The sequence below is a fragment of the Lytechinus variegatus genome, chromosome 11 (assembly GCF_018143015.1).
Source record: "Lytechinus variegatus isolate NC3 chromosome 11, Lvar_3.0, whole genome shotgun sequence".
Lineage (NCBI taxonomy): Eukaryota > Metazoa > Echinodermata > Echinoidea > Temnopleuroida > Toxopneustidae > Lytechinus > Lytechinus variegatus.
This window is the reverse complement of record NC_054750.1, coordinates 4670374-4807492: the sequence shown is the minus strand read 5'-3', so window position 1 is coordinate 4807492 and position 137119 is coordinate 4670374. Positions and strand designations below refer to the sequence as shown.

The 137119-nt window shown below is 35.9% G+C and overlaps 2 protein-coding genes across 3 annotated transcripts; both read left to right on the top strand.

Moving 5' to 3' along the window:
- Window positions 1-44596: 44596 nt before the first annotated feature.
- Window positions 44597-113581, top strand: LOC121423425 (NADPH oxidase 5-like). Of its 2 annotated transcripts, XM_041618761.1 has the most exons (14): window positions 44597-44894; window positions 53588-53679; window positions 60801-60915; window positions 67894-68044; window positions 72654-72864; window positions 100146-100384; window positions 101000-101188; window positions 102100-102281; window positions 103275-103466; window positions 104562-104694; window positions 106803-107734; window positions 108568-108774; window positions 109147-109413; window positions 110211-113581. In XM_041618761.1, exons 1-14 carry the CDS (start codon window positions 44892-44894, stop codon window positions 110340-110342), a joined length of 3045 nt encoding a protein of 1014 aa, XP_041474695.1. In that variant the 5' UTR covers window positions 44597-44891; the 3' UTR covers window positions 110343-113581. The 2 variants fall into 2 exon arrangements, with proteins under 2 accessions (XP_041474695.1, XP_041474696.1); XM_041618762.1 differs by lacking the exons at window positions 44597-44894; window positions 53588-53679; window positions 60801-60915; window positions 67894-68044; window positions 72654-72864 and adding an exon at window positions 93711-93850.
- Window positions 113582-125204: 11623 nt separating this feature from the next.
- Window positions 125205-134370, top strand: LOC121424308 (trans-1,2-dihydrobenzene-1,2-diol dehydrogenase-like). The gene is made up of 7 exons (XM_041619942.1): window positions 125205-125512; window positions 125625-125788; window positions 128223-128358; window positions 129818-129931; window positions 132045-132169; window positions 133369-133540; window positions 133918-134370. Exons 1-7 carry the CDS (start codon window positions 125311-125313, stop codon window positions 134025-134027), a joined length of 1023 nt encoding a protein of 340 aa, XP_041475876.1. The 5' UTR covers window positions 125205-125310; the 3' UTR covers window positions 134028-134370.
- Window positions 134371-137119: the final 2749 nt, after the last annotated feature.

Genomic DNA, 137119 nt, shown 5'->3' with positions numbered 1-137119 from the left:
CATATCAATTAAAGAAGAAAAAAAAATACAACCTGCTTTGTTAAGATTTATTAATTCTTTATCTTTGTATGTCCTATCTATTCATTTATCATTTATTATTATCATTATTATAGGCCTATATTTATTTATTTGTTTATTTCATTCATCCATTCATTCATTCATTTACTTATTTTTTGGTCCTAGCTATCACGGTTGATGTCATCAGTTTCTCATGCAGCAGCTATAGTAGCCAAACGGTGTTCCACATTTTCTCCTCTTCCAATTGGGAAGTAGTCTGCTATGCAGACTCTGAATGGCTCATGAGGTGGGATCTGCTACTGGTTTGCGAAGCAAACCAGCCTGAAAGGCGAGCGAAGCGAGCCACTTCTGCAGCCTCAGTAGACCTAGTCTGCTATGCAGACTCGTTGAATCAGGCATAGGCGGCGGAAGCGGGGGGGGGGGGGGGGGGACAGGGGGGACGTGTCCCCCCCTAAATTTGAGGAGGGGGGACGGTCCCCCCCTAAATTTGTAGTTGATGACCTTTTTTTTTTTTTTTTTTTTTTTTTTTTTTTTTTTTTTTGCTTGTCAATTTATTTTCCTACGTCCCCCCTTAAAATTTTTGGGTTGAAAACCTTTTTTTTTTTTTTTTTTTTTACTTGTCAAAATTTTTTGGGTTGTCCCCTCCTAAAATTTGTGGCTTCCGCCGCCAATGGAATCAGCTAAGCATATGGAAAACTAGCGGACAGAAGGTCCTCGCTGCACGCGCGCACCCTTATAACACGCAGAATTCCCTTCCATCATACCCCTTTTTCACAAATTAATGTGTATCAAGGACAAGCGTTGATTCAGATAGAATTTTCGCCCCCCTAAAATTAATGTTAATAACTTCTTCTATCAGATGACCATAATTTTTTTTACATTTAATTGGTGGGAAATGTGGCACTTTATTACATTAAAATCACTAAAAACCACCCATAAGTCAGGAATATGTATTGGGATAATGGGTTAGGGGGACATTTTTATAGTACCCGGGTGAATTACATCCGTCGTCACATCGGTGGGTGATGGTATCAAGAATTTCCGCCCAGATTATAATAAAGGGCACATTGTAAGGCAAATACTCATGAAAGAACCATGGAGATTGGTTAATAAGGAAATAGTGCACTTTTATCATCAAATCAGAGGAGATTTTCTTTGTGATACTGATTTCCGAAGAGCAAACCTGCACTTGACGTGCATTCAACACATCGGGCTGGACAGAGCTTTTGTGTACGTCGGTGTGTTGTTCGAGTCAAAGCGGTTTCCTAGCTCTTTCCATGCAGAGCTGAACATTTTATTAGGAATATATAAATATATATACCTTGCCAGTCGGAACTATGGATATAAATATATCAGATAGCATTATTTTTGCCAACAAAAATCAATTTTACTCCCTGAAAGTTGGATATGTCTCTGAATGTTGTGACGGGTCCATTATGTATACGAGGGGTGCATCCTAGCTTATCACTGCATTGGTAAGTCTGAAATTTAAGTTTTGCTTATTCATTTCACTTTAAATGATGTTCTAAAAGTTCAAACATGGATAATTTATGTAATCGACATAACATATTGCGAATCAACGCTGAAACATTATTTGTGAAGACATTTTATCCCTCTGTAATGCTATTTCCCCCCATAAAGCCGCAATGGAACATTCTGCACCACTAGTCATACGATGATCGCGAGGTCTGCAAACGTCGTCTGCTAATGTTTTTACATGTCCGCTACACTGTATGCAAGTTTTCGATATGGTACACACACTGCAGATGTGGGTCTACATTTGTAGACTAATTGGGAAGGTGGATAACCAATACTATAAAGAAAAATGTGGGAGAGGTCAGCAAACGGAAGAAAATATCTTTAAAATTGCAATAATGATGATGAATTACATTTATGCTGCTATAACATCTGAATAACCGGTGAGAAAATGACCGAAACAAAAGGTCACAAGTGATTTGATGCAACAACTGTCGAATATTGAAAGATCGACCCCCCCCCCCTACCCTTGAATCAAATCTATGCCCTGAAAGGTTCCAACTCTTGCGATAATACTAAAAGTCAGAAGGGGATACAATAAGCTCAATTACAACACATAATACAAGGCTTAATCGCTTGACTGCGCGAATATTCAAGCCAGACAGATGGACTTTGTGATAAGTGCAAAATCTGTGCTACAGCATCTCGAGGTCGACTTTTTCGTATTTTGGTCATCCGAAAAAAGAAGCAAAATTATTATAGATCAATTATTTGATTTCCTGCGTTTGTATTATATTGTTTTGTGTACACGTCTCGTAATGTTTATTTTGCGATCAATCATTCAACTTTTGCTTTATTCAAATCCCATTTATACACAACTGAAATTGTAACTGAGATGTATTATCTGTATCCATATCTTTGGACTAAAGCCAGGAGTATGCATGGCGTTGTAAAAGATCACGGAAAAACATGTTCCTATTTATAATTTTATAATCGACTCGCTGTAACCCAAATGACAAAATTCTAAAACAATATATCAAATTTTAACCCCTTGAACAGACCTTAAAATGCGGGAGACCCTTGAAAAAAGCTACTAGTAAAAATTATAATGTCGGTAATTTGATCAGTCATTGAAATCTGCTCATTTTGCAATGACAGCAAACAAAAAGTGCAGTTTCCCACACGGAAACAAATTAAACTAATCTAATTCTTGATTCCTGAATTTTCAAATCCTGGACCTTCCTCCTTCGATTATCCTTATTTGTATTATATCTTTACTTACTAGGATTTACTTGGATGTAGAGACGTAAAGCTTGTAGCTTATTTGCCTCTCGTCACATTTGACATGTTTGATAGTCTCTGGTATAGGGTAAAAACTTTAGTGGATGATTTTTTTTCCATCAGTGGATAGGTCCCCGGACTTTGAACAACAAGGTCCGGCCCATACCGCAGCACTCGCGTCATTTGACAAGGCGTTTTTACACTCTCAACCCAGTAGAAAGTGGGTACCCGGTATATAGGAAGCGGTATTAGTATGCAGCTCTTAAAAACATTTAAAAGTGCTATATAAATGTTGCATAATAAAGCGGACAAGTCCCTGCAGCAACTTAATCAACGTCGATAATGTTCAGGATTTGAAATATTTGGTAGAAATAGACCAACGGATAATTCACCAAATATTCCCACGACTCCCTGCATCACCTATCCCGACTATTATTTTGATGTCTCTGTATAATTCTTGTGTCATTCTTTGCATATCCTTCAGCAGTGCACATAGCGATAACCAATTTGAGAAGACCAAACATGGTGTATCAGGGGCAGTGGAATAGGAGGGGGGGGGGCTTGAGATCCCACACCTTTATTGTCCCCAAACCTTGTTTACAGAAACGTAAAATGATCTTCTGATTATGTGTGTGTGTTTTTTTTTTTTTTTTTTTTGGGGGGGGGGGGCATGGTCAGCCAACCCCCTACTTTCAAAATCTTTCCACAAACTGGGCGCTGTGGCGTACGTGCATGCGCCTGTAATCCAAGCTAAACGGGGAAGTTACAAATTGATGCAGAGGTTCGCCGAGCCCTCATGTCTTTGAGATGGTGACGTTAAAGATCAGTCATAATCATCTGAACATCTGAAAAAATCAAATACACACACACACCTTTTGTGTAGAGAAAAAAATACCATCTTAATTCCAAAAGCTAATTTTATGATATATTTTGAATGACAATGTATTTAGAAAAAAAAAATTCCATTACAATTGTACAGTGCGTCACAGAATAAAGGAAACCGGGATTACAATATTTTTTTCTTCAAAAGAAAATGATTTATAATATTATGTTCATTTACACCATTTTATGATTAAATTCATTTATCTATGATTATTCTAATGAGCAAGACGAGTTTGAAATTTTATTGTCAAAATCAGGTTGCGCAAAAAAGTTGAACGACTGCTGTACTTATTCTCCAATTGGCTCATTAGCATTTCTTTTGTATTCTTTGTTAAGTTTCTCTCACTGATCCATGAAATGAGAATGGGTTCAGATTCACACGAGTTTCTGCGCAGCCGCAAATCATTCCTGACATGACTCAATAGGCCTATTCGTTGTTTTTAATCTGCCATGCACGAATGACTTCCTAAGATGTTGGTCTCATAGTAAATGAGATTTCACTCTTACCATAAATATCAAAATTATAGTAAAAACATATCTAATAATTGTGAAATCTGTCTCTGTAAACCTATTTTGTGTGATGCGCTGTGTATTTCATTTATTCTTTTTATTCTTTCCCTTGGAGGTGAAACTTTATTTGTGGGGGAAGGCCCCCACCCCATCCCTTCCATTTTATACGCCATGCAATGTCCTACCCAATGTCGTCCAATGTGTAATTGTATTCCCATGCATATACACCTCCCACTCGAAATCTCGGGGCTGTCGGTGTATCAATAAGAATTACGAAGATGTTTAATCATTCCAGTTTCTTCAGAAAGGTTAAAGACAGCCTGTGTAAATGTTTGATGATGTGGAATGAGCATTGTTGAATACTGAATGATTTAGTCAAGTTGGCCCTTATTGTCAAATCTATAAACTATGAAATATTGTGTAATTCAAACAATAAAAAACAAAAGAAATAGTGAGTGATGGACATCATCAACTTTCTCATTTGAGTTGTGCATATCCCTTTTTTGTGAAAAATAAGCAAAACTTTAAAGTGTCATAATTTTCTTATTTTACATCCGATTTGGATGAAATTTTGAGCGTTTTGCTAGTTTGATTTTTCTCTATTTATTCAAATCAACATTTTTCTGGGGTGGACTTGACCTTTAAAACATTATTGCAACCCTAAGCCTACATCATAGACGAAATGAAACCCGGAGCAATTGTCGCAGGAGTAAGTGCAGTGTCACCCCCATAATGTGAAGAGAGCCTGACCGACCGGGACAAGGGTGGGGTTAGATGTAACACCCGATCGAGAGAACGAGTTCATGTTTATCGGGGATGTTTATCTTTGAAGTCGATACCTGTCCTCAATGACTCGTTTCACTGAAAGCTACCTGGCGAGGACTACATCCATAGGAGTTGAGAGAAGGGATGCGCTTGAATCACATCATGGGATTAAAGGATTCTCAAGCAGTATAAAGAAAGGCAATTGGGGGAAAATACCCCCTACATAATCAGAATCATGAAAAATAAGCATTTAAGAAGTGTTGGAAAAAGAATTATAGGCCTATATAAATTTCAAAATTTTCCCCAATTCGGAATTAATTCCTTCTTTGTTGTTTTCCCTCCTTCTTATTAAATATTTAATCTATTTATTATTATTTTTTGCCTCTAATTATATTCTTATCCTTGCATTTTCTTTCTTTTTTGCTTCTTTTATTTTTTTTTTTTGGGGGGGACTTCTTATAGCCACTATTCAATAAATTTGTACAAAAAGCGGGAAAATGCCAATTTATTGGCATGGTCAGCCTTTTTTTATTCCACCCTTTCCCCAACTTTGAAATCTGGTTCCCCGTCCCTTTAAAAAAAATATGCCCAGTCAGTTTGTGCCGAACCAGATAAGTAGATTGGTAGTTAAATGCTTTTCTGATAGTTTTCGAACCAAATATCTCACAGTTTGTTTTGAAATTGATACTAAGCGCGCAATAATCGAAAATTACATCTGATCCTGACCGTGTTATCATATCCTCCAAGCTCTATGGGTAAAGTACCTGGGGACATTTTCATTAGATTGAAATCCGTGATTTCAAAGTTGGCTTTTATTTAGTTTAGACGTTTTCCCCGCGCAGCAAACTTGAGATGCATGAGTGACATTTGATGCAACCAGCGTGCTTGCAGACAGCGAAGTATTCCAGTTATATAGTTGTCTGGAACCTATTTTGAAAACTCTCCTCAAGTGTCGGACAGTTCTTGGATATATCTTGAAAGTGCACCAATTTTCCATGATGGATCATATATTACTGCTAAAATATATCAACTCTCGCGTTTAGGATAAACCAATTATTACTGGAACCAAAACTCAAGTTGGGGATGCGGGTCGCCCCTTGTTGCGTGGGCTTCCCCAATCAGAGAATGTCTTTCATCCGTCACTTCGTATGTTACACCTCATCATTGAGACGTATGACGTCATAATAATTGACGCTATCAGAGCTCCTCATTACGAAACATACGACGGCATCTTCCTATCTGCTGTAAGATGATGGTGGTATCTCAGTTGTAAGTACATTTTGTTTATATATAGTGTTTACATTACCTTCGAATCAAAATTGTTTAGAAAGCTGGTATCGCGTTGGAGGGCCCCCTTTATTTAAACAAAAAGAAGGTTATTTGATTAAGAGATATAACCTTCTATACTAGCCGTCAGATACATACCTTTTGGAATGATGAAATCTGATTTAACAAATTTTTACATAAACATATCACTGTCAAGATAGGATAACTTCAAACATAACTGTAAACTGACGTAGGCCTATTTCTCATGATTGACTTATCTTAAAACCTTGAAAAGCCAACAAAAACAAATGAACAAGCAAACACTTGTGTTATTAACGTCGTTTCCATTTTTCCAAATCAATTTGGAACCTTCTTCAAAGAACCAGAGAATGCTTTTTAGCAACCTGTCCGCCAATTGATTGATTGATTGATTCATTCATTCATCAAATCATTGATTGATTGGTTGATTAATTGATTGATTAATTAATTAATTAATTAGTTGATTGATTAATTAATTAATTCATTCATTCATTCATGTGCATCCATATATTTTACATTCATATTCGCACTCCGCATATTTGCTCTGCCATTCACCCACCCACCCACATCCATCCATCCACTCACCCACATCCATCCATCCATCTATCCATCCATCCACCCATCCATCCATCTTTCTATCCATCCATCCATTAATCCATCCATCCATCCATTCCTTCAATAAACACCAGTATTCAGTTGGTATTCGTAACTGTATCCTTTGTATCATCTGCCCCGACACTAGCAATGACTAGTAACGGAGATGCTACATGTATGATGCATGGGCCTTAGAAAACATTCCGACAAGTTCATTTCAAGACAGGCCCAAGGACTCAAGCCCAAGGAGGCGAGAACATAGCACGAAACCACGCGAGTCATTCATATTGACCTATACCTCCAGAGATATATACTTCCCAAACAGCATTTCATCCACAAAGTTTTTCTTAATACTCAACTACACACTTGTATTCTTCTTTCGAGGGTATATAGTCCAAAAGCACGTTGAACTTTGTTTTAGCTCTAGATAATTCGGGATGCATTCTTGTTGGATACATTGAAATTCTGATTCGTGTAGAATGATATTCTGGCAGTGGGTGCTTTCTGTGATTAGTAATGGCTGTCATGAATAATGTAGTTTTGGAAGAGGACGATTGTTTTTTGGCGATGCCGATCGTAGTGTGACCCAAAGTGGACATCAACAACGAACGCACGTCGCACACGTCATCGCTTCAATCGCTGCGCAGATACGATCAAAATAATGAACTCACTTTCTTCGAAAGCCATCGAAAATTTGTCAAGAAAAAAAAGTAGATGATCTGGTTCTCTTTTCTAACTCCAAGAACAAACTGACGGAACCAAGAGGAAAGTGATGGACTTCATGTTCATCACGTAACGCCTGATAACCGACGCGGATGGTTTATTATTTTGAAGACCAGCTAGCAGTCAAGCAGGAGAAAGATTTTTACAGGTGCGTCTGATCTCACCGGTTCATCTGTGAGTTCATCATCAGGTGATTAGGACTTGATTTGATTTGGATTTGAGGAGGGGCTTCTCAAGTTGGGTATAAAACCAGTGGAATGTTTCACACCTGTTCAGCGTATTTCGTGTGGATAACATGACGAACTCGGCGTCTCATGAGGATAACTAATGTGCTTGAAGAAGATTGATGCTGACCGTTGGGAATACTGCAGTGGAATAACTCTAGGTAAGTCGATAATTGCTTTCAAACTTTTTAAAGTTGTGGTGGTTTTCATTAGTGAAAGAGTGCGAAAAACCGTTACCAAAGTAACAATTTACAAAATTAATTTAAATGATTCTTTCCTGCACTGTTAAAAAACCCTCTAATTTTACAGATAAAACAAAGAAGATTTTGTATAAAGCAACAACAGCGAATCATTCTGTAAATTCATAAAAACAGGAATTTCTCTGCAATTTAACAGAACAGGTCTGTTTAAAAAGGGGAAAAGGGTGTTTTATTTAAGAAAATTTGTAAGGTTCCATGCACCAAATACCAATTTCCTGTAAGATTACACAATCTGGTAAGATCACAGGTGTTCTCGAGACTCTGCTGCAGGAACTTATTTTATTTTAAGGATACATTTTTCTAACAGTGTGTGCATGGAGTCGTGCAGCGACCAATTTTTAGGCTTTCCGATCAATTTCGGTTGAACAGTTGAAGAGTAAACTACAATCCAGCGTGCATCCATCCGTTGATGCTATATCAGGCAAGCCAAAACTTTCAGATTATCCAGCCAGTACGCTTCTCTTGTGGGTGACTATCTGTAGGTTTAATGCGAATATAACAAATATTTCAATTTCTCATTTTGACGTATTAATATGAATAACCTATAGGCCTATTGTTTAAAATAATTATTATAGGCTTATTATGATAACCAGACGAAACATAAAATGATGTAAATTAAAGTAAGGTAATCATCAATTGAAAAGGGAAAGTGCGGTACATTTTACTACCTTGATCCCCATAAATTTAAAGAATCCCATGAAATCGGAATGCTTTCGTTAAAGGCCAATTGTCGATTATTATTTTGACTTCGATAAAAATATTTTTTCTTCCCAATTTGAACAATGTTTCAGTAACAGAGAACGTGGATTTTCCTATTTTAAAGCCTATATTCATAATTACATAATAAATCATGAACATCGACTTTGTAATATGGATAAAGAGATTTTCATGAGGTGGGGATACGATCAATCCAGTCGCTTCATAATTTGTTTGAAAATTTCGAGTTAGTTCCCTGACAATCACAAGTTTGCTTCATAGGTTTGGCAAGCTGACGAGAGAAAATAGATAAATTTCCCACCTTTTGACAAAAAAGAAAAATTCTCAGCCAAGAGGTGATTTTGGATAGCATTGTTATTTACATAATCAGTTGAAAATACCAACCAGTGTCGTCACTGACGTCACTGCTTTGAGACTTAATATTTCACATTTCAAAGATCTGCTATCTAAAAGAGAAACAGTTCCAAGTTTATTTTGCTAATACCATGATGGTCAATGGTACAACAAAACATTTATATTAAGCGCCTATTAAAATGATTGTAGTCGTTATACATGATATATATTTGTCTACTTTTTTAACATTCGAACTTCAGTCAAATGGAACCTAGAGTATGATATAGACTTTAAAAATGGTAACTTAAGAAAACTAACCATAAAATATGAATTATTTTCCGATCCTAAAATGGAATGCGACTGCTTATATCACAATATAAACATGTCGTTTTACAACCAGTCGTATCACGCAAATGATAGAACGAAATTCATTGTGTTCTCGAGACACATAAAATATGAAAATATTCAATGGTTTGTTGTTTCAATAATTTAGACCCTAAAATTCATCATTTTGAAGCATATGACATGTATGACGCAAGGTCAATATCAATCAAAATAGGGTTGTTCACCGTCAAGCTCTTACATCAGAAATTTATTGGAGTTGTTTTTTTTTTAGTTTCCTCGTGCAAGCCAGGCAAAAATATTACATATCGCTATAAAGGTCTTTAGGAACTTAAAGTTGACCATGACCACCCGCTGCAACCTCCCTTCTTGGTCAGAATTAGAATAAAAACTTGTATGCAACCGTTACCAAACAAAAAGTGAATATGGGGTATTTCATAAAGGATCCTATTGGTGATTCCTTCTGAGAAAATTGCCTTGAGCCAATAACAAACCCGGATTTCAGTAGCTTACAAAACATTTTGTCGTTTAAACTCATTGACAAGGTACTTAGTGAAACGACCCAAGTATTGATAAATTTTCAATTAATTTAATGAAACTTTCCTTTTGATTTAGCACTCTTCTTTCCAGAAAGTTACATTTCTGTTACATGTATTTAGAAATAAGTTATGAAAACGAATGGGGGTTTACCGTGAGAACACATGGGCTTATTTTCTAATCTCACCTGGAATTTAGTGATATTGGTAGCCATAACCAAATAGGAGCATTCTCATTTTTTAAAAAATGTTTTCATTGACCATCGGAAAGCATCTTATGTCATATCAATGCAATGGCGCTTGAACAATGGACTTATTAGGTCCATGCTTGAACAAAAGGTTTTTTATCAAACTAATGCGAGCTAGATAACCATACGAAAATTCTACTTTTATAACAGCAGGGTCCTTGACAACAGCAACCATTGCAAAATTCTAGTCACTTTTTTTTCTTTAAATATAAAATGCACATTTTTGACGTAAAATATATTTTTTGCAAAACGAAACCTTTATTTTTAATCTCTGACAAAAAAAAGACAAAGATTCTTATATTCGGCTGCATATATTGTGCAAAAACTAAATTGTTCGGAAAGTGCGTATAGTCATAATGCACTATTGCAATAGGAATCAGAATACTTTGAAATATATTTGTTGCCTGTGTACACTTACGGCATGTTAAGTTCAGTTTTGTTACCGAGAATGCTATCTCGATTGATATCGCATGATCTGGATTTAGGCTATTGTTGTAAATCCCTTTTTAAGAACGATATAGTAATGTCAACATTCTAGCCAGTGCTTGCAACAGTGTTCTATTCCTTGCAATTTACAATGATAATTCTCAGCAGTTTAATGGTAAGTTCAGCCTGAATGAAGATAGTTGTAAAAGTACCAGACAAAAGCCTTGGTGTAGGTTTAAGGAAAATCATTCAAGAATCAAGTTATAAGAATTTATTTATTTTTTCTTTGTATTAAACGTCATACGGGCAGCTGAGACCCCGTATATGAATGTTAGATAAAATGCAATTTTTTCATTTTTTAATGGTTTATGATGCCTAAAGTTGTTCTTCACTCAGGAACAGGAGTGAATTAATTTGTCTGTTGATATACTGAAGGTACAAAAATCTCTCATTTTTTTGTTAAAAAGTGCCATTTCGTTGATTCTTTTTGTTGCACGATATATGGGGAAGCTGCTCGCATATGACATCACAAAAAATAATAAATCTTTGATAGATTTTTCTCAAACCTATACCAATATTTTTCTAGAACTTTTTTGTTATTCTTACAATATATTTTTTTGTCAGGGTGAACTTCATACGAAAACTACGGGCAAAAAATGATTGCCTAGTTCTTTCTTTTGCATTGTTTATTATTAAATCAAGTGATTGATCGGTAAACTCCTACCAACCTAAAAACTTGGTAAATAGCTGGTTCATAATTATAAACATTAAAACACTTGATATAATGAGCAGGAGGAGTGTCAATAAATCGCTGCCAGAAAGATAATTCGTTCCAAGTTTGTATTTAAATCCGCATACATGTATACTGTAATTGTGATCAGTGACGGAAATCGATGGCAATGAAACAATAGCTTACTACATACCCCTAAAAATAATAAGCAATATAGATGTCATTTTAAAGGTATATGATTATTCAATAGCATCAGTATTTTCTATTCGACTTTAATCATGGTAATTATTGAAAATTGTTACGTAAAAATAATATTTCAGCAGTTTTGGAGAGTTGGCTTCATTTTTAAAAGACAGAATTGATTAATATTCAGATGGGATAGGATATTCCTTCATATGAGTATAAAATGGAAGACTGGATACAGAAATTTATTAAATCATCGATATCCGACGTATATCGAACACTGTATAGTAGGCTATACTGTATATGTTTCAGTATTGTTATAAGGAATGTGTCATTGTGGAATCTATTCAGCAAAAGATGCATGTGAGGCTCAAACTGAGATCGCTATCTTCCAGAATGGCTCCACTGAGTTCCAGGTCAACATAGCCAAGGAAAATATCATGAGTCATAAAAGGAAAAGAACTATGCATGGAGCATTTCTCGGTGAAAAATAGAAACGAGTAAAATGACAGATTTTTTCAGCAGTTAACCTGAATGAAAGGGCAACAAATAAAAATGAATAAAACCCATGCATCAAGACTGGAAATCAAGATGCAGAACAGAAGGTGTTCGATTCTCGCTGTTATGGGTATCATACAAATCAATTTCTTTTTTGAGAGAATGATCTGTAGATATTGCTCACAGATGTAACATGTTTAAGGTGCTTTTCATGAAGGTTTTTTTTTTACACGACATGTTCCACATACAGTGTGGTGTGCAGTTTCATGAAGCTGTTCAAATTAAGTTACGCGCAATTTAGTACGCATAACTAGGGATCATGCCCGGATCATGGGGATCACTTATTTTACAATTTTTTGTGTACTCTCATTAGCTTACATTTAAATCCCATTTTATCAGTGGTTTGCAGTCTGTCAAGATTTAATTAAGAATTTTACTTTATGTCAATCGATGACTTGGCGGTCTCTCTCTCTTTCCTTTTTTTTTTTTAGACAAGAGAGGGAATTAAATTGGTCGTGTGTAAAGAAAGTCACGTGTAACTTGCGGAAACGTATGGAAGGGCATCTGGGGGCCCGGAATACAAATCTTAACAATGATCGTATATCATTTTTGTACGATAGATTGCATTGACTACAATGTGTAAATAGTCGTGAAAATCATAGGTACGATTAATTGTTAACCTTTTTGTAACGGGACCCAGCTCTCAATGCGCATGGGCACAAGAGCTGCGCCTTCAGCCCCCTGGAGCCCCCCCCCCTCCACTTTTTTTTTCCAGATCCGTGTACAGAAAGGTTTGATTTTACCATCTGATTGTGATTGGCCGAGACCTGGGGAGCGTTTCATCAACATTTTTGTCCGACAAGTTGTCAGATCTGACAACTTTCCCTGATTCTGATTGGCTGACAGGTACTGTTACTATGGTGATTGTCGGATAAAACAAGACTTGTCGGATGCAATCCTTTCATGAAACGCTCCCCAGATGAGGCACTGTTCAGCTGTTCCGAAGCCAATATGAATATGCTTGATAGATAGATTTCTGATAAAGCGCTGTAAAAGCGGTAACATCGTTGCTATTTTCATTTTATTTTAAATTACCAAGTTGCTTAACATCAGAAAGCGACATGAGAAGCAGAATGTCACTTCGGACGGTGAATAGGTGAAAGTGGGTTAGGGGTAGCAGCTCCTCTTGTGGGGGCGTTAGATAAAGTTTGCTTGTTACTGTATCCAGTCATCCCCGGAGACCTCAAAAACCCTTAAAATGTCTCCAGCTGTTAGTGTTATCAGATCATATAACTTACCCTCTATCCTAGCATATGACCGGGGGAGTGACCCCTATCTTGTCTCAATAGACCACTATTCCTGCTAATAGCTTTGATTCAATATGCCGTAAGCCAAATTCCAAGCCATTTCTTCTGCTTTAATCTCCTAAATCGTTCTTTTGAATATTTTCTGCATTTTCTGACTTGTTTTCGTATATACGTTGTACTCTAAAGCTTTATCGCTCCAGCAATCTCAACGTGATGATAAGTCTTTTAACATAAAACAAGTTTATTTACTTGATGGTGCTTCTGACGAATAATTAATATTTTTGTATGACATAGAGGGATACAAACATAAGACATATGGGTTGCTTAAATCCAATCACCCAATATGAAAGGATTGGTCTTCGTGATTTTTTTTTCAGTGATTTCTTAATGTTTAATACTATAATCGTTTACTTAATTTTGGCATAGTATTTCCTAGAATAAAAACCACACTACGAAGAATTAGTAAAATATCCCAAAGGAAAAAAAGAAGAAAAAATATAAGGAAATGAAATGAAGAGAAAAAGAGGGGATATGTTGATTTATATAAAATTGAAATACAAAAATGCAATACAAATAAATAATACAACCCTGGGGTGTTTCGTAAAGCTGTTCGGAAGTTAAAAACGACTTTAAGAACGATTGGTAAACCTTTCTTACGCGTTAAATCATCTCCAATTAACATTTTGGGCAAGAACAGGACCACCAGTCGTTCGAGCAGCTTTACGAAGCGGTCCCATAGAATCCTTATTAATCATCATTTAATTGCTCCTGACACTCCGTCATATTTCATTCAAATTTTCAAACTTACCAAGCCAATGCGGCCATTACTATTTTACTCCCACAATTTTCCCATCGATTAACTATAATCTCATTTTAGTTTATCTTTTTTATGATTTGTTTTTATTCAATAAACGATTGCATAAATGTCACACAATATGCAGATTGTGATGTTTTCTATTCAGCATTCGTCTTCAAACATTGTCTTAATTCCATATGGGATCATCTAAAATATACTGTTTGAAGAATTCATGATCATTATCAAACTTCGAACATACTTCATATAAACAGACAGAACCCAAGAAGAATATTGTCAATTCGTTGTAGGAAAATGAAAACACAGAAATTTGTCAACTGTATTTGACGTGAGTTGAGCAAGGTTCATGCCCTGGTGTAACGGTACGTTAGATTTTATAAACTTCATGCTGAAAGTTGATCCACTCTATAGGGGAGGAAATAATGCGCCATCGACATTGTATTATTCTCTGCATTTGTATGTTAAAACAGATTACAATATGATTTTTTTTATTAGCTCTTCGACAACCAGGAAAGAATTTATTAATATCTTTACGTAGTCTATAAGAATCCAATCCAACACGTGCCCGCACTTTTATTTTATTTTTATCTATTTTTATTGCTAGCATGTTGAAGGATAATTGGAAATAAAGAAATTATTGGGGAATAGGCCTATATATTTCCGCTCCAAAACGTTGGTAAAGATTGATAAATACTATTGTCATCATCGAAATAAGCAAATCATTCCTTTGAACATTTCAGATTAATCTTTGCTTGGAGGGGGGGGGGGGCCAAACCAAATGTATGTATACCAACACACAGCAAAAAACTGTGGTGCTAACCGGTGTACATAGAGGACCACACCAGTTATTTCACACCGGTGTTAAATTGGTGGTGTTAGTTTTACACCTATAGGTGTTATTACAACACCTTTGGTTGTTACATTTACACTCTTTGGTGTTATGTTCAATCTCTAGGGTGTTATTTTAACATCTAAGGGTGTGGTCCTCTATTAACACCGATTGGTGTCAGTTTTAACACCACAGTTTTTACAGTGCACATTAAAAGTTGGCCAATCTTTTTTTAGAGTGTAGAAAATATAATCCTACTATACAAATTCACGGTACACATGGTACACGACAACAACTATCTTGTTTCAAAATCAATATAAAAAATCAAAATGGTCGCCAGAGAAACAGTCAACGTTAAAAGGGTTTGGTGCTTTTCAGGAAATAAATTCTTAACCTTCACTTGCGATTCTATAAGAAGTAGCTATACGACCACCATTCTTTTTGCGGGGAGGGGGGTAGGGATACCGGTGGGGTGGGGTTGAAGGTTCACTACAGCTATCACGTTCTAATAAAACAGTCTGTGACACTGTCTTTATCCTAACTAATCTTCTCCACCATCGCATCTTTCCTCTGATTTCTTTACGATGATGGATCGCATCTTCCAGCGATTGGAGACACACTGAATCCACTCACCATGCTCATGCACACATTACCCCCCCCCTTCCGTCTCACCAGCTCACATGCTCATCTGCATGTTATGTTTCAAGTTCAGGCTTTTAATACACGAGACGTAAAAGCGCCCCCCCCCCTTCTTGAACAAAAATGTTGTAAATAAACACCCATCATTATTTCTTTATCATGAAAACAAGGTAGATATGTACCTGTTTGACACAAATTACTAAACATAAAAGGAAAATCTTGCTACAAATTGATTCCATTAAAACAAAGCAAAATTTACGATTAGCATATGAGGGAAAAGATATGGGGGAATGTAAATTGTTTACGATTGTCGATTGGATTATTGAATGTATATACTCTTTCAAAAAATGTTACTAAATATAAATCTGCTTCATGTTTCTTTCCATGGTGTTATAAATTTTTTCATTAAGATAATTATAAGGTTTTCATAAGAAATTTTCATTTTTTGGTGCATATTTCTCAAAATATGTATATGTTCGCCGCAAATAGCTCAAATAAAGCAAATTCCTGGCATGCATGCCTGCATCATTTCAGCCATCATTAAGTACCAGTAGATTATTAGAACTAAAGCTTGATAAGATTTGTGTTATGAAATGAATTTTATGCTTCGGGAACATTTTAATCATAAAAAAATCCTGTGTTAAAGCTAGGAAACAATTCTTACGACCGTTCATGCCGTTAGCATGTGTGAAAAATTATACAATCAGCAGTAGCCATGACTTTTTTCATTGAGCATTATTTTTGTTTATATCATAGCGATGATTAAAAGACATAGGTCAAAACACTTTGAATGTTACTGAACTCATGTCATCGTAAAAAAGTGGGGTGATTTATTGCACAGAAGTGGAATTTTGAGGTATCATCGTGCCCTTCTAACATGTCTAATGACACTTAAGATTTATTCGAATTACTTTTTCATGCAGAATATGTTCACTTTATAACACGCATGTAGCCTTAAGGAGGCTAATTTATAAACTATGAACATTATCACTATGATGATATGTTGTTCAAATCGTTACAAACAAACATGACAACGGATCCACATCGTTCAGAATGTATGTAATGAAGCTAGAATCGTATAAAAAAATTAATAAAATTCTTTCTATAATTTCGTTTTGGACACTTGGAAATCACTCCCTTTTTTACGGAAATATTGAAACAAGAATACATCTAACGATGTGTGTACACTGGACGGGAGCATATGGTATTTTCTGACTTGGGGAAGCCAACACAAATTTAAATTGAAAAGGAAAAATCAGACTTTTAAATTGATTCATATTTAATTCATTACATCATTAGTCTGTAATATGGTAGCAACCGGGTAACCGTATCATATTTAGGAATATTAAGTTGAAAATAATGTATCCCTGTATTTCCAAAAAGGTCATGCCTAGAATTCTTGTTCTCATTTTGAGCAAGGCGTATTGTTTTTTGTGAATTTCATTTGTCAAAGTATTTCCGCAGTTCACTCATGACTCATACGTGGCATAACGAGTGAAGAGTGAAAATTCAGGTACAATAGGCGTTTTTTTTTCAATTAAACTTAAACGCATGTTTTATTTCGATTTTGAATGATGTATTTCTTACCATCATAAAAACAAATATAGTAGAGGGGGGACATTTGATATTATGTCCCCCTACTATTCTGAGTCGGGGGGGGGGGGCACGTCCCCCCTGCCCCCCCCCCTGGGATTTCCGCCCATGACTCCTTGAGTGAAAACAACGTTCATTTGATCCACTTTATTTCGAATGGTATCCGTTAGCATGGTCATGATGGTTAAAGCTACACGTGCTACAGATTTTTGGGAATGTCTCCCCGTTACTGTTAAAAAATTAGGGTTATGGTAATTAATTGCAAAGAAAATGTTCCCTCTAACCTTTGTATCGCTCTTTTCTCGGAGAAGGGTATGGGTGGCAGGTGATAACACTTTAATCTTTTTATTTACATTTTCATTGATTTTCATATTACTTAATTTTGTTCATGAAATGAAACAAGAGCTTTTTTAAAAGAAAAAAGTGTGTTTGTGTTTGAGGGTGCGTTTGTAGGGAAGTCCATCTTATAATTATTAGCCCGCTGCAAAAGTTAAAAACAGAATCCCACTATTTAAAGGTCAAGTCCACCCCAGGAAAATATTGATGTGAATCAGTTGAGAAAAATAAAAACAGGCATAACGCTGAAACTTTCATAAAAATCGGAGTTAACATAAAAAAGTTATGACCATTTAAATTTTTCCGTATTTTTCCCAAAAAGTAAAATGCACAAATCAGTGATATGCAAATGAGTGAGTCGATGGTACCACCCACAAGCTATTTCCTTGACTTTGTTGTTGCTTAAATGATACACTATTTCAATTTTTCAGATACGGCATGACAAAATACAAAATAAATAGTAAGTGTGTGATGTCATCCGTCCCCTCATTTGCATACCGATCAGGATGTGCATAACGGCTTCATGAATTTTTTAAACCGAACTTTTAAAAGGCTCTAACTTTCTTATTTTATATTCGATTTTGATTAAACTGTCAGTGTTATGCTCGTTAGATTTCTCTTTTTATTCCGATCAACTTTTTATTGGGATGGACTTGTTCTTTCGGACGAGTAAAGAATGCTAGTGTTACAATGGTTGAGTTAAGATCAGTATCCATTCAACTCATCCATGTATTGACAGAAGTGATCGGGATTCTTAACTCCTAGTTAACCCTTTTCGTGTCCGATCTGTCACTGTACAGAACAAATTACTTAGCACAGATTGAGAGGCTCCTATAAGATGAAGATGGATGTTGCAAGAAGTGGCACGAGTCGTGAGAACTGGAATGTATTATCGTCTTCTGTGATTAGCAGTCTGTTTGTTAATCAATTACAGATCTCTCTCGCACTGTTTGCTCAAAATCATGTCATCTTGAAACGCGGAAGTATTTCTCAACATCAGCATGATCGGATGCAGATGCAACGGGGAGGGGAGGATGGGTGGGGGATAAAAATGATTTTGGAATATTTTATTTGTTATTTTCCTTTTTGCTTGTCCGAATATCATTTGACGGGAAAGTGTCCACAAGAATGATAAAAATATGTCCTTTTTTTGGCTGGTCAGATATTCTCCACAGGAAAGGCCTCCGACTCGATGGACCCCTTTTTTTTTAGCTTATCAAAAACTTTTACCCCCCCCTCTTTTGTAAATCCTAGATCCATCCCTGCTGAAATTGATCATCTAGAAGTGGATGATATATGGTAAACATTCCGGATGTACATCATGAAAGGAAAAGATTCTCAATTTAAATTGAAAATCTAGAATTTAAATTATTAATGTGCTGAATATATTAATTTAACTAAACAAATATGAAATTGTTACAAAAAATAGCACTTCCATTGTCTAAATGTAGAATAAAGGAGCAATTATGATTAGATGCCTTGATACTCCATCTAGTTAATCTGAATAATAAATGTACCCTGAAAAGAAGAAGAAGAAAAAAACACTAAATAAGAAAATTATAAAAAAAAGTAAATGCCAATAAATATCATATATATTTTTATAAAGAACAAGGCTCTTAATGATTGAAAATGTACGGGGTGAATACTCTATTTGAATGAATGCCTATATGTCAAACAACAGCGGCAACAATATAGCACTAAAACCGTTCAGTAGTGCCTACTTCATTTTACTTCTATTTAGTTCATTTAATCATTTCATCTCTAAAAAGTATGATATGCATCTATTATGCATAAATAAATATATTCTTTTTAAAATACGATAAACCCCAATAAAGATGAGCATAAATGACCATTGAGTATAATCATGCATGTTTCTGTTAATAAGCCCATAGTAATATACCAAAAAAAAAACACACAAATAAATGAATTGGAGAATTCGAAATAAAGCCTATTGTGGGCCTTCCCTACTGGATTAAACACAGTGACCCCTAGTGTGTGCTGTGGTGTGTTCACAGTGTGGAACCTTTATGTGAAAAATGATTTTCAACAGCGTTAATCACATATCCACAAACTCTGACCATGTGAACATGCTGTGGACAGTCACACTCAGGGGTCCACAGTGTGAAAATATCTTCACACCGTTAAATGTAAACATTTAAAAGTGTGAATAACATAGTCCACTATGTGAACACACTGTGATCACACTGTGTTCTTACCAGCAGGGATTTAGGGATTTTGTTCGTTCGATTCTTCATTTCAATTTCTTGTATTTTGCCTGTGATATTTGTATTTTGTTTTATTGGATGGATGCCTTTTATAAAGTACATTCTGCACCAGGGTGTGGGGTGAAAGATGATCGCCCTAAAACATGGCCGATTTTCACCCGGGGTGTATACTTGCAAAATTTGATCGTTACCAGATTTCCTCGGATCACTTCACTGCAATGGCAACAATAACAGAACAGAATCAGATTGAAAGTGTTTCTTGCTGATTGATACACATATCCAGATACTACAAAAAAACTTAGCGATTCCTGTCAACATTAAGAGATGAGAAGTCTGTATTTATTGAAGTCTGAATCCAATCTTACCGCCTTGGGATGTTTCAAGGCCGGCTAAAAGCTTTTATTTATCATAAGCTGCATTCTATTCCACTTCCATGGTAATGACACAATTGAATTATACCGTCTGAGTTGATATGATGCATATATGATGATTTTAGGAGTTTGACAGATAGGTATTCAGAATTATACTGTCACACAGCCAAAACAGTGGTGTTAACCGGTGTACATACAGGACCACACCCGTTATTTTACACCGGTGTTAAATTGGTGGTGTTAGGTTTACACCTATAGGTGTTATTACAACATCTTTTGCTGTTACATATACACTCTTTAGTGTTATGTTTAATCTCTAGGGTGTAATTTTAACACCTCAGGGTGTGGTCCTCTATTAACACCAATTGGTGTCAGTTTTAACACCGCAGTTTTTACAGTGCATACTATGGAGATGATAGGTAGTTTTCGCAACACTACGCTGACGCTTTCTGGAACGTAGACAATATATTGTCAGAAACCATTCACGACAAAGAAGTGTTTTTCGAAAATTTGAGAATCAAAACAGCAATTTAATTTTGTTCTGGACTCTGGACAAGCGACATATTTGCAATTTTTGGGTCAGATGCGAATCATAGGACAAAGTGCTGGCCCGGTTGACCAATTTTCGACAAAAACCTCTCAGCTGTTCTTGTGATTTAACGGCGGGCATTTTCAAAAGATCTACATGTATTATGTTGTAAAATCCGTCCCCGTTGCTAGTTCGAAAACTCGCTAGTATACGGTAAAATAAACGTATTTTTGTATCATTCTTTCTTTTACTGATGTCTGCAGTCAAGGACGTAGGCTCCTTTTAGAATGGGGAGGTGCACATCCTAGGGAGGTGGAAATAAAGTTTGAAAATCAACTGTTAAAAGCAGTACAAAGGATAGAATTTGGTTTTGTTTGACAGTGTCGGTACTCCTCTGCCTTAGCGGGAGGGTGCACCCCGTGCACCCTCAGCCTATACGCCCTTGGCAGTCGAACATTAAATCTTAACATCTGAATGATGGAACAGGAAAAGGAAATGTGTGAAATATTTATAAAATCCAAATCTATCCCCGAACTAGATTTTACCTCTAAAAAAATCCTCAAATTTTGCTCGCTCGCGATATTTTAGAAATTTGTCCTCATACGCCATATTGCAATGTTTGCCGCTGTTGCCCTTAATTTCTTGGTTATTAAGTCACTGACGGTATAGGCCTTCATTGTACATGAACGGGGGGGGGGATGACATGAATGGGGCTATATATAAAAACTGCATTGATATGTGAAATTGCAACACCCTCTTATACTTTATTAAATAGGCCTGTGTATGTATTATTACACTTTAAGAAAAACAGAGCAATAATCGAAAAAAAAAATGGTGAAGGTTTGACGAAAATCTGTCAAGAAATAAGAGAGTGGTGCATTTTTATTTTTTAATTTGTTTTTCTTTGACGTCACAGAAGTTCTACAAAGTGCCATTGTCTAAAAAAAGAGGAAAGTTTGCAGTGGATAAATCATCGTAAATTTTATTCCATACCTCTTTCTATTCGAGAATATTGATATTCATCATGTCCTATTAACAAAATATGAATCCATGGAATATTGGGGAGCTGCATGCTCGCATATGACGTCACAAACTAAAAAAATACAACAGCTTACTGCACCATGGCCATCTTATTCTCTTATGGATTTTTCTTCATTCTTCAACAATATTATTGTCTCTATTTTCTGCCTTTCTTAAGCCCATTTTGAATTAACAGATTTGTCTGCCAAGTAATAGGAATTTTTACAAATTATTTATCCATGTGTTATTGGCCCGACATTCGTCGTGCCTGGACTTTAACATAACATAATTGATGATCATTACAATTAATTCACCTAATATTTGAGATACCTTGACGAAATGGGTTTGTTTATTTGTTTAAATCAAATTATTAGTGTAATGGATAGTGGATTTAATCAATGATAAATTCGAGTGATATTGAACTATTCCCGACCACACTTCAACATTCAATCAAGTAGTCGTAACCATCCGTCCATGATTAACAAGAAAGAGGTGTGTGGGCTTTCCATCTCTAGTGGTGACGGTCTTACGATGATCGAAGAAGGGGGGGGGGGGGGTAGTCTGCTATGCAAACCCTTCACTCGAGTTAAGGGTCTAAATGTGCAGCCTACTAATACCTTGTGTACTGAAGGTCCTAACAGCAATTTTTGTATGTGCTAGTCTCATACGCGGAGACCCACTTGTTGATCAAAGTTTCAAATAGGGTCTGTGCCTGCAGACTAGGAGGGTGGGGGGGGGGGGGGGCGTGCAGTTCTTTGGAAAATAAATTTGAAAGGGACTATGGGAAGTCAAGGGGACTATATTATCCTCATGTTTTAGCAAAAGGGATTGAGATCATGCTGGAGCGTTGTGGCCCAGTGGATTAGTCTCCGGACTTTGAAACAGAGGGTCGTGGGTTCGAATCCCAACCATGGCGTAATTTCCTTCAACAAGAAATTGATCCACAATGTGCTGCACTCAACCCAGGTGAGGTAAATGGGTACCTGGCAGGAATTTTATCTTTTGAAACTCTTGAAGCGCGTAAAGGCTGCACTGCTAAAGCCAGGGTAATTATGCCGCTGCAATACTGTAGAGCGCTTAGAGACTTCTGATAAAGTAAGTATTAAGTGCTTTTTAATATGATTATTATTATTATTATTTGAATATAATTGGAAGACGGGCGCCACGGATTGCTCCATCATTTGACAGGGAACCAGAATAGGGAAGAGAGTGTTATCTAATGCCCCGTCCCTCCCGTATTAGCGTGATGATCACCCCTTATCACCTGCCACTCATGAAGCGGTCGTTATTTGATCTATGGCACGTGTGGTTCATTACTTTATTAACCTTACAATCTTCCATGTCGCCCCCTCCTATTAACCCCCAAACCAAGGTGATCGATTTATCGCTACATTAACCCTAGATTATTGCATTATCGTTCAGGGGGAGGCCAGGCAACACACGTAATATCATAAAAATTTTGAGCGGCTTTTTTCAAATCACATAATCACTTGAAAAATAGCAATTTTACGTCCCATTTTCTACTTTCTTCGTTACAAATTGAGTTTGTATATTTTTCAAACATGGTTACAAACGGCATTGGAATATGTGAATTTGATTTTGATTTTCCGACCCCAATTAACCTCCAACATGTACACTACCATGTCAACCCAGTGGCATGCCATGATAAAAGACCGACTCGTTTTGTAATACAGGCTAACTATTCCATTCTCCTTTTTAAAAACAAAATATAATTTTCTCGCAATCTGTTGAAAGAGAAAAGGCCCAACATGTTCGAGTCCCCTCCATCAAACCTTAATGTTTCCATATCGCAATACTTTTTAACTGTTTCAGATTTAATTTATTTGTATGAATTTGTATATCTCTCATCTTTTAATTGAAAATATCTGAATTAAAATAAGATGACATGAGATAACTGTCTTTATTATCGATCCACCTCAGTCTTCACAAGCGAATACCTTTACCAAAGCTCACCACATGAAACTGAGAATAGGCTTGTGAAAGATTGATTGATGCTTGACAATCACAACTAAACATTTAATCAATTTTACTCGTAGATTTTCAATCAATGTTATCCCATATTGGTCAACCGCATCTATTTCGCTGTCTTACCGGTGACTGCTACCTTGTTATCCTACACCAGTGGTGGCGCAAGGAGGACACGTGGCCCCCTGGCCCAGTAATAGTACCCCATCCAGGCAGAATTTGTGAAATCTAGACGAAAATTAAAACAGTAAGGTGCTCTAAAATACAATTTCTCGATCTTGAAAATTTGTAAATGTTCTGCACTTGGTCGCCTTTTGCTGTCGCGCATATAGCATTTAGCTGCTCGCGCTTCGCGCTCAATTTTGCGGTGCACGCGATTTTTTTTCTCCTGTCCGGCACTGCTCCTCATTTCATTAATTGCCCACCACTTGCCCAACTGTTTAAAAATCAACAGTGTTTCATGCATTTTACCTCTTTCCCTTTCACTTTTCTGACTCATGTTTAACCTCTTCAACTTCCCCTCTCATTACTCTTCAATATTCAATGCAGTTTGGTTTATTTCACATAAAAATATTTTTTAAGCAGGAGACTGACACACACAGTTCAGATATGTAGAAATAAACATAAGGTAAAGTACATAAAATAAATAAGTACCCTTTCTCGGATAAACTTACTCATGGCAACATCCTCTTCCCCACATGTTCCCCTTTTCTTCATCACTCGCCAAGGCCCTCCCTCCCTCAGTCTTCCCTCGATCCTCTTTGGAGGTCCAGTAAGTAGGTAAGTAGGTTCATTACTTTATTTTTGACAGGGTATAATTGACTTTTCCATGGCCACCCTATTCGCATCCAAGGGGAGAATGAATTTGAATCATCATCCCACTCACGACAAATTGAATTGTCCTAATCAAACCTTTCAACATCTTAATATCTCCTATACTTTCATTCGAACGTGCACAAGGTTGTCGTGTTATTACGAGAGCAGCTTCAGCTTCTCGTGCTTGGACGAACACATTTTCTACTACGTCTAATAAGTAGGTGGCGTGAGCGCCGTTACCGCTTTTATTTCATCCTTTTAAAATAATTGTAAAATTTATAACAAATGCAAATCAAGTAGATTATAATAAAATAAACCCACTTAAATACAATTAAGAGCTCTAAAATCTCGTTATAATCGGAAACACAGAGACATTATGAGAACATACTACCAAATGGTCATATAATTTGCATGAATATACAAGAATTAATAACAAATGAAAAAATAGAAAAAAAAACGAAAGCGTGATAAAGATAAGGAAATCTGTGTCCCCCGCATTCGAGATCCCCACGTTTGTTTGCGCTCCAACAGAGTACGGTGAAAGAAATGAGAGGCCTCTGTTTTTCTTGTTTAAAACAGCCACTGACAGAAGGTGAAAGGGTATACAAGCACTTGTCATATTTATTCACCTTAAACCTACATCATCTCACCTCTAAGGTTACTAAACATTCTTTAAGACCAACAATCTATGCTATGGAAAATGGAAAATAAAAACTCAAATGAAATCACGAAATACGCCTGGGGGTTTGATGACCCTTTACATCTACCAGAAGTACATTGGCGAGCGTCCGATGGAAACGGTTTCAACTAGCAGACAGATAATTCAGACATTGTCGTTGCCAATTTAACATGATGTGATCATAATGGACGATAATAATGACGCTTATGAGTGCCACGTTCAATTAACTGGAATGCATCTTATTCATTATGACTATAGTTGCCATTTTAGCAAGTTATCATATTGGCGTTTCTGATCCATGAAAGAAACAAATACGTTTCACATTTTCCTATCATTTTTTTTCAATTGGGAAAAATACAATTAAATGCCTATAGTCATGAAACATAGCGAAATTTATTAATAAAACGATTTGCTGAGAAACAGAACTCGTATTGTCCAATCGGAACAAGAGTGTAGATTGTTTCATGAATCATCATAAGATTCATTCCATTCGATAAAAATATAAAAATTTACCAATTTACAAGATTGACATTTACAAACTGTACAAGTAATGCAAACTCGAAAAAGGCATTGATTTTACATACAAAGAAAGATAATCGAGTGTAATTGGGCTACTGCAAAAGTTGAAATAAAAAAAAAACTTGTCGAGGCTGTGGCTCAAACTGGAATTACATGTAAATATTATCTTAAGTGGTTTTGAATGAAAAAAATGGTTCTCAGCCAATCAGATGCAAGGATTTTAGTAGGTTATAAAAATATCCAGTGCAAGTCACTGACTTTCTTTCATGAAATTTTTCCTGTCCAATGAAAGAGAATAGCGAGTTTTTTAATTGCAACGGGAACGGATTACACAACGTAGTTAATCTATTGAAAATGTCCGTTTAATGATAATGGACAGCTTCTAGGGCTTTTTGGAGGATTGGTGAACCGAGAAAGCGATCGTCCTAAAATTCGGAGCAGACGAAAAAAAAATCAAAATATGTCGTTTGTCCAGAGTCCAAGAGGGAGGAACTGCTGTTTTGATTCAACGTTCTCGACAAAGACTCTTTTGTCATGAAGGGCTTTTGACAATAGATTTGCTACGTTGTAGAATCCGTCCCAAGTAAACATGATAAGGGTACTACGAGATCAGGGTCTAAGCATTTTCTCTCCAAGATCTTCATAATCATTATGCATTCATGTATCACGACCAATGCATGGGCTCGAATAGGAGCATGTTTCATATAGTTACCTGGTTACAATAAAATGGTAAGTTGGTAATTTTGACTTTGTCATTAATTGTTATCTTAGAAACCTTGATTGTGATTGGCTGTTTAGCTACGTTACCATAGTATTTGTCATGATGACGAACCTATCAACTGTAACTCTCCATGAAGCGGACACCTGGGCCCCGTCTTACAAAGAGTTGCGATTGATCCAATCAATCGTATCTATGGACGGCCAACAACATCACCATCTATTCTGCATGTTTGTTCAAAATATTATCTAGCTATTATGTATTGCATGCATTTATTGTTTTATTTTATTCACTGTGCTTCTCCTTGCATACAAGGACATTGTGCAAGTTTTTCGTATAAAAAATTATGACACTGATGGATTTCCATAGAGTTACGATTGATCCAATCGAGCGTAACTCTATGGAAAGCCATCAGTGTCATTTTTTTTCTACAGGAAATTTGCACGATGTCCTTAATAAACAAAGAGAAGCACAGTAAATTTTAAAGAAAACGATGAATGCATGAACATACATCATAGTTGGAAAATATTTGTAACAAACATGCATAATAGATGTAGATGTTGCTGGCCGTCCATAGTTGTGATTGATCAGATCAATCGCAACTCTCTGTAAAACGGGGCCCAGATCAAACTTATGTCTCAAAATAATTTCTTGGAATATAATGAGTATAGCAAGATATCTATGTTCTTTATTTTCACTTGACGGCTAGATTAAAGGATGATCACTCTGATGAAATGTTTGTTATAAATCACCAGAAAATTAAAAATGTCGGTAAAGGTTTAAAGAAAATCTATCAAACACTAACAAAGTTTCCATAGAATTTTAATTTCCGTTTTGTGACATAATTTTACGAGCAGTTTCCTCATGTTTGGTAATATAAAATTCATAGATTTAATTTGTAATGGTTCATGATGATTTTTCTTTATTCTTTCTTTCTTTCAGTCAGGTTGGGATATAGCTTTATTTGTCTATTGATACTTTTGAGAAAATAAAATTTCATTTTTACTTTTTACTACATATTATGTGGGGAAGCTGTTCTTATTATTACGACGTAAAAATAAATATATATATTAAATTCTCCAATCTTTAATCGTCAAGGTTTTTTCTCAAACCTTATTATTTTTTCTGCTATTTAAAAAACTAAGTTGTCATAATGGTTAATTCCCCTTTAAGGATATATGCACGTCTCAATAGTCAATTCAAACTTGAGCGTTTTGAGTGTATCCTCCCCGCATCTCAGTCATAAATACGTTTTTGTTTCACCGAACCGTATCGGATATCTGATATCCGACTACCGAACCGTTGAAACAATGTGATCGTTGTGAGTGTGGTGTCACCATTATTGTGACCAACTTTTTATATCCTTCAGCTCGCCCGTTCCTTCAGATGGGATCACACTCTTTATGGCGCGCCAAGTGTCCGCCAGTAAATTCCTTCCAACTCACGCCATTCCGTTCACGAAATTTATTTTTTGTCACACAAAATGAAACTCGTCGATACGAAATGTTATGGCGTAGACCTACAAACTATTTATTTTGTACCATACGAAATAAATTTTGTAGACGCAATTACATTTCGTGTGACAAAAAATATCTTTTGTATACGAAATAAAACTGCGGCATGACGAAACAATTTTTGTCTGAATAAAAACACATTTTTTGTACGGAGTGGCGTGAATTGGACGGAATTTCCTGGCGGACACTTGGCTCGCCATGAATCGTCAATATTGTGTGATGGTCTCTTTCCTGTATTCGTCCAGTAGAATTTTACAAGTAGCTGAATAGTGCAGGAAACCGGTTCTGTCAAAATATTAATAGCGTTATCTTCTTGTCTTCTTTTAAAGTATTGGACCACAGACTTTTACAGCTTGAAGTTTTTATCTAGTAACACATCTGGTGATCTGACATGTAAGTGTGGCCGTTTAAGTTTTTCGCACTTTGTAATTATTTTTTTTTTGTTCATATTAAAGACAACTAGTCAAAGTTTAGACACTTCTACCAAAATCAGTTTTCCTTCGATTTAATCATCACCATTTACTCCATCTTTAGCTCCATAGCCTTTAACTCACCGTTGTCATGGTTGTCACCATCATTCTCGTCCTTATCATCTTCAACTTCCTTATTCAAATTATGAACAGATGTTACCATTCTGCTTTAAAAATCAATTTAATCAATTTAATGAGTTTGAATCTGGGGTTGTCGTTTTTTTTTAAAGTAATCTGCTTATGATGAAAATCCTTCTCTGTAAAGGTATGATAATTTCGCATACATTCGTAATTCCGAAGCTTCGTTATTCCGAAGGTTCGGATATTCCGAAGGTTCGTTATTCCGAAGGTTCGTATTTCCGAAGGTTCGTAATTCTGAAGGTTCGTTATTCAGAAAAACGAAATGAGGTTCGTAATGTCCGAAAACGAAGTGAGGTTCGTAATTTCGAAGGTTCGTTAATTCGAAAACGAAATAGGTTCGTAATTCCGAAGGTTCCTTAGTCCAAAAACGAAATGATTAACGAAATGATTAACGAACATCGAGGTATAATCCGAAAACGTAAAAGGGTTCGTTAATCCGAACATTTGTGGCGTTATTCCGAAGGTTCGATAATCCGAAAACAAAATAAGGTTCGATGTTCCGAAGGTTCGTTAACCTGCAAACGAAATAAGATTCGTTGTTCCGAGGGTTCGTTAGTCCGAAATCGAAATAGGCAATTTTCGTGTTTCGGAATTACGAGCCTTCGGAATTACGAAGTGTAACCGATAATTTGACAGTAGATCATATTTGTTTGGAATGATATTTTTTTATACTTTCTTATGATCCTTGTCAAAAATTATACGAATGATATGAATGTAAAAGAAAACAAATCGAATCAAATCAAAATTATCACAGTTCTATCAAAGAGTATAACTCTATGGTTATATTCTTTAAAAGCTTTGTCCTCACAGGGTTTTTTTGTACAAATCATTTTCCTTAATCCAAGTTAATCAAAATTGATCTGGAGAATATTTTTGCTTCAAGGTATCCCAATAATTTGACCGACGGATTGTGATTTCTGAAAATTTGAAGTTTTAATGTTAACCCTTTATTATTGCAAACATGGCGAACGCCATTTATAAAACGATATTATTACTGATCGTCGTCAAAACTGTCGTCTATAGAGGGAATAACGACATCAATATTTCATTTCACGCGTTTAGCATGTTTATTCTCCGGAAACGATCGATGCCTATGTCATGTATGTAAGATTTTGAAATCATATTGAAATGATAATGAATTAAAAATTGAGATGGAATTCGGGGGTGTCTTTTTTTCCTTTTACATTTATTTTACGACCTTCTTTGTCCATAACAACACAACATTCGACCGCAAAAAAAAAGTAACGAAATTTCAATAAACCGTCTTAGTGATGTATGTATTTGTCGATTGATTAATAACTCTTCACCTGATTGGATTGACATTTCTATCGTTCTATTCTCTCATAAATTGTATATACTTTATTATTTTATGGCTCAGTCACTTTGATATTTGATTGGTAGTTGCACATCATCAAATATTTAATAAGCTTATCGTAATACCCCCCCCCCCCCGCCCTCCTCATCTGATTGATTGTGAATCACGTGTACCTCTTCATCACATATGATTTATTAAAAGTGGATAATATTATTCGTCATCTTTTATACAGTGCGTATCAAAAAAAGTTTACACTTTGAAAAAGCCCTGAAAATTTGAAAATATACAACATGTGGGTAATTTTTTTTTACATATAATCTGGGTCTCATCTATCCAATGAAAGTAAAAGTTTTGACAGAATGTTACACTTGAGTGAGCACTGTCCATTTTTGTAAAGCTCGCAGAAATCTGCGCAGAAATGCTCGTTTTCACGCTGTGTCAAGGGGGAAAGGGCAAAATCAACATTACCCTGCGAAACATTTCTCATACATTTCCCTTGCACTTTTAGTCAATTGAAATAAAACGGATACATTTAAGCAGTTTGTAACAATTTTGCCACCCAAATTGAAATTTTAACAGTTAGTAAGCACAACCTTTACCCTTTTTGTGCCAGCTGGATCTGAGGACAAAACTGAATCTGAACAAAAGTTTATGTCAGACATCTCCAGCATTTTTTCACTAAGTTTTTATAATTTAAAGTGGGTTTACATTTCATTTTTCATTTAACACTTGTTTCTCCACGTTTTTCCCAAGCTTGGCAATGATTAACAAAATGAAAATCAAGCCTAACCAATTTCATGTAAATCACAGCTCGGTGTAAAGCAATATCGTCACGATGGCTTCGGTGTGTGGGGGAGTGGGGTGGGGCGCAATGCACTCTTCGAAGTATTTTGGGCAAGGAAACAAGTTAAAAAGGGTAAAATGTATCTTCAAATCAATTTTACTAGCTAAATTCCACACGTTCTTCATGATTAAGGTCTACTTTTATTCGCATAACTATTTCAAAGTACTGCACAAATCATTTTTCACTAACTTTTCAAAAGAAGGTGGTGCTCACTCAAGCGGAAATATTTTTCAACAGTTATATCGTCATTTGCTTAAATGGATCTGTACCAATATTAAAATGTGGAAAAATCTTCAGGATATTACAAATGTGTAATTTTACAGTAATTTTCTACGTGTAAACTTTTTTTGATACGCACTGTATAGAATTTTTAAAATGAAACCAAATCGTTGGATTCTTCAGATTTTTGTGGTTGGTCTGTCTCATTTTCTGTACTTTATTTTGATAATCGGAGGTTAAAAAACAAATAAGAGCCCGTTCCAAGAGTTTCAACTATGGTGTTTTTGTCATCCTTAAAACTACCATGAAAACCTACTCCGGATGTGCAAACCCTTACTCGAGATAAGGGTCTGAATTGCAGCCTACCCATGCCTTGTGTGCTGAAGGCCCTCTGTGTGCTAGTCTTTGCGTGGAGACACACTAGTTGATCAAATTGTTGTGCCTGCAGTCTAATGAAAACCTTGATTGTGATTGGCTGCTGAGTCATGTTACCAAAAAAAGCTGGCATAATGAAAATGTTACCATGGATATGATAGTTATAATTCGTTTTGAAATGTCTCCTGCATTGGCCCCTCCCATAAAAGAGTAAATTCTCCCATCTACTAAAAGATTCAATGTTCACAAATATCACAGTTTAATACATTTTCTCCTTGCGGGTTTGGCCACGATTTTTCTGAGGCTTAATATGTGAACGCTTCTTTTTTTACGTTGACCATAGAGAAGGTGAGTTTGATAAGTACTCTTTTTCTTCCTATACAATCATCATTGCTTTCAGTGTTATACGGTATATTAAATAATTCAATAGATAATATGTACTGAATCAAAATTTGATATAGCTTTTCTACTATTAAAATACTCTTAAAAGAAGCGATCAAATTCATGGTAATAAAAATATTTTTTGATATGTCCGGCCGACAAAAATTGTCAAAATCAATCGATAATTTTGTTTAGAATATAGATCTACAATTTTTTAATTGATATTGACTTGTTTTATCGGTCGGACAAAAGTAACCAATATTGGTTGTTTTTTTTTGGCCAATGCTTTTCAAATAGATTAATTTTTTTTATTTTAACTTTTTATTTTTATTTTAACTTCGAATCTTGTAATCTTGATTAAATTATCTGGATCGTCCGTCGAGTATCTTTTGCTTTGTTTGAGTATTTGATTTGATCTTGATTTGCTTCCTAAAACCATGCATGAAAATCATTTGACGTCAAATCAAGAATGGTTTAATCACTCGCCACAAACAAAGTGGAAACTTTCCGTTGGATGACAGCAGACGATAAAATCGTTTCGATCATCGTTTACAAGTTTAAACAACAAGTTCGTCTATCATGACTGTCTATGACGTCTACAGTAGAGTAATTGAGTTAGAATGAGGGGGGCATTCCTGTACCTCTCTACCACTCTGCGGGGGATGATGATGATGAATCGGTGTCACATCAGGAGGAGATGGGAGGAGAAGATTAACAGAAGAAAATAGATCAGATATCCATCTTGTAGCATCCGTAGGAGGAGATTTGGTCTTGGGTCAGTTCGGAAAGATAAAACCTCTGTGATTGTGTGATAATCGTATATCGAAAGTCTATCACTGAATATATTTCCTCGTTGTCAAACTATATGATACCATCGTTACTTTGCAGAGAAATATGTTCGTCAGTCGACTGGTGTATATTCGTCATTGCTATAACGATAACGCTTCAGTTATTTTATTCAAAAGGTTCATTTTCGATCGTTGAACCTCGCCATCATCAAAATTATGTTGTTTACTATTGGTCGACGGCCTCGAATATGTTGTATTTTGAAGCGGAGAATATATAACACTTTTATCTTTTCATTTTTTTCATGTTCTCGGATCATGCTTTTTGCAACTACACAATGTGATTGAGAATGTTTTTACGATCATCTGTAAGAAATGTTTTCGATTGGCATAATATGTCAAAGCCCTTGTTCATTCTGCAGACGAACGTGATGTTGCTAAATTTGTTTCTTCGTTTTACCTTTCATTTTGATAATAACATAATAATATAGGGTATTTATATTGCGCACATATCCACCTTCTTAGGTGCTCAAGGCGCTCCTGTATTACCCGGCTAAGCTAGGCGTTCATATATAGCGCACACAGCTTTTTAATGAATTACTTCCTACCGGTACCCATTTACCTCACCTGGGTTGAGTGCAGCACACTGTTTCTTCCTGAAGGAAATTAGGCCATGGCTGGGATTCGAACCCACGACCCTCTGTTTCAAAGTCCGAAGACTAATCCACTGGGCCACAACGCTCTACATTTTTCCGCCTTCTTCGACAATAAATACGGGATCATAAACTTGTTTCTCTGATCTATTCAAAATTACTGTTTAATTATTCTTATAATCACTTTGTTACTATATATAGCCATGATAGCTACGTTTATTACTTTACAGCCTCATCAAATCCTTAATTCTTTGCTTGACTACTGTTAACTCAATTTCTTTATAATCTAATTAGTCGTCGCTCATCGTCGTTAACAAATTACTCTGCGGTTTTACACAATGAAAACGCTGTTTAAAGTTATAAGCAACGCTGTTTTTAAACCCGTCACTGTAACAACTATAAGACTTCATTGTTTAAAAAATTTTACAAGTTGTTTAAAAAAATTTCAAACAATAAGTACTTTAAGCTATAGTTGTTAGAGTTACGGGCTTGAACAGCGTTGCTTAACATTTTAACAGCGTTTTTACAATGTATCATCTCACTAAATAAGTATATCTCCATCTCTTTAATGATATCCTCTATTGTCATAATTATCTTAGTTTTCGTCATAATGTCATAATTATCTTAGTTTTGTCATAATCGGTTAATATTTTGCTGTTCTATAGTCTGATAGTCGTAGTATAATTTCTTTCGACTAGAAAAATTCTATAAAGTCTACAAAGAACATTTCTGGCTCTTTGTAGGTGTTTGAAGGGTCAGTTTTACCGATGAAATCATATAGAATACCATGACGAGCGTCTGTACTGAAATATGTATAACTCGTCTGATCATGTTCCAATAAATGAATATGAACTTGGATAATCATCGGGGATGATATAACATACATAATTTCCATTATTTACTTTAATAGTAGAGCGGATAAGCTCCAAAAATCACAAGAATTGTGCAAAATTTGACTAAAGCATGAAACTTTCACAAGTATTAGTATATGCCGTAAGATTTATTTTAAAGATGGGAGGTAAATTTTAAAATGCCATTTTCGGCCGTTGCCATGGCAACGGAATAATTTCTCAAAAATGACATACATTCCCATGTAAATGGTAAATAAACATGATATAGATGAATAAAATGATAACTTTTAAGCTTCCAATTGAATATATATAAAATTTAGAAACATTCAAAATCAACAAGTGAGTTCCAATTGGTCCGTTGCCATGGCAACGGCTTGTTTTTCCCCCGAAAAATAAAAATTTTGATTAAAAAAACGTTGTAGAATATGATTTATCTTTAATTTTCCCTAATTTTACAGTGTTAAACAAAGATATTTTGGTTGCTAGATGTATAAATCATATCTCAAGCCATTGCCATGGCAACCAAATAAAAACTGATTTACAAAAATAACATGGTTGACAAGACAATGGGCAGGTGGAAAAATCAACTGGAATTGACTTTATATGTATGCTTTAGTTTTGACCCCTTCATTTGAACCAAAAATACAGTGAGTGTTCTGCATGAACCAATTGGAATGATACAGATTGATGTTGCCTTGGTAATACGTGAATTAAATAAAAAGAAACAATGTTGCAAAGAACCCGTTGCCATGGCAACAGCTTATTTTCCTCTAGAAAGGTAAAAATATTGATAAAAATGTAGAATACATGTATGATCATCATTCCATTTTCAATCATTTTTTTAGGTACTAATCGGGATATGCTTGTGACTAAATTTATAAATATAACATCTTAAGTCATTGCCATGGCAACCAGATAACATCTAATTAAAAACAACAACAACAGGGATGACAAGGTTATGGAAAGGTGAAAAGTACAATGAAAATTAACTTATATGTACATGCATAAGGTTTGACCTACTCAATTAATTTAGGGGAAATAATACAGTGAGTGTTCTGCATGAACTAATTGGAATGATACAGATTGATGTTGACTTGGTAATACTTGAATTAAATAAAAAGAAACAATGTTGCAAAGAACCCGTTGCCATGGCAACAGCTTATTTCCCTCTAGAAAGGTAAAAATATTGATAAAAATGTAGAATACATGTATGATCATCATTCCATTTTCAATAATTTTAAGGTACTAATCGAGATATGTTTGTGACTAAATTTATATATATATATAAAACATCTTAAGTCATTGTCATGGCAACCAGATAACATTCAATTTAAAAAACAACAAAACAGGGATGACAAGGTTATGGATAGGTGAATAATACAATGAAAATCACTTTTATGCATAAGGTTTGACCTACTCAATTATTTTAGGGGAAATAATAAAGTGTTTTTGCATGAACTAATTAGAATGTCCAACATTGATGTTGCCTTAGCAATACTTGAATTCCACGATAAATATCAATGTTGCAAATGACCTGTTGCCATAGCAACGGCTCATTTACACAAGAAAAGTACCAGTTTTGATTAGAAATATGACTATAGACTCTGATTTTTCTTTCATTTCTCCTAATTTTGTGATAAGAATTGATATGTTTGCTGTTAACATACAAATAATATCTGAAGCCATTGTCATGGCAACCAAATTACATCGAATTTGAAAAAAAAACATAGTTGACAACACAATGGACAGGTGGAAAATACAATTAGAATTATTCTGTATATGCTTAAGTTTTGAACCCCTCATTTGAACATAAAGTATAGAATGAGTTCTGCAGGAGTTCTTTAGAAAGATAAAAAATTATGTTGCCTTGGTTACGCTTGAATTAAATTCTTTTTAAAATGTTGCAATGGGCTCGTTGCCATGGCAATAGCTTATTTCCCTGTAGAAAGGTAAATATATTGATAAAAATGTAGAATACAGACATGTATGATCATCTTTCCATTTTCAATTATTTTAAGGTACTGATCAAGATATGTTTGTGACTAGATTTATAAATATAACATCTTAAGCCATTGCCATGGCAACCCGATAACATCTATTCTTTTCAAAAACAACATGGATGACAAGGGTATGGAGACTATGGACAGGTGAAAAATTCACTTAATGTGCATGACCCCATTTTGGAGGCCATCTTGGATTTTTAACATATCATTCCATTGATTGTCCTTGTAACTTGTTCTAATGCATTAAAAAATTGTTTTATGATAATGGTTGAGACATCAAGATCATATTCCCCAGACAGATATTGAACAAACTATGTCCTAATTTATTATTTGACTCTTGTAACTATGGTTTAGACACCAGAATCACATTTCACAGGCGGATATAGAATGATCTACGTCAGATTTGATTAAAAACAGTCAATTTTAGACCCCATTTTTGTAAGTCACCTTGCGTTTTTTTACATACCAGACCAATGACTGTCCTTGTAACTTGTCTTAATGCATTACACGACCCTTTAAACTATGGTTTAGACAGCAACATAATATTCCCCAGACAGATATTGAACAACCAATGTTTATTTGTAAGTAACATTAGATATGGTTTTACAAAACTTTTTTTGTAAGCCATCTTGGAAATGTGGACATACTAGACCACTGACTGTCCATGTAGCTTGTCCTTATGTATTGACCCTTGAAATAACAAATCATATTCCCCAGACAGATATTGAGCAAACTATATCCTAATTTATTATTTGACTCTTGAAGCTATGGTTTCAACACCAAAATCATATCTCACAAGTGAATATAAAAGGAGCTATTCCATTTTCAAGTATCAGCAACCGTTTTAGAATAGTTTTTGGAAGCCATATTGGATTTTCAAACACACCTGTCATTGTAACTTGTCCTAATATTGTTAGACTCTTGAAACCAATGATTTAGACACCAATATATCATCCTCTAGGCCAATATGAAATGAGCTATGTACGCTTTAGGTATCAGCAACCATTCTAGATTCAATTTTTCGAAGCCATCTTGGATTTTTTGGACATTCCAAACCACTGGCTGTCCTTGTATTTGGCCAAATGTACTACTTGATCCTTAAAACCAATGAATAGAAACCAAATTAAAGCCATTTTATCAAGTAATGGATAAATTGTGGATTTTTAGCTCGCGGCAGCCAGTGAGGGCATCATCTTGGAACACCCTTGAGTGCTTAAATTATTTTTAACCTTTCAACCAGTAAGGGTATTTTTATCGTATTTGACCAGTCTACTTTTCATGTAAAATAACCAGTGAATAGATTAAACTTCGTGTTGTATAGATTCAAACGTTACTTTAAAAATTATCACAGTATTACAAAATTTTCTCCGTCAAAATCAGCAGTGTAATTTTGAGGGGGCCAGATATGACGTATCGAGCAAAATTTACTTTAAAATGTTCTCACCGAGCCAGCGACAGAGCAAAAAAAATCATTTTGTTTTTCATTTTGGGTACATTATTCGTAAAATAATATTTCATCCATCTCTCTTTCACTTTCTCTTTATTTTTTTAGTAATTATTTTTTTTTTTGGGGGGGGGGAGGAAGGGTTGCTAAATTACTGGGAATTTTCTTGAAACTTTCCATGGGAATAAATTTGACTTTTGTGGGAATTTTTTTAATTTTTGGCAATTTTTAGGAATTAAAAAAAAATGATGGGAATTTTTAAAAAGTAACAATTTTCTGATATTTATATGCAGGAAATAGGCATATCCTGGCAGATGATGCTTAATAGTGCTTTGCTATCATATTTCAAGCCAAGTATGCTAAAACAGTCAGACAAGGCATGATTTCAATGATCTCCATGTAAAAGATGATTTACTGTATTTACCTTGATTTGGATATCAAGACCATGTCGACTCCTTACATAGACCTAAGATTTTGAGTTATCAACCCCTATAATCCCCTTATATATTGATATGTTGAACAGCTTTAAAACACATTTCACCCCAAGACGCTTTCTTCAAAATGGCCGCCTGCGAATACTTTGAACGAAATTGTCCAGCATCGAGTTTCGGGCATTTATTTGAGCCCACAAAACTCTGATACGAGTTTTGTTGGTCTTATTTCGATGCCATGTATAATGAAACAAGATTGTGCTTATCATTTAGCATTTTTATGTTCAGCACCCCCCTAAAAGGGGGAAAATAAATGAATAAACATATTTTTATCGATATTTGTACTTTTCTGGAGCCATTTGCAACATTGATATTCATCTTTATGTTCAGCATTACAAAAACATAAGTATTTTTGTCAACCTAATGGAACAATGCATAACACTTAATGTAACTCTTGTTCAAAATTACATGTAAAAGAGCAGGTCCAATCTTGTGCATATTAAGTTAATTTTATTGTATTTTCCGTCTGTCCATTATTTTGTCAGCTATAGGTTTTTGGGGTAAATTAAATGTTATGTTATTGCAATATTAATGCCTCAATATGTTTTTATAAACAACAAAAATGTACGCGTATCTTTGGCACCCTAACTTTAGTAAAAATAAATGAAATATAAGATTCTACTAGGTATTTTTTTAATCAAAGATGGTCTTTTCTGGAGGAAAAATGATCCGTTGCCATGGCAACCGAACACACATTTGCAAACATTGATATCATTAAGTTCAACCGTTACCAAGGCAGCATCAGTTTTATCATGCTATTGTACTCATGCAGAACACTCACTGTAATTTTTGTTCAAAACTTAATGACTGTTCAAACATTATGTAGATTAAGTAAAATTTTATTTTACATTCCACCTGACCATTATCATTTCGGCTCGGTGTAAAAATGGCAGAGGTAATAATGGCAGAGGTAAAAATGGCAGAGGTAATAATGGCAGAGGTAAAAATGGCAGAGGTAAAATTGGCAGAGGTAATAATGGCAGAGGTAAAAATGGCAGAGGTAATAATGGCAGAGGTCATAATGGCAGAGGTAAAAATGGCAGAAGTAATAATGGCAGTGGTAAAATTGGCAGAGGTAATAATGGCAGAAGTAATAATGGCAGAGGTAAAAATGGCAGAGGTAAAATGGCAGAGGTCATAATGGGAGAGGTAAAAATGACAGCTCTAGGTAAAATATGGCCAGCCGTAAACCCCCATGCAATGAATCAAAAAGCCCCCGCATGTACATAGATTAAATTAGAAGTGCATTTAACGGTTAGGCATTTCATCATATCATTATGTCTTTATCGGCCTAACAATGCTACGAATTCTTTGGAGGTGTACCGTGAAGGCTTTTTAAAAGAAATCAAACGAGAAATATTTTTTCATTCAATTCATCAGGAGCAAAATGAAACTGCACTATTCTCTTTCATCATTTTATGACATTTCTTTTTGTCTGGCTTTTTTTTTATATAAAGTTTTGCCAGGTTTACCGATACAAAGAGGTGGAAGAGTAGAAATAAGAGAGGTGGAGAGACGGAGAGGGTTAGGGGTGGGGAAAAACATAGAGAACATAGCGGGGAAAGCTTAGACGTTGAAATTGTCACGAATGATTGGGGTTAAATATTATGTCCTTATTTGTATTGTCGTCTGTACTATTCTTTTTAGATATTTGAATGACAATAAGCATGCGCTCCCAGACTTGGCACTGAATATGTAACTGATTATGGAAATTAATAATCTTGCTTTGACTGGTAAACCAATTTGGGGTCGATCGAGGGGGACCATCTGGTTCAGATTCTTTGCATAAAAGAAGACACTGAACCTTCTTTACCACTGCATCCAATATGATATAGACGGCTTGATGGTTATTACCCTTGGAAGCGGAAGTGCTGTTGGGTATTTTGTACACCATAAGCAGCACCGTCTTGGTAATTAGCTTGGTATGCTAAAAAACATTGTTTATTATCTGATTGTTATTATATTTGTTGTAATTCTATTTTCTGACCCAAAAGAATTTTTTGAGTCATTTTCCCCCTAACCAAATCCCCTTTGATTTTAGAGTGAAAACTTTTTTCTTCTCGGCTTTTTAACAAACCAGCACCCCATATCTCTTTCATTTTTGCTTATGCCATCTTTATCTTTGCCATTTTCAACTCCGCCATTTTTTACACTATTAGAAAATTTATACTTAAAAAAAAAAATTGCTGCAACAGAGTCTGGAGAACACCTGTAATCTCACTGCACTGTGTAATCCTACATGCATGCATTTGTATAAACTTACAGAAAATTGGTATTCTGTGCATGTACCCTTACAAATTTATTGTAATAAAACTGTTTTCCCTTTTTTAAAAAACATACCTGTTCTGTAAAATTGTAGCAAAATTATGGAAAATCCTCCTGTTATTATAATCTTCAAAATTTTTTTTTTTCTGTAAAACCTGTTTTTTTTTATTTTTCTTCTGTAGAATCTACTGTTTTTTCCAATAGTGTACCTCGGCCACTTTTACCTCTGCTATTATCACATCTTCCATTTTTTTTTACTCTTGTCATTTATGTCTCTGCTATTTTTATCTCTGCTGTTCTTACCTCTGCCATTTTTACCTCTGCCATTTTTACCTCTGCCAATTTTACCTCTGCCATTTTTACTTCTGCCATTTTTACCTCTGCCATTTTTACCTCTGCCATTTTCACCTCTGCCATTTTTACCTTTGCCATTATTACCTCTGCCATTTTCACCTCTGCCATTTTTACCTTTGCCATTATTACCTCTGCCATTTTTACTTTGCACCATCATTTCAACAGTGTAATTTTTTGTATTTATAAATTACATCTTAATCTCAATGGCTGAAGATGTTATCTACATATTAACAAGAAGCATATATGCTTAGCACCCTAAAATTAGGTGAAATGAAAGAAAAATCTAATTTTACCATGTTTTTGTTTATCAAAGTTGCTTATACTTTTCTGGGAGGAGGGGAACATTTGAATTACTAATATTTATCATTAAATTCAAGTATTACCAAGGCAACATCAATTTATTATTCTAATGAACTCATGCAGAATACTTAGTAAATTTTTTGTCCAAAATTAAATGACTGGCCAAACCTTTCACACATTGAGTTACATTGTATTTTCCACCTGTCCATGATATTGTCATCCAAATTAATATTTTTGTAAATTAGATATTATTTGGTTGTCATGTCAATAGCTTTAGATGTTATTTAAACATTTCGCACCAAACATATCGATGTTTAACACACTAAGATTAGGGGAAATGCAAGAAAAAAATTATATAGTCCTTTTTTAATAAAAATTGGTACTAAATGATCCTTTGCTATGGCAACAGGCCATTTGCAACATTGATTTTTATCCTTGAATTCAAGTATTACCAAGGCAACATCAATCTGAATCATTCCAATTAGTTCATGCAGAACACTCACTGTATCATTTCCCCTAAATTAATTGATGAGGTCAAACCTTACGCATGTATATATAAGTTAATGTTTATTGTACTTTTCACCTATCCATAATCTAGTAATCCCTGTTGTTTCTTTTTTAAAATTAGATGTTATCTGGTTGCCATGGCAATGACTTAAGATGTTATATTTATAAATTTAGTCACAAGCATATCCCGATTTGTACCTAGAAATGATTGAAAATGGACTGATGATCATACATGTATTCTACATTTTTATCAATATTTTTACTTTTCTAGAGGGAAATAAGCTGTTGCCATGGCAACGGGATCTTTGCAACATTGTTTTTTTTAATTTAATTCAAGCATTACCAATGCAACATAAAGTTTTACCTTTATAAAGAACTCCTGCAGAATACTTTCTGTATTATTTCCCCTAAATTAATTGAGTAGGTCAAACCTTATGCATGTACATACAAGTTAATTTTCATTGTACTTTTCACCTTTCCATAACCTTGTCATCCCTGTTATTGTTGTTTTTAATTAGATGTTATCTGGTTGCCATGGCAATGACTTAAGATGTTATATTTATAAATTTAGTCACAAGCATATCCCGATTTGTACCTAGAAATGATTGAAAATGGACTGATGATCATACATGTATTCTACATTTTTATCAATATTTTTACTTTTCTAGAGGGAAATAAGCTGTTGCCATGGCAACGGGATCTTTGCAACATTGTTTTTTTTAATTTAATTCAAGCATTACCAATGCAACATAAAGTTTTACCTTTATAAAGAACTCCTGCAGAACACTTTCTGTAGTTTTGGTTCAAATGAGGGGGTCAAAACTAAAGCATACAGATTGAGTCAATTCCAGTTGATTTTTCCACCTGCCCATTTTCTTGACAACCATGTTATTTTTGTAAATCAGTTGTTATTTGGTTGCCATGGCAACGGCTTGAGATATAATTTATACATCTAGCAACCAAAATATCTTTGTTTAACACTGTAAAATTAGGGGAAATTAAAGATAAATCATATTCTACAACTTTTTTTAATCAAAATTTTATTTTTCTGGGGAATAACAAGCCGTTGCCATGGCAACGTACCAAATGGAACTATCTTGTTGATTTTGAATGTTTCTAAATGTTATATATATTTAATTAGAAGCTTGAAAATTATCATTTTATTCATCTATATCATGTTTATTTACCATTTACATGGGAATGTATGTCATTTTTGAGAAATTATTCCGTTGCCATGGCAACGGCCGAAAATGGTATTTTAAAATTTACCTCCCATCTTTAAAATAAATCTTACGGCATATACTAATACTTGTGAAAGTTTCATGCTTTAGTCAAATTTTGCACAATTGTTCGGCTAATCCGCTCTACTATAAGGGATTTCGTAAATATGTGGGGTTTCAAATTAAAAATATGACCTGCTGAGCTTTACATGATGTCAGTGCATGGATGCAATAATGCTTCCCTGATATTTTCACTGAGTATCATTACATGCTTCACAATTAAAGCGTCCATAAAATGGACCCTTATGATTGCATTCATCATTATCGCAGCAATTAACATGATTAATCGACTGATTATAGATTAAAAGATATCAGGTGATTCCTGTCTGACCTAAAGGTGTGAAATTATGATTACAGCATTAGCCGATGAAAAAAAATAGATCTTGAAAGAAAGTAATGAATCCATTTGATAATAGTTTGTATTGATTTATTTTGTTGATCTTAAAAAGGATAAATACAAGAAGCATACTGCATTACATGTGATAATGTATTGGCCTAACGATGGGATCGGCTCGAGTTCCCATTCCCAACCATACACTGCTGGTGGTAATACGTGGTTTGTATACAGAAAATGATAATTAAAACTAATAAACGTAAGATATAAGTCTTAAAATTGACGAGGACCTGCATGAACAGCAGAAATAGAAAGACACATAACGATAATATTAAGCATAAAATTGATGATAATTATGTATTAACTAATATTAAACATTTTTAGTAACTTATGTTAGGAGTTCGCAACTTCTATTAATTCGCTAATGCTATTTGTGACAGTTACTATGTGCAATGAGATGAAGACTGTAAGGGGACAAATCATTGACGAAAAATTAGGGGTACCTGTCTTCTAAAGTCTGAGTAACTTTGAGTTCAAAACTGTTCAATCAAAATAATTCAATGAATATCCCGAAAAAAGGAAAAAGAAAATAAATCCTCAACTTTTTTTGTGGACTTGTTGGATTAAAAATAATTTTATTTTCATTCCTGAAACTATGAATTATATAGATATACCTCGACCTTTTGAATTCAAGAAACGGGATTGAATGTCAATCTTTAAAGAATTGAATAATGCTTGTATATAAAGAAGTTTGATTGACAGAAAAGGTTGCAGGCTTTGTTAATTCAATGGGTCATTATGATTCTTAATCAAATCATGTTGACGATGACTATTCAGATGACCAATGGACATTATGCCGCTTGACCGGTAAAATATAACAAGAAAACAATTGTGTCTGAGCCGTTATTCTACACGTTGAAAGCTGCTTGGATCGTCTGTGATATTCATGCACTAGTAGGAAAGTATGGATTATATTTTTCAGCCATTTTGTTTGTCTGTGGGAGCTTTTTTTCAAACAATTATATGGCAGAAAATCGCAAATATATCAATTTGGCATCTTGTGAGTAGATTTTTTAGCATGTTTGTATCCATCATATCTTGTTAGAAACACCCTTCAGGGCGTTTCAGAAGCTTTCTGCAGTACAATATTTGACCAGCTTCGTAAATGGTGTGGATATATCCAAGGAGATAGAGGCATAGGCGGCGGAAGCGGGGGGGGGGACTGGGGGGGGACGTGTCCCCTCCTAAATTTTAGGTTGATGACATTTTTTTTTTTTTTTGCTTGTCAAAAATTTTTGGGGCGCTTGTCCTATTTTTTACATGTGTCCATCCCAAAATTTCAGGTGGACACCCCTAAATTTATTGGCTTCCGCCGCCAATGGATAGAGGTGATATCTCCTTGATATATCGCACATCGGTTTTTTTTAATACAAAGAATATCTTTTAATCACTGACATTGTAACTTGTTATTTACTGCCTTGAGATTACAGTAACTTCTATTCAGCCGTATCATTGATTAGCCAAGAATGCATTTGCAAAGGAAGAGTCCATGCTTGGCCGAACAACTTGAATATACATGATATACGGTAGCCAAGAGATGGTCATCACTGCTGTTTCTACAAAGTACCAATTTTCTTATGTCGAGGAGGTGGATCTATGAAGAATAATAGGCCTACTGTTGTATGGTGAATTAAGCGCGAGTTGTGTAACTTAAGTTCATGTGGTATCAAATTAAGGGGCTGTAGATAAACTTTCATCAGGATGATCATGGTCACCACTGGGATGACTACATGTATACATGTACTCTGATATGCCAGGATCAAGAACTTTGATATCCTCTCTATAGACCAGGCAAAGTTTTTGATGTTGCGGATGGTGATGTTTGTTTTTGGATCCATATTTTTTCTTCTTCTGATTGATACACCAAGACACAATGGTAAGTCTCGCTATATTTGTTTTAGTTTAATAACAAATAATAATAGTGGTAGTAGTTGTAGTAGTCATGGTAGTAGTAGCACTAGTAGCACTAGTAGTAGTAGTAGTAGTAGTAGTAGTAGTAGTAGTAGAAGTAGCAGTAATAGTATTAGGAGTAGGAGTAGAAGTAGTAGTAGTAGTAGTAGTAGTAGTAGTAGTAGTATAGTAGTAGTATATAGTAATACGGTTTTTAATATAAATTATAAAATTTTAATATAAATATCGGATTGGCAAGAATATAATATGGGATCTTAAACTTCATGTAAAAATCATTTTCTAGGCACTTCCAATGGGACTTTCATATTATTACCGGATATTATTGAAGGTGTAATTGAACTTAATCATTTTTCGTGAATGTAAAAAAAAAATATCTGAAAAAAATGTGCTAGATGTCAACATTGATATGACACGTTAGGAATGTGCAGTCTCAGTTCACTCAGTCTGTATCTTGAACTCTTAATATCAGAGCAGGGACCCAATTTATAATGAATATAAATAGTAACCACAGTCAAGTTGCGTACAGATAAGGGGCTCGGGGCGTTTGCCCCCCCCCCCAATAAAAAAAAAATCACGACCAAAAAAGAAAAAAAAACAGAGAAGAGGAAAGAAAAGGAAGGAGAAAAGTGTGAAATATCAGAGTTTCGAGTTCATCTTTATTCAACCCTATTTTCTATTCTTTAATAAATAAATATTAAAATAATACATCTTGATACGAAAAGGCCAACACACTTATTTTTGTTAAATCAACTCATTTACTTTATAATGTAGGCTAAGAAAGAATCTGATTCATCTTACATAATAATAACCAATATGAAACAAGCCCTAGAGCTGATCAGAAGCAGAAAAAAAGTGTTTTGACCAATTCGAAATTCTTTTGACTACATAAATGAATGAATGTATAAATGAACGAATGAATAAATAAATAAATGATTAGAATTAATTCATTTTGTTTTAACATTTAAATGGCTCAGTTGTTACTTGCATAGGGCATGTACTAAATAACAATAAAATCGTTTCACTAAAAACATACAAAAGGTATAATCAGAATATGATATGATTACCATGATTACAGGTCAACATGTACACCCCAACTCATTTAGATTCCGCTTCCATCTCGCTTATGAACGTGACAGAGATGTCATCATAATGGGGGTACATATTGTAATCAATATCCGAGGCAGCCACGCATTGAGGTCGCCCTCTTGACATGCCTGATATAGGTGTTAGTTTGCTTATTTATCATCTCTCGTGGGATGGAACTTTTCGTTAGGGCCTATACACACAAAAATAAAAAGTGCAATATACAATCAAGCATGGTATTGACAAAAGCACAAAATCATAACACATAAATCATAAAAACATACAATATTGTTAAAAACAAGGAAAATACATAATTGAAATCAAAGCAAAATATTATGAAAGAACAACAGAGAGACGAAAAGAAAAACTAAGAAAATTATTAAACGATAAGAAAAATATTAACTCAAAGAGAATCTAAACACAAACAGGGAGCAAGGGATTGGGGACGAAGTGAATGATACAGGCGTTGTTAACAATAATCATCAGGATGGGGGGGGGGTGAGAATGATTTTAAGATGTGTTTTAAAGGAATTTAAAGTGATACAAGGGGGATTTTCTTTCAGCAGAGTTCCATATTTGGGCACCCTTAGTAAACAAAGCATCTTTTACCATGATTTGTCTTTGGATGCGTTGACCTTAATTGGGGTTTTCCAAGTATTTATATAAGGTGTATTACGAACGAAAAATATATTGAAAATGTAATCCGGTGCAAGTTTGTAGACGGCATGGAACATAAAATGAGACAGCTGTTGATCTACGGTCTTCAAAATTATCAAATTAGAGGGTATTAGGCCTATACTTTATTTTGGTGGGATCAGTGGCGTAACAGGCATGGGGGCAGTGGGGCAAGCTGCCCCCGCCGGGCCCTGGCGGATTTCACCGGAAAAATAAAAGAAAAACGGGAAAAAGAAAAAAAAGGAAGGAGAAAGAAAGGGAAAGGGGAAAGGAAAGGGAAAAGTGAAAAGAAAACGAAGAAAAAACATTTTTTAATGGAAAATGAAGGAAAGCGTGAAAATGTTCGAAAGAAGAACATTTGAGGAAGAACATATCATGCATTAAAATGATTATGTAATGCGATAGCACGGTGGGAAATAAATAAAAAAAGATGACAAAATGACAAAAATAGCGGGAAACGAAGATAGAATGTAATTGATCAAAGAAAAGGAACAAGAAAAAAAATAATGACACGATCGGGCTGCCGTTTATTGAAATTAAAGAGCGAGAAAAAAGATGTACTGCATATGCATCATTGTGCTACAAGCTTGCTAAATTTTATGCAAATAAGCTACCGGGGCTGTGCCCCAGACCCCACGTAGAAGGGGCTCCTCATTTATAACCTTCAAATGGCTCTATAACGCCCCTTTCAATCACGTTCAATCACTGGCATACAGGGGCGGGGAGGGGGGATCTTTGTTCCACACCCAAGAGGAAATAAAAGAAATTCAATAGACAACGTGTAATGAAATTAATGGAAACAAATTGTTATTTGCTGAAAATAATGGAAAAGTGTAATTTCGATAGGCAATTTTTTTTTCTTGATATCAAGAAGTCAAGAAGTTCCGGGGGCTCCGCCCCGGACCCCAACCGCACAGCACTGCGTATGGAAGGGTTGGGCCATGGCCCCAAAAAGTTCTACAAACAAGGACAAAAAAAAGGAGGAAAGAAAAGCAAAGAAAATGTAAGATATGATTTTATTTACTGAATATAACGTAAAAAAAGCTCAAAGTTAGATTCTCATGAAAAGGTGATTTTTTTTTCTCGCTAACTTCGCTCGCTTGGGACTTAAATAGGGCAGCTTTTTAGCACATGTGCTATACTATGCCCATTGTTTCTTTTTTTTTTACTCTTCGCTACTACCGCAAAGAATCCCGTTCACAGTGGGGCACAGACCAAAAAAAGGAATCTAAAGAGAGAAGAGTGAAATATATCATTCTCTGGATATCATGTCAAAATCTATCACAAAATTAGATTTTTGTATTAAAAAGGTCAAAAATTTTGCTCGCTCGCTCAAAACCTTTAAAAGATAAATTCTGCCCGATGCACAATATCTCGCCTTCTCATAATAGTCGCCTCATTACACCATTATGACTGTTCATATACCATGATATGACCGGGATTTTTTTGTCTCTTGCTCCCCCCCTCCTGGCCACCGACCCCTGTTACTCCGCTGCCCCCCCCCCCAGAATTGTAGGTGCTGCCTGATATTCGCTCGCCGAATGAGTTTCATCATCAGCCTATTTTTCTCTGGTCATATTTCACCCTCCTACCCCCATTTCTCGGGGAGGGCGGGGGGGGGATGGAGGATACTTTTGCTCCCCCATTTTTGATGGGGGGGGGGGGTGGTCGATTGCCCCCAGCTTCCGCTTCCATTGCTCCTCATACCTTTTGTATTTGCTTTGATACATTTCATTTATGGTTATGTTGTTGTTTTGCTTCTGTTTTCGACTTCGGTTTTTTCATGACAATCCTGACAAATGAAGGCTTTATTCATAACTGTGATATACATCGACAGGTCGCTGCGTCTGAATGCTTTCATATGATTCCAGCAAGTGGGACCATTGGATCTCAAGGATCCATCGTATAACAATAGAGCTATTATGGTATAACCATCATGACTATACGTCGTATGGATGCCACGTATGGATAAACGGTATATTGGCCGTCTGAAAGTTGGGTTGGTCAAAGCAGACCAAACAATTTGGGCTTTTTTTAATGGATATTTGGTGAGGGGCCCCATTGATGCCTAACACAAGACATGTTGTGCTCTGACTCAGCAAAGATCTGGCTCATTCGTATGACATGCACGAGTTATTGAAATTCCTATTATCCTTCTTTTGAAGCCCCATTTCCCCTCCTCAGATATGGCCGCCACAGGTTATATTACCGCTCTGAAGTCTATCTACAGGTCTTTTAAGTATGGTACGTGAACTATACTCTTTAACGCATTGGTGAATGATCATAATAACATATCGCATAATACATGCTTAAAGACCAACTGGGTCTGTTTTCTGACCTCTCAGTGGTATAGAGGAATCCATGTAGGCGTTCCAAGTCTTAGTATATAGGACCATCCAGCTTCTTACCAGAGGCTACTCATCACCATCTTGTCACTTTAGACAGAACAATCGAAGTTCGATCTTTTCAAGATGTAGTTGAACCATTTTTGTTTTGCGGAAGTCGATGCATTTAGCTTTTAATTTTCATATTTTCATGAACCATTATAAATTATGTAGCTTGAAATCTAAGAATTGAAACTCGTTGTTCGGTCTTCTACGGTCCATCTATCATCCAATAGAAGTTGTAGCTTGAGCCACTTGAAATGCCATCAAGATACTGTCAATGGTGTTCCCACATGCCCAGTGCTCAAGTACAAGACTAACCGCGGTAATCGTCAGTCGGTGACAAGACATTTTGCTCCTGCGACAATTCCTCCGGCATTAATATCTCAGAGGTCATAGAATTGGAGTTAGGATTCAAATATAGTTTTTGGTACAAAATGATATAAATATAAGGATTGTTTTTAGTTTTTTATTTGTTCTGGGGTTTAAGTTTTATGTTTGGCTTATCGTGCAGATTTTCCATGGAGCAATTGTCGCCGGAGCAAATGTCATGGAACCCGTCAGTCTGTCTATCCACGGATCCGTCAGTATTAATGAATGAACCGCGGAGCCACTCATTAAGGGCTTTTGCGCCATGAAACCCTAGACCGAGGGCTTACGAGGGTCATTGACCAGGCTCGTTCTACCCTTTTTGCGTTCCCTTGTGTTTTTGGAAGAATAAGATGGCTGACATGCGATCTATGAATCGAGTTCCATGATGGATCTGGTTGACATATGGTTACGACAGGAGGAATGGACCAACGTCCCGAAGAGACAATAAGGAGTTTTCGCAATCACAGTGCAGACGTTTTCTGGAACGTTGAGAATCATTTGTCGAAAGCCCTTCCATGAAAAGGCAGAATTTGTTTATAAAAATAGCAGTGTCGTCCTGGACTCTGGAATCTGCTGTTCCGGTAACTTATTTTCGACAAATACCTCTATGCTTGTCATTGCTATTTGACGGGCATTTCCAATAGATTCTCCATTTTCCAGAACGCGTCTACACAGAAAGTGTTGTTGCGATAAAAAGGCGCTATAATAGCACGGATAAGATATATGTGAATGCAGCTGCAATTACAACTGATTTCATTTCTACATACGAAGATCAAAGGTTAATTATCACCAGTATCACCAAGTATGTCATCAAAAAATTAGATATGGAACCGTGTCAGGAACTAAACTTCGTGAAATCTTGAAATCTTGGCTAAAACCGATTACACTGAAGCTCACCCCCCCGAAAAAAAGACCCGACATCTGACAGAAATACAATGATTGATTTGCTAATTTCTCGAAAATATTTTGTAATTTCTTCCAGAAGCTTGGCCCAAATCTTTTTGTTTAAATTTATGCATACGTACAATTGATTAATTTCATTATCTTTAATGACAAGTTGAATGAGATAATATGTGACCAAGCACCACAAAATCCACAAAAGCCAATTAAGAGTATTTTTTTTGTCAGAATGTTCAAATGTCATTTTTTTAGCGTTTTCTGAAAGAGCATTCTCTCCCTTACTGTAAAGGTTTTGATGTACCAATCAAACATAAAGTACAAGTTTTCAGTGTTTTTATTAGACCTATATTTTTTTTCATTGTAATTAAGTCTTGCTTTCACGAAAAACTGAATATTCATCTCTCTTTGAACTCCTATAAATTTAAAACAGGATAACTTCTAACATTGATACTTGTTCAAACCAATGGACAGAATGTACGCGATGAGTGTGTGAAGCCAGCTGAAAATTCCTTTTATCGAAAATCTATGATTTTTTACCTTCCTTTTGTCTACAATACACAATAGTGGAAGAGGAAGTGCTCTTCAATAGCCTACTAATTTTAATCCCCATTTTCTCAAAAGAAGTGTTCCAGGGTAGTGAACATTCTCCTCTTACTTGTGTGGGTTACTTAGTATAGATAATTGTGCATGAGTTATATGTCATTATAAAGCTTAGAATCTTCCCTTTCATAAGGGTTATTTAACAAAAATTTCATTTCTGACGACTTTTGTGGGTTTTGTGGTGCCTGGTCAGTATTGAAATATTCGAATTTTGTAGAAAGAAAATTAAAGAGCCTATGGATTTATATTTTCTTCAATTACACAGCGATTCAAACATCTGCCTTGAGCTCCGACTTATTTTTGTGATATCAAAATATAAATAAATAAAAGGAATTATGACTTGGGTTTATGGAGCAGACAAATAACACGCAAGGTATACCTTTTCTGTTGTAGAAAATTAATACTGAAAATAAATTTAGCTTTCTTTGACACGAAATTATTTCTTTCTACGTCTACTTACATGTTTAAATTAAGAAAACAAAAAGAGGAACTTTGTAGAAGGTGGTTTAACCCCTTTATTATTCACGGTTAGTCTCACAACGAAAGCTAAAGAGGATTATAGTATGAGAAGCGTAACATTGTCAAACACATGCCTCGTCGACGATTGCCAAGTTGTCGATCTCGAATTATGCTCCCGGGAGTGTAGCGGTACGTCATTGCACTCTCTGATGCTTCAGCAGGCGATCGCCAGCATGTTGTTGGACAGTCCCTGAATTTATACGTTATTAACCTATATGTCATTGTATATACTCTTTCGTTGTCGTTGTCGTTTTTTTTTTTTTGGGGGGGGGTGTTTCTAGTGGGCAGAGTATTGATATTATGTCTTTATTTTATTCATATTTTATCATTATTGGGATTGTTACTAACATTATTTCTTATCATTGTAACTTTCATTGTCATTACCGTTACTGCATTTTTTTAAATGATTTTTTTTTCATCATTCATTTTTATCATTTGTTTTGTTATATTATCTTTTAAAATGATAATACTTTTTTAAAGGCATAATATGTTTCAGATGCGACACTCCTTGCGCTGCTCAATAATCATGATCATATTATTTCTCCTGCTCTGTAGTATATTATGCATTCAGTTGCGTTAGCATTTCAAGGGATACATGGAATAAGTCCATGGTCGGTACCCATTTAGTCCGCTGTGCAAACCCTATGCTAGAGGCAACATGGTTAAGGGGGGTCTGAATGAGAAGCATGTAGTTAACTTGAACCAGCAAGATTTACCTGTGTTAGTCTCGTGTGAAAGCCCACTTGTTGATCAAAGTTTCAATCAGGGTCTGTTTCTGCAAGACTAGTACCATTTTACCATACCCGGATCGAGTGTGGCGAAAGTGCATCATCTCCTTTACTTACCAAAAGGACGTTTGTGCCGTTGCTGCATTCGAACCCCCTAACCTTGTGCTTTATAATCAAACGACATACCTACGACATAGGACAAGCTGAACAACACCTCTTCTACCCAGAAATAATAATTTAAAAAAATAGTGTGTTCTAGATTCGTGGAGTATATAGAGGTGCTATATGCTATTAAAACATGTACAATAATAATCAAAACAGACTGATCTGTTAAAAGGAAATGTATTTACTTTATAGAGACTGTCAGCAATTGAATTCTGATAATTTTTTTTTATTCAATATTGTTTTTTGGGAAAGATCGGGTATCCGGTTTATTGTTGCAATCACACATTACGATATAAAAAAATATTCGAGACCGGGCAGAGCAATGTGGTATTTGACGGAGAACATAGCGAATGTGCCAACAAAACTTGTTAAGTTGGTCGCATTTTGAAGAAGTAAATTTTTTGAAGATCAATATCGTTAATTTTTTTTATTCTAGAAATGAATCTCTTGAACATAACTGTATGTATAAAGGTACACCGGGATGTTTCGAGTCTCAGGTTTTGTTCGCAATATCCCGGTATGTTTATCGTGTTATTTGTTGCAGTGGTCCCCAAAGTGCAGCTCCTTTCAGCCCGTGGTCGATTACTAAACATTCTATCATTCCTTTACATTTTTCCTCGGATTATAAATATCTAGAGAGTTTTCCTAACACGACGCAGAACGCTTTCAGAAACCTAGAAAATGTATTGTCAAATACCCTTCCTGACAATGAACAACCAAGATAAATGGTGAATCAAAACAGTATAGCTCGTCCTCAACGACATATTTACAATTCTTCGTCAGCTCCGAAACTTAGGACGAACCGTTTTTCGGTTCACAAATTACCGACAAAGACCTCCTAGCTGTTCATTGACATTTGACAGTTTGACGGATATTAAAAAATATATATTTACTGTGTTCTAGAATTCTTTCTTCGAGGCGGTGCAAAAACTCGATAATTCAATGTTGCACTGCCTTGATCCTTGGCCTTATCCTTGTAAGATGCCTTTGAGGTCTAGTTTTTTTTCCAATCCTTGTCCTTTGATTTTGGCATTGGTCTGGCCTTGGGTTTCCATGTCTTGGCCTTGGGGTTTGGAGCCCTAGCACTGGTCTTTTCTTGATGTTTAACATGTTTAAAGCCTTTACTACAACAAATATTACATTTTTTAAAACCTCCATACCATGTTAATTTCATGAATAAAAAAAGGGTAACCCCTTTTGACCATTTTCTTGTCGGGTTTTGTTTCTTGCAGAGTCCGAAACCAGCTTTGGAGTTTATCGAGGTGCAGCAGTATAGCGAGACATGTGAGGAGAACAACAACAATCAAGTAGTTATGACAAGATCGTAAGTGAAACATGCGATTTTAAATCATTTCTTATCAATGTTCTTCATTTAATTTTTTGCTATTAAGGAAAACTGGGGACATTATGTGAGCAAAACATAGGCAAGGAGATGCACTCTGTTTGAAAAACAATGAATTAAGTGTATTCATGACTAGATTGAAATTAGTTGGCGCATTATTTTGTCCCCTTTTTTAATAAGAATTTTCTTTTTTCTCCAGAGCATAAATCATGAAGTAAAGAAAAGCTATCGGAGAGCGTGAGAGAGGGAGAAAGGGAGGGGGTTAACGAGAGGGAGATATGGATACTGAGAAAGGGAGGGTGGTGGTATTTGGAGATGGAAAGTGAGATGAAGAAAAATAGGGAGAGAGGCAGAAAGGAAGATAAAGAGAGCATACGAGACATGGAGTGAAATAGGAAGAGATGGAAAGATGAAGTGAGATAGAGAAAGAAAGAAATGATGTGATAAGGGAGGGAGAGGGGTAGAGAGAGAGGGGGGGGGGTGATTATGAGGAGAGCTAGAAAGAGAAAAAAATGCGAGAGAGAGAGAGAGTGAGATGTGTAGGTGGAACATTTCGACATCAAATCGGCGCCATATCGTGGTGAATACGTGTTTGGCATGTGTAATTGGATTGTAAACGGGGCGACATTATTGATAAATGTTCATTTCCAACCCTCACGACACGTCATATGTTGTATTCATCACTCATGAAGAAAAAAAAAGTGAAAGCAAATTAATTTCAACGTTTACGTCGACGAAGGAAGGATTAATTAAGTGTAGGGTTAAACGGGCAGGTGTGTTTTTACTGTAAGAAAGGGGAACTATTTCTAATTCGATGAACCGGATCTCTTTCTGCACTTTTTCCCTTAACCCCGGGAAAGTGATGGGGCTGGGGGGTCTTAGCCCCACCAATTTCCCGGGGTTAAGCTTAGCCCACTTCGTTTTCACACGTGTGCATTCACACGTTTTAGCAAAGTGGGCTAGCACGGTAAATAGTACGGTACTATCTGTCCCTGCAAAACAAAAGCAGGGTTAGCCGGCTTATTGCGATGCTATCACCAAGATTGCGGTGTTAAGAGATGCAGTGTGAAACGAAACTGGGCTGAGGAAGAGTGAGGCTAAACATTATCCAATCACATAGGTCGAAATTACACGTTAATTGTGCTCTGCATGGTAAAATCATCAGTATTAATGAGCTGTATGATAGTCCCGGGTTAAGGCGTTATCCCCGGCTAAGCAAAGAGTGGGGTTAAGAAAGACAGTGTGAATAAAAAAAATAGATAGTATGGGGTTAACATGGTTAAGGAAATGCAGTGTGAAAAGCATATTAGAATAGGAAACAAAATTATGTATTTTGTTTAAAACCAAAGAGAATCATATAATTACAAATCTTATCAAGAACTCAATGTGTTGTGAAATATGAATATTGAGAATTGCTTGGGCGTTATGGCGTGCTACGTTGGGGGATGCAGAAGTTCGAGGTTCGAGCCCACGTTCCTCAAAATTGAAAGACGAGAGTCATATCTGCTCACATTTATAATCATATCTGATTTCCACACGTTTGTTATCCATAACATGCATAATAGATATAGCATTTTCATTTTGATGCAAGAGAAAAGAGCAGTGCAGATGTGCCGGGGATCGAACCGGACACACATGGTGCAGTCGGGCGTCTGAGGCCACTCATCCACGGCACCTCCCCACAAAACACGTCTGAAAACTCAATTACAAACATACACGCACTCTCATCCACACACAGAGAAAAGAAAGTAACGACATAAAATATTTAATATTCAATTCAATTCAATCATGGTTTATTTCGTATAAAAACAATACATATTACAAAGCCAGAAGGCTGAAATTAACATGTTTACAATAAAACGTTCACAAGTCATGGATAAAAGCAAACAATTACAATTTACAATGTACATAGATAATAAATAAATATCAAAGAGCAAGTGTACATAAAAATTCATGAAATATAATAGAATAGAACGAAAAAAAGAAATACAATGTTACAAAGTGATGAATATTAGACAATCAAAAATTCAAATATCAATTGGATTGAAATGGAGACTAAAACAATGGCAAAAATTTTAGTTGATTTCAAGGGTATGAAAAGAAAAATTTATTTAGAATTTAGTAAATCAATGTCTGAACGATAAGACTATTAATGACGACGGACCGTGTTAAGAGAGTTGGGGGACACACGCGAAGCGAGAAATTGATATAGTAGTAGAGGGGGAAAGATATTCCACCAGGACCAACAATCAATTGGATTGGTAACATCGAACATCGTGTGACTATTATTCCAATCATCACAGCACTTCTTTAAAAGCAAACTTCATTGGTATGTCCCAACGGCGCGTGTGTATCATTCTTAGTTAACATATTTTCCCTCAAGTACCATTGGTTCTCAAACGCTCTGCCATTCACTTTTAAGAGCGCCGGTAATTGATGCTGTTCATAAACAAATTGACATGAGATAAAGAAGATAGTACAAGGGGGTATAGGCTGGCTTGGTGAGGGGAAAGTTCATCTATGTTTGCCGGTCGTTGGCGGAGGAGGATGGTCTTCGATCAGGAGCAAATAGATGAAACATCTCAAGAGGATCGCATCTTCCGTTGCCAGCGTTACCAGACATCCAGGCAAGGGATTCTCAGAGCTATAGGGATACACTAAGATGAGTAAGACCGACATTCTTGAGGAGAACATTGTTTGGATTTCCCGCCACCTCGATTCTCTTAAGATCCCTTCGAGCGCTGGAATAGAATTTTTATACTTGTCCTGTATAGGACCAGAAGAGAAAGGTGAATTGTATTGAATTATGACGAGGAGAGGGAGTCTTTATGAGCTGGAACACCTTCTTAGCAGGAAGTGGTCTGTTCTTAGACGAAGGTTGAGCAGGTAAGATGTCATAGAAATAAGATGGGACTAAATTTAAATTGAGGAACAGATATTGTTCCTCACTTGGGAGGGATAGAGGTTAAACTATACCTTAAGCGGTGTCAGACTTGGAACACCTTTTGCAGGTGTAACTTGACACCTTTCTATAGTCTTAAAGGTGCTCGATGTCAGAAAAGGTACAAAGTGTAGATGTTCCCCACATGACTTTGGGCCTCATCTTAAACATAGATGATTAAGACATATATAGCTAAATGAATACATCCATGAATATGTAGCTATATAGATTAGATACATTATATCGATATATTGATTGCTAGCTAGCTATAAAGAGAAATATAGATAGATAGATAGTTAGGTAGATAGATATATATAGATAGATGGAGAACTAATGATTAATTGACGATGGATGAGGTGATTGGTACAATCAGTGATTGATGGATATGGTAAGTCACTGATTAATCAAATAAGATGAGTGACCACGCTTAAGTAAGATGAGGCAAGAGTGACCACGTTTTTAAATCGTTAGAATAAATATTGCACATGCCGTACTCACCAAGGAAACAAATTAAATCTATCACACCGAGAGTGTTATAAACTACAGTACTCCTAGATTATTGTTGTTTTTAATGTGAAAATGCATCTTATGAAATATCACTAGATTAGCAAAACTGTCCAGGCGGGTGTTTCATAAAGCTGTTCGTAAGTTAAGAGCGACTTTAAGAACGACTGGTGATCCTTTCTTATGGTAAATGATATTCACCATTAATGTTCATTGGTGATTATTTAGCGCGTAAGAAAGGTTCACCAGTCGTTCTTATAGTCGCTCTTAACTTACGAACAGCTTTATGAAACGGCCCCCAGTATATGTAACCTTCACCTTTCTTTTGATATGTTCATAATTGTCTCCTTTCTTTTATCTACTGCATCATGACATCTATAAATGCAAAAGATTTAATCTATAGTCCTGATCACACTCCTCTTGGAGTGATATTAGGTACCAATCCCTTTTGAGTGAACGATACATTGTTTAGAGTGTATTATGAATCCCTTTGGAGTGAAATGCATGTGTCTCGTCTTGCAGTTCACTCCAAAAAGAATCATAATGCAAGAGGAGTGTGATGAGGGACTAGATTCAGCTCTTTTGCATTTAGAGGGACCATCTTCTTATATAAAATACCTGCCACACTATTAAGTTAATATTATCATTTTTAACGCATTTATGCTACATTAATTTTATATGGTGCTAATATCAATTCATTCATCTGTTCATTCACATTTCAGTATACACTATCAAAAAAATTCTTCTCGAAAAAAAAAATGAAAAAAAAAATCCTGCAGCAGAGTCTCGAGAAAACATGTAATCTTACTGCACTGTGTAATCTTACATGCATTTGTTAAAATTACAGAAAACAGAAAATTGGTATTTGGTGTCTGTAACCATACAAATTTATTGTAATGAAGCTGTTTTCTCTTTTTTTAAAAAAACATACCTGTTATGCCTGTTCTGTAAATTTGTATTAAAAAAAATCTTTCCTGTTATAACAATTTACAATGATTTGGTCATTTCTTTTTGTAAAAATCTGTTTTAAATTTTTTTCTTCTGTAAAATCTGTTTTTTTCTTCTAACAGTGTAAGGTATATGGCCCATTCAACAAAATTTGAACTACCACGCGGCCCTGGGCACAATGTAATCAATTAATGAAGATGGAGACAGCCATGTGATATCGATAACGTAAAATTATAAAAATATATATATCATATTACAAAAGAATTCTTTAAAAAATCGAGTAAGAAATTTTTGGGAAATAATATACTTAAAGGGGTTCTCCGGGCTGAAAATAATTAAACCGAGTAACCAAGTAAAATTTCATCAAAATCTGATTGCAGTAACGAAGTTATTTAATTTAAAAGTTTATCAATATTTTGTGAAAACAGTTATAAGCACGTCGTAATGAATATTCCTTAGGTGGGCTAATGAAGCCATGTCCTCACTTTCCCTTTTCTTAGGTTATTTCACCAAATTAGAATTATTTCATGTTTTCATAATGTGTATATGTTATGTCTCCCTTATAATAAAATAAGATGCAGCAATAAATACATAATGCATTATGTAAGTTGTCATTCCAATAATTTTAATTCTTGGAGGACATATTATCTGAATAAACACAATTTCATATAATAAAATACAAAGGACAACAATGCTGAATATTCATGACGACATTCAAAGAACTGTTTTAATCCAAATAATGAAAATCTGTAAATTGTTATTACTTTGTTATTCCTTGTCCGAGTTTGATGATTTTTTTTGGGGGGTGGTGGAGGGGGGGGGGTCTGTTGTTTTTATTTTTCAGCCTGGAGTACCCTTTTAATCATCATCTGACAGGGAACTAACAATTGCAAGTCGACAAGTCTATAGGCAAAAAGCAAGAAAATTATTCAGTACGATTTACTTGAAAGATTTAATGTATTAACAATAGTCCACTTTATTTTATTCATAAGCATTTTAAAGTGCAATAATACAATGTGAGACACGACAAAATAACAAACATAATATAAAATTTTCATTAAAACGTGGGAAATATATGTTTAACGCTTGATCACCTGCAAAAATGTTTACTGAAAAATTGCATAGGCTCGTATAATGTAAAACCGATTATTTCAATATTAGAAAGAAAACTGTAATAATTTATATTCATACCTATATATCTTTATTTAATTTCTAATAATCTTTAAATAATATAAGCATGATAAGTGATATACAAACCATTCCATTATTTGGAGATGTTACATCTGCTTACTATGTTTAAAATCAAATTACTATTTTTTTATCCTAAATGCCCAAAGGGTGCCCAAATACATTCATCTTCCCAGGTGTTGCATATAAGCTTGTATAATATCAGAGATATAGCTTGAGAAATTACGTAAATGATTAGTAAATCTGTTGATATATTTCGAGTTCTCGACCTCGCATTTAGAGAATTCCATCGATTTGGAGCTGAAGTTCAAATGCATTACTTCATATAGGCTGATGAGGTTATTGCACCGATTAACAACTTGGCTATTAGATTTTTGCACCTGTCTCTTTGTCCAATAGTACACTTAAAACGGGCTTAAAACAGGTGAAAGAAATCGATAGTCGAAACACCGCTTTGAACACTGGTCGGATCAATTGCTTTTACAATCATTTACGTACATAGTGAGATCGAGTGAATGAACGTATCGGGGAAGTGTGAAAGTACATTGGATGGCAGAACAATAACGCACTTGAAATCACTTTCGTCATACCCGGGATGTGTTCTATTGAATCATCAACTTTTGATAGAAAAATGTTTGCATGGGCACGGACAAAGAGTGAACAAAAAGGCAAAGAGTGAATTTGCAAAGAGTGAATAGAAAGAGGATAATACCTCAGTTACATTTACCCTACGGCGGCCGTACGGCGAGTCGAAACAGCCGTTTTATTCATTTTTATTCAAACCACCTAGTATATAATAGCTTGCAAACAATGTTATAACGGCGGTGTTTGACTCGCCGTAGGGCAGCCGTATAACAAATGTGACTGAGGTGTAAGTGAACAAGTGAACCTGAAGATGAAGAGAGATGGAGAGAGAGGGAGAGCGAGGGGGGGGGGGAGGGGAAGGTGGAAGTGTGAGGGAGACATATTTTATTTGCATTGTTAACCAATAATATACCCACAATATTCGTCAATAATTGAAGTTATCTGCTGAGATCTGAACAAAGTTATTAAATCATTCTTTTTTTTACCACGAACATGATTGGGCCTATAGATAACAATTTTTAAAAAATATTATTTACTCATTTTACTCATTTTTATCATGTTTACAAATTTATTTTCTTGACATTCTAAAACTATTCAAGAATAATCAATCTTCATTAAAGCTGATGCACTTACAAAAAATTAACGGATAACTTTTTCCTTATTTTTCCCTTTCTTTTACATCTTTATTTTTCTTGAATCATGTTTTCGATATCTTCCTTTCGTTCTTCCTTTCTGTGTTCTATTCTCTCTCTTGGTCTTTCTATATGTTACTTTCATTCATTCCTTTATTTTTTCTTCGTCTTCTTTGTCTTTCCTTCTCTCTCTTTCTCTCTCTGTCTTATTCTGAGTTTATCATTTTTTCCTCTTCTTGATTTATTATCTCCTCCTTGTTTTTAACTTATTTGTTCTCCCCCCCCTTTTCTCATCTTTTATTCAGGCAAGAAAGGGACGAGAAATGGTTGGCAAAGTTGGAGAAGCGTTTTAATGCTATAGCTGGCGATGACAATCAGATTGATTTGGAAGAATTTAAACAAGCACTGAATGTTAAAAAGGTATGTTACTACTCAAAATTATTTTACCCTCTCAATTACAAAATAGCTAAATCTGTTGGGTGTTTCATAAAGCTGTTTGCAACTTAAGTTATTAGTGAGTTTATAAACGACTGGTGACCCTTTCTTGAGGTAAATTAAGCGCACCAAATTTTCGTTGGTGTGGATGTAGCTCCTAAGAAAGAATCACCAGTCGTTCATAACGTCGCTTGTATTATACTTACGAACACCTTTATGAAACACCCACCCGGACCCTCATCACACTACTCCCTGAGCAAAACGCGGGGCTAATCCCTTTGGAGCGAACTGCTTATGCATTAAGTATAGCTCCATTTTTTTAGTTAAATGTGTATCTCTTTAGAAATTTTCACTCCAAAGAGAGTTGAATTTCACTCTCCAACACTGCAGTGTTGGAGAGTGAAATTCAACTCTCTATGGAGTGAAAATTGTCATGATTGTAGAGTGAGATTGTCTCGCCCCGAGAGGACGGTCATTGGAGACCAGGGGCCCGTAACACAAAGCTTATAGCAATCATCGTAGAATGATTTTTTTAAGATTGATTGCTACAATGAATACCGATGTACAATTAATCGTAAAAATCAAGCGAACGGTTGATCACTGATCTTTGTGCTTCAGGGCCCAGATTATCTCTGATATATTTAAATAGTATATTGGCTATCCATCATGACATTGTTTGTCTTTGAGGTATGTTAGTAATGGAGTTGCGTTCTGTAGTGGTTCAGCCACTTGACTCTTAAAGAGTTTAGGGTTCCAATGCCATCCGGTGCTAATCTCCACCAAGCAGTTGCGGTATTATAAACATAAACGGCAATAAATGAGAATGATATATGAAAGGGACTGTAGTACTAATCAATACCAATATTTTTCTGCAGAGCAAACGAGCTCATCATTTTACTTCGATTTTTTCTCAGTCTAATATCAACTAAGTGATTCAATTAAACATAATTTTCCATACACCAATGTCGTGAATGCGTTATCGATGAGTTGTTGAATTGTGATGAAAGTAGCGGTGCAAAACATTTAGCCTTGCCTGTGGCGTGAATGCATTATGACATCATAAAGCATCCACTTATTAATTACGCTACAGACACCAACGAAACCAACTCCAGGGCCCCGTCTTACAAACAGTTACGATTGATACAATCAAAGTCAGCTGTATATGGAAATTCATCGATGTAATTTTTGTTCTACTGGAACTCTGCATGATGTCCTTCATAAACAAAGAGAAGCACACTCAATTTTTGAGACATTGTTGAATGTATGAATATCCAGCATTATCTAGTAAACATTTTGATCAAACATGTATTTTATTATGTTGATGTTGCCGGCTTTCTATAGTTGTGGTTGCTGGCTTTCCATAGTTTTGGTTGATTGGATCAATCACAATTCTGTGCAAGACGAGGCCCTGGCCGGCCAAAGTTATTACGTTATTTCCTATGGCATATAATCGGTCGATTTGTCGCAACCAATACGCGGACGCTTTCTGGAACGTTGAGAATCTGTTGAAATGTCCGTCAAGCCACAGTGGACAGCTGAGAGTGGGTTTTGGGGGTCGAAAGTTGGTGAACCGGGTCAGCATATCGTCCGAAGATTAGGAGCTGACGAAAATTTGCAAATATGACGTTTGTCCTGAGTCCTGGTGGGTGTTTCATAAAGCTGTACGTAAAGTTAAGAGCGACTTTAAGACGACTGGTGATCCTTCCTTACGCGCGTAACATCGCCAATGAATATACCATTTACCACAATAAAGGATCACAAGTCGTTCTTAAAGTCGCTCTTAACTTACGAACAGCTTTAAGAAACGGCCCCTGGTGGGTGTTTCATAAAGCTGTTCGTAAAGTTACGAACAACTTTACGCACGACTGGAACATGTTCTTAGGTCATAACTCAATTACATAGGGATATCACATAGCACAAGAAGGGGTCGCCAGTCGTGCGCAAATTAATTCGTATCTTAGGAACAGCTTCATGAAACACCCACAGCACGAAACTGCTGTTTTGATTCACCGATTTTCGACAAAGGCTGCTTTGTCATTTAGGGCCTTTGACATTCGCGTCTGGGTAAGGTTACACTTCGTAATTCCGAAGGTTCGTAATTCCGAAACACGTAAATCGCCTATACCTCGACGTTCGTTAATCCGAAAACGTAAAAGGGTTCGTTAATCCGAACATTTGTGGCGTTATTCCGAAGGTTCGATAATCCGAGAACGAAATAAGATCGGGTATCCGGTTTATTGTTAATCCGAAAACGAAATAAGGTTCGATGTTCCGAAGGTTTGTTAATCCGAAAACGAAATAAGGTTCGATGTTCCGAAGGTTCGTTAATCCGAAAACGAAGTAAGGTTCGTTGTTCCGAAGGTTCCTTAGTCCGAAAACGAAATAAGGTTCGTTCATCATTTAGTTTTCGGTCTAACGATCCTTCGGAATTACGACCCTCACTTCGTTTTCGGACTAACGAACCATCGGAATTACGAACCTCACTTCGTTTTCGGACTAACGAACCTTCGAAATTACGAACCTCATTTCGTTTTCGGACTAACGAACCTTCGGAAATACGAACCTTCGGGATAACGAACCTTCGGAATAACGAAGCTTCGGAATTACGAATGTATGCGCTGGGTAGTGGTTGTGAAAACTCCCTATGAATAGAAGCAGATGTTACGAGCGGCATCCTTCAGCGGTACTCTCCCAAAAGAAACGTGGGGTTCTTCATCGATTTGCACTTTTTATCATTATTATTTGTTAATCATATTTTTCGAGAGAATTCAAAATAGGAAAAAACATGAAATACGGAAGCAATAATATACATTTGAAATCAATAGGTTTCGTTTAATGTTCATGATGTTTCATTTAAGTTCTTTCGCTGAAACGTCTTTTCTATTTCAATGATTTCATTGATTTTAATCAGATCTGGGGGGGCGTTTCGTCAACATTTTTGCCAGACAAGTTGTCTGATAAGACATCTTGCTTTGAATTTCATTGACTGAGAAACAATTTACCATGGTAAATGGTTGGATAAAATGGAATTTTCAAATTATCGACTGTAGTATTAAGATGAGAATACGATACAGATTGAAGTTTTTGATGAACTTTCAGTTAACTTTACCGAGTCAAGATAACGAAAAAACCCTTTCATCTTGCTTTCATCGGAGATTTTGGAGTGATAAATACTTGATGAAAGTCATTGATTATAATGATTTCAGTAGAAGTATCGTATATCACTACGGACGGAGTGCGATGAGTTACTGATCAAGGAAACAACAACATTCGGAGAATACTTTGGGGGTTTTTGTATGTGAGGTTAAATAGACAAATCTAATAGAAAAGGGAAGTGAAGGATAATGAAGAAGAAGGAGAAGAAAAGGAAGAAGGAGAAGAAAAACAAGAAGAAGAAGGAGAAGAAAATCCAGAAGAAGAAGAAGAAGGAGAACATCAAGAAGAAGAAGAAAAAGAAGAAGAAGAAAAAGAAGAAGAAGAGGAAAAAGGAGGAGAAGAAGATGATGAAGAGGAAGAAGAAAAGAAGAAAATGAAAGAAGAAGAAGACAAAGAGGAGGAGGAGGAAGAGAAAGAACAATAAGGAGGAAGAGCAGGATGAAAAGCATTTAGTGGAAACAGACGAATAATTGTACGGGGAAGTAGAAGGTAAATACGGTTGGATACTTCGTAATAGTACGTTAGAATTGCAAGGTACATGGTAAAAACAAATTACATAATTCAGAACGAATAAAAAGAATAAAATGATTATGAAATTAGATAGAAGTAGTCTCATCCATTCAAGAATGTCAAACAGTTAAGTATTTTATCTATTTATATTCATCGGAAAATGTTAATTGACTGATGTGGTCTTATATTTTAATTAAATCAAGCTTGGTAGTTGATGGACGGTCATTTTCCATGGTGACTTCAATAGCGAGTTTTCGTCGCCGCGTCGCAGATCGAATCAAAAACACAGTAAATATATTGAAAATGTCTGTCAAAATAATGACAATGAACAACTAGGAGGTCTTTGTCGAAAATTTGTTAACTGGAACAGCAATTTCGCCCTAAGATTCAAAGCTGACGAAAATGATAAATATGTTGTTCGTCTAGAGTGCTGTTTGATTCATGGATTTTCGACAAAAGACATTTTGATTGCTCTTTGTCATGAAAAGCTTATGACAATATTTGTTCATGTTATTGAAAACGTTCTGCGTTGCGGTTGAGAACTCTCCCTCATATGATTGTTTGGAATGATAGTGGATATCATGGTGGAGTCCTGTCTAGCTTATCGGTTTATTAATCCACCAGACAAGATCATTGTTGATTGACTTTATACCAGTCGGCACTTTGAGGTCTATCTTTCATATAAACGCTTCTATCTAAACACTACTAATAAAGTGATCAACCCGTGACATGATAGCTATTGTTTATCAAGCTGGCAGGGATCGGACGAGTGACAATTTCAACAAATGATTTCAGATAAACGCTAATTTCATTCGAGAGGGTGCGACCTCACCGGCTTGTCGTGATCGCTTTTCTGATAAACATTCACCCATTTCTAAAGATTAATGTTCAGAAAAAACAACATAACATCAGGCGTTTCAAGACAACCGAGGTATTTTGATGAAAGACTTTAAAACATATCCATCTTTCTAAGAGACGATGAGTGTGTATTTGTTTTGATCCATTAATTCTTTAATGGATCTTCTAAATATGACAGAGTCGTTAAGGTATTCAATTTTCACATCGTGTTTGCCCCTTGATTTAATTTCATTGTTCAACATATATTTCGTTGTGTCGTAACGTCTTTGCTTCCTTTTATAACATTTCCTTCAGCCCTCATTTCAAATATTGTTTGCTAAGACGAACGTGTCTAATCCTTGAAATTGATTCCAGAGAGTAATGTTTATTTTGCTAAGTAACTGTTTAATGTATAAGTATACTTGTGAACAGAATATGTTTTAGAGCGGAATAACATCGGTTACTGTTTGCCATTACTAAAAAAACAACTAAGTGATTTAAATTTCAACTAAATGTACTCGGTAAATTAATGTCATGAAAGAAAGGAGCTAAAATAAATTATTGGATATTTCTAACATTCATTTTGCATTAATTTCTACGATTAAAAAAATGAATACGGCATTCCAGCTTAGAACTTATTCTTTTGAAACTAGCAAGTCTTTTTTGGCACGAATGTGTCTGCCATTCCGTGTTAGATAATATCACTGTGTCCATAAGCCTGTATATCGAGGAAAATGTAACAAATTTTTCGTTTGAATTTTTCCCCGCCTATTTTCTTTGACATCGAGAATGAAAATGTCACCATGCTGTCTGAGGTAATAAAAACTCTATAATGGCAATTGTGTGTGGCATATAACAGCAGGCTGCTGGATGTTTTTTGCCCTTATTAACAATTACAATTTCAATGACCCTTTTGGGTGAGACTTTAGTAATCTCATGCCGGTGCTGGAGAAACATTTTGTCGTACTTTGAAACCATTAGCAATCCCTCTAAATTGAATGTTCCAAATTGAGAGTTGATTAATTTCACTCAAATTTTGACCGAGTCATGCAGAGAAGCAGAGAGTATAACTATCACAGAGCGAAGTATGGGGGGAATAAAATGACGTCAGGCATGTTATTCGGGGGGGGGGAGGGGGTGTGTAATAAGCATATTTACTGTAGCGATGTAAAATCGCCAAGATTGTATTCGTTTGGAAATCAGTTATATTCACGCTTCGTTATATAATCATATGAAATAGTAAAAAAAACCGACTAGTTCTGGTCTATGTAACATCAGCGAAATCTGCAAATTCAATTTTGTACTTAATTCTGACCTCAAAATTTCAAGTAAAAAGATGCATGCTAAAAGACTCATTGTTTTTTAATAAAAAAACACGATTTCGCGCGTTAAATCACAAATGGCTTTTATACGTTCAGTTCAGTATCATTTCTTGATATAAACACGGTGAAGTTTTAGGCCTATGAATCATGCCGTATAACATTTTACTCAGCAAAATTAAAGGAAAAATAAAACCTTTGGAAGAAGATAGCTTGTGTAAAAACAGAAGGAAAAAATCAAAGAAACATATCAACGAAATTTTGAGAAAAAAAAATGAACAGATAATACGAAAGTTATGAGCATTCGAATTTTAGATGAATTATGTAGATCATCCTGTTGGCAATGCGACAAAGATATGTGATGTCACATGTGAACAACTTTCCCATTACTTTTCAATATATTTCGCTTAATCTGCCTCTTTTGACACATCTATCAGTAGATTATGTAATGCAGATTTTCAAAGAATATATTATAGATGAAGGGTCATAGTATAACCATAAGAAAGAGTAAAAAGAGACATGGGGGGCATTTTATAGTCCATCAAATGAAAAGTTGTTCACATGTGACATTACACATCTTTGTCACATTGCGAATTGGAGGGTCTCTATATGATATAGCAACATTTAATGCTCATAACTAACTTTCTCATTGTATGTCATATTTTTCAAACTTTCTTTGTTCTTATTCTTTGATTTTTTTTGTTGTTTCCACACAAGCACACTTGTTCCAAATTTTCATTCCTATTCAATGTAAAGGTTTTGGTTTGTCTGAATTTGGTTTGGTTGATGTGACTATACAAAATAACTCCTTGATATTTAGCATGTTTATTATACGTGGCCGTACCCATTTTTTTAAGAAACCCAAATGCGAGCAGCTGGCGAAGCGACCGAGCTTACCATCTACAATGATCTAGGCGCTTTAGTATTTTCTAAAGTGAAATTGAAGGATTTCGTGCACTCTTTTAGTGATTTATCTTTAATTTTCAGCCCCAAAATGAAAAATTTCACAATGCGGGCGGCAACTGCCCCTTGCCCCCCCCCCCTGCATACGGAATACACACAGTGTTTTTCCACCACTAAAATTCACTAAATTAACTCATAATAAGGCCTATTGATCAATCCACTTCTCTTACTTTTTTAGTCTTTCTTTGCTGAGCGGTTCTTCGAGCTAATCGACACCGATCAGTCGGGGAGTATCAGTCTGAAGGAACTCATCGGTGCTCTGCGGCTTTTGGTGAATGGAACAGAAGAAGAAAAGCTTCACTTTCTGTTCCGGGTTTACGACGCAGATGGTAGGTACATTTTCTTATTTATCAACTGAAATGTATTTGTACGTGATAAAATATGATCAGCAAAAGATGCTTTACATTATGGTCCTAATACGGATAAATCATTAAAATCATCAATATATTAATTGAGACGATTCTCACATGCACGATTAACACGAATTTTAGTCAAATTCAAAATGTAGATATGATCACCGGAAGGTTTTGTCGAAGTATAGGTCTGAGCGCTTTTGTTTTGGGTTTAAGGCATGGTCACACCGCCCGAGCGTTGTTGGAGCGGTCGTGGAGCGGTAGGGAAGAGGGCCGAATTTCGCTCACAAAATTGGGGGAAAAAATCGAAATCAAAAATGGTGAACGGTAGCGAGCGGTGATGATTTTTTTTCTCTCCACTTATTAATTGTTGCTATGTTTGGAAATACTCTGACAAGAAGCTTTATAAATCAAATACAAATTTTTCTCTCTAAATTCAATCAATAAAACAATGATCGATGTTTTCTAGATTTACTTTGTTGCATTCTCCTTAAATATGTACTTACAACTTTTAACCAGTTCCTTGTCTTACGGTTTAATCATCCATCCCGAAATGCCATTCATATATCAGTATATGATCACGCCTTGCATCAAAGCCATTGTTTACAAGGCTACATTGAAACTTCATGGTGCGTAGTAGCTTCAAGGAGGTCACAAGCACCATCTCCTACTCCAGCTGAAGAAGATAATACTATATACACTCTGTCAAGGAGTATATTAACTCAGGGAAGATCTTGTATTGGTCGTATTTAGAATACTTCAGATATCACCATGATTATCGTGAATGGATAGAAATAAACATGAAATTGATAAAGGTCATGTGGAGAGAGTAGGAGAAAGAGGGGGTGGGGTGAATGAGAGATGAACATTGGTTGACTAACGAAAGAATTGGTGAGAGATTAAAGATAAAGACTCAGGCCCATATTCTGAAGTCGTGTTTAACTTAAACTCAGATTTAAAGTTGTGGTTTAAGTATGGATAGCCAATATTTACATAAATCACTATGATTTGATTTGATTTATTTATTCCGTTTCACAATAGTATAATGAACATAGCAATAATATGATAAACATAACAAAACAAGGTCGAAAATACTACGAGATATAATATGTATACATAAATAATCATAAATTTAAAGAACACAATTGAGTAAATAAATTTATCTGAAATGACATTTGTATTTGAAAGTAAAACGGAGGGACTTGCCGAAAAAAGCAAAGCTTGTACAGGCGGCAAGCCCCTAACTTAGTTTCAATATAAAACTACAACAAATAAATATTGGTTCGTAATAATAAATTTGTTTAAAAATAAATACAATTTTTGTGCACTTGAAAAAACGTAACTGATGGGTCATGTAAAGAAATATTTACGTTATACAATATTTTAAGAGAGGGGGAGGTGAGGGGGGGGGGCAGAAGGGACAGAGCAGTGCAATACACTAAATAGAAAAGAAATATGGCAGGCAGCAGGAGCAGGTACTTGGCTAATTGCAGTTTTAAGAAGAAAAAATAATGTAAAACAAATAATATACATGACTATATGTATATAATATAAACTCATATACATAAGAGTATAATTAAATCAGTTATTTTAGTTATTCAGCTTGACCTGTTTGCGACGAATATTTCAGAATTAACATTTTTTTCAGTTTGCGTTTAAAAATATTTACATTAGGGGATTCTTTGAAATCTTGAGGCAGAGAGTTCCAATAGGCAGGCCCGGAGAAGACAAACGAGTTTTTTGCAAATAAAGTTCTTGTTAAAGGAAGATGATAACATAGGCGTTGCCTTGTTGGGTAGCTGTGTACGGAAGCATTTTTACGGAACATATTAAAGAAAATGGCGGGGAGATCGTCCCTGCTTAATTTAAACATAAATTGACTAAGTTCGAAAAGATATATGTCATTTACTTTAAGAATGTTATTTTCAAAAAATAAGATATCAGTATGTGATCTAAAGTGTGTTTGAAAAATTATTCTTAGAGCTTTTTTCTGGAGAAGTAATATTCTATTTATTTGTGTTTGTATTGCACATCCCCACGCAATAATTCCATAATTAATATATGGTAGAATAAGTGTGTAATATAATGTTAACAAAGTGCGGGAAGGGAGAAAATGTTTAAGTTTATTAATAATTCCAATGTTTCTTGAAATTGTTTTACATATACTATCGATATGAGGCTTCCAGGATAATTTGTCGTCAATAAGGACACCCAAGAATCTAGTAGTGGAAACATTATTAAGAACAAAATTATCAAAGAAAATCCTGTCAGTTAGAGTATTGACTTTATTACTGAAAAGCATGTAGTTTGTCTTCTGGTGATTAAGTGAAAGTTTGTTGGCCTTGATCCAATCTGTAACATTTGTTAGTTCAAAGTTTAAGGTTCTAACGAGTTGGTTAATATCATCATGGGAAAAGAAAATATTGGAATCGTCAGCAAAAAGTATAAATGAAAGTAAATTTGATGTATTTTTAATATCATTGATGTAAGTAATAAAAAGAAGTGGGCCTAGTAGGCTACCCTGGGGGACACCGCAAGTAATTGGAAGAGTAGTCGAATTGCAATTATTCACTGATACAAATTGGGTCCTATCAGTGAGGTAACTCCTGAACCACTCCAAGGCCTTCCCTCTAACTCCATAATGACATAGTTTATGAAGGAGAATTTCATGATTTATAGTGTCGAAGGCCTTGGAGAAGTCCAGGAAGATACCGACAGTATGACAACTATTATCGATGGAAGTGGTGACTTTATTTATAAATGACAAAATTGCATGGGAAGTACTGTGATTTTTACGAAATCCAAATTGGAAGTTTGAAAAAATGTTATGTAATTTGAAGAAATCACTAGTTCTGGTATGGACCAGTTTTTCTAGAATTTTAGATAGTGAAGTTAGTAAGGATATTGGACGATAGTTAGAAACGAGTTGGCTATCACCTTTTTTGAACAGTGGGATGACTTTGGAGATTTTCATTTTATTTGGGACCCGTCCAGTGGTAAGAGAGATATTAAAAATATGTACCAATGGATCAACGATGGCTGCAATGATTTTTTTTAGAAGAAAGTTTGGTATACCGTCATACCCCGGGCTTTTCTTATTCTGTAGATTGCTAACAATGTTTATGATTTCCATAGAATTAGTAGGGCTGAAAAACATAGAATTGGGGTTAGGGTCGTCAAGGAAATCAGAAAAGGATTTGTTAGTTCGAGGTATATTTTTAGCCAAGTTGTTGCCAACATTTGAAAAATATGAATTAAACTCTCCTGTGATTTTATTAGCGTCGTCTGTAATAGTATTATTTGACTTTATTTTTGTGATTGTAGAGCTTTTTTTCTTTTTGTTCAGTACATTGTTAATAATCTTCCAAGTATTTTTCATATCATTTTTGTAAATGTTCAATTGGGAAGTGTAGTATTCCCTTTTGGCAATACGTAGTAATGTGGTAAGGGTGTTTTTATAACAAGTGTACTTAGAACGAGAGTTTTCGTTAGGTTTAGAAATATATTTATAATAAAGATTATTTTTACGATTAATAGATCGTAAAATAGATTTAGTGATCCACGGATGTATTGGGATTTTTTTATAATTTGACTTTCGGTGGGTGATAAGAGGGACATTGGTGTCTAGACAAGATGTTAATTTGGTAATAAAAATGTCGTAAGCTACATCAACCTCTGTGGAGTCAAAAATGGTCGACCAGTCTGTATTGTCTAAATCGTTAATTAAATGAGAAATGTTATCATCGGTTATTTTACGATAGGAAGTATTATATGATTCATTCTTAAAAAGTTTATTTTTAGACAGCTTCGCAAAAATTGAAAAGTGATCAGAAATATCACTAAGAACTATACCAGCTTGGGGGGTAGGAAAAGTTACATTACTAAAAATATTATCTATAATAGTTGCAGAAGTGTTAGTCACTCTCGTTGGTTTAGTGATTAGTGGTAAGAAAGAATTAGTCAAAAACGTTTCGAGAAACTCTTGCGAGATATTGTTATTGTTGCAATTCATTAAATTGATGTTGAAATCCCCCATAAAAAAACACTAACAGTAGAGATATCATATTTCAGCTCTTTTGGCTCTCAAATCATTCATAATTGTCTAGGAAGTATAGCTATATGATTGTCTTCACCATCAGTGAATCCGGAAAGAGCACAGTAAACAAAGAAACATACAACTTGATAAATATTTTGGCATTCTTGGCTTCCAATAATTTTAGCACAGAGTTAGACCACATGGTCTAAGTGAAATCTGACTTCAGAATACGCGCCTATTAGTTTTGGAGGAAGAAAGGGTGAGAAATATATAGTGAAAGGGAAGAGAGAGGGGGGGGGGGTGGAGATGAAGAGAGGGGATATCGAATATGAATTCGATTTAAATTTGGTTAATAACAATGATAACCATTCAATGCTTATAAACACGATGTTAAACGAAAGCACACAGGAATCACGATGCAATGTGATAAATAGAAAAGGACAAGACCTTGGGATGCTAACAATGGACAGTTAAATCATTAAAATCTCAAATAAAAAAAAAATATAAAACATTAAAGCGGAAAATGATTTCCACATTTGTCTTAATCAGGGAGTGGCTTCATAGACTTTGACGAGCTCAAGACCGTGCTGAACTCTTGTACAGCTGAAAGTGCGTTGACCCTGAGTGATGAAACTTTGACGGAACTGACTGAGATTCTCTTTGAAGATGCCGATGTTGATGGCGACGGTCAAGTGAGCTTCGAGGAGCTTTCTGAACAGCTACAGAGGTATCCTGCCATTACAGCTAACCTTAGTATCAGGTAAGTATCAAAAGGGAGTCGCCATTTTGTGATGATGATGAACATCGTTTTCGCGCCATTTATCTGTTGTAAAAGAATATCTTGACATGTATTTTAAACTGCAGGGCGCCTTTGTAAAGCAGTTTTAAGAACTGAACAGGCCTACCCTGCAGTATAAAATAAATAAAACAAAATAAATATAAATAAATAAATAAATAAAGAATTCGAAGGCGCCAACATTGGCAGGATTTGTAAGTTTTCGAATATCTTTTATAACCGTTTATCAAAACTTATTGCATTTTAACATTGCCTATTTTAAAAGAAGACAGATATTTGGCCCACTCCTTGAATGAATTACTTAAGAGGTAAAAACTTCGCGTCGACATCGATAGACGAGTATCACACCAACAGAATCTAACACGATCTTTTAAACACTGTCACTTATTTCTAAATAATTCGATAACAATATGCTATCTCTGCTTGAAAATATTCTGATAGTTGATACACTTTCTTCAACAGATAGAGGATCGAAATAACGTGAAATCAGGAAAATCGTAAAAATATATGGGGAAAAAAATGAATTTATGAAAAAGATGAAGTTGTGTCATCCCAGTCCTTAAAAGGGTGAACGATAACAATGGCACAATATTGATAATAACTTTATGTTGAGCGCTTTTTCAAAGGTTATAAGGCGTTAATGCGATCAATACAATTCAATATGACTAGCCGGTCGGCCATTTTCTCAATAATCTAGATTACAACAGCATGGCTCCCTCCGTCATTGGCGACGTCGTTTACATTAATATCATGCAAATGCTTCCGCAATTACGACGGATATAATGACGATGGACCAAAAATGTCGTTAAATTATATTTTTAGGGGGAACAGGTGATCCCATTTCAATCATTCCACAAACACAATAAAGAATGATCTTTTGATCTATTAAAGGTCAATTAATTTTTTTATGTCTCTTTAACCATGGCTGCTGTACTAGACACATGCTTTAACATGAAGACCAATGAGTATCATTTTCAACCAAACCTGATATATCTATCAAATATGAAAGAAATCTTTCTTACTCTACGATTAATCATTTTGGTTTTTCGAATTTATTTTGTTTCTGAATATCAGAAAAAAGTTATGTTGCTAGTACGCTCCACAATGTAATAATGATTAATACTTTCAACATGTTTCTATATAGCCGATATTTTATGCTTATCTCGGCATATTCAAAAGACTATTTAAAGTTTATGAAGAATGATAATGTAATTCGTAATAAACCATGCATGCCTGCTTTGTTAATATAATCAATGTATGTAATCTGCTTTTATTAAAAATCAGTGTTCATTTGCTTATCACTTTTATTTCGGGTGCTTTTGCAAGCTAAATAGACGCAACCCTTATGGAACAAACACAGTGTTACCACAGTGTGTACCACAGTGTGTAACACAGGGTGTACCACAGTGTGTACCACAGTGTGTAACACAGTGTGTACCACAGTGTGTAACACAGTGTGTACCACAGTGTGTTCACAGCGTGTACCACATGTGTTTAATATATTATTTTGGGACGTGTGGTAACACTGTGTTTACAACACTGTGTAACACAGTGTTGCCACACAGTCGCCACATAGTCCGAAACACATATTAAACACACTGTGTACCACACGTTTATAACCACATAGTCCTTTACACTGTGGCATTCACCACATAGTCCACCACACTATGACATACACCACATAGTCCACCACACTATGACATCAACCACATAGTCCACCACACTATGACATATACCACAGAGTCCACCACACTATGACATATACCACAGAGTCCACCACACTATGACATGCACCACATAGTCCACCACACTATGACATACACCACATAGTCCACCACACTATGACATATACCACATAGTCCACCACACTATGACATATACCACATAGTCCACCCCACTATGACATATACCACAGAGTCCACCACACTATGACATACACCACATACTCCCCCACACTATGACATACACCACATAGTCCCCCACACTATGGTGCTCATCTTACTGTGATGTCTACCACACAGTCCACCACACGGACATTGACTACACAATCCACCAAACTGTGGTATGCATGTGCCACTAGCTCATTTACCACATGCAGTCCACTACATACCCATGCAGCACATACCATGTAGACCACTGCAACACAGGCCAACTGGAACGAAGCACAGTGTCCCGCAATCTTGACCACAAAAGTATACATGTACCATCATTGCCAATTAGTGCTGATCTCAATAGGAGTGGAAGCTAATAATAGTGTCACCAATTCAAATCAAATTTTAGAATATATCTTTCATCATTTTGCATACCCAGTTGTAAAAAAAGAAAAAAAAATCAACACTAAAAATTTCCATCCTCCTGATCACAACATAATTGATTTGAGAATTTGTCTGTTGTCACTGGCTGTAGGTACTTGGGTGGTTGTATCATGGTAGACATTGTGCTTTGGTCCCAATCTGAAGAGTAGGGAGAGCAATCCACAAGACACGAGAAAATATAATTAGAAATAAAAAATGAAAAAATTCATTTCGTTCAGTTTAATAAACAGTAATAAAATAAAAGCAACATGAAAATAACTGGGTCATAAATACCAGCACTGTGAATACAAACATGAATTTTTCTCCTCGATTTTCACAAGTAAACATACGTTGTGGAATGAAATTGTTTGGGAAAACAAGCCTGGTATGAAATATTTCTTAAATGTAAACATATTAACGGGGTACTCCAGGCTGACATAATACAATTTTAACAAATAAAGTAAAATGAGACAAACAAAATACTGAAAATTTCATAAAAATCTGACAAGGATGACAAAGTCATTACATTTTAAACTTTTGCATTACTAGGGCAAAACAGTGCTATGCATGTCTTCATGAATATGCAATGAGCAAGCTGATGATATCCCCACGTAATCTTTTGTATTTTATTTCAAAAAATTATATTTAGTCAAATTTTGTCACCAAATATAATTACAAAAATTGGATTGACAACTGATTTAGTTTGTAAGAAGATCATTGTGCCAACTTATTTTGTTACAAGGGAGACATGTCGTGTACACATGTAGGAAAATATGAAATGATCATGATTTTATTAAATAAAATAAGAAAAAGGAAGGTGGGGACATGACATCATTAGTCAACCTATTGCACATTCATGATGACTTGCATATGACTATTTTCACAAAATATTGCTAAGCTTGAAATTCTATAACTTCACTATTTGCTATCAGATTTTCAGCGTTTTGCTCGGTGGATTTTACTATATTTATTTTGATATGTACCCCTTTAAGGTATCTAACATTTATGAGTCTATATTCTGACAAATTTATCTTTGAGGTTGTTCTTTCATTCAAATGCAAGTATCTTCATTCGAAACAAGATTTGCAAGGTTACAAGTGATGAAAACACCGAACTAAAATAACCTGTTTAACCTTAAAAGAAAAGGTTACTTGAAAAAAAAAAACAAGTGGAACGCCTCTGACAGTCTCGCCTGCGTCACGCAATTCAATATAGCAACAATGCTGACTTTGAATAAAAACAGTGATACTTGATTACCCTAATGTTCAAGTTTACTTTCAAAGTTATGAAGACATTTCTAAAATTACTCCCAACATAGTCAAAGTTAAATGACATTTGACCTTAATCATTTGACTAAAAACTAGTGCAAGACTATCAATGATACTTGATTACCCTTATATCCAAGTTTCATGAACCAGATCCATAATCTTTCAAAGTTATGACATTTAAAAAATATCTCGAGCATGGTCACAGTTCATTGACCCTAAGTGACCTTTGACCTTAATCATGTGACCTAAAACTCATGCAAGATGATAAGTGAAACTTAAAGCTTGTGTATAGTTTTGGTAAATCCACCAAAATGCACCTATCACTATTCCAATTCATTGCTAGCTAATATGAATGGATATGCCCTTTAACAGTTATGATGTGGAGGATATGAAATGAAAATGTGTTTCACAGGATAAATTTTGCAATTTTACATGGAAATTTAACTTGATCGGGTCACCCGATCAAATTAAAATATCTGTGCGTTTTTGTCTTTCAATTAAATCCTATTCCAAATCATGGAATGGGCTTAAACTTTCAAGATATGTTCTTTGTCTGTAACTTTTGGATATCTAATCACTAAATTTATAAAATAAGCGCTTGAATGCCCATTTTTTAAATTTAAAACAAGCATCGCCGAGAGAGGGAGCTATATATCCAAGATTTGAATATTTGAAATTTTCTCAGAGAAGTGCAGTTGGAAAAATATCTAACGGTCTCTACGCTTCAGTAAGACTGTCATATTAGATGATATTCGATTATCAATCACATTATTGACCCTTTACCAAAGCTATACACAGGCTTTAAATACTCATGTCCAATTTTCCTAAACTAGGTCGATAAAATTCCAAAGTTAAGATGACATCTCAAAAACTTTGGTTAAAGATTTCAATTTTGATAACCAAACATGGTCAAATTTTATTGACCATAAATGATCATTGGCCTTGACAATGTGACCTGAAACTCATTGTCAGTGGTACTTGATTACCCTTATGTTCAAGTTCATGAAATAGGATCATGATGATGACAGTTAAAAAACTTAACAGTTCAGGTTTCAGTGCTGTGACCTTTGACTTTGATCATGTGACCTGACAGGCTGACACTAATGTAAGATTATCAGCAATTTAACTTTTGTACAAGTTTCATAAAATAGCCCTTATATTTTTAAAGTTATGACATAAAAAAACTTAGACCCTAAATGAACTTGATCATTCAACCTGGACACTCATGCAAGATGATCAGTGATACTTCGTTACACTTATGTCCAAGTTTCATGAACTAGGTCCATATACTTCCTAACTCCTAAGTTATGACATTTCAAAAACTTAACCTTGGTTAAGATTTCAATGTTGACGACGACGCCGCCGTAGTCGGAAAAGCAACGCCTATACATGTAGTAAAGCAAATCCCTACCATCACAGAGAGTTGTGAAATTTCGAAACAGGAACAAGTAACCAACATTTATTTTTCAAAAATAAGAACACTTTGCATATATTTTGCCTTTTCACACCTATATACAAATATCAGAAAAATATGAACAAGAGCCAAAAAATGTCCACAAATCTCTTGCATGAAGTGCATATACTAGCGTCCATATAGCTGCATATAAGTATTCCTTTGTATTAGTTGGAACTTGGAAACAGTATCAAACGGAAGGCACATGGCAAGAAAATGATTTGTCATAGTATAAATATAAAAATATATCAATCTGAGTTTGATGAATATCACAAGGTGATAAAGCAGGAGTTGGAATGTCATGATAAATTTTGAAAGCACACACTATATAAACCTGAGTTGGCTGTATTAGCAGACATGTCATAATACATGAAAGACATTTTCGTGTAATATATACCCATGATCAGAATAAAATGGGTTTTTTAATGACTCGTATGAGGCAATATTAAGGCTTATTTCCAAACAAAAAAAAAGGTATCACACTTAAACCTGCTTTTCTGCACGTCTTCGAGATGCACGGACATCTTTCAGCTTCTGGCCCATGCGTGCACGTACTTGGCCCATGGAAGTGCAGGGAAATTGTTGTCATGCTTGTTGTGTGTGCTGAATATAAGAAAATGAAAGGACACAAAAACTGGCTCAAAGTCTCAAACTTTTATCAAAGACTCTACATCATATATCAATATTAAAGCCAAGTCAAGTTCCGTCTGTTTGTGACTGTTGGTTACTCAGCTGCAGTGGAGTATCTAAGAGTCACAAACACAACAAAAAAACCATGCATACCCATGAAACAGGATTATAATATTAGGGGCGGATAAGTTAAAGCAAGAAAATCAAGATTTCAGGCTCGGTAATCTTATTTCTATAGTCCTACTTGATTGAAAATATCTTATGAAATGACAAGGAAGTGACTTAAAGGAAATTAAGTTCTTAAACTGGTTGATTGTCTAAGCCTTTGACTCTGTGAATTTCTAATTTTTTTGGTCCGCCGCTCTGGAAGAAATTGTACCGGTGACAGGCAGCATCATTGTAAAATGTAAAATGACAAGACATTTGTGAAGATCAATCACTTACTTAAAACATTAAAATGTTTTCTATGGTTACGTAGATTCAAATCAAAGTCGGTGTCCTTTTCCTCCGTTTTCTGTTAGTTTGTTTTTGTTTCCACATCAAAAACTTATTTTCACCGTAGATTACCATTTGGAGAGACTGTGCTATTCTAGTACATGTAGTTTCTCTTTCAGGGAGATTCACCCTAACCCTCCGCCTTGAAATTATTGACAAGCTTGGTAATATGAGAAATTACAGAGCATCTTCCTATTTACAGTAATTGTGATATTCTGAATTCATTTGTAGATTCACGCAGAGACAATCATTCTTGGCAAAATACACAAGAAAATGTAAAAGCTATCAAAGGGGAAGTTCACCCTGATGAATAATTGGTTGTAATAAGAAACAAAAAAAAAATTGAGAAATATATCAGTGAAGGTTTGATAAATATCATTAAAGAACAGAGATTTTTTTAGAATATGATTTTATGACATCACAGACGATATGAATTGGCCAAAATGCAATTTTTTCAAAAATTGAAAGTGATTTTTTAATTTTTGCGGTGGATATATCCTCAGACACATCATTTCATAGCCCCTTCTACTAGAATTTACCATAACGCAAATCTGTGTGTGAGACACAGTGTTATTTGTGAATGTTGATATGCCAGGGCTAGCAATGGAAATTCATCCATTTAGAGTGCCAATATCCTACAATGATATACCAAGAGAGTCAGAAAAAAACTTTAACATTTAAAAAAATCACCAATTTAATGAAAAAGCATGTCCAGAAAACATAACTCTCATCTCATATAGATGTATGTCCTGAAAGAGCATCTACTCCATCATAATTTCAGATACAATTTTTATGTGGTATATGTTTAACCTTCGATAATTAAGAGGTATTCTTTGTTGTGATGTAAAATTCTATTTGCACCAAAAGCATGAATGCAATGCTCTGGAGAAGATACTCTTTCTGGACATATGAGAATTTTGTTTTCTGGTCATGATTTTTCATTTAATTGGCCACAGAATCTTGCCGTAAATAATAAACTTTTAAACTGACCTTTATGGTTCCGCTGGTCTTCAGTCTTTTTCTTCTTTAGAAGCTCTGCCATATCAGATCTGTCAGCTTTCCCAACCTGCAACCAAAAATGGAAATAAAATATGAACAGATATGGAATATGTTTAGAATTTTTAAAATTAAAATTTAATGTAGCCCCCCTCCCCCGCTCAACATTTTTCAAGACCATCCAGCTACGATTTTTTGGGGTGACCGCGCCGCGCCACTCACATTTAAGTCTCGCATATCTTCTGAGTTCAAATTTGCGACACCTGGGTACGCGGTCATGTGCAAATCCAATGCAATTCTGTATCTAGACTAGGAATCCAGACAAAATTCATAAGTGTATCATTATTTTTAGTTTTTCTAATGAATTTTCTTTTATTGAAGTAGTACCACCAATACTTTCCAATTCCATCAATTTTTTTTTTCAAGTAGAAATTTAAGAGCAATTTTTTGAATCACCACTGGCAGCGATATCAAGTTATGTATAAGTCATTTTTTTTTTGCAAATCACAGAATAAAGTCTGGCCTGCTTCAGGTAAACACTTATCACTTTGGACTAAATTTCCTGGCTAGTATGCTTCAAAATTTCCTGATCCATGCACGTCTTAAAAATTTAAGTTGAATGTAAAGTCTTAAAAATTTAAGTTGAATGTAAAGTTTCAACGTACCCTCTTTCTCACATCTTTTTTTGAGGTTGAAGCCTCATCCTCCATGTCCTCATCTGTGGCATCAGACTCATCCATAGCCTCATCTACTCTGGTTGCGGTGTTTAGGAACTCCTTCTCTTTCTTTAGTACATCAGCTTTTTTTTCTGTAAGGGACAGGCACATTAAGGACAGACATAAATAATCAGAGTAATTTCAAAGAGCCATTTATGAAATGCATTGTAAAAATGGGGTTTTAGCATTATTAGAATTATTACTACAGACTATAGACAAGTTATCAAATCAGAATTCAGACACCAGTTTTTAAGTTATAGACGTAAATAATTTCATCTGAATTCTGTACACACAAACTATTTTGAGTTGTAGATATATTTTTCAGTAGATCTAAATAAGATAATTATTATTTAAAAACTAGTAAGAATCTTTCACATCATTAAATTTGTCCCCAAATTTGTTAATTAGCCGATGTAATGCTAATCCAGTCTAGCCAGGAGGCTTCTAGAGAGTAAAAATCATTTACTAACGTAACTTACTCTCATACGAAGCCAGGGCTTCTATTGTATACATGTGCATGTAGGCAGCCAAAACCTGAAACTTTTGCCCCCGAGATTTCTACTTTCTCTCTAAAAGATCTAGCCCTAAATCATGTACCTGGGATACAACTTCATTTCCGACATTTCTATGCTATGGATTTTATTTTTAGACAAGAATTCATTAAAAAAATGAAAAATTGTCATGAAAAAAAAGAGACTTGCCCGATGTTTACACCGCCATCTTGTTTTCTATTGTTCTTCACCCACGATACGGACGCTTGAGTCGCGTAACGTGGGTGAGAGTAGCCAGGCGGCTTCTAGAGAGTAAAAATCATTTACTAACGTAAGGTTACTCTCATACGAAGCCAGGTCTTCCTTCTCATAGACGCGTGCGTCGGGTAACGTTGGCGAAGAACAATAGGAAGTAAGATGGCGGCGTAAACATCGGGCAAGTCTCTTCCGTCTTTTCACAATATTTCTCTCATTTTTTTTGATGAATTCTTGTTAAAAAATAACGAGAGCGTAGAAATGTCGGAAATGAAGTTTTTTCAATGTACATGATTTAGGCCTAGATCTTTTCTATTAAGGAAAGTAGAAATCTTGGGGGTGAAAGTTTCAGGTGGTTTGGCTTCCGTCGTGTGGGTCAATGAGAAGGAAGACCTGGCTTCGGATGAGAGTAACCTTACGTTAGTAACTGATTTTTACTCTCTAGAACTAGAAGCCGCCTGGCTAGGTGAGAGTAAGGCCGTGTTTATGCTTCCACTTTTCAGGCCAGAATCAGCGTTTCCAAACGTGATTAGTCCAAAACACGGTTGCGTCCATGCTTACTTTCATTTAAACACTGTTTCAAAACGCCGATCGTAAACTCACAAAAAGGTGCGTTTGTAAACGTTGTTTGACCAGAATCAGGCTTCCTGGGGAAGTATAAACAGAACCACGATCATAAACGTGTTTAAATGACGTCATTTGGTACATGCTTCCGGTGAGATGAAAATCCGCGGGCAAATACAGTCGTATTGCTCCTTGTTATCTCTACGTAAAAACAACAATCGGAAAAAAAAAACTTTTGAAAAAAGGCGCCCAATTTGACCTCGCTTTACGATGCGAAGCCAGCTGGAGATCATGATATGCTCTGAAAAGTTAAGCATAAACAGCACTCCCAGAACCACGTTTACGATCGTCGTTTTGAATCGACGTTTGAAATCGCTGATTCTGTCCTCGCAATGGAAGCATAAACACACCACAAGATACGTTAGTATTAGTCTTGAGGACGCAATGATGATGATTTTTTTTAGATATGTCATATACTTCTTCATCATTGACGTCTTGACACTCTCTCCATAGTGTCTTAAGCGAAGGACCAAAACAAAGATGGATTTCCCTAGAAAATCCATCTTTTTAAACCAAAATCACAAGAATTCTATTCATTCTTACATCTTCCTACGCCTAATGCGTAGGAAGGTTTTAAATATTATTATAAAAAATATAAAAAAATGAAGATTTCTTACCTAACTGATGCCGCATAGACCCCCCGTTCCACATGTAAACAATGGAAATACAATAGCGTCGACCCTTGAACCGCTTATGTATGACGTACTTCCGGAAAGCAATCCCGTCTTAACAATTTAGAGATGAAAATTCTTATTTAACAAATCATTAACTAACCCATTAAAATTTATATTTTCATTATAAATAATTCATATTAATATACATAAATTATTTATGATCACGAAATAAATTTTAAGATTTGTTGAATAAGAATTTTCATCTCTAATTTCTATCTCTAAATTTTATATTTTTATATAATATTTAACACCTCCCTACGCATTAGGCATAGGAAGGTGTAAGAATGAATAGAATTAATAGAATTCTTGTGATTTTGGTTTAAAAAGATGGATTTTCTAGGGAAATCAATCTTTGTTTTGGTCCTTCGCTTAAGACACTATGGAGAGAGTGTCAAGACGTCAATGATGAAGAAGTATATGACATATCTAAAAAAAATCATCATCATTGCTTCCTCAAGACTACGTTAGTATAGTATTAGTAAATGATTTTTTACTCTTTGGAAGCCTCCTGGCTAGTAGAAAAGATAGAAAGAGCTTACGGCCGTGTTTATGTCGCCATCTTGATTTCGTTGTCTTTCGCTTGGCGACAGCATGCAAATCGCGCGATTCGTTTTTTTATGAATTCTTCTTTAAAAATGAAATCAGTATCGCAGAAATGTTACACCCGGTAATCTACTTCACTTGGAAAATAAGTTGAACCCCATGACAGGTAGGCCTACATGTTTTAGGGCTAGATTTAGAGGGAAAGTAGAAATCTCGGGGGCGAAAGTTTCAGGTTTTGTACCAGTACGTGGGTGAATATAGCTCGTGATCCCAGGCGTCAGTGGGGAGTAACCCTACGACTACGTAGAGTACTATAGAGCTAAATTCATAGTAACCCAGGCCAGGAAACTTCCCTGGGCTAAATTAATGGCATCATGACTTTTAGTTTCAGACGCCTCCAGGCCAGGCTAGTCGAGCACCACATAGCCTATAGATCTATATACATACGGTTCTTCGGCAATTACCCCTGGACAAAGGGAGAGCATAAATAATTACATATTAGGTACAAATCAGGATATAATAATGTATATTTACCACTGGCCACTAACACCTTGACCTTGGCCTTCCACATCCCAGCCAATGTTTCGGCCGTTTCTCTGCGGGGTTCCGGACTCCACCAGGCCCTCAAACTTCGGGTCCACCAAGTTGACCGACATCTTTTTGTTTGTTACAAAATCGCTAGAAGTAACAGTTCCTTGTTTCCACCCAGTGTACTAAGACGCACATGGTTGATATCCTTATCAATTCAAGAAGATTAAGACAAAGTGCAGTAAGATCAGATTCTAACGGGCGTAAATATTGGATGAAGCGATAAACTGTAACGGGCGTCGGTGAGCTTTAGCGAGTGAATTTGAAACGCACATGTATTACACTAGCGCATAGCGCGCTAGCATGCCTCGCCGAAAATAGATTTCCGAGGCCGAGATTTACCGAAGAGTTCCGGATATCTAGTATAGATCCATAACTCTAGTATTAACGTTATAGCCTTTACTGATAGTTTATCCATTGCGATGATGATCTTAAAAGAAAAAAATCATCAAATATCAAAATTACCGGCAAAATTTCAGTGTAAATTAAAAACTAAATGGAGATTGTATTGGGAATAGTGCATCAAACAATTTTTCAAGTTTAGTACTCCTCCCTGCTCCCCCCGCCCTGCGCGAGCTTGAAGACCCTTGTTCTTGCTTGTTAAATTTTTCTCGGGTATGATTGAAGAACTTACTGTGGTAACACTGTGTTTGTTACCCAACTATGTGGGCAATTATGTGATTAACAATGTGATCTGAAGTCTAACACTGTGTCCACATAGTCAACTATGTGAACACACTGTGGTAACATTGTGTTTGTTACCCAACTATGTGGGCAATTATGTGATTAACTATGTGATCTGAGTCTCACACTGTGACCACATAGTTTACACATAGTCAACTATGTGAACACACTGTGGCAACACTGTGTTTGTTGCCCAACTATGTGGACAATTATGATTAACTATGTGATCTGAAGTCTAACACTGTGTCCACATAGTTTACACATAGTCAACTATGTGAACACACTGTGGTAACACTGTGTTTGCTACCCAACTATGTGGGCAATTATGTGTGATCTGAAGTCTAACACTGTGTCCACATAGTTTACACATAGTCAACTATGTGAACACACTGTGGTAACACTGTGTTTGTTACCCAACTATGTGGGCAATTATGTGATTAACTATGTGATCTGAAGTCTCACACTGTGACCACATAGTTTACACATAGTCAACTATGTGAACACACTGTGGTAACACTGTGTTTGTTACCCAACTATGTGGGCAATTATGTGATTAACTATGTGATCTGAAGTCTCACACTGTGACCACATAGTTTACACATAGTCAACTATGTGAACACACTGTGGTAACACTGTGTTTGTTACCCAACTATGTGGGCAATTATGTGATTAACTATGTGATCTGAAGTCTCACACTGTGACAACACTGTGACCACATAGTTAACACATAGTTTACACATAGTCAACTATGTGAACACACTGTGGTAACACTGTGTTTGTTCCATAAGGGAAGCCCTAAATAGTCATCTTTAAATCTTGAAAGATTTGAATTCAAACCCTTTAAGATAATAGATCTTCAGGATTCAAATTTTACGTGCTTTTGTGAACCATATAAATGTTTTCTTGTTTTATAGTTTAAGCTTCTACATGCACTCATATTTATGATGGTCATGAATCTTTAGGATTGAAATTTTGCGAGCTTTTGAGAATTATATATATATTTGGTTGTTGTTGTTTTGTGTTTTTTGAGCTCCTACATGCACCCATATTCATTATTTTTAATCACCTAGATTAATATCCATCAAATGCTGAATCAATCTAATGACATTTAACAAATCAAATAAATGGCTGATTCCATGAATCAACCTTTATCAAATTGCATTATCAGAAATGGAAAACAAGCTCTATTTTTTCCGAAATCCTCTTCAAACATTTTTTTTCCGGTGTACGAATTAAAGAGATATTGGAATCATCTTGATAAACCTACATAAACCCGCCGCTTTGTAACAGTGTAGCTTATCGTTGCTTTATTTTTCTCTTTTCCTTCATTTTCAAATTGTTTCATTAAAAAAATGTAATAATGCTAACAAATTGAAAGTCAACATCAAAAAGTGTTTTCATATCTAATGCTGACGTAGGTTTGCTTTTCATGTTCGTTACATATTAATCTGTTTAATCTGTGTGACCTTGGAGTCAGCAATAATTGCGTGAAGGATTGCAGTACAAATCTATTTTTGGAACTGTAATCTAATCATGCCACGTGTTAAATTGGCGAGTAGATGATTGTAAATGAACACAGTTTCCCGAAGAACATATTTTTTTCACGTAGTGGTATTCAAAATGAATATTCATGTATTCTATCGGATTAGAGAATTAGAAAGTGCCTTGCGAACCTCGAATCGACTGCAAATTCCTTGCACGTAGCGGGAAACGTTTGGGCGTTTATACTCGAAATTTCGATCAAGTCACAACCTAGAATAAGAATGCTCTCAATTCGATCTTTTTTTTCCTTTTTCTAGGAAACGATATTTATTTACATGTAAGAAGGCTTCGTACTCAGTGTAACAGTTAAAAACTTATATAAAATCCATGAACTGGAAATGAACATACAGAATTGAAAGATATAATATCGCTTTCATTATGCATATTATTTTATTCTATCGCGTTATGTCATGTATATTATTATAAATTCTTCATTTCTATCCCTCGTTAAATGTATCAACATTTTGATTTTGAATTATAAACAAAATGCAATGGGCATAAATATTCCAATAGAGCGGGGTTTCTCAAGTATCCATGCTTTGCAAGGGATCTGCTAATGCTTTGCTATAGTTATGCCAGCTAAACAAAAACTGCATAAATATTCTTTATTGTCTGGAGAAGCATATAAAAGTTTATCCTGAGATGATTCTGCCCTTTGTGTTGTCTGCAAATAAAATATATGAACAATTTATGACGGAATGATGATGGATGGATTGAAGACGTATGATTGATAGATGGAGGGATGATAAATGGAATGATGGCATTGTGAAAAGATGGTAGTTTGATAATAACTATTATACTCGATTTGATTAAACGTAACATTCAGAAAGACATGAAAGAGGCTCATTTTACACTTTAAGGAATGTCTTCAACAAGTTTTTCTTTTATATCACTGGCCAAAATAATATATTCTATCGAATAAAATCTACCGATATTTTGTTACTTTTAAAGATATTGTCCTGTCAATGTTCGCATGTGTTATTAGGAAGCGTTGTTCCATAACGCACGATTTATTCAAGAACATAGGAAATATATTGTCGAATGCCTTCATGACAATGAACAACAGAGAAGAAGTCTTTGTTTAAAATTGATGAATCAAAACAGCAATTCTGTCCTGAACTCAGGTGGGTGTTTCATAAAGCTGTTCTTAAGTTAAGAGCGACTTTAAGAACGACTGGTGATCCTTTCTTACGCGTAAACCATCGCCAATGAACATTTTGGTTGTATGTCATTTACCACAAGAAAGCATCACCAATCGTTCTTAAAGTCGCTCTTAACTTACGAACAGCTTAGTGAAACACCAACCTGTACAAATGACGTATTTTGCAATTTTTCGTCAGCTCCGAATCTATAGGACGAATCTGTTGATCCGGTTCACCAATTTTCGACAAAGACCTCCAAGCTGCCCTTTGTCATCTGACGGGCGTTTTCAATATATTTACTGTGTTCCTGTATCCGTCTCCGTTGCATTGCGAAAACTACCTATTTTGAAGAAAAAATTTGCTCTCCTAAATAGGCCTACCCCTGACTTGTGGCAGTCAAAACACGGTATCCGAAGGGAAAAGTCACAACTATTACAAAAGAAAACAGTATTCGTTTTGCAATGAATGCCATTGATTTGTTTCGATCAATAGTTTTGAATATGAATAAGCAATTTTTGTGTAGATAATGATATCATCGTATATCGGAAGCTCTATAGCCGAAAGTTTTGTTAACAGACACGTACTGTATTAGCTCGTTTACAGTCACACCACAACGATGCCGATTTGTGACCGATAGCTGGTATCTCTTATTTTGAATTGCTTACTATCGATCGTTTCGAAGTCAGTTTCAATGGTATGACACCAACGAAACCGATTCCTGACCGATAGCTGGTATCTCTTATTTTTAATTGCTTACTATCGATCGTTTCAGAATTAGCTTTATTGGTGTGGCTGTAATATGACGTTGTTTTGAGCTTGGTAGCGGGTTGTACTTATGCTATAGGACATTATACAAATCACTTCGCAGATGCATATAACGCTGATAATCTTTAGTCAGAAACCCTTCATAACAAAACAACCTTTGACGAAAATCGGTGAATCAAAATAGCTGTGCGTCCGGGGGGGCGTTTCATGAAAGGACTTGTCGGACGTTTTATCCGACAAGTCCCATTTTATCCGACAGTTACCATAGGAACAGTGCCTCTCAGCCAATCACAATCATGGAAAGATGTCAGATCTGACATCTTGTCGGATGAAAATATTGATGAAAGGCTCCCCTGGACTCTGGACAAACGACATTTCCGGTCCTAATCTTTAGACGATGTGCTGTCCCCGTTCACCAACTTTCGACAATGACCTCTAATTTTTCCATTGTGATTTAAGGGACAGTTTCAATAGATTTGTGAACGTTGCAGAAAGCGTCTGCGAAGTGGATGCCACATAGCAAAAACTGTGGTGTTAACCGGTGTACATAGAGGACCACACCAGTTATATACACCGGTGTTAAATTGGTGGTGTTAGTTTTACACCTATAGGTGTTATTACAACACCTATGGTTGTTATATTTACACTCTTTGGTGTTATAATCAATCTTTAGGGTGTAATTTTAAAGGAGAAATATATTGATTATGAATGTGGTCTTATTATATATCAATGGAAAGGTAATGATGTGGGGATCATCAGTGGGTCATTCAAAAATACCGAAAATAATACAAAAAGGTGAAAATCGCCGATTAAAAAACGCTAAAATGCCCCTCCGAAATATGCCTCGCATCGGTCTCTGAATTGACTGGAATTTGATGACGCCACTGTCTGTACGAGAGGCGTGATTGGCTCTCCCACGTGAAGCTCCACTTGCATGCAAAACCTGTTGCGTGGGTACGTTTTCTCCACACTGTCACTGAATACTTCTATCACGAAATGAAAGAAAACCCAGAATTTTATCTAGATTTGGATTTTCAAATTGATGATTTTAAAGATGAAGAGAATGATGATGAAGTGAACAACACAGTGAGGTAGTTGGAGGTAAATAATGGGGGAACAATGCCGATGATTATGATGAAAATTCAACTTGCCTGACGATCACAAGTAAAGTCATGTACATGCCGATTCGCTACCAACTCATGCAGCTGCTGCTACAAGTGGTAGCTATACGTACACCGCGCGGGCCAAATTAAATCCATGAAAATGAATAACCACATCAGAGAGAGTCTATCATAAGAAGGAAAATAATGATATAACTGTACTTACAAACAAGTGAATAATCCGAATTAACCTGAAAGCAAATCAACTCAACGAATAGCAGCAGACGATATGCACCGACCATAAACTTCATGTGGCTGGGATAGATTGTCACTCGTTCTGTTAGATGTAATTTGTAACTCATTAATTTGACAAAATTACGAAACTCGGGGAATTATTTATATATATAAAAATATAGTAACATCTCTTATTATTTTTTGTATTACGATAAAACCTCTTTTGAAGGAAAACGTTGAGATAAACTAAAATTACTTTTAAATCCCCCCCCCCCAACATGCGTAGCTTGTATGTCATTGCAAACAAACCATCGCAAACATGCACGTATTCCTTCCTTGCTGATTGAGAGCTGTGCAACACGTGCATAGATCTATTCTCTCAGTCTCAGCCAAGGCGAGCAAACAATACGGCATGTGTTGTTGTGATGGTTTGTTTACTATCACATAATGCTACGCATGATGGGATGATCTTTTACATCTAATTTTAATTTACCCCAACGTTTTCCTTCCAAACAGGTTTTATCATAATTCAAAAAATGATAAGAGATGTTACTATATTTTTATATAGAATAATAATTCCCCGAGTTTCGTAATTTTGTCAAATTAATGAGATAAAAGTTACATCTAACAGAACGAGTGACAATCTATCCAGTCACATGAAGTTTATCGTCAGTGTATATGCCATATCGTCTGGTACTATTCGTTGAGTTGATTTGCCTTCAGGTTCGGATTATTCACATGTTTGTAAGTACAGTTACATCATTTTCCTTCTTATGATAGACTGTCTGGATGTGGTTATTCATGTTCAGCATGAATTCAATTTGGCCCGCGCGGTGTAGCTAGCACTTCCAGCAGCATTAATTGGTAGCGAATCGGTATGTACATGACTTTACTTGTGATTGTGTTGCAAGTTGAATTTTCATCATCATCATCATCGGCGTAATTCCCCCAATTTACCTCCAACTACGTCACTGTGTTGTTTCACTTCATCTCAAAATCATCAATTTGAAAATCCAAATCTAGATAAAATTCTGGGTTTTCTTTCGATCATTTCGGGATCGAAGTATTCAGTGACAATGTGGAGAAAATGTACCCTTGCAACAGGTTTTGCATGCAAGTGGAGCTTCACGTGGGAGAGCCAATCACGCCTCTCGTACAGACAGTGACGTCATAAAAAAATCCCCAATTTCGCGGACGTAATTCTGCGTGTTTGAAGCATTCAGAGAGAGAACTTTAAACTATCAATTAACTGAGTTTCATCCGTCTCCATGATAAATGATGTACACCATCGTGTTCTCCTTATTTTCTCCTTTATTGTGATATATGATTCTCCAGTTTTACGATTTTCAATATATTTCTACAACTTAGGGTGTGGTCCTCTATTAACACCAATTGGTGTCAGTTTTAACACCACAGTTTTTACAGTGTGTGAACACGCTGTGAACATTCGCACTGTCGAGGTGTCCACAGTGTGGAAAAGTCTTCACACTGTTGAATTTGATCATATTTTCACATTATCCACTATTCTGAACACAATGCGAACACACTGTAATCACATTGTATTACACTGTGTTATTTCCAGCAGGGAAGAAGCTAAGCTCATCGTATTTCTCCAAGCCATTGTCTAGAGACGATTATAATGCGATTTGCAAAAATTGCGTATTATCAAACTCAATAGACAGTTGCATGACGTGAGTATGAATAAATGAATGCATGATTTATATTTTTAAAAAAGTGTTAAAGTTTCGATTACACGAAATTGAAGTTCAAATCCCTATCAGAATTATGAGCTTCGGAGTCCATACTGCATGACCCTGTCCACACACGGTGTATAAAGCACCGAACGGCAAGATAATACCAACATCACATCGAGTTCAAGGAAAGAACTTTTAAAAAAATCAATTAGTGAAAAGGAAACCGTTGGTTCGTGAAGCTTGATCAAGTGTATTAATGATATCAGAAAGGGCTTCTCTTTCACATGAATAGGCTAGCTTAGGTGAAATTGATTATATATGCACTGCTAATCGAGAATAACAGCCGCGCCTCAATGTTATATCCGATGTGAATTCATGTAATAAACCAAAATTTATATTTGCTGTGTTAATTAACGGTATTACTTCACCACAGGTTCGACATAGCGATCGGAAACCTGGAGTTAAATCAGTAGTGCTGTATTCAGTGCACTACACGGCGGGTCTTGGAAAGCTCCCCCCCCCCCCGATGTCGGTCACCGAGAAAGAAAATAGAAGAAAAAGGGAAATACAAAGGAAGAGGGTGTAACTGTATTGTATCAGATGGTGTTCTGGGTAATAGGCCTCTTTGACATCTGTAAAACAAACAACAACAAAAAAGTAAAACAAGACAAGCGAAAAAAAACTCTCTTATATATATTATCCTTTTCACTGCTTGCTTGCGACTTTTTTTAAAATGGAAATTTCCTCCTTACGCCGTGTTCTGGTACCCGTTTCTTAAAAACTAGTTATAATAACAAATGCACAATTTCCGTAACAAATTTACTATCAGCCAATCAGAATGAAGGATTTCAGTAGCTTTTAACTGTTATTGTAGATTTGTTAACAATATGACAAGTTTTGTGAAACGGACCCTTGAATCCTTCAAGCAACTGATTGTATTTCGACTAATAAAACCGACTTAACTCCAAACCGACCGATGGTATGCCAATGGTAATAACGTAGGGAGGTGCATCGAAAGATGACGATCTGTGAATCTGGTTTGCCCCCCCCCCCCTCCAGTGTAAAGCCTCAAATGTCTATTTCTGGAAGACAAACAGGCAACAAAATGTGAAAAATTAAATGAACGAATTCGGTCAAAAACTTAGATTTTACAGTGATTTTGGTAAAAATGAATACTTCCCCTTTGGCAATTAAATGCCTAGGATTTAAAGTTCCTAGGCATTTTGGGACTATTGGGACAATAACTTGTCTTATGATCAGGAAATAGTCCTGAACACAACCAAAATGGAAAAAAATGTGGTCCATCATGGACTCAAAAGTCTATTGTTAATCTTTGGCAACATAATAAATTGCTATTTAAAAAAAATCAAGACTCCTTATCTCCTGCATAGATGATGGGTTCAATTGTTTGAAGGTCATTGAGAACTGTGGTAGTGACAACTCATAAGTAGAACTAGGTACGTCCATTTTAACTAAAATATATGCGTTTGTTATTTTTTATTCAAATGTAGGCTTTTTTGTCATTTTATATTGATATTTTTTAAGTATTAATTGCTCTTAAAGTGTGAGATACATCCACATTGTCATCTTTCGTAGAACCACCCTATAGCTTTGATCAAACTGGAATCGGTCTTGCCGATGTGACTTTAACCTTTTTTTTAAAAAGGGTTCTAGTCAATGTGGACATTGGTCTGTATTCTGAAGTCAGGTATAACTTAGACTATGGTCTAACTCTGTGCTAAAATTATGGGGCGCCAAAAATTAAAAAAATCATGTTTATATTGTAATTTCTTATGTTTACTATTTTATTTCCTTTTGCTTTCATAATGAAGAAAAATTCTTTTAAGTACTGCAGTTATCACTTCCGGACACTTTGGGTGTCATATGAGTTAATAAATTGGATGCGTACTCTTAGGAATTTGTAACCCAATTGGCTCTCCATGGTTAAACCACAACTTTAAACCAGGGTTTAATTTAAACCCGAGTTCAGAATACGGGCCCTTATGTCAGGCAATGGTCTCCGACTATCAAACACTCTCAGAAATACGGGTTCAAATTTGAACCCTTTGCATGGATTGGTACAATAGCAGCACTTCAAGGGGTGCTAATGAGTGTTATCATGCTCATTTTGTGCACATTCAAGTGTGCAGTTAGCTATATTTAGCACCTAATTGGGTGCAGAGATGAACCATGACGGTGCAAAGTTGAACCTTTTTAACGTTTTGTACTCTGCACCTTGAAAGGTGAAAACGAGCATTGATCATGTTCAGTTCATCGGTGCAAATATTGATACAGAGATGCATTTTTGTACCTTATTTTCCACTTATGGTGCAAGATTACACCCCATAAGCCTGATAAGGTTGGTACGAGTGTGTCATGTAGGGCGCAAAATGTCTTACTGCTTAGTGTGAAGGTTGTGCTGGTGATGGGAAAAAATGCATTTAGACAAGAACTATACAAGATTTAGAGTAAATAGAAATCATTTATCCTATATACATGTAGATGTCATTGATAAAATAAAATAAAATAAAATAGAGAAGAAGTCAAGTCGAATGCATATAGCGCTTGCTTGCAGGTGGCGGTTTCCTTAAACTCTTCATGCTACAAAACGATGAATATGAAAATAAAACTATAAAAATGGAGGTTACCTCTCGTCCACCTGACCTATTTATTAGATCTTTAGATAACGCGGCTGACGATGGTGCAATGTGGGAGGCACCCTGGACAGGAAAACTTCCGAAGATTCGTAAATCGGTGCGCAGGTAGGTCGAGATGATGTTGATTTAATCAGGGTTAACAGGTGGAATAACGTGGCTTTGATGTCGGTGCAGGTGAGAGAGGTTGAAGTCATGACTGATTTGGGGTGGTGGGTGTGAGGGTGGTGATGATGGTAGAGGGTGTAAGCAAGGGGTGTGAAATGATGAAAGGGGTGACGAGAGTCACCTGTCTTGGAGTTAGGGTGGTGGTGATGATGATGATGATATCGATGATTGTGATGATCATGGGTGTCGATCGGTATTCTTGGTTGGGGGATGATTGACACAAATGTTCTTGTGGATGGGGATCTTTCAACATTACCCCCACTAAAATCACAAGTTAGGACATTTGGGAGTGGTTGATATGTATGGTGTTCTTGGAAATTCCTTCATTGTTGCAGTGTACTGTACTTATATTTTTTTATATTTTTTTTTGAAAATTCAATTTGTGTTGCAAGTAAGCCTATTCTAAACTCATACGAAAGAAAAAATTACAAAAATTGTCTGGAGTCTCTGGACCATGTACAAAGTGATCTGTTTAATGAGCATGATGTATACAACTTCTCTCTTAAATCTAACCCGACTGGCAATATCTTTTTTTTTATGCAAAATGATAAAACTCACATGAACATCAAAGTTTGTGTCAATGTGTCTGAAGCAAATTGCTTCCTGCTCCATTCCTGAAACATCCTGTGTGCCATCAACCATGATTCCATATATACTATGCTCTCCAATGTTCTTAACAACTTCTCGGCCTACTTTGTGTGAAATGATTTGAATTAACTCTTCCTGGGATGTTGAGAAGTAAATTTCGTTGTGTGTTTCAAGTATGAGTTTAAATGAGGATCACCATCAGACAAAACCTTAAAGGTCAAGTCCACCCCAGAGAATTGTTGTTTTGAATCGATAGAGAAAAATCAAACAAACATAACGCTGCAGATTTCATCGAAATCGGATGTGAAATAAGAAAATTATGACATTTTTAAATTTCGCTTATTTATAAAAAAACAGTTAAATGCACAACTCAGTGGTATGCAAATGAGAGAGTTGATGGTGTCCATCACTCACTATTTCTTTTGTTTTTTATTGTTTAAATAATACAATATTTCAATTTTTACAGATTTGACAAGAAGGACCAATTTAACTTAACCATAAACTGCTAAACTATGGTAAACACATGTTTAGGGAGAAATGAAACTTTGTTTCACTTGACAAGGAGGTGAAATTATTTCATATAATAAAATACAATAGAAATAGTGAGTGGGTGACGTCATCAGTCTGCCAATTTGCATACCGACAAGGATGTGCATATCACTGTTTTAAGCGAAATTTAAAATGTCATAAGTTTCTTATTTTACATCCGATTTCGATGAAATTGTAAGTGTTTTGCTTGTTGGATTTTTCTCTTTTTTTCAAATCAATTTTTTTGTTGGGGTGGACTTGTCCTTTAAGCAATTGCTCCAGAGTGCCTTTACCGACATTCCTCCGTCTAAAGGGCATTCCTTGTCGCAGAAGATACCTCATATCCTGACAAGAGAGTGGCGAGCAGTATCTTGCAGTTCTTTGATCTGCTTGTTGAGTTTACTGTCAATTGTTGGATTTTTCTGGGCCTTAAGCTGAGCACCGAAAACCTTTGGGTTTCTGACATCTGGTGCCCATCGAAACGTTCAGTAGCCTTTTTCCAATTGTTGAATCCATCAGAAATGAAGGCTGGATCTCGTTTCGTTGGTAATGTCCAGATTCCCATAGCTTCAGCCCGCTTGTACTCGAAACAAGTCACTCCTTGGATCTCCGGTTGGTAATGGAGCCATGGATATCTGGTCAACCACTTCTCTGAAAGTGTATCTTTTGTGATTTTGTCTCTTTTTGGGGGAATGATCGAACAATCTTGAGGGTGATTTGGTTCATCATCATGGAAGATTTCTTCACCTTTCCTTTCCACTGTGGTTCTAGTTGATGCCGATTCTAATTCACTTATACTAGCTGTTTCTTTTTCTTGCAGCGGACTTTCAGATTCCTTTCTCATTTTTTCTGCTTTCTTACTTGAGGTTGCTTGAAAGAAGTTTGTTATTTTGGAATACTTTCGCGCCTTGCATCCATTTTTAACCTTAGATATGTCCGTGATATTATCAGGATAATTTGCTCAAGAGCTTTTACACATTTTATGACCAGCGCGTTTTGTTAGATAAGCGCAAAGAGAAATTTTTGGTAGCTTGTTAATTTCGCGCATTGGAATTTGGTTACAATAACTTTTTAGGACAACGATGCCTGGCGATTTACTTATTTTACATAACAAAAATGAAGTGATATTCAAAACGGCTGTAGATAAAATGGGACAAACATCTTGCACTTGGATGTGGGGAAGGGTAAATCTGAGAAAAGTTATTTGTACTTTTTCAAGATCTACCTCTCTGGGATTTACGTCCATGGGGTTTTCCCTGTTTATCTTGCCACCCTTTTACTCCCGTTTATTATTCCACCCTTTTGAATTCATTGATTTATTAAAATTAATTTATTCACCGCTGGTGGGATGAAACATCCTATCAACAAAAGTTGTTTTTCGTCGGGTCCTTTTATGTCATGTGTTAAAAATTATCATATACATAAACATTTCATTCTTTTTCATCTTGAACCTCCACCCATCTGTTTAATTGTCCTGGAAAAGAATGTTTTCATTTAATAACAATATACACAAATTGCGAGGGGAACAAACTGATTGATGGCATACGATAATCATCACTATAATCATCACTATAATTATCATGATCAAACTTTTCATTTTTTCATCATCATTATTACAATTTTTCTACCCAAAACTATTGGGGAATGATAATTAATACAGGCCATCCCCCCCACTTGAAATATTGGGGGAATATACCCCCCTCCCCCTCCCATAGGCTGGTCAAAGAGGGGAGGAGAAAAAGAGGGAGAAAGAAAGAGAAAACGAAGTGGGACAAGAAGAAATTATATCATATATTACATTAGATATGTTTTTCATAACTTTTTTTTCTTTACGCTAAATATTTTATTTTTTCGACATGTTGTAAGGGAGATCGGTTGTGTTTTAGTTCTTTTAAGAACCTATTGAAACGCCATTGTGAAATTGAAAGGGTTCTCAGTCAAAAACACAATTTTGTTTTATCAATAGATAATAGTACGCATTTACAGTTGTTGTTAATATGTTCGCTTCATGATTTTTCTGTAAATTGAATTGCTTTCGTGTTTGAGTTTGAATAAAATCTTTCTATGAAAGAAAAAAATGTTTTTCATAACTTTGTGAAACATAATTGCTGAGGGTCCATGTGCTCCTGGTGGTCGCATCGTCTGTTTAATGAGACAGATAATGATGTTTAGGGGCATTAAATAGTACTAAAAGTTGGTGGACAGGGACGAACAATTGCAAATAATAATGTACAGAGTCAAGAGATTTCGATGCTGTCTCGGCCCACCAACTTAATTCGACAAAAGCCTCTCAGCTCTCCATTGTGATTTGACTTGTATTTCCAAAAGATTGGGTGCGTTGTAGAGAGTGTTCTACGTAGTAAATGCGACAATTTCGGATGGCAGACTCAAAAAGGAGGCGGAGATGTCCTGACGATTGCTGTTCTTTATATCTTGATATAATTTTGAACAATGATACCATTATGCATGCTATAGGCAAAGAACTTCTTCACAAGCTTTGCTTCACAAGGTCTCCTCCACATGTCAGATTTTATGTTACATGATAATCATTCAACTGCTTTTAAGAAATGTATTTTTTTGGTAATAATGATATTAATAATGGAAATTTAGAGGCGCTAAGAACAAAAAGTACCATAGCGCGTATACATTGTATGAATAATAATTTAACATTTGCAATAATTACTACAATATTCAAGATAATATTTCATTGCAATTTAAATGGATTTTTTTCTCAATCATTTTGGTAATGATCATGTACAAACTGTAAATTTACTTTTAATTATTCTGTAACTATTAAAATGAACTGAAAAGGCGAATTCGTCCAGAAAATTGAAGATTCATTACCATGGTAACGAGGATGATGTTAATGAAAAGTTGGGTTTTAAAGTCCACGATAAAAATACATTGAAGGTTGAATAGTCATATAATAGATCAACCCGGAGATCAACAATGACTGGGGATAATAGTATCATTTCAATGTTTGGGAATATATATGATCACGGTATCCACAGGCCTCGAAGACTAGCTATGTGATGTATAATATGGTCGGAATATTTTTTTATATATATAACGATATGACATGTATGAAAGAAAAGCCTTTGCTTTGGTCCTCGATTCCAGCTGAGAAGGTATGAAAAGCTGACAGGGTGGTGCCTCAGCATTGCCAAGATATAATACGAGCGGGCATTTCTAGGGTCATTGCATAGAGTCATTTTATGTGCCGAAATAGTGCGTGTGGGGAATGGAAATATGCATTAATTATGGGAAAGAAAGTTGACCGAGAACTTCACGACCTTGCATGTGTCTGGTAAATGTGAAACCTTTTCTCCGGCTCTGTATGGAAAATTACAATACACCGATATTTAATCCCGATTAATATCCGCATTTTGTGATTTCTTATATGAGTTATAGGCCGATATCAAGAAGTTATTCGCTTTGTGACAAGTTAGATTAATTCATAGTTTAACTTACATTTTTATTTATATTTTCATTTTAATATGTGTTTTCGTATCAACCGGACCTAAAACTATTACTCATTATCTACATGAATGAAAACATTCCTGTACCTATATTTTTGCCCGTCCCCCGATATATTTATGCCAATATGGCAGTGGTAACTACCCTGCTGAAGATTGCCGCGGATGCCATCTCCCCACAATAATAATGACCTTTGACCTGAAGTACGGTCATGACGAAGACGTCATGTAGTAATTGCAATCTAATCGATCAAATCAGATTTAACTAGGTTTTCCGTCCCTAAGATCTCTCAAATTCGTCTCGAAAATATGTGAATAATTTGTTTTTAATATCCGCGGGCCTCTAAAAACAAGGGATCGTTATCCATAGAGAATTTTAAGTTTTTATTGTCTGTGTACCTCAATCTATCGATCATTCTTGATTCACCTTGTGTGTCCTATAACCAATAACAGATAGCTTTCACACCGCTATGCAGAACGCTTTTAAGAACATAGAAAATATATTGTCAAATGCCGTCCAGGACAGAGAACAGCCAAGTTGTTTCTCGAAAAATTGGTGGATAAAAACAAACCGTTTCGTCCTTGACTCTGGACTAACGACATTGGCCCGTATCCTCAAGTCAGGTTTAACTTAGACCACGGTTTAACTCTGTGATAAAATTATGGGGAGCCAAAAATTAAAAAAAATATGTTTCTAATGTTAGTATATTTTTATGTTTACTATTTTGCTTTCATAATGAAGAAAAATACTTGAAAATATTTCATTTATCATTCCCAGACAATTATGAACAATTTGGGTGTCATACGAGTCAATAAATTGGATGTGTACTGTTGAAGATTTGTGCCCCAATTGGCTCTCCATAGTTAAACCACAGCTTTAAACGAGGTTATTTAAACTCGAGTTCAGATTACGGGTAATGATCGCAATTTCACATCAGCTTTGAAGCTTTATATAGGACGAAACTGCTGTTCCGTTTCACCCATTTTCGACAAAGACCTCCCAGCTGTTCTTTGTCATTTTGAGGGCTGGGCATTCTCAATACATTTTCTGTGAGTGTTTTTGAACCCTCCTTACATCGCGGAAAGGTAACTCCATTTTGACTTAAAATTAGTTGATTGGGAAGAGCTAATTTCAAATAACTGCACTAATGTAATAGTTACCTGGGGTAAAGAGTAAGGGTCACATCCCCTCACATCGTCTACGCTCGAACGAGTTGGAATGAATATTTTTTTGGGCGAAGAAAAATGGTAAATTACCTGTGCATTTAAAAAAAAATGGAGATCTGATATTTAAGTTGTCTTATTATGTATCTGTCTTTACAAACTTATACCCGTAAGCGCTACTCTGTTTAATCATGTAAATAGCTTGTTGATTGTATTGTGATTTATATTTTGATCAATAAAGATTTTAAAAAGAAAAAGAAAAGAGATAGAATGAACATGGCCATATTTATTAGCAGTCAGCTTGGCTGCTTTAAGGATTATCTAATCTAATTTGTAATCAAAACAACTAGAGTGTGCAAAAGTGTAGTTTTTTACAAATAATAATGATAACATGATGTAGATAATTTAAAAGAATATGAAACGCTTATTGATTTTCTCATTCTAATGTAAGTCCTTTTCCCCCGTTTCTTTTTAACAAGTGCGGCTGAATGGTTGAATCCGCGGACGAAATACGAGGCAGACTCGAAGAAGAAACCGAGATCAGCGACGGCGTCATGTTGCAGCTACCATACACTCCGTAATCATTTCTCCGTCATCGTCTTCACAGCCGTCTTCGTTCTCATCAATGCTGGTTTAGCAGCATGGGGCGCGTACGAAGGTTATCAGAGCATCGATCACGAGAGGAATCGCGTTGCCTTGTGCATTGCTAGGAGTTCAGGTAATTTACCTTTTCTTGATATTTTGTTTCTCATTTTTATTCCCCCTTTCTTTCTCATAATCTTGATTCTCCTCGTTTTTTTTCAAATTCAATCAACGAGAAAGGGAACATATATTATATGATAAAGTTATTCTTATTTACTATCAAACTTTCACTTTTATTCCCTTTCCCTCAACTCGGGAGCATTTGTATTGATCACAGTAGCGTAATTATACGAGGATATTGCGTGGGGTGCAGATGTGTATGGAGCATTCCTAAACAACTGCGAGCGAGCAAAAATTATAAACTTATCAATACAAATATCTAATCAAGTGATAGATGTTGAATTAATATTCATATTATATTCATTAGATTTCATCCTTTTCCCTTTCCTTTTTTTATACACTCCTTTTTTTTCTCTTGGTCGTGAAAATTTTGGGTGTCCATAGCCCCCAAGCCCCATCGTTTCGTATTCTAGATACAAGAAACATCTTAAAGAATATTAAAAAAAAGGTTATAAATTGGAGAAATATGATAACTAAATTTTATGGAAATGTCAAATTTTAATCCGGCTATAGCGTTTATCTTTATAATTAAAACTGTTTGGATAATATAATTGCATTGATTATTTGACAGGTCGATGTCTTAGCTTCAATTGCTGCTTCATTCTTGTTCTAATGCTCCGGAAGTTACTCACGTTATTACGTAATAGTATTCTGATGTCGGTGCTACCCCTCGACCAGCATGTCTCCATCCACAAGGTGGTTGGCGTCCTCATCATCATCCTGACACTCATTCACGTTCTCAGTCATCTCACCTTTATCGGTAAGAACTTAACCCACTGTGGACGCCCTCTACGTTCGTTGATTCTGCGTCTTCAGCTCTTAAACAATTGTTAATTAATCCCGATTATACACGGGAACTACTATGTTTTATATATGCCACTAACCGTTTTGACAGTTAGGTGTGTGCCCCTTTTTTTTCAAACACAAGACATGAAAGAAGGATATATAATTCTTATTAATAAGAAATTAAGAAAAGACAAACCAAAGTAATAAGAAGGACGTGAAATTGTGTGTGATTTTACATTTGAATTGTTATTTGACGAAGATTTTAAGAAATCCTATAAATATATAACTAGTAGCCGATTGTTTAGCTGGTGTGCCCTTTTCCACGAACAATCATTTAGCACGCGCGATATTTAATTTCTCTATTTGTATTAAAGTGTTATTCCTGGAAGATGTTTAATCTTGTGGACCAACGAATATATTAGGTGGATGGGTGACTAATCTATATTAATATGTCATATAATCGTCACCAATGGTTTGACGTCGTATGCATGGATCGCCTTTGCCGACGACGTCCAACTTACGAAAGCGACTGGCGCGTATAATCTGGAGAGATTGAAGAGCGCCATCATATTCAACAACAACAACAAGCTATGTTGTGACGTCTGTAACTTTATTTACGGACCAACGGTATCATTGATCGAAATGTTTGCCTGGCATATGAATAAATATTTTGTAATACATTTTCGTCAAATACAAATAAAAATCAAAATTACACTCTGAAAAAAATTTGTTCTGACTTAATTCTGATTCCTTGCTTCTATCTTATGTCTTTGATCTATGTATATTTGTTTCAGAAATTCGTTTTATAAATATTTTATTTAGTAAAGGATAGGAGCTAAATTGTATTAGGGCCATTTACCATCGCCTTTATTCTTGAATTCACAGGACTTATTTACGAGGGAGAGAAGGATAATGGAACGTTATTCATGGATTTAATATCCAGTCCAGTACCTGGTGTTGGTCTAGTGGAGGGAGCCTGTAATATAACCGGCTTCATACTTATTCTAGTTCTTATCATCATGACATTATGCTCTTTACCATTCATCAGGAGGAATGGATACTTTAAGGTGAGTTTGATACATTAGGTGATTTCAAGTTAAGTGTTGACCTTTTAGTCTTGTTGGTGTTGGCATAGGCGGCGGAAGAGGGGGGATGGGGGGACGTTCCCCCCCCCCTTAATTTTAGGTGGGGGGGACGGTCCCCCCTAAAAAATTTTTCGATAACTTTATTTTGTTTTTGCTTGTCAATTTTCTTTCCTGTGTCCCCCCCTAAATTCACGTCGACCCCCCCCCCCTGAAACGTGTGTTGTCCCCCCAACTAAAATTTAGGTTGATGACCTTTTTATTATTTTTTTTTTTGCTTGTCAAAATCTTTTGGTTAGCCACTCCTAAAATTTAGGTTGGTAACCTTGGGGGGGGGGGGGGGCTTGACCATTTTTTACCTGTGTCCAACCCAAAATTTCAGGTGGACTCCCCCTAAATTTTTTGGCTTCTGCCGCTAATGGGTGTTGGTGTTAGGTCAATTTTTACATGAGCATAACACTAACGATTGACCTGATAGGTCACTCGCAAGGTGTTGATCCGTCAATAATGAGATCTGAATATCATTCTTGTAAACTCAGAATAGGTTTTGGAGCTAGGAAACTCTATCCAGATTGCGCCTCCAACACCGGGCTTGAAATCACCCATTGATACTTGACTATGTATAAAGACAAATGACAATGATAATGATAGTAATAATGATAATAATAATGTGATGATGATGATGATAATAATAAGGTGTCTATCCGTTAGTAATAATAATAATAATAATTATAATAATATTAATAATAATAATAATAATGATATGACTTACTGCGTTTTCATAGGATCTTTTTTTTGGGGGGTGGGGGTTCATTTCAGGGGTTATATTATTTTTGCACTATGCGCAATAGTTGGCTCCTCAAATACTACTGTGTCTTGTATGGTGAGATCCCAGTCTGATGTACTCCGATGCGTTGATATTGTATTATCTAATGTAGATTTCGGTCAAAATATTTCAACTTTAACTTGAACTATCAGGTATTCTATTGGACCCATCAGCTATGCATTATATTCTGGGGGTTACTCATCATACATTCCAAGTATTTCTGGATCTGGTTTGTGGCCCCTGGTGCAGTCTACATTGTAGAACGGTTCCTGCGGCTCCAGGTGTACAGAAGAGCCAGATTCGGGATCATATACATCCAGGAAGGATACGTATTACCAGCGAACGTAAGTACAGAATCGGTGACCGATTCTTAACTTAAGCACTAAGCAGACAAAACATCGTATATCTAATTTTGCTCTTGCTTTCCTTGCCATATAGATGCATTTAACATTTCAGTAGCAGAAATTGGTTATTAATGTTTGTTGTTTTGTAATGTTGTCTAACATTACCCCCCCCACAAAAAAAGGCAAAAAATGTGTAATTGAATGATGTACATATGAAAAAAAAATATTAAAAGGGGTTAGATCCATTTCCCCTCAAATTTCAGTTATTTACCCAAATCTATATGTTAGGTAGCTCTAAAAGGCATTCACATAAAAACAAAAACTATTTTAAAATGGCCGGGAACATCTACTTAATATTTAAAAGAGGTTAGGATCACTTTAATTTTATTCCAAAAGTGGTGAGGTTCACCTTTAGCTATTCTGTGAAAATTAAGGTTTGTTTTATTTAACCCGTATTGCATTGCTTCTAAATATAATAAACTTAACAAAAATCTGTGGTTACTTTTTCTTTACAAATTTCTTTTTTCTTTTTATCTAACCACTTTTGGAAATAAAATGTTGATGTCCTGTATGCCAATTTTTAATGTGGGAACTCGATGCCAGAAGTGATTCCTCACAAGCAAAAATAAACAAACACATGCATAGAAGGGGTTATAGATCAAGTTTATTAACAAAAGGGGTTCGGTTCAAAATTTGAAAATTTGAAAGACAAAATGAAGATCCGCAGACTTTTTTTTTAAATACATTCTCATGATGGGGTATTATATAATGCTAAGTGCATTACATATAGAAACGCCGAAATATAGTTGAATTAAAAACCTTAATTTTCTCAGACTGGCCAAAAGTGGATCTTATCCATTTTGGGAAATAAATTATGCATATTAATTGCCAAACGATTTTACCCCTAGTGTCCACACATGGGTGTTATTGCGACACGTTTGGTTTTTAGTTTACACACTTCAGTGTTATATGCAATCTCTATAGGATGTAATTTTGACAACTCAGGAGTGTGGTCCTCTGGGGACCCAAGATTAACAGTTTAGGCAAAATTAACTCGTCAAATGAATCTCAGACTTGTTCGCACATCCTCAACAGGTTGTTCATCTTGTTATTCAGCGTCCACCAAACTTCAAGTTCCACGCCGGAGAATACATCTATGTTAATATTCCAACGATAGCATCACACGAGTGGCATCCATTCACCATCAGCAGCGCACCAGAACAACAAGGTGGGGTCATGTTAAATTCCGTTTAATCGGGGATGCACCGTTCGTTTCAGGGTAATCCAAATCTAGAGGGTTGGTATTCGAATTATATTTAGTTTTGATGTATTATTCTGCTTGGATGTGAAAGGAAAACTCAATAGCTTTCCATTGATACCCTGTTTTTACCATTTGTGCCATGCATGACCAAATTAAGTGATCTTGAAGACAACAGGTAGAGATGCCACTTTTTCCAAGTTTTTGAAAACTTGATGAAAGGGCAGATGCAGATGAGAATACTTTCATCGATGCCTGTGCTGGTAAAAATCTCAATTGGACCTTTTTCTCCCAAAGGAGTGTAGATGTAAGTGGGAGAATGTAATTGCAAATGATTGACGAGCAGATCGTACCACAGTCGTTGGACCAACATTTTGAGATGCAGATTTGGAGAGTGAAACTGCATCTTTGGTGGATTCACGACCTGCATTCCTATCCGTCGTTCCAACGTCATTCAAGATAGACCCAGAGAACTCTTTAGACATCACATTATATTGTTGTTGCCCTCAGCCATGACGTAGAATGGCCATCAAGATCACATGACCTCATACCCTCTGATTATTTCCTGTTGGGTCACTTGAGAAACAAGGTATTTGTAATTCCTCCTTAAGATCTTGATATGCAGGGCCAAATTTGACATGAGGTGGATGTATTTTGTGTAATGATCCGGCGATGTTAAGACGAGCTGTCCAAGATATCCTTAATCCCTGCACGCTACCAGTTTTGTGAGCAAAGGAGAAGAGGAAATGGTGAAGGTGATGGTGAATAAGACATTAACCTTTCAATCAGCATTCCAGAAGAATACTTTGACCATGTTGACTCTTTATTAAAAAACTACTTTTTTACATTTTATGATATCAACCGCACATTTTACCAACTTTAAACAAACTTGGAAAAAGTGGTACCTGCACCTGTTGTCTTCAACATCGATTGATACGGTCATGAGTGACACAGATGGTACAAATAGGGTATCAATGGAAATCCTGCGAGTTTCTCTTTCATATCCATACAGAATAATTTAAAAAAATACATATGATGCGAATAACGGCCCTCTAGATTTGGATTACCTTTTTTTTCTGAAACGCACTGCCTCATGGCCACATTTGCCGGCCTTGATCTAAGCTCAGTGTACAGTCTACGGAAGTAAGGTTTCCCCCAACGGCCTCGTGACCCGGAAATACCGTCAACGACAACATTCCTGATGTTAATGCCCTAAGATAGGTACGCGTCTAATGGGATTTGCAAGAAAGCGAGTCAAATCTAGGTCACAAAATCAGTCACAAATCTGGCAATTAATTGCAAATCACACTTGATTACTGGTCTAAAAAATGATTGCCAGTGAATGTGGAAGAAGCTGAATTCCTATTTCAGCTAAATTAAATGAATACAGTTTTTAGATTAAAATAACATTAATGTAGCATTACAACAAGGTAAATTCACATAAAAAGTAAGGCCTGCTGAAAAGAACGCAATGTAACAGAGTGTGATCACACTGTTCACATAGTGGACTGTGTGAAAATATTAGTCACGCTATTCAAATGCTGAAATCTAACAGGGTGAAGATATTTTCACGACACCTGGACAGTTTTACTGTTCACAGCGTGTTCACTTGGTCGTCTTTGTGAATATGGGATTCACACTGTTGAAATGCACAAATTTAATTGTGTGAAGGTGATTTGGTTCCACACTGTAAACACAGTGTGGAACACAATGTGGGACACTGCTTTGTTTTAATCGTATGTCACAGTCACACCCCATCAAAACACAAACAACTCCAAATCGAGGATACAGTATTTCTTTGAAAAGAACGTCATGTTTAGATCGGTTTTTGTCAGTAGGTCAATGTGACTAGTGCTTAAGGTACCTTGTGTCAAGAGTGTGTACCGCGTCTTTTGCTGCAATTTCGGTATAAAGGCACTGTATGAGTCTTTTCATAACGGCTTTCCTGTATTGGAAACGAAAGGCCGCGGCTTGCGGGATTCCTGCACGAAAGACAGGGCTCTGATGTTTGACAAGGCACCTAAGCCCTAAATCGTCATGATGATTATCTGTTTTTATCATTTTTTTTCCTATTGCAGAATTCCTATCTCTTCATATACGATCTCTTGGGCACTGGACAAAGAGACTCTATGAAGTCTTCAAAGAACGCGAGCTGGACCAGCTAAAGGAATTACCCGAGAACATAGACATTGACAATGAGGACGCCTCTTGTTTAAGCTACCGGAAAACAGACCAGCCTTTGGACGTTGTAACCGAGGTATCTTCTACAAAGACCACGCCCACTGCGTCGCCATCCCACCAGAGGGATACTCCATTAGATTCCCCGTCGAAGACCACCAGACAATGTTCACCTCAGAAAGGAAGCGGTCGAAAGCGGAACATCAGTGGCGAAACGAACTCAGGATTTCAACCTGAAACGCCGACTGATTCTGAAGATACGACGACGTCGACCATTGTGAATGGGACTGCGTGTAATAGCAATAATAACGACGATCTGCCGTTGACGGAGGTTCGTCGACGAGTGAACTCAATGCAAGGGAAGCTACCGGGTATAGTTAATACTATCGACTTTTCATGTCAGACTGAAGAGACAGTAGAAGGTGGGTTATCGCCGGCTCATTTCACTGCAATAGATGAAAGATCCCCCAGCTCAAGATTCATAAAAGGAAAGGGTTTTAAGCTAAAGCCGCTGAACTCACCAGAGAGCAAAGGTATCCAGGATGGCCAAACTATCGGACCTCCTGTAAAGGCTGCAAATGGCCATGGGACGGTCTTGGATACCACCTTATCAGACCCACCTCAAGGAGACAATGACCATACTCCACCGGTGATCATCCAAAGAACGGAATCTAATCTTAGTAGACGATTATTTAATAAGAAATTTACTGAAGGTAGGAAGTCAGGACGTCCGTTGACCAAGAACAGTCGGAAGAAGCTCAGAAGGAATCATACCTTACATTCTCTCGATGTTGCTCGGACTTTAGGGGATGCACCACATACAGGAATGGAGGTAAGTGTCAAGGATACAACTGGGTGTAAAAAAAAGGTCTGAATTACCCAGCTCAGGGTATACCAATTGAGCTCTTTTGAACTATCCAGAGGGCCGTACTGCGCAACATTACATGTTAGTAGCACCCTTCTCCATTCTTCTGCGTCGAGCGCCTGGTTAGAAGGCAGAGGCTCTCAAGGCAAAGTCTCTGGTATGACTCGGCCAGGACTCAAACCCATGATCTCCCGTTCATGAGGTGGACGCTCAGCCAAATAAGCCAACATGCCGGCTCAAGCGACTTCAAAAGGGGACTTGTTTCATAATGTTGAAAAAAAAATAACAAGTGACAAGCTACAATCATCATGCTACATAAATTTTGAAATATGACGGGATAAAAACAGTTGTCAATCATGGTAATAAATAGATAATCCTTATGAAATGATCCCAATCTTGCTAAGCACCTCCTCTTATATAGCTTCTTATTGGTGCTGTAATAGCTCTTCCCTTTCTTTGTAAGTCCTTACAAAGATTGATGATTGATAGGCTGATATTACCAATTTGATTTCCAGCAATGTTGGGTAGTTGGTTTCCTTCGTGTTTGTGGACTTCCTGCCAGAGAGATTGTAGAATGCCAAGGACTCTGAAGACACCAACAACACATCACCATCCATACCAAGAGAGTGACCGTCATGCCGAACGATTCATTCTTGAATAGAGAGTTAGTAAGCCATAATGTTTGACCTGCAGCAAAGATGCATCGATTGATAATAGGTTAAAGAATGTGAATGGGATTCATTAGTAGAACGATATCTATTGTTAGATCTTAATAAAATGATCCATTACGACTCTTCCAGGTTATTTTAGATGGGCCATACGGAGCACCTGCCCAGCATATCATGGAGGCTGAACATGCCGTCCTCATCGGGGCAGGGATAGGAATCACACCGTTCGCTTCCATCCTGCAGAGCATACACGAGAGATACAAGGCCGCGAAGAAGCACTGTCCAAACTGTCATCACGCATGGGTGGCCGATGCATCATCTATTCTTAAGACAAGGAAGGTAATGACTGAAGTTGACTTGCATCGCCAAGAGGTCGATACCGGTGCTGAAAGCGATGCATGGTGATGCTAAGGGCGAGTTCTTGCTTCAACGATAATAATAGAAAATATAATTATTGTCAACTGCCCTTTTTGACAATGTCTGTCCAAGAAATTGTTGAGCCAAATCGATAGTATTAAGTATTGACGATAATAGTAAAAATGGTGATGGTGATGTTGATGATGATAATGATGATGATGGTGGTAAAGATGATAATGATGAGGAGGAGGATGAAGATGATGTTGATAATGATGGTGGTGATACTGAGCTGTGTGGTGATGACCATGATCATTAAGCTGGTGATGCTTGTTTCTCTCTAATTCGTGTTCGAAGGTGGACTTTTTCTGGATCAATCGTCAGCAGCGATCCTTCGAGTGGTTCATCAGCCTTCTGTATGCCATTGAGCTGGAACAAGCTGATATACCAGCAGAAGGCCGTTTTCTTGACATCCATCTTTACATGACGTCAGCTCTCTCTCCCAGTGATATGAAGGCCATTGGACTCCATGTCGCTCTCGATCTGATCCATAAGAAGAACAAGCGAGATACCATCACGGGATTGATGACGAGAACCCAACCAGGACGTCCCGACTGGGAGGAGGTACGTCATTTCCGTATGCTTGCAATTTGAGTGGTCATGTGGCCTTGTGAGTTTTGGACTCATGATTGAAAGGTTGTGAGTTCAAATCCCAGCTCTCCCATTATCTCGAATTTAACCAAAAAACAAAAAGGCCCGAGAGTAATTAATGTCGTCTATAACAGTCAACTTCTTGACTGATTAACCTAGACGTAAAAGGTTTCATTATAATGTAATTGGTTATTTACCAGCTAGGCGATGATAAGGCGGAAAATTGCTTTGCCGAGTTTGTATGGGGGTTATCTCAACAGAAACAGAAACCGTTTACTAAAAAGAAATGAATGATCTTGTTTTCCGAATTCTAAATTTCATGTCTCCCCAACTCCTTCTCATCATTCTCTTTTTTCTCTTCTCCCCCTTTTATCACTCTCTTTCATTCTTCACCTTTCTCTTTCCTTCTACCCCTGGTTGGAGATTTGCAAATCACAATCAGTTTCATTCTTAAACCACTTTAGCAATATCAAGGTCTTCAGGTGTTGACAAGACCGACAACAATTTGTATTAAAGTGATGGCCCTTTTTAAAGAGAAAACCCCAAATTAATTTTAGTTCAACAAAAAATATTCCACAAAATTGCAGTAAACCACAAGGCAATCTCAAATCCAGTATTTAAAAGAATAATTCAACAGAATTCAAAATACTCTAAAGTATATATAACAAGAAAAAACGGCAATTAAAACGGCAAAGAAACTTTATTCAAAAAGCTAATTTCGTTTTGATAATCATTATTTTCCCACTCTGTGTTAATTTGACAAATTGTAGGTGTTCCAGAAGCTGAAGAAGGAGCAGAAAGGTCGAATCACCGTATTTTTTTGTGGCTCTCCTGCTCTCGGCAAAATCATCAGAACAAAATGTTTGAAATATCAGATGGACTTCAGGAAGGAAAACTTCTAAATCTTGGACCAACGAACGTAGGCGTCAAAACTTTGCATCAGTGTTTGCTGCCCTCTATGTCTTACACAAACTCATCATTTATAGATCAGGGCACCGTTCAATGATAACAAGAAGATGCCATTTTCGGACTTACCGCGCAGAAACCAGTACTTCTCAGCCGAATCAAGGTCTTCAGCGGAAACGCATTTTACTCTCTCAGTACTGACAACTTTCAAGGAGCGGAAGGACAGTTTCACCATGGACCTATTCCGTAATAGGTCCATGGTTTCACGTTACTTTAAATCCCAATTGTCATATTGCTTAAGATATCTGGTGGGTGTTTCATAAAGCTATTCCAAAGTTCCGAGCGACTTTACGGACGACTGGTGACATTTTTTTGTGGTAAATTGTCCAGGTTTCCATGGACTGAGAAAGGATCATCAGTCGTGCGTACATGAAGTCGCTATAACTCACGAACAGGTTTATATAAAAAAACGTACCACCTAGTTTATGACAACAATGGTTCATTGCAAGAGAAGGTGCAAGTACCACAGGCAACATAGTAAACGCACCTTGATTTTAGTCAAATCATACTTTCGCTCAATTTGTTTTGGTGAATGCGTAACATTCAGTCGGTTTATGGTGCTAGCCTGATTTCGAAGCCTCTTACAAGAAACAGCACCCATGCATGATGCAAAAGAATTCCTAAGAACATATATTTAACAATATTTTGGCACAGACTATCAAATCTGTCCTCTGTAGATCTCGCCTCCCCCCTCACCCCACTTACAGTAAAGAACATATCGTGCCTCAGTGGTGTCAACAGTGCTGAACACAATGTGAAACCAGTTGCCTTCAAACTGTTTAATTTGAGCATTTCAACAATGTGAATCACAATAGTCGACCATGTGAACACGCTTTGAATAATCAAAACTGTCGAGGTGTCCACAGTGTGAAAATCTCTCCACACTGTTGAATTTTAGCATTTTAACAGTGGGAATAATATTATCCCATATACATGTACCACTATAAGTGAACACACTGTGATCCCATTTTATGACACTGTTCTTTTCAGCACTGGGCTCCCAGCACTTCGGGTATATATATATTTTTTTTTTCATAAACTCCCCTTTTCCATTTCTAACTTCTGATATATTGACTTTGGGTCGCTACAAAGAATGTCCAGAATTTTATAATAGGGAATGAAGTATAGAAACCTTATGCAAATGAACTTCAAACTTAATGGCAAACATTAATTCATATCACCCAATATCGATTTGTAAAGTAGGTAAAGACGGCAACCTTAGAAATGTTGTCACCCTTAGTCAAGATAAAGATAATATCTTTGATACAATGAAAGATGATTTTTACACTGTTCTACAGTATTTTTTTGTCGCCATTGTCTAACACAGAATGAAATGCTGCTAACCCGAAGAAAAAACAACAATGACTTTTATGTATAAAACAACTTTAAATCTTGAAGAAACAACATAAAAATAATGAAGAAAACGCGTTAAACGGATACACGCTTTCTTGTAAACGCGGATGGAAATATAAGTTCGAATTATCCATCAGTATGACAGATGACTATTTCAAAGATAAGCATATTGACTATTTGGGGAAAACATTATATTAAAAAATTGTTTTGCCATGAAAGCCCACATAAAAATTGCCCTTTACTCACCGTTTTTTTTTTCTGTTTTATGCACGTGTTTTCAAATGAGTGTCTATGATTCTGTCATTACTTAATTGGTGCAATCTATTTTTTGTTGTTATTTATATAGAAATCTATTGTCAATTCATCGATCTGGCTATTTTGTGCTAATCTTGGTTTTGATGGAAATGGATATCATGATTATGTAAATAGTTTTCTTTTCAGCTGATATTGTCTGTCACGATAATTATTGTCTCTAACAGTAACACACAGACGTATCAGGTCAAAGGTGAAGCTCTGGCGAATACCCGATACTTACATCGTATCGATGCGAAGTCGTCAGTCCATAGTGGGTCCATTGTGTTCATTATATTCAGGCGTGTAATATTTTACATCATTCATTTTCACATGAGACAATACGATTGCATCATCTTTATCTGAATGTGAATTCGTAAGCATTTACTCTCTGAACCTTATAAAAGTAAAAAAGAAACATTGTGTTACTATGTACTCATAAACACTTTTTGTTTACATATTGAGAAAATGTTTGCAACCTTTTTGGTATCAACATTTATACATGTATCTGTACACCTGAATCATAAACAACCATAGAACCAGCGTCGTAAGCGTGGGGATCACAACATATCAATTTATCTTTTTTTTTGTGTGTGTAAATGAAGATATATTAAAAACGGGAAAACAATCAATACGATGACCCGTAAACATTGAGACGGTAATGTTTCGTGAATTGCAACCACATGATATTTCACTGTCATCATTGTACATTATCAGTGTTCAAGATATACTTATCACCAGAAAATTACTTTTTAAAGTATGCAATATATCATTGTCTATTTCTGTTATACCATTACTGTTTTCAAGAGGGAGTGGGGGGGGCTGAAGCGTTTTGCCCCCGGCCCCCTCCCCCGCCTCCCCCGGATCAACGACACCTGTTAATTACATTAGTTTTATTTTACTCAGAAGTCTGCTCTTGTTTGTGCATAAACATGGATGATATTGTCACAATATACTATTCAGTATTTTTAAGCATTAAACTATTATACTGAAGCTTTTATGTAATTTTGTAAACATTCAGACATGAAATCTGAATAATACTGCCGTCATCGTTACCCTTACTGAGTTTTCAAGAGTAATACATAACCATGGAACTAACAGATAAAAATTAAGGGATTTAAAATCTATGTCCGATGATGATTTATCTCGAATAGCAAGTCTGCGCGTACAATTCCTGTTCGACTCAATATTAATTTGATATTTCAGCACGATTGTACGTCTAAATAAGTTTTCGTTTCATTCAGAAATAAAGGCATACCCACTATCATAATGATTATTCGACCAATAATAAGTATTGCATTCAGCTTCATCATGTTCGTGATTACTACAAAGATTATATATAACGGTTTCATAGGTCTGTCAAATATTGCATTATGAAACGGCGTGGTGTTCAGCTCACAGTGCTCAAGTGTTAGAGCAAACTAAAGGAAATGAGTGAGAGAAAATGAAAGCATTATGAATATTTACCTTGTCATTAATGATTCTGCATGGATCAAATCTTGTTGAATACATTGAATTATTCCGAATGGATTACCAAATAAAGGTACATAAATGATCTTGTATTTGCTTCATTTTTTGAAGTCATAGTTTTGATGAACTTTACAATAGTATCAGCGACATAATGCTTATGTTTTTTATGGATAGGATACCGCCGGTGGCCATGATATTTGCTCCGGCGACAATTGCTGCGATGGAAAATCTGTACGTTAGTCAATCCATGCAAACATATAAAACCTATAACATCCAAAACTAAATAAACCCCAATCCTTATCTTTATATTATTCTGAACCAATATGTAATCCCGTCTCTAACCTTATGCCCTCCGAAATGAGACCGTAGCAAATGTCGCTGGGGCAAATGTCGTATATAGGTGTCACCAAAATACGCGGCGTTTCATGAAGCTGTTCGTATATTATAGGGATTGTCCGGGCTGAAAGTGTTTTATTTATAGCCTAATAAATAAAGTAGAATTCACTGAGCAAAATGCCGAAAATTTCATCAAAATTGGATAACAAATAACAAGGTTATTGAATTTCAAAGTTTAGCAATATTATGTGAAAACAGTCGTCATGAATATTCATTAGGTGTGCTGATAATGTCACATCCCCGCTTGTTCTTTGTATTTTATTCAGATATTAGGTTTATTCTTTTTTTTTCCTCCAAGAAATAGAAAGATTGAATTGACAACTGACTTGGTGCATTATTATATATTTATTGCTGCAACTTATTTCATTAAAAGGGAGACATATTATTCACACAAGTATGAAATAATGTTTTAAAAAATGAGATTTTATGTAATAACATAAGAAAACGGAAAGTGGAGATGTGACATCATCAGTCCACCTGATGAATATTCATCATGATGACGACTGTTTTCATAAAATATTGCTAAACTTTTAACTTCAATAACGTTATTATTATTTTGATATCAGATTTTGAAGAAATTTTCGGCATTTTGCTCAGTGAGTTCCACTCAATTTATTGATATATAAATATTTTCAGCCCGGACCATCCCTTTGAGAATGACTTTAATATATAGGCGGGATGTGACCCTTTCTTGTACGAAATGTGTAAATCCCTATATATGCAGCTAACTATAAGCACCGAAGACCATGTTCCAGTCTTGCGTAAAGTTCATGTGCAATTTTACGAAAAGCTTATGAAACTCACTGCACTGAGGGCTGGACCATGGGGAGGGGATGGGGGCAGTCAGATATATCGCTGTGTACATGCGTGACCCCCCCAAAAAAAAAAAAACGCGTTTAAAGGGTGTTTGTTCAGTTTTGGACGCGGGCCGCGCGTGCACTCGTTATTGGGTATCAAAAACACCGATTTAACACAGAATAGTGTGGTTTTGAAAGACTAGTCAATGGGCCATTTGCGGGTCAAACATATTTAGGGTATGTTTTTTTCCAAGGCCTTTTTTTTTAAGACTAGCCAAACTTGTTTAGGGTATGTTTTTTCCCCCAAGCTTTTTTCCCCGGGGCTTTTTCAGGCGCGTAGCCAGGGGGGCGGTCGCCACTCCCCTAAAAAACGCTCCCAAAAAAGAAGAGGAAAGGGAGAAAAAGAAAAAGCGAAAGGAGAAAAGGGAAGAAAAGTATAGCTTTTGTTGTTTTTTCTTTTTTTTTTGTCAAAAGAATAACCTAAACGAGGCGTTATCTCTCTTCATGCTAAAAATTTTGCCTTTTGGGGGAAAAATATCAAGTTGCCATTCCCTTTCGTTTCTCACACCTTCTTCTACTCCGTTTTTTTATAAAGTATACATGGGTGTAAAGAGTATGAAAAATGTTTTTTTTTTATATTGCATTGACACAAAATTTTGGCTCTTCTGTTCGGAGCGGGTAAACAGTACCGTCACTCCCCGAGTCCGCAAATGCTATTTCTTCCGTTTTTCAGCAAGTAATTTTTGGCAAAGTATATGCAAAAGTATGTACGATGTTAAACTTTATTCTATGTCGCTGCACATCCATCTACCGTCTTGTTTTGCGCCATTGGTTTGAAATTTTGAATATTACTGACCTTAATATGAGCGACTTTTTTTTCTTCCAAAATAAATCACAGAGGTTTCCGTGTTTCTCTAACATGGGAAATGAAATATCCTATCTTCTAGCTTCCATCATCCCTTTCACATTTGAACTCGTTTTTCTTCTTAATCAAGCATGTATATAATCTAAGAAATATCAAAATAAGAACAGGTTAAACTTTCAGATAAATTTCTAAAAATCAGAGCTTCGCGCCATTTTCGGGAAGGAATGCACTGTGAAAAAAAAGAGTAAATTTACGTTGGTCATTTTTTTGTTGGGTAATATATACGTTGGTTATTGTTTTGTTGGGCATTATGTGCCCAATACTTAGGCAAATTTTTACTCTGCCGCTGCCAAAATACAGATGTCCAATTGTTGGGCTAGTAATTGCCCTGCTGAGTGGTAAATGTTGCGAAACTTTACGATCACGAGTTGCGCTTGCAGCATGCTACACACGGTCGATAAGATATGGAGGAGCTTCTAGATGACTGGGGGCTGGGGAGCCTCGCTGAATCTTTCATAGATGAGTTGCTTAAACGTTTTTTTAATTTTTTTATTTTGGACTTTACGTTAAGCATAATTTGTAAGGAATTTGTCAGAATAGGCCTACATACATGACATATATCTGACGCTGTTTTGTTTTTGCTTCACTCACTTGAGATATGCACTTGCACTTGTATGCAGCGTTATTGTGCATGCAAAGCACTTTCGGATAAGGTCTCCGGATCGACATCAAAACCCCAGTCAAGTAATGACCATTTGTTGTGTAAAGCAAATGAAAAATGCCCAACAAATAGTATTATTGATTGCAGGGAGGGATCATAATAACTCAACAACTTAGTAAAATTATGCCATTTTTCTTGGTGATTATTAAAGGCCTTGCCCAGATGTTGGGTTAATAACTTTATTAAAAAGTTGGGCAAATTAATGTCCCCCAAAATGTAGTTCAAAATATTACCCAACAGTTGGGCACATTAATGCCCCAACAACGTTGGGTAAAATATTGCCCAGTAGTTGGTAGGGTTGACTATCGGCCCAACGTTGGGCAAAATATTGGGTAAAATATTGCCCAATTTTTTCACAGTGTGGGGCCTCTTTACTTCCTGTATACCCGTCTTCTACTCTGTTTTGTGATATAAGTTAACGAAATTTAATGGGGACAAACTTTTTACACTCAGATCTGATGTGACCATGCCATTTCTGTTCTCTATTTTTATAAAACCGTTTTCAGCTTCCGCGCTTTGCGCTGTAAGAGGAATTATTTCAAATTTTCCAATCTTTTCCCATTTAGGGGGCGCTCATAATTTCTTTCGAAAACAATTTTTTTTTAAATCACGGCAAGTGAATATTCGAATTGATAAGGGTACTATAGACGCCTTCTTTTGATTTGAATTTATATCACTTCGCGCTCCCCGCGGGGAGCGCGCTCTGTAAGTGTTGGCACGCTTCGCGTGCACTTGGACTTAACGCCTAGGCCCTCCAAAATTAAATCCTGGCTACGCGGTTGGGCTATTTCCTCCTCGTTTCTGAAAAGTGTTCGAGCCCGAGACAAAACTTGCAACAGTTTTCTTGTTTAGGGGCCACAAATGAAGCCCGTGAAAAAGTTGTATGGGGTTTTTCTGCACACAGAGAAAAATCGTCTAGGGGGTGTTTAGAAATAATTTGGTCACGCAATACATTTGTGTATACAGCAATACATTTGACCACTTCGGGGGGGGGGGGGGGGCTGGACAGCATTCAGTCTTTGCACCCAAAGCTATAACATCAGAGGAACCATTGATTTTAAAGGAGTACTCCGGGCTGAAAATTATTATATCTAAATAAATAGAGTGAAATTCATCAATTTTCTGATAACATATACCAAAGTCATTAAATTTCAAAGGTTATACATAATTATTTTTTGTGAAAACAGTTATTATGCACGTCGTCATGAATATTCATTAGGTGATGTCGTGTCCCCACCTCCCCTTGATTACGTTATGGCATGATTATTTCATATTTTCATACATGTCTGTATGATATCATATCTCCCTTATTATAAAATAAGTATATACAGGAATATGCATTCAACGAGTTGTCAATCCAATTTTCGTAATTCTTGCAGGACAAAATTGGAATAAACATCATTTATTATAAGAAAATACAAAAGAACAAGTGGGGTGACATCATCAGTGTGCTCATTGAATATTCATGAATGCATGCATAGAACTGTTTCACAGAAAACGATGCAAGTTTTTAAAATGTCATAACTTTGTTATTCCTTGTCAGACTTTGATCAAGATTGTCTTATTATTCTTAATCTGTTCAAATCATATTAATTTCAGCCTGGAGTACCCCTTTATTATTTTTTAACAATCAATAGAGATGGAAGGGGGGGGGTGACTTGAAGACAGGGAGAGAGAGAGGGGGGAGGGGGAACAAGATATCATCTTTGCGGTGCTATTTTCAGTTATAATTCTATAAACCATATGTAGGAAAATTGAAATTTATGAAGTACGTGCACGAAACAAAAAGTGTTACCAGACATGCCAGAGGACAGTTTCAACATTTTTGTCCGACAAGTTGTCTTTTTTTTATTCTGATTGGCTGAAAGGCACTGTTACTATGGAAACTGTCGGATAAAATGGGACTTGTCGGATAAAACTTCTCACAAGTACTTTCATGAAATGCTCTCCAGGAGTCATATCAAGGAAATAATGAACTATATTTTTGGGGAAAAAAAGTAAAAAATGTACACGTTAAAGGTCTAAATTGAACTCGACTTTAGAATATGGGACACAGTTTTTTACATTCTTTTGGGCATACTGCATGTCCCCTGCAAGCTTTGACATGTTAGAATCGCTGTTATTTTCAGAATCCCAAATATAAGTAAATCATTGTAGTCACCGGGCATTGACATTCTTCCAAAATGTTTTCCTATTGGAAGTTCGAATAGGAAATCATCTTCCAAACTTTTTCCCCGGGACTTTTACGCGCACAGACTTACATGTATGCAACAATACTGGCAACATTACGCACCAACAAAAACTTTTGACCAATCACGAACGTGATATCGATACTTTGTTACGAGCCGCTTTCTGAAAATCATACGTAACAAAGAAGCTCGTAAGTTTAGGTTAGCAACCGTTTCAGAACAAACTGTTCATTCTTTTAGAATTCTCCTTGTGATTAAGACGTTTGCTCTGCTCCTGTCTTTAGATATCAAAGAGAATGACTCGTCGATCTTTAAATCTCCCGACTTTGAAACAGAATGGGAAAGACTTTGACGAAAATGTTTTCTTGCAAGGTATATATGGACAATATTCTTCAGTAGAATCCCACTTAAACATAATATTTGCGGTATACTGATAACAAATCAATGATCAATTTTTATAATCATGATAATTATTTTCATTTAGGTTTAATATAATCTATATCTGTTTACAGCTAATGAGGATGGCATCAGCTGCATCCGTAATAACGTACTGACAACAGAAGCCCTCAAAATGGTTAGCCATGTCGAAAAAAATATATTCCCTGGGATGAAGGTCAACCAGACTATCAGAAAGTAATGGAAAAGTCTTTATTTTTAAAGGTATGTATGGCTGGCTTACTTTTAGTTTGCGCATTATTTTTTTTTCTTAAGATCCCTCGCCGTACTTCAAAGTTCTCTTTCCTATACTAGTAATACTTTTGGACTCATGTAGGTTGAATATAATGTTATATTTCTTTGATCTTATTTCCACTCTACAAATATCGGTGATTCTTTCAGCGACACCACGTCAGTGTGGAGTGTGGAAGGCAGCTTACAAAGTACTATCCGGTAAACACCCAGCAAATCGACACCGACGTCGACGACTCATGTCAATCCCGTCATGAAGTTTTGAGTGGAGGTGATAACGAATCATTGCTATCAGACACGACATCTAGCCTGTTAAGATTATTTTATGCATGAAATGGATGGAGTTTTTATCCATTTAAAGGGATGGTCTGGGCTGAAAATATTTATATCTAAATAGATAGAGTAAAATTCACAAAGCAAAATGCTGAAAATTTCATCAAAATCGGTTTATCAATATTTTGTGAAAAGCACTTATGCCCATCGTCATGATTCATTAGGTTGGCTGATGATGTCACATCCTCACTTTCCTGTTTCTTATGTTATTACATGAAATAAAAAATGTTTCATTTTTTCATACATGTGTGAATGATGTTTCTCCGTTATGACGAAATAAGTTGCGGCAATAAATAACCAATGGACTTAATCAGTTGTCATCCCAATTGTTTTAGTTCTTGGTAAAAAATTGAGTATAAACCTAAATAAAATACACAAGAACAGTTGGGGATATATGGCATCATCAGCCCACCTAATGAATATTCATAATGACATGCCTAGAACTGTTTTACCGGAATAATGCAAATCTTTAAAATTCACTGAATAACTTTGTTATTTGTTATCCGATTTTGATAAATTTGTTAGCATTTTGCTTTGTGAATTTTTTGTCTATTTATTGAGATATAAATATCTCTAGCTTGGACCATCCCTTTCATTCTCCATTTCGTGCTTGCTATATTATGAAATCGCCCGACCAGTCCGGGGGGGGGGGGGCACTTACATTGACGAGTGGATACCATGCGCGACCAAAAAACACGTAAAAAGGATGTCTTTTTCAAGATAAGGCACGTTACGTACGTAACGTGATAAGGGTGTCAAAACACTAAAATAATGAAAAAAGGGTTTATATTTCGCTAGGAAAACTACGTGTTTAGGGTCAAATTTGCGGGGATGATAAAGCAAAATTAAAATAATTTATAAAGGATGTCCTTTTGCCCCAACACTACGTGTTTAGAGTCCGATTTGCGCGAGGTGTGGAAAGTGCGGCCGTACTAACCAAAAATGGTGTGTAATGGTAAAACCGACGTGACATAACAATAAAATATCACTCTACTTGTTTAGGGGTTTATTTCAGGGAATACTTTCCAGGAGTATCGTTTTGTTTCCAAATACTTTTTAAGGGTAGGGTTTCACACGCCAATACTTGTTAAGGGGTGCATTTTCAGAATATAGAAAATACGTGTTTAGGGTGCTTTTCGAGACCCCATGGTCGCGCATGGTATCCTCTCGTCAATGGAAGTGCCCCCCCCCCCGGGCCGACCAGGCCACTGTCAGATCATCATGGTCCTGGAATAGGCCTGTGTGTTTGTGGGAATGAGAGAAAAAGAAAACAGGTATTCTGAATGAAATCATTCGTATAATGAGGGAAATCTTTAACTGTTCTTGGGAATCTTTTAAAACTCATTTAGATGGAATACAGAACTGAAAAGTTTCTGTAATAATCTTTTCCTTCCCGATATAAAAGACTGTCACCCCGATGGGGAGGGAGAGGGCATTCGCATTTCGAAGGGGTACTGGCCCGATGTGTGCGGCACCAAAATAAACTGCCCCCCTGTTACACCCACAAATGTAATAATCGCCCACAAATGTAATAACGCCCACAAATGTAATAACACTTTACCCACAAATGTAATAACGCCCACAAATGTAATAACACTTTACCCACAAATGTAATAATTTTTGATCGCCCACAAATGTAATAACACTTTACCCACAAATGTAATAACGCCCACAAATGTAATAACACTTTACCCACAAATGTAATAATGCACTTTACCCACAAATTTAATAATGACTTTACCTACAAATGTAATAAATTTGAAGTGATTTTTGGCGAATTCGTTCTAAACTAATATCCTATAGTAATGCGTTCATATAGCACAAAAGTTCAAAGTCTTTTTTCCAGACCCGGTTAATGAAATATTACAGTACAAGTCCAAGTCTTTTTCCAGACCCGGTTTTTCAAAATTATAATATACGTCCAAAGTCTTTTTACCAGACCCGGTTGTTTCAAAATTATAATATACGTCCAAAGTCTTTTTTCCAGACCCGGTTGATTAAAAAATTATAATGCAAGTCCAAAGTCTTTTTTTCAGACCCGGTCGTTTCAAAAGTTATAATACACGTCGGTGAGGGGTAAAGACAACACTCTAAGCCCAAGCATTTTAAGTGGGTTTAATTTTGAAGATTGGTCTCAGCTGTCATATTTTTCAATATTTCTTTATCTTTTAAATAACCGAGTCCAGACGAAAGACTAAGCATAATACTCGTGTTACTTACAGAAACAAATCTTTCAACCTCCCAAAAAATAATGGATCTCTTAAAGAGTACTAAAGTAGAAACCCAATCTGCACTGGTCCGTTTCGTTCTCAGAACGAAACGACTATATAAAGTCTGAATAAGGAGGAAGAAAGGAGACTTTTCTCCTTCTTTCTTACCCTTGGCTGATTATCCGAGTTTTTTTTTTTAATTTGGCGATTCGCCAGGGGGACAGAAAGGAGATAAGGATGAAGAGAGAATTTTCGTTGTTAATTTGTTGGTTTGTTTAGTTCTATTTTCAATTTTTTTTGTTTTGTTTTGTTTGTTTTTTGCACTTTGCACTTTCATCCAATACTTTAGTTTCGGTTTCCCGAAACCTGGAGTTTTATCAGGCCACAAATCCAGTTTACTTTTGCTTTTCCTGTTGCAGCTTACTGTAGCAGAAGAAAGTCAAACGTGTTGCAAGAATCAGAACGTAATCAAAAGAAAAATAAATTAATCTTTTAAAAAAAGGAAGGGAAACAAAAAAGAAATAAAGGAAAAAAAGAGAAAAGAAAAGAAAAGAGAAAAAGAATTCATAAAAAGAAAAAAAAGAAGAAATATAAGAAGAAAAGCAAAGAAAACAGAAGAAAGAAAAAGAAAAGAAAAGAAAAAAAAAGAAGAAAAAAAAAGAAAAGAGAAGACAAAAAGAAAAGAAAAAAAAAATGAAAAAGAAAAGAAAAAAGAGAGAGAAAAAAAGAAGAAAATAACAGAAAAGAAAAGGAAGAAAAAAAAGAAAAAAAAAGAATTAGAGAGAGAAGGAAAAAAGGAATGGAAAAAAATATATAATAAGCTACTGAAAATGAACAAAAGCTGTGGCAAAAATAGTCAATCCTGACTGGTTGCCAACCAAGGAAAGAAGAAGAAGAAGAGTTATTCCACAAGAATAAGAATATGAGTCTTTTGTTTTTCGGATTGTTTAAATCATTTTTAAATCACCGGGTCTGGAATAAAGACAACGCTCTAAACATGTGCTTTTCTACATGCATGGTCTTAATTTGGAGGATTGTTGGTTCTTAGATTCGTTGTTGGGGGTTGAGTTTTATTGATTTTTTATTCCTGAAATAATTGTGTCTGGAGGAAAGTCGATCTTCGACAATCGGTCTTCGTGTTGTTGCACAGTAATTAGATTATTGGGTATTCGCTTTAGAATATTTGTAAATCTATTTCATTTTTCAAATAGTAACCAAGTCTAGAGAAAGGATGTCTGCTTTACCCACGCGTTATTACAATGTTTTGTAGGGGTAGTAGTATTATTTTAAAAAAGACATATTTTTACTGGGTGAAACTTTGGAAATTTGGTCTTAGATTCGAAGTTTTTCAGTTACTTTTTTTTAATAGCCGGGTCTGGAGGAAAGAGTACGTTTTAAAACTCGTGTTATTCCACGAGAATAAGAATATAAGGTCTTATGTTAGAAGATTTTTTTTTCGTAACTGTTTTAGGTCTGGAATAAAGACAACACTCTAAACCTCTTTTAAAACAGGTTTTTAGGTTGAAGGTTTGTTTGGTCTGACTTTGATTTTTTTTAATTCTTACTATTAGCGTTTTTTTAAGAAAAAATGGTCGGGCTGAAAGACTACGCTATATCCAGCATTAATAAGATTATGGGGTCTTTATACTGTTTTTAAACTGTTATTCATAATGTTTAAATAACAGGTAACCGGGTCTGGAGAAAAGACTACGCTTGATTCTCAATTTACTCTTAGTGCATATATTCACAATATACACCGTATAAGTTGAAACAACAACAAAGACATTAATTCCACCAGTTTTAATTAACTGGGTCTGGAGAAAAGACTAAGCTTGATTCCCAATTTTTTTCACAGGAATATCATTATCGTATCTTAGTTTGGACTTATATTATAAATTTTGAAATAACTGGGTCAGGAAAAAGACTTTGGACTTATTAAAATTCTTGAAACAACCGGGTCTGGAAAAAAGACTTTGGATTTTTATTATATTTTTTAAACAACCGGGTCTGGAAAAAAGACTTTGGACGTATATTATAATTTTTGAAACAACCGGGTCTGGAAGAAAGACTTTGGACTTGTACTTTGATGTTTTATTAACCAGGTCTGAAAAAAAGACTTTGCACTTTTGTGCTATATGAACGCATTACTATAGGATTTTAGTTTAGAACGGATTCGCCAAAAATCCCTTCAAATTTATTACATTTGTGGGTAAAGTCATTATTACATTTGTGGGCGATCAAAAATTATTACATTTGTGGGTAAAGTGTTATTACATTTGTGGGCGTTATTACATTTGTGGGTAAAGTGTTATTACATTTGTGGGCGTTATTACATTTGTGGGTGCAACACCCCCCCCCCCTCGAAAAAAATCCTGGATCCGCTGCTGGAAGTGATTACGATTATGTAAACATACATGACTTTGCAAAAATTTCCTCTGTGGACTTTGGCATGCTCAATTAAAGTAATGTTTATTATTGTTTTAACGATCTGTAACAACCACTGATTTCCATAATTTTCTCTTAAATTATACGTAAAGGCAATGACAGTATAAAAATACATTACTTGAAGATCACTTCACTCCTATTGTCTGAAATAGTAGGATACATGTTCATATTTCACCCCCTTAAATTTCTGCCTAAAGTTTCAAATGTCAAAATTATTCAACCATCAATATCATTACAACAAAACAATATTTAAAACATAATATGAAAAAGACTGCAAGCCTATACAGTTTTATTTCCAACAGGCATGTATAGTAATAGGCCTTAATTGTTTATTATAGGCCCCATGCAATATTTCTCCAATAACAGGTCACTATTCAAGGTTAATGTTTGAGTGGATGGCATATCAGTGTTTATCTATTTTCTTATGATAGGGTCATCGTGATCTAGCGAGTTTTTGTTTAATTACCCGACTGTTAAGAAAGCACGAATGCCTGTGAGCAAGCTACCAGGGGACCAGCGGCTTATGGTCCTCTTCGAGGGAAAAATGAGGATAAATGCCTTAAAGGTTTATGTAACTCTATGGGCCCGGGCATGCAGTAGCTTATGCAGGACGTGTGTGTGTTGGGAGGGGGAGCTCAGGGGGTTCAAGCTGAATGAAATGTTACAACCCCCCCCAAAAAAAAGGGTCTTCACCACCAAATATCGGTCGTTTAATTCCTACCCCCGCCCCCCCCCCCAAAAAAAAAAAAATAATAATAAAAAAAAAAATTGACAACCCCCCAGGGTCTTCAAACAATTTTTAGGAGTGCCTTTGGGTAAAAAAAAGTTAAGGGCGGTTGATGTAACACCCCCCCCCTGCGTACGCCATTGTAGGGCATAGGTGCCCCCCCCCCCCCATTATTCAGGCCGGCCGGCTGGATGCTGTAAACTGTACATGTACGTACACGGATCGTGCCACGCGCGTTATACTGTTATATACATGTGTAAAAGTATGTACTGCATGCATGCGCTATATTGACTCAGGCCTTTAATAGCCCTCAACGCAACAAGTTCACGGAGTGACCTCGACAGTCGATAGCCGTCAGAACATACAGCGTGTCAGCGTCTTGATACATGCCGACATAACCGGAACCTTTCTCACAAAATAATGTCGCCACTGCGATGGGGTATATGTACGGGAGGGGAAATATCACACGACTTTGTTTCGAGTTTACAAGGTCACTCCGACAACCATCCCGTCGTCGCTATCGCAACTCGGTCATTGGAAAGATCGCAGAAGTTTGCGTCTAAATTCAAGATTCCAACAGCCTATGGTAGCTATGAAGAGCTCGCTCAGGATCCAAATATAGGTGAGATTTTCGCATTTGCCTCTCGCATTCAGGCCATTCAGGCCAACTTATTATTTTAACCTTAATTGGCAGGAGGTGTGTTCTGAAATCTTCTTTTCTCTTTCTCTGACAGATATAATCTACATCGGTGCTATTAACACTGAACATCCAAGGCTTTGTAAGCTATTCCTTACACATAAGAAGAATGTATTGTGTGAAAAACCCCTTGCACTCACTCTAAAAGAAACCCAAGATGTCCTGAAGATTGCTAAAGAAAGCGGTGTCTTCTTCATGGAAGTATGTTAAAAAAACGTTTTTAATTTTGAAATCTATGGTCTTTTTCAATATATTTTTTAAAAATTATTTTCATAATAATTATAGTGATAATTTCGTTTCATTTTCATCATTTAATTATATTTTATTCATATTTCTCGTTTGACATTATTTTGTTCCACATAAAAGCGTGATTTATTATGTGATTTAAAAAGCAATAAATGGACAAAAGTATCGTCAAGTAATTGCTATATTGGTTCAAGATATATTTGATTCAATTTTGCAGCCAAAAGGCTGAATTGCCATTGAATTCACAATAAAAAGAGATACAATGAGAAAATATCAGTTACAATATAAAATATTTATTCAATTTTACAATGATAATTTATGTTTACAAGCATATTTCAAATTCACAGTATTGATTCCAGTTTACAAATTACAATTCACAATAAAGAGAATGGTATAATGGTAACAATTTATTATGTTTCATAACGCTGAAGTACCGGGTATGAGGGGAATTGGTAGAAAAAAAAGAAAAACATAATTTGAGATAAGAAAATTCGAGGGTCCTACCTGACATAAAAAATAACAATAAAGATACATTATGTAACAAGGGGTTAAAAGATTCCAACCCGTCTTTTTTTAGTTAAAATTAAACGTCCAAGTAGCCTAAAAAATGGGAGTATTGTTTTCACGCTATGATAAACCGGGGAGTAAGCAGTGATTTGTAAAATGAAATGTGTAAACCGTAGTTGCTTCTGAATTCGATGATCTAATGTTTCCAAAATAAAGGTAAACTAATGAATCAGATATAAAAGCAAAGCTTCTATAAAAAGGCCCCGATTAATGATTTGTATCTGTACTATACATAAAGCCGGGTTACACCGGAACCGAATCATCTGCGAAATGCGAATCCATACGAATCGGGCCTACACGTATTCGGGTGGACTCGGTAGTATTCTGTTCTCCGCGAATGCAAGAAAATTCGGGAACATTCATAAAGGAATTATATGGTCAAAAATCAGCCAAATACCCTCCAAAATACTCGCGAATGTGCATGGCCACAACAAATTTCATTCAGGATATATTCAAATGACATTCGGTTGGATTTATAGGGGAGGCATTCGGAGTATTCTGGGCAGATATCTATTCGTATCATTCTGGGGAGCGTTTCATGAAAGGACTTGTCAGACGTTTTATCCGACAAGTACTTTTATCCTACAGTTACTATGGTAACAGTGCCTCTCATCCAATCATTATGAAGGAAAGTTGTCAGACCTGACAACTTGTCGGACGAAAATGTTGATGAAACGCTCCCCATCAGGAGCAACGTCTGAACTCGGCGCATAATTATATTCGGCCATTTTCGTTCCGTTTCGGGTAAATATTCGCGTCTTCATTCGGCTGTATAGTCGAAGCAATTTGGCGGCCATATTCCAGAAGCGGATCTAGAGGGTGGGTGAGAGGCTGCAACCCTCCCCCCCCCCAAAAAAAAAAGATCCGGGGTCCCCGGATCTCCGGGGACCATTTTTTAAAATCTTATCTTTTTTTTAAAATTGTAATTTTATTTTATTCTATTTTTATGTATTCATTTCATTTATTATTATTATTATTCATAATAAAAGTATTAGGCTAACAGTGCTTATTCCAAGGTCCCCAATTCTTTGTATCTGTGTTGTTATCTGGCCTTACATTGCAGGAAAATGCAACTTAATTTTACACATTTTCATGGGGGTTAATTTGGCAACGACCTCTATACCAAAAATAGTGGTGTTTTAGATGCAAGAAAACGCCATTTTCACACACAGATTTTCAAAAATTTTTCCTACTGTGGGAGGGGGACACCCCCCTCCCACAGCTCCGCTCGCTTGGACTCGGTCGCTACGCTCCCTCGCATACCTCCCCAACCCCCTTTATAAAAAGCTCGATCCGCACCTGTATTCGGTTCGAATTTGGCCACCTTTGGCTCTTTTCTTGTTACTATTCGGGTGGCATTCGGCTTTATTCGGGATGGCCACACCTAATTCGGGTCAATTTTTGGCAATTCTGTGCTGAATCAGGTCCTATTCAGGAGACCCGTTCGTCTCTATTTCGGGGAGCTCCCCGAATCAGAGATTAGAATATAGGTTCCGAATCCATCCGAATCAGGCCGCATTCGGGTAGATTCATTTGAGAAAAATCGGTTCTGGTTTAACCCTGGCTTTAAGGTTAGAAGACGGATTTGAGAAGGGTACCGTACTCTGGGTAAAAAATCAATCAATAAAAGAAATATTTACCGAGCAAAACATTATAAATTTCACCAAAATATGATAACGAAAAACGAGTTTTCAAATTTTAAAGTTTAGCGATATTTTGTATAAGACTTATGCACCTTCATGAATATCCATACCCCTCCATCTCTCTCTCTTCCTCTCTATGAAAACCGACATTGTCACAATTCTTGACTATGTTTTTTTAGGCCGTGTGGACCCGTTTTTTCCCAGTCAGTGCAAAGATCCGGGAACTCGTTGCATCCGGGCAACTTGGTGACGTCAAATCAATGCTAATCAATTTTGGACTTGACCTGCCTGATAGAGAAAGAACTGTGAAAAGAGGCAAGGAAAATATATACTTTGTACTTTTTTTATTATCATTATGATGATTAATATTTGTATGTACATGTATAACTTTCATTTACTTTTTCTATTTCATTATACTTTTTCTTTATTTCAATCGTATTTATATTGGTCTATTTAAAAAAAAGTAGGTTATGATTAAAAAATCATAAAATTTAATGATTAATCTTTTAAAATAAATAGATGTTGTTTATTGATTAAAACATCATTGAGGCACTCAGGGATAGCTGAATTCTGATGGGTTTACGTGGGAAGCTATGATTAAATAAATAAATATACAAACATTATAGAAGTTCATATTTAGTATATCGCATACTATGGATTAAAAAAAAACCAAGACATTTTATTATGAAAATTCAATTAAAGTATCACATAAAGTCACAGAATGTAAACAAAAGAAGAATTATGCCAAAATATATGAAAGGAATGAAAAGACAAACGAAAAGAAGAGGAGGAAGAGAAGAAGAAGAAGAAGAAAGAGGAGAAAGAGAAGAGAAGGAGAATAAAAGGATGAGGATGAGAAGAAGAGAAGAAAACCAGCAGCAATGCTAAGTAGGACCATCCTCCTGTTTTCATTTATGAATTTCACATTTAGCATTTTTTTGTTATTTGTTTTAAAGGAAATAAATTCAATTTAATTCAAGATAAAGAAAGAATTATAAATGAAGGAGGAAGAGGAGGAGAATGATGATAAGAAGAAGAAGATATAGGGGTAATAAAAGGTGGAGGAAGAAGAAAGGAAACATTTAATAGAAAAAAGGAAAAGATATAAATCAGTTATCTAGTTTATTGTTTGTTTGATTATTTACGTATGTTTCTACTCATCTGGTATTGATAATGTGTATTCCAATCTGATTAATCGTGTTTATGTACGCCTTTTATAATGTCAATCCCGCTTGCCCAAATTTCAAGTGTGCCGTACGATCAGTCGCCATTTTGAGAAATTCTCTAAGTATGGAAGGTTGCAGTGCATAAAATAATCATGCCAACCAAAGTGCTTTAGTAGCAATTCGATGCATTAAAATCCCACCTCGCCTTTTCGGATTTTACCGTTTGTTCCATAACATGTATAAAGAATCTCTTAATCATCATCATTATAATCGTCATCACCATCCAAGAACATGTATGATTATTTTAAAAGACATCAAAGTCGAATATTCTGAAATATAAATGAAATCAAATGCGTTTGATTTTAAGTTTAAAAAGAGCTTTGTTGAGAATATTGTTTCACAGTGAGAGAACCATATATCTCTATAAATATCGTTGATATTGTTATTTAACATAAAAAAGATGTGACATTCAAAGTGATCATTTAAAACTACAAATCAAAATGTATTTGAATTGTTTATCCTTTTGAATATATGTTATGTACTGCTGGCATTGTTTTATTTTTATATATTTTACAAACAATATTTTATTTTATGTATTTTGTTTGTAGAAATGGGTGGGGGCGCCCTCTATGACATGGGGATCTACATGGTACAACTGACGACCATGGTCTTTGGGGTAGGACCGACTTCAACAAACACTCACGGATTCCTCAATGAAAACGGTTTGTATAGGGCTAGTATACCAATTCTAACGAGTTTTCGCGATCACGAAGCAGAGGCTTTCTAGAACGTTAAGAATCTATTGGAAATGCCCGTCAAATCACAATGAACGGCTTAGAGGTCATTGTCTAAAATTGGTAAACCGACACAGCAGATCGTCCTAAGATTTGGATCGGACGAAAATTTGTAAATTTGTCAAGACTCTCGGACGACCCTGCTGTTTTTATTTACCGATATTCGACAAAGGCTGTTTGTTATAAGGGCTTGACAATAGATTCTCAACGTTCCAGAAAACATTGCTATATTGTTGTCAATTTTCAATAAATGTGCCAAAAACGTAATAATTGTCATTGTATTTTTATTGTTTCCGTGGTCAGACATCCCTAAAACCGTTCCAATGCACTTTTTGTGATATCATCTGAAATTGAAAGATACGTGTTCAAAGGGCCAACGGCTGCACTGAAATGTAATTAAACATAACCAAGATCCAACATAACACATAGAAGATTCGTTTAAAATAAAAATGAATTAAAAAAAATAATAAATTATGATTTTGAAAATATGAATCTGAGGAACAGGCGTCTTGAAAAAATGTCATTGGTTATTTATTTTTTAAGAAAATAAAGAATGTTTTAAGAGTATGGAAAATGAGAAATTTAACTCCAATAGGGAAAATAACTATTTTGAAGTCACTCGGCCTTTCTCAAATTATATTTCTGTTGTCTGTATTACCAAAACCTCCTGAAGATTTTTTGAAAGAATTAGAACATTTAATTTACTCTTTTATTTGGAATGAAAAACCGGATAAAATCAGTCGTCTTACAATTATTGGAGACTATAGTCAAGGTGGATTGAAAATGTTACATTTACCTTCTGTAATTTCTGGCTTGAAAATTGCGTGGGTTAAACGTTATATGAGCACAGAAAATAAAGGAAAATGGAAATGTTTTTTCGAACACAACTTGGTCACCTTTGGAGGAGAATTGTTTTGGACATGTAATTTAAAATACGATGATCCCAAAATATTACAAATAAAAAATCAATTCATTCGAGAAATTTTAATTACTTGGAGTCGTTTAACATTCTCTCCTAATTTATCTGATTTGAATATAAAGAATCAAGTGTTATGGAATAACTCATTGATCAAAGTAGATGGGAAAGTTATATATAAACAACTTTGGCTTAAAAATGGGATCATCAGTATTAAACATTTAATGGATGAACAAAACAATTTTCTCTCACATACAACCTTTTTACAAAAATACAAAATTAATTGTAATTTTCTTGAATATCATTCATTGATTTCTGCAATACCCAATGAATGGAAACATTTTAGTCAACATCTTTTTGAGAGTAAAACAACTCAAGAAGATTTGTTGTATAATTTAAATAATGTTTTTAAGGTATGCAAGTTTATCCATAGAATTTCTGTTGATAAAATCTTAAAGTCCCCCACTTCGCAATCAAAATGGGCATCCATTTTAAATGAACCGGTTAATAATTGGAACAGATTGTATATGATTCCCTTTAAATGCTGTCTTTCTACAAAACTCCGCTACTTTCAATATAAACTTTTCAATCGGATAATGGGGGTGAACAAACATCTTTACGATATTGGCTTGTCTGAATCTAATTTATGTACATTTTGTTCTTCCTCTGTTGAAAGTATTTCACATCTGTTTTGGGACTGCCCTGTAACTCAACAATTTATTCAAAACTTCCAAACCTCTTATTTGAACAATAACGTGTATTTGAATAAGAATTTATTTTTGTTTGGTTGCCCTGACGCTCAATACTCTACTGTAAACCGTTATATTCTTTATGCTAAATATTTCATTTTTTCCACACGTTGTAAGGGTAATCGGTTGTGTTTTAGCTCTTTTAAGAGCGTATTGAAACGCTATTGTGAAATTGATAGGGTTCTCAGTCAAAAACATCATAATTTTGTCATATCATTAGATAATAGCACGCATGTACAGTTGTTGTAAACATGTTCGCTTCATGATTCTTTTGTAAATTGAATTGCTTTCGTGTTTGATTTCTGAATAAAATCTTTCTATGAAAGAAAAAAAAAAAATTATTTTTTTTTTTTTCATTAACTTTTTCTGTCACCAGGTGTAGATGAGATGTATACGACAGTTATGAAGTTCCCGAACAACGCCATGGCAACACTTTCATGCACATACAAGGCTGATTATCCTAATGAAGCAATTATTATAGGAACCAAAGGCCGTCTCCGAGTAAGGATTGATTAATTCTAATCATATTTCAGTAGTTGTACGAGCCAGGGAAGTCGCTTTTCATCTCCCGCTCAAAATGGGCTTGCAACATTTACTCACGTGATCACGTCACGACGCGCCATCACGTTTTGAGTACTTTCTTAAAAACGCGTCCTGTAATCTACGAAGTGTAGGGTCTACACTGTTATTTTGCACGCCAGTAAATTATGAAAAAGTCACATTTTTGCACATAGTTTTTTTTTAAAAGACTTTTAATATTAAGCGCTTGTTTGTAAGCCTCATCATGACGTTACACACCAAAATGCACCCGCACTAAGATCGTAAATGCACGTGACGGCGTGCAAAAAAAAAACGCGAGATCGAAAGACATTCCTGCATTCATTTCAATTTCTCAAAGTGGTAACCTATGAAGCAGTTTATCTCCGATCGTAACCTGCCATTTGTGTTTGGGTAATTTTTTGCATTTTCGTAAGAGAGAAATTCCGGTGTTGTCCGAATGCAACCCTCGTTTTCAGATTCGATCCACAAAAGTAGCTGTTCCCGGCGGTCAGCCACCTTGCTCGGGTGATAGTCTGTTCTCAGTGACAATTATACTTTTATTTTTTAACGTTACGTGATGATTCGTACTTTGTAACATCTCACCGAATTGTCGGGTCACATAACCCAGTACTTCATAGATTGGGGGATTTTTTTATGAATGTAGGCACACTGTGATAGCGCGCCGTGACATGAATACTTCAGTAAACGTTGGAAGACCTCAAAATCCTCGGCGGCGATGGCGGTGGTGTCGTCCACATTGAAATGTATCTATATTTGTATTGAGGTAATTTTAATTCTGCTCGACATGGACATTTACTTCCGCCACCAAAGCCTAGCGGATGTAGAAGATAGTTAAGGGAAATGTCTGATCGTCTGGCTGAAGTATCATAAAATGCAACACAGAAACATCGCAAATCAAAATACCTCTTCGAGACAAAACTTGATTTTTTTTTTTTGGGGGGGGGGGGGAGAAAAATGAGCCTGCATACTTCAAAGTTTAAATTTAAATTGTTATGATTTGTATGCACATGCAGACGTCCCCGTTTCTTCAACTTCTTCCTCTTCTTCTCAATTCTTCCCTTCTATATTTTTTGCATCAGATTTGTTTTGTTGTATAGCTTCTTAACTACATTAAAAAAAGAAAAAATGTTCTTTTGTAGATTCCGGGACATTTCTGGGCTCCAACTGAGCTGATATGGTCAAAGCCCAGTGGAGAGCTCATCGAAACGTTTCAGTATCCTACGCCAGAATCTTCGGCGGAATATTCATTGGGCCCATTGTGGTCTGGTATGCTTTATGAAGCAGATGCAGTAAAACAAGCTATCGAAGAAGGTATTCAGTACTTAGAAATCTCCTCCTCCTTCTTCCTCTTCTTCTTCTCCTCCTTCTTGTTCTCCTCCCTCTCCTTCTTCAATTCCTCTTCTTCAATTCTTCTTCTTCTCCTTCTTCTCCTCCTCCTCCTCCTCCTACGGTTTTAATATTTAGTTTATCACTATTGGTTTAGTAAAATGCTGAAGAAATAAAATTGTTGACCTAGATTTTAAAAGGAGTGTAGCTTTGAAGCATGACAGGTAAATTCACACTCTTCGTCAATGCCCACGATATGATAATTCTGAAACAGTCGTGAAAACATATCTGTTCAATCATTTGCTTTTTCTTAACAGTCTATTTTGTGACGCATGTCTTTCTCATTCAATGATTTTCCCCAGGTAAAAAGGAGCACACCCTCGTAAGTTGGAAGGAGACTGAGTTGATTGCTACTTTGATGGAGCAAGCCCGTCGAGATCTGGGTATCGTCTGGGTTCATGAAGGCCACTAAATAATTGCTTTTCTTGCTTGAAAAATGAGAAAAAAGTTGCATGTGATTATAGATATCTAGGCGTATGTAAGGGTGTGGTAGGGGTGGGGCAAAGGGACTCTTATTCATCTGTTTACTTTAAAGAACTTAAAATATGTTCAACTTGAGAATGACACTCATGATTGGATATTGTTTGATTTTTTTTCTATTTCAATGTAAGAATCAAGAAATATTTGCAATGGAGCCCATTTCAGTGACATTTACGAAATATCAGTTCTTTCAGGAAGTCCTAAATTAAAAAGAAAATCACTTGCAAGATTTTGAATGAGAACAAAACACAATTCGTAAAAAAAAATATTCAATATAGTGATTGAACAAAAGAAAAGTAGAAAACCTAACAAAAAAATCCGGAATAAAATAATAATGTAATCGACAAATAACCATGATCTATGAAGATAACTTCTAGCGTTTGATTTAAAGGACTGAAGAACGAATGATGACATGGGATGGTAGTTTGTTGTACAATGAAACCTCTTTTATATAGAAATGTCCTTTTACAACTTTTAGTGTTTGGTTTGGGAAGAAATTTTGGCATAGATGTGCGGAGAGAATAATGATAAGATTTATTAAGTATTGACATGTTCATGTAATCCAGGACACGATTTTGCAGAATTTTGACCATCATTATATACTTATAATGTATGCTCCCATTGAGGAATACAACTTTGTTTTCCCATTTCAGAATTCCATCATGTACAGTATATGTGAATGCGAATATAGGTTAGATCCATATAATTATGTTTTTGAGATCCAGACTACCATATAACATCTGTACAGTCAAAATGTAGGAGGAAAACAGAAGAATACAAACTTTTTAGATGGATTTCATTCACAAAATACCGTAGCCTTCCAAGATTTACCGCCTCATTACTTTAAAATGAGTGTTCCATTATTGATGTTCCTGATCAATATAAACTTCTTGATATTTCACATTATCTAAATCATTCTTCCTTCGATTTACTCATCACCAATAAATCCTCCATGACCATTATCATCCCCATGGCCTTCATCTTCACCATCTACCTCATCCTTATCATCTCCATCTTCATTATTCAAATTATCAACAGATATTAGTATCCGTTTTGAAAAATGTATTGATTATAATGAGTTTTATTCCAGCGAGTTTATCGTTTCCTGCAAGTTATGAATGTCATTATAATTGGTAGTAGATCATAATTCGTTTCGAATGATATTTTTAGTCCAATATTTACTTTGTGATTCTTGCCAAAGAAAAAGTAATCTGATTGTTTTGTAATGAAAATGTATTATACAAATGATCTTAATGTAAAAGAAAACAATAAATCAAATAAAACCAAAAATTTGAATGTCTGTGCCACATTTTTTTCATATTTAAAGTATTATAATGTTTTATCAAAATAAATTACGCCGAGGATCAAACACCATACTAACGGTCTTTGTGCAATTCCATTTGAACTCATTACCATTCATCAATTGATCTACTTATTGAGATTTGTCAATGACTAATACCGTGTTTACACAGGGACACGGCTCGGGGGTTCGACACGCGAGCCGTGTCGAACACGGCAATTTTATGCTGTGTAAACGCGATCACTGTGATCCGCGAGCCGTGTCGAACACGGCTTTTTTGATCCGCCAAAATCGTAGGTTTCAACCCGCGAGCCGAGTCAGACTCGGCAATTTTTTCGTGTGTAAACAGAAAGCCGTGTCGAACCCTCTTGACCTAGGTCAAACACGGCATATCCGTATCCGTTAGCGCGCGCTATATGCTCTCTGATTTGCCTCTTGTTCTGTGCTGTGCCCCTGCCTTCGCTCGGTTTTCATAGGTAAAAATACTTTTAGTTGTCGTAAAATTCTGTTGTTGCTCATAAGATCATGGGTGTCGATCACGGGGGGGATGGGGGGGATATATCCCCCCCAATATTTCAAGTGGGGGGGGATGGCCTGTATTATCATCCCCCCAATAATTTAGGGTAGAAAAATTATAATAATGATGAAAAATGAAGATTGATCATGATGAATTATTGATGATTATAGTATGCCATATATCAGTTTGTTTCCCTCTCAATTTGTGTATTGTTTTGCAGGACTTTTAAACAAATTGGTGGAGGTTAAAGATGAAAAAGAATGAAATGTTTATTTATATGATATTTCTAACACATGGCATAAAAGGACCCCAACGAAAAACAAATTTTGTTGATAGGGTGTTCCATCCCACCAGTGGTGAGTAAATTAATTTTAATAAATCAATTAATTCAAAAGGGTGGAAAAATAAACGGGAGTAAAATGGTGGCAAGATAAATCGTCTAAGGAATGACGGTTAGCCCGATGGTGCACGAGAAGCCACACAGTTTGTAACTTGTGCTAGTTTTAATTCAATTCAATTGGTCCGAATCTGCATTTTATCATGCATTAAGAAGAAAAAAGATATTGCCAGTCGGGTTGTATACACAGAGGCGTCGATCCTCAATAATTCCGCATGTGCAACTAAAAAATAAGATTGTAATGCTACACTTAAATCAGCAAGCGAGATTGAGATACCAACTCGATTTTGATTAAAAATCGTGCTCAAAATGTCTGCTTTTCAGATTGGAATATAAAGCTCTTCAGTTCGTGCTCGCATCATTTCTGTACCAAAAACCCATACTATTCATGATTAAATAGGTGAATAGAATGTCCTGTTTTCAGTTCTAAACCTCAAAAGAACTCCCGCTTCGATTTGCAATAATCTTTTGTTGGATATATATCTTGTTCTTTATCAAAAGCGTCCAATAATCTGTCTCTTTTTTCCAGATCGAAATATCAAAATTTTCAGCTCGCGCTTTGCGCTCGCATCTATTGTTCTTCTAGATAACCATCTCAATCATTGGTACCAAAAATGCTCAGATTATCAAGCTTTCAGGTCAAAATATAAAGATATTTCAGCTCGTTCTCTAGTGAGATACATGTATCTATCCTCCTCATGAGTTACTACAAACAAACCTAAACAGGTACATTTTTCCTGTTTTCATGTCATACTAAAAAATTTCAGCTCGCGCTTCGCGCTCGCATTGTTGGTGAGGATGAGATATGTG

Excerpts from the sequence above, each read along its gene's own strand:
- LOC121424308 (XM_041619942.1), top strand. The coding sequence starts at position 125,311 with ATGTCGCCACTGCGATGGGGTATATGTACGGGAGGGGAAATATCACAC. Across the intron at positions 125,789-128,222 it reads GCGGTGTCTTCTTCATGGAA|GCCGTGTGGACCCGTTTTTT; the intron begins GTATGTTAAAAA and ends ATGTTTTTTTAG. Across the intron at positions 132,170-133,368 it reads GAACCAAAGGCCGTCTCCGA|ATTCCGGGACATTTCTGGGC; the intron begins GTAAGGATTGAT and ends GTTCTTTTGTAG.
- LOC121423425 (XM_041618761.1), top strand. Across the intron at positions 68,045-72,653 it reads CCGGGTTTACGACGCAGATG|GGAGTGGCTTCATAGACTTT; the intron begins GTAGGTACATTT and ends TGTCTTAATCAG. Across the intron at positions 107,735-108,567 it reads CACCACATACAGGAATGGAG|GTTATTTTAGATGGGCCATA; the intron begins GTAAGTGTCAAG and ends CGACTCTTCCAG.